Genomic DNA, 127323 nt, shown 5'->3' on the forward strand with positions numbered 1-127323 from the left:
GCTTACTTCACTTAATATAATTTTTTCCAAGTCTTTCCATTTCCTAACAAATGGGGCAATGTCATTCTTTCTGATGGAGGCATAGAAATCCATTGTGTATATATGGCACATTTTCTTGATCCATTCATCTACTGAGGGGCATCTGGGTTGGTTCCATATCTTAGCTATGGTAAATAATGCTACAATAAACATAGTCGTGCTGGTAGCTTTAGTGGGGTCTTGTTTGTGAACATTTGAGTAAATGCCCAAAAGTGGGATTGCTGGGTCATAGGGGAGCTCTATGTGGAATCACTTGAGGAACCTCCATACTGCTTTCCAAAGTGGTCGAACAAGTTTACACTCCCACCAAAAATACAGTAAGGTTCCCTAATAGAGACCCAGAAACACAACAAATCAAAGAAAGGTTGGACAAATGGGATTGCATGCAATTGCAGAGCTTCTGCATGGCAAACGACATAGCTAGCAAGATCAATAGAAAGCCCACGGATTGGAAGAAGATCTTCACTAACCATACAACGGACAAGGGTCTCATATCTAAAATATACCTGGAACTCAAAAAATTAAATCCCCCAACAACAAATCCTCAAAGAAACAACTGCCCAATAAATAAGTGGGTTAAAGACTTAAAGAGAAACTTCTTTGAAGAGGAAAGAAGGATGGCCAATAGATACATGAAGAAATGTTCAACCTCTCTAGCCATAAAAGAAATGCAAGTCATAATTTTTCTTTTTTTTTTAATTTTTTTTTTTTTGGGTCTGGTTGTGGGGCCTGAACTCTGGGCCTGGGCGCTGTCTCTCAGCTCTTCAGCTCAAGGCTAGTGCTCTACCACTTGAGCCACAGTGCCACTTCCGGCTTTTTTCTTTTTGCTTATGTGGTGCTGAGGAATCAAACCCAGGGCCTCATGCATGCAAGGCAAGCGCTCTACCACTGAGCCACCTTCCCAGCCCAATAATTTTTCTATAGTTATAGTCACAAAATAAAAATAGCTTCATGAGTTGAACTTATTATTCAATAAGAATATGTGTTGTGTGTGTGTGTGTGTGAGAGAGAGAAAGAGTGAGACAGAGAGAAAGAGGAATGGAGAGAGAATGGGAGTATGACTTTTTGGTAGTAGTGGGGTTTGAACTCAGTTCTTTGCACTTGCTAGGCAAGCATATTATCACAGCCATAAACCCAGAACCTTTTGCTTTAGTTACTTTTTGAATACTATCTTCCATTCATGCTAGAGGCTGATCGGAATTGTGTTCCTCCTATCTCTGCTTTGGTCTTAGTTTAGCTGACAGATCTGTGCTACCATGCTCAGCTTTTATTGCTAGAGCTGGAGATCTTGTGAATCTTTGGTGTGGATTGTCCATGAACCATGATTCTCCTGATCTCTGCCTCCAAAGTAGCCAGGATTAAAGACACAAGACACTGTGGTGAGAAGCAATGGGTCTTTTGAAGCACAACCCTCAATCTCTCTTTTTAGTTCCTGAGGCTCTCCTCTCAATCTGTACGTGGTGGGCAATTTACATCTCTTTCAATTGAACATACTCAGCTTGGAAATCCTGTGTTTAAATTCTGTCTTCACAGTGGCACAGTGAAGCAAGCTTTTGTAAATCCCTCCTGAATTCTGGACTCCCGACACAGATGCAGTTAATTCATGTGTGGAATTGCTGGTGGTCATCTGGATGTGCCCTGTCTCCCTGGAGAGGACATGGGTCCCTTAGCAGGGCCACTGTGTTTACAGGTGTCACTGCATTTAGTCCCTAACCACACTTTGCACTTCCTAGTTTGCTGTGACTTGACATGGTCTTACACTTTGGCTCTTGCTTTTCCTAAACTTTTTTTTTTTTTTTTTGGCTGGTCCTGGGGCTTGAACTCTGGGCCTGGGTGCTGGCCCTGAGCCTCTTCTGTTCAAGGTTAGCACTCTGCCACTGCAGCCACAGTGCCACTTGCAGAATTTTCTGATTAGTATATTGGAGATTAGACTCCTACAGACTTTTCTGCCCGGGCTGGCTTTGAACAGCGATCCTCAGTTCTCAGCCTCCTGAAGAGCTAAGATTACAAGCATGAGCCACTGGTACCCTGCTGATAACGTTCATCTAATGTTTCGAAGAAGATATTTTATACACTATTTTTTTACGAGTTGATTTATTTGTGTTTCCTGTGGTGCCAATACATGCATTAGATATCCTTTCTTAAAGTCAAAGCTGGACTTTACAGATAATATTTCTCTTTATTGGAACAACACTGGAGATTGTGTATTGTTCTCTTTTTTTTTTTTTTTTTTTGGTATGTTCCTTGCCATGTTGGCTTGGAGTCTTTCTCTTTCAGTACATTCCAACACATTCCTGACTATGTAATCTGAACTAGGATCCTTCCTTGCTTTTTATGTCTTTTTATTTATGTGTACAATTTTATCATTTCCTTCCCATCCTGGCCCTTTCCCAGGGACTCTCTGGCTCCCTCTGCCGGTAGACTGCGGCAGGACCACGCGTTCTGGTTGCCAAGGACAACGAGGTGACGCGGTAACCAAGGAGACCAAGGCGGAAGCTGAGGGCTGCCTTGGATGGCAGAGGGTCTCTAGGTGAGCCGGCTGACTGCGGGTGGAGATGGGTGGAGGAGGGTGGGATCCGGCCGTGGGGCAAGGGCTGGACCTTGCGGGCGCGGCGGGCCGTGGGGAAGGCGGGTGCCTGCAGCGTGGGGTGGGGTGTGGCCCGCAGATGCTGCTTTGGCCAGAAGAGGCCGGGGTCAAGGGGTTTTGCAAACAGCTTCTCAGTCCATGATGCTAATGGAGATACTAACTGAGGCTCCCAGAGAGAGAGATCTGGCTCAGCTAGCTTGACCTTTAAAATATAAAGTTAGCAAGTCTCAGAAGGAGTTGAAGGTGGAATTGAAGGTTCACTGGATTGAATCTATGCAAATGATATACATATATATACTCATATATATATATATACTTATATATATATACTCATCTATATATATACTTACATATATATATATATATATATACATATATATATATATATATATACATGCACATACACTTATGGCAATCTAACAACTTCTCCACTTGGCTATAATAATGAATTTTACAAGCTATGTAGAAGCCAGCCCTGAGACCTTGCAGCATTATAAATGAGTGGTATTATGAGTTATCTGAAAGTAACTACTTTGTGTGCATTCTTCAGCACATGAACAGTTCTTGTGATTATTATTTGCTGCTTTATCCTTTTCCTGTTTCCTTCTCTGCAGTTTAAGTTCAGAAGGATGGCCATTTTACCTGACCTGGTTCACTTAGTTAATCAGTATTTAACTTGATATTAGGATCAAGGACAGATTTAATGGATTATTAGTTGACTATAAATTAGTCTGATAGGAGACTTGAAAACAAAATAAATGCAGATTTGCTTTAGGAAACAAGGTGTGTTTAATTTTTTTGCAGGGAAGATGGTACAACAAATTGATAGCAATAGGAAAAAGTTAGCATATTTTTTATCAGCATTATACAGTGTGGTGATTGTAGTAGTTGCTGAGGATTCAAAGATCAAAGGTAGGACAGATTTCCTATCTGGAAAACAGCACTTGTATATGGAATGATGCAAATAAATAATGACACAGGACATCAGGTCTGTAGCAAAGGAGCTTTATACACATGGTACCCTTGGAGAGGAGCTCATTTTTGATTGAGGAGATCTTCATGAGAGAGTGCCTTTCCAACAGGGCATTGAATAGAAAATGAAACAATAGGAAAAATAAAGCAAGAGACTCAAGGAGGTTGGGATGCTTAGAAAAAAGCCCTGCAGTTTCAAGCAGGACCACTGGGTATGATTTTCCCTGTGGATATATGGAACAATTTAGAGACAAACTTAGAAACATCAATTTGATACCCAAGGGCTTTCAGTGATATCTAGAGACATTGCTGTAAAATTTGGAAAGTAATATCAGTTTCTCTAAATTTCCTTTTAATGTAGTTAAAGAGTGAGAAAGAGGGAAGGTCACTTCAAGTCTCCTCTATGATATGACTTAATGATTTTAAGTGGATAGACTTCAAATGTTTAGATTTTCAGTCCTAAGAGGAATGAATCCAATCAGGAGTAAAATAAGAATTTTGTTTTCTACCATAAGCTATGGACTTAAATATTTGCATGCCTAAAATATCCCGGGAAAGCATCCAGGGTATTATGCGAAACATTGATAAAAATGTAAAGGTGTGATTTTGAAGAAACATAATACTTCCATTGTTGTGCACAATCATATCTAGTCTTGTTGATGTGGCACTAATAGTTGTATGTTCTTGACCTGTGTGTTTGGTCCTCAGAGATGAGAGCCAAGATTTAGATAAAGCAGGGCCTTCACGCTGTGGGCTGGGTCATTTCCATGGCTTTCACTTCCCCTGAACCTCAAACTTTCTAGAGGCTTCTGGAGAGCCCTCTGCTTTACAGGTCAGAGATCTGAAAACTTCCATTTCAGGTCTTGTGAATTAAGAGGATCTTTTTGATCTCAAAGTTCAAGCTTACTCTTATTTAAAGGCCTTTTGCCCTTAAACTTGATGAACATAAGATATGTATTTCCTTTCACCTGAAAGAGTGAATGAAGCCTGGAGTGCATCTGAGCAGGCTCTCCTTAGGGCCTATGCTAGGTGGGGCTGGCCCACAATCATGCAGGTTGTTCAAAGCTGAGGGGAGCATACTGCTCAGTGTGCTGCTTAGACTTTTGAAATATGATGTATTCACTCAGAAAAGGGAAAAGGAATACATAACTAATACTTTTCCTAATGGATTCACTTAGGAAAAGCTTACTATCAGATAAAGCAGCATTCCTTTGATAGTTTGAAGCAAATGATTTTAATGAAATTCTTGTTTTTTCATTTCACATTTCTTTCTGGTATCTTGCTATGATGACACCTAATGGCCTACTCTTGGGTGAATGTACCCGAAGATTACTAGGAAGACCCTTAAAATATATATATATATATATATATATATGTTAAAAATTTAAAAAAACTTCTTAAGGTAATTAAAAATTTTTTGGTGGGGGAGGAGCCAAGGTGATCTGAATTCATGGAAGAATCAACCAGCTTCTGATTCGTTAATGAAAATGGTGGATTTTCAAACTTCTCCTTATACCAATGGTCTCATGTTAGCTTCTAGGGGACCAGATGTCCCCCTGTCCCCCCTCCCCCCATACGCAGGTCATCCTTCATCCCCCTCCCCCCCACTCCCCTTCTGTGGCAGCATGCCTTGATGACTGAGCTTTTCCCCAAATGACATCATCAAACACATGACAATTTGGGGTACTACTGGACACCCAAAGGGGGAAGAAATGGGGTTTGAAGACGGTGAAACAATGCAGTTGAGTACATCAGAAAGATGGGAAGTTTTCCAAAGCATTACTAATCTTTTGGTATTTAATGGGAAAAGAAAATGAATTAAACTAAGGTCGCAGTAACGCTGAGGTTTGTCTAATGAGAGTGACGCGAATCCCCAGCTTCATCGGGTAACTAAAGTTCTGTGCTTGCCTATTCACGCTGATGACATTGTTGCAGCATTGCTGTCCCCCAGAAAAGGTGACTAATTCGCTCTTGGCTCTACTAAAAGGAGCAGTCAGGGCAGCATGACTCACAATTATAGTCTTCCTATTTTTTTAATTCATACAAAAAAATTGTCTTACGTGTGTGACTTGATAAGGCATTTAATTGAGAAGAGGCCCTCCTAATTGCATCCAGTGAAGTGAAATGCCCTCTGAATAAGACCATTTATTGGTTAAATCACATTACTAGCAGAGTTATAAATCAGAATCATCTAAATCTAATGAGATCTACAGACTTCTCTTATATCTTCTGTGTACTCAAAATCTGTCATGGTGCCTCAGCTTGACTTGAATGCATTCAAATGTGATTGTATTGTACATCTCAGTGTGTAAAGGAAATTAGGAGGATTTTAGATTATTTTGACTAACCGGAGAGGTTAACTTAGCCAATTTGTTTTTGTGTTGTATGACCAACGCCAATCAGATAACCTTATGGATTTTCAGGAAGACAGAAGCAAGAGTAGTTTGGGGTCCAGCATGCTGGAGGAGGCATGGGGAAGGCATTCCTGATCAGAAAGAGACAAAAACTGCCTCCCGCCACATTTCTGAGCCAGATGTTGCAGGTGATTTTTAGAGATAGCTTTTGTAGTTTCTGTTGGCTGAAAAATAGACCAAAGGACTTCCTACAAAGATGACTCTCGAAGATGGGGGAGTAGAAGGGAGTTCCATTTGACAATGCTGTTCTTTCCCCTACTGCAAACACCACCTCAAGCTTCCTTTCCTGGGGTGTCTTAAGCTCTAACTTGACACTCATTCAGAGACAAGACTTAGTAGCAGAGTCTGAGACCGACCTTAAATGCCTCCTTTACTGAGACTGCCCCAAATAGTACGATTCCTGCTATGAGGATTTCCTGGGTTGAGCTCCTCCAAGCAACTTTACCTCTTATTTTCCCGGGGTTTCCATGCCAGATTGGAGATGGAAATATCTTCAATTATTGTGGAAAATTGTTTTAAATGTTGTTTAAAATGCAAACTTATTCTTTCTTGTGATTGTGTTTTGAAACCATACTCAGCGAATAAATTCTTTCAGGATTTGCTTCAAGGAAGTCCAAATCTCTTTCAGGGTTAGATTTGATTTTCAGAGTTAGTTCCTTCCAACAACTGAGATCTAGATATGAGAGACTGAATTAGTTGCTCCTGGTCTACAATCATTTGTTTTATTTTTCTTATCCTTTCAGCCTTTTTTTTTCTTTTTTTTTCTTTATTGTGAAAATACCATACAGAGGGTTTACAATTACATGGGCAAGATAATGAGTACATTTCTTATCAAGCATTGTTGCCTTCTCCTTTGTTTCCCCTCCCCATCCCTTTATACTATGGAGGAGGGACATACAAAGCAACAAAGAAATCATCTTATAAATATGTTAGAAACAATTGCATGAAAGAAAAAAACATTTGAATACTTATCCTGGGGTTCATTTCACCTAACATCAACTTATCTGACCTTTTCTGCTTGTCTTAGACATATACTAGTTATTGCAAATAAGGGTAACCATGGGACCTATGTTTCTTTGGGCCTGGCTTACTTCACTTAATATAGTTTTTTCCAAGTCTTTCCTTTTCCTAACAAATGGGGTGATGTCATTCTTTCTGATGGAGGCATAGAATTCCATTGTGTATATATACCACATTTTCTTGATCCATTCTCCTACTTAGGGGCATCTGGGTTGGTTCCATATATTAGCTATGGTAAATAATGCTGCAATAAAAGTAGTGCTGGTAGCTTTAGTGTGGTCTTTTTTGTGATCATTTGGGTAAATGGCCAAAAGTGGGATTGCTGGGTCATAGGGGAGCTCTATGTGGAGTCTTTTGAGGAACCTCCATACTACTTTCCAAAGTGGTTGAAAAAGTTTACACTCCCACCAACAATGCAGTAGGGTTCCCTTCATGTCCACATCCCCTCCAACATCTGTTGTTATTAGAGTTCTTGATTATAGCCATTCTAACAATGTTGTTTTGATTTGCATTTCTTTTATGGCTAGAGAGGATGAGCATTTCTTCATGTGTCTATTGGCCATTCTTCTTTCCTCTTCAGAGAAGTTTCTCTTTAAGTCTTTAGCCCACTTATTTATTGGACAGTTGTTTCTTTGAAGATTTGTTGTTGGGGGATTTAATTTTTTGAGTTCCAGGTATATTTTAGATATGAGACCCTTGTCCGTTGTCCACAAAGGGAATGCTGTATGGAACCCTACAGAGGGAATGGGAGTCCAAGGAAAACATAACCAGTCAGCTAAGTGATTTGAGAATAAACACTGAACACCAAATTAAGGAAGCAAAGAAGTTCATACAAGATCTAAAACAAAGTTCCAACAAAGATTTCGAAGCCATCAAAGCCAACCAATTAGAAGGAAGAGAAATAAAAAACAAAGTAGAAAGTCTTGACAGTAGGTTAGACCATGCAGAAGATGGAATCTCGGGGATTGAAGACAGCCTAGATATTATAGAGAAAGAACATACAACTATCCAAGACAAATCCAAGAAATATGATAGATCTATTCAACATTTGGAAGACATCATCAGAAGGCCTAATACTTTCAGCCTTTTAACATTGGTGCGTAATGTACATGTTTATGCAACAGAGCATGAGAGTCTGATACATATATACAATATGTAATGATCAAATTCAGGTAACTGATTAGGGAAAGAGAATGATAGTTTGAGACACACATATTGTATATAATGGTGAAATCTAGGTACTTACTGCCTCTTTAGGCATTTATTATTTCTATGTGTTGGAAGCCCTTAGACTCTTCTAGTTATTTAAACATAAAATACCTTCTATCAACACCTTACTGTGCTAAAGAATAGGAGGACTAATTGCTTCTCTCTGGGGTCTACTAGCTACAATTTCTTTTTTCTTTTTATTTCTTTTTATTTTTTTTTATTGTGAAAACACCGTACAGAGGGGTTACAATTACATGGGCAAGGTAATGAGCACATTTTTTTATCAGGCATTGTTGCCTCCTCCTTTGTTTCCCCTTCCCATCCCTTCCCATCTCCCACCCCACCCCCCTTCAATTTCTTTTCTTATCTTTCCCTTTTCCCCTTGTTAATCTTTAGTGACCACACTTCCACTCTCTTCTATGAGATTTATTTTAAACTTCCACCAATGATTGAGAACTCATGTTATTTGCCATTCTATGCCTGACAAATTTCACTTAATATAATGTCTTCCTGTTGGATTGATGTTCTCACAAGTGACAAAATGTATTCTTTGTTTCCTGGCTGAAATATTGCTGTATGTACATACATTATCTTTTATGTGTCATTTACTATTACATATATTATAACATTATATATTATATATTCTTGTATTGTCTACATTATTATTAAATTCATGAGATAGCATCCCAAGAGAGAAATGTGGGAGAACTCATTTGGTTGTGTGAACTTTCCATATGGTTACTCCAATCCTTGAGTTGTCTTCAAGTCTTTCAGCAAATTCTCCAGACATATCTTGTTTTGTTTTGCTTAAAACCTTCCATTGATTCTTGTTAGGTACAGAATAAATTTAACATGACTGAACTTGGCATGTGAACTATACTTCCACACTTGGGGCTGGCATGTAGATCAGTGATAGAGCTCTCAGCTGGCATGCACAGAAACTGTGAGTTGAATTCACAGCACCAAAGAAAGTAGCTACCATTCTTGAGCCTCATCCTCTGTCTGTACCCATGGTCACTTTTCCCCTGCATACCTTGTGCATCAACTAAGTTAAATTAATCAATAGTATCGATGTAACAGCTGCCTTTACTTTTTTCCCCTCACAGATTTAAATATTTATCCAACCTTTATCTTCAGCCACAAGCTCTCTTTCTCCTTCAAAGTTTCACATAAATGCTGGCCAGCTTGAATTTCATCCATTCTCCTGCTTCCTATATTATTACATCTATAAATTTTATGGCCCTTATAATTCTACCTTGTTTTATGGCTTTTATATGCAGGTCTTCTGTGCCCTGTTTTACTCAAATTCATTTGAACTCAGAAAGCAAATCTCCTTGGACCTTGTCTCTACTATGACTTTAGCCGAATGCCTCGCTTATATCAGAGATTAGTAAATATTTATTGGGGTTATAGGCAAATAGGAAACAACCTATAAATTGACAGCATTATGGTTTGGACATTTAAAACTATAGCTACTGTTATATTTCTGTAGGAGCTTTTGGAATGTAGATTTTTTTTTCATATGAAAATTTAGTAATGCTTATGATTTAGTAATTCAGTATTACAGGGTAAATTGTTATAGAACCGTGAATAATTGGGATACTCAGGATCCTGGCTATACTGAATAATTTAATTTTCTGGTTAACTCAGAATTAAAGACAAGATCCTTTTGACTTCATTTCTTGTTGGAAATTTCTTTCTCAAGTATGTTAATTTCTGATCTGAGCCAAAAAGTATCATTAAAATTTTCTTTGATAAGTGAGGATATAAAAATGCCTTTGGGTAATTATTACATACTTTTAATTTTCATTTTACATTGCCATATGTGTAAAGAAAGGTGTTTGGGTTTGGATTGTGTCCCGAAAGTTATTTTCATTTTGCAATGTATGGAATCTTTTAAATTAAGTTTGGGTGGGAATGAATAGCTGATATACCTAAATGCATGGTGCAGTAATGGGAATACATTTTGAGAATCACACTAACAGGCAATTTTATATTGCGGAAACATCAAAGAATGTATGACTATGACCCGATATGGCTATGCAATCAATAAATGATGTAATTTTAAGGGAATATGGTTAAGTAAGTAATCTGTTTTTTATCAAAATGCTACCAGGCAATAATATATTTTTATATCTATGACCATAGAAAAAAACTGTAATCAATGCTTTAGATAGTCATACTCAATGTATTCTTTACTTTACTTCTCTAGTAATTTGTTATAAAACATTTTAGTGAAATTTCAATTCCATCTGATATTGTATTTATTTAACTTATAATATGACTTATATGGTGTTTTTTTGCTATTTAACTTTTTAGCTTTTTCTTAGAGATATTTATTTTAAATATGTGGGGTTTTGGACTTGTAACTTACATTGCTTTACTCCCAAAGTAATTCTTTTGTCTTTGTCATTTTTCAGAAGTTTTCACAAACTAGAATAATCATAAGTCAATATTAAGACGAGAATCATGAACACCAAAGATTTTGTAGTTATCCCATGGGGCAAACCTGGAAATTCTGTAAAGCTAAAATATAAGTAAGTACACACACATACAGAAAATGTGTGCATGAATATTTTCTTATTTCCTAGGTAGAAATAATTGATGAACCTTCCACATATTGTAAACTATTCTTTTTGCACAGGTCTGTTTAGCATAAAAATCAAATTTGGTAAATTTGTGCCTTTATTTTCTCCATAATGTTATGTTTTTAGCTGCAAGGGTATTTATTCACTTACTTATTTTGGTGCTAGTGAGATTTAAACTAGCAGTGTCATACCTGATAGGAAGGATCATTACTATCTGATCCATGCCTCCTTTTTGTTGTTAATTATTTTCCAGGTAGGCTCTAGCATTTGTTTTTGCCAGTGCTGAGACAGTGATTGTCTTAAATAGGCCTTCCGTGTAGCTGAGATTAAGGATTGAACCCTCAACCTAGCTTGTTTGTTAGATTAAGGTCTCATGAATTCTCTCTTTTTTTTCAACCATAATCCTAGCTCTTCAGAAGGATTAGATCTGAGGACCAAGGTTCTGAGCCCTTCTAGACAGGGAACTTCATCATACTCTTCTCTCACATCCCTCACCTCCGATCTCTCCTAACCCCAGCCATCTCCTCAATTTACCTGGTTCCATTTTCACATACATACCTAGAACATTGTGACTTTATTCACCCATCCTTTATCTGAATGGAGAAATAGGCTATTTTCGATGTGGAAGCTATGTATGTATATATATGAAAAAGAAGACGTGATATGCATTATTTGATTCCAGGTGTAGATTTTAGCTCTTTGTGTCTGTATTCACATTCGGGTACTGATTATTAATCGATGCCCACATTATGGACCCTGCCCTGGGACCTTAGGTAGGAGTAGCCCCAGGCTTTGCCGCTGAATGGCTGGCAAAGGACTTGAAGTCCCATTCCAGCGACAACGGAGCTCGGAGTGCGGGCAGTAATGCGGAGCCTGGGAGGGCAGGGAGCAGGCTGGAGGGAATCCGGAATGCTCCAAGTTTTACACAGAGTTGTTGAAAATTTGGGTGGCTATTGAATAAATTATTTGCTTTAAATACCCTGCTTCTGGCTTACTTGGATATATGAAAATCAAGTGTATGCAAATCAGAAAAGAAAATGTTATATTTGCTTGTCATAGATACATATAAAAAGCCCTGGCCACCTATCTAAAGTGAATTTTGGTTGTCAGCCATCAGCAATTGAACATATAAAAGTACTTTATGAGGTATGAAGGCATACAATGCTTAAAGAGAATACTTAATGAAAGCACCTGCTAACTTTCTAAACCAAATTTGTAGAAACACATAGAAATGGCTATTACTTAATTATTAGTAATAACTTTTAATTAACTGGAATGGCAAAAGATAATATAAAATTAGTTTTCCCTTGGGTTTTGTCTGCTTACTTTAAACAAACATCCTATATTTAAACCTCCTGTCCTCAGAAATGCTCAAGAACTACGAATGGAGAAAATACAGTTAGAATTGGAGAACGAAGAGATGAAAAAGAAATTCAAAGAATTTCAATCCACAAGGAGCAAAGAAAGGGAAGAAACACAGTGAGTGACCTTTTAAGAGCCATTTCTCAAGAGAAGCAAATTAAAATGAGAGGAACAAACCGAATCCTTCTTGAGATGCTAATTTAACTGTGCTAGTAGTGACTGTGCTAATTAACAGCGCTAACTCAGCTGACTTATGTACAGAACTGATTTAAGTGCTATGATTACTGTAACAAAATATTTAGTGCAGGGATAGCATAATTTCTCCCAATAAATGGGAATATTGGATTTCCCTTCTCCCCTTGCTCCCCATTTTTTTCTGTACCTTTTACTTATGAACCACTGTTTCGTAAAACTTCCATGGCTTTCATTTCTTCTGAACTTCACTGGGCCTTGTTCTTTCATGTCTCTTCTTACATCAAATTTGATGGTTTGTGGTTCAGAATATTTCAGACAACAATGCAAATTTCCCTAACTCTCAGACTATTGCTATCGACAGCACTTTATGTAAAAGCAGCTTTATTTATTGCAAAGAGTAGAAGCAGTAGAATCTATGAGTAGATTTGAAATATGTTTAGCAAATAATAGTGAGTTGATATTTTGTTACTGAGAACCCCAAAATACCACACATATATATAGCTTCCAATTTAACTGAGTGCTAAATGAGTTAACTGAGAGTTTTTCCTACAAAAATGGTTTACAAAGTGGTTTAAGATCCACCAGAACTGCTGGTGGTGGAGTGATGGAAACCACCCCCTTTCTTCTCACCCTATTTTTTTCTGACATGAACTATAGTAGTTAAAATTCTTTGCCCCTCAGATGGCTCATATTTGCACAAGTCTCCTATGTGATCCTGTGCCAGTGTGTTGTTAAGTGTTTGAAACTGATTTCTTTTGTGTTCAACACATGAGATAGTCTCTAAGTTTTGAGAAATATAATTTATATCTTGCTATAGTGCTTAATACACTCATCTTACTTTATATGTTCATATCTTGCTGTATTGTGTAATTGATATTGGCACATGGTAACATATCTCATTTTCTTGCGTCTCACTTCCATAGTTTGTGATTACTTCAACATGTGTGTGTGTGTGTGTGTGTGTGTGTGTGTGTGTGTGTGCATGTGCACATGTGCGCATTTGTGTGTTCCAGTTCCAGGGCTTGAACTCAGTCTTTTGTTGTCCCTAAGCTTTTGTGTTCAAGTTTAATGCTCTACTACTTGAGCCACACCTTCACTTCTGCATTTTTGGTGGTTAATTGGAAATGAGTCTCATGGATTTTCTTGCCTAGGCTAGCTTTGAACCAAAATTCCACCATCTCAACCTCTCGAACAACTAGGATTACAGGTGTGAGCCACCAGCACCCAGCTGAACATGAATTTTTGCTTACATGCAAGGACATCTATGGGATAAATGCCTTCCTCAGTTAAGCTGTGTGTACACCTTATATTGTGATAGACTTCCAAAAGTTGTCTTCTAAATAGGCTTTAAAGAGACCATGCTTCAAGTGAATTTACTGATGGTGAATATCACTAAACCCTTTGCATGTTAAATGTAATTTTGTTTTGTTTTCAAAATGAGGATCACCAATTGTAATCCATTTTGACCTGAAACGTACCTTCTGGACAATTAATGGCAATCTTAATATGTTTATTGTACTTTTGGAGTCCAATTCTTTCAAAAGATTGCATGACACACATAGTCTCTCTTTATCAATAGGACATGGTTTGCTTCAAGGGGTCTCGTGTTATCTGTCATCCAGAAAGATAAAATTTGTTGTTGGACTTTACAATAAATCACAACGTTCCTCTGTGATTCAGAATCACCTCTCCAGATGAATTTTCCTTAATGGCTCACACTTCTTCTGTCCCCCCCAAAACACTTTCTAAAGCTTGGCTGAGTTTTTAGAATAGTTGCTTTCTTTACTAAGGTCACACAGATGGCCAATGTCATAGTCAAAATGAGAACCTGTCACTCAGTGGGCAGGAAGCTAGAAGCCCAGTGTTCTGGTTTAAGATTTATTATTTATTAACTATGTGACACTGGCCAAGTTGTCTCATTACTTTTTAAATGAAAATTGGTCTCTTTCTGCTGCTCCTTTCAGAAGGATTCCGTGAAGCTCAGCTAAAAGTACTTTGCAAACAGTGAAAATAAACATTGGCTCCTTTGGCCCACTGTTGCTTTTTAATGTAGGAACAGCTTTTAACTCTTACAAGAAGTTTGTCACTGAATAGATCTGCTGAATATTTCAGGAGCAGTAGGGGAGTTGTATTGCTGTCTTCTCTTTGTATTGTGGATACTTAGTTTGCTGTTTTTGTTTCTTTAATTATGTCATGGGTCTTGAACTCTAGGCCTGGTAGCTGTCCCTGAGCTCTTCAGCTCAAGGCAAGCACTGTACCACTTGAGCCACAGCATCACTTCCAGTTTTTCTGGTGGTTTATTGGAGATAAGAGTTTCATGGAGGGCTGGGAAGATGGCCCAGTGGTAGAGCACTTGCCTTGCATGCATGAGGCCCTGGGTTCGATTCCTCAGCACCACATAAGCAAAAAGAAAAAAAGCCAGAAGTGGCACTATGGCTCCAGTGGTAGAGTGCTAGCCTTGACCTGGAGAGCTGAGGGATAGCGCCAGGCCCAGAGTTCAGGCCCCACGACTGGACCGCCCCCTCCTCCCAAAAAAAAGTTTCATAGATGTTCCTGCTAGCTGGCTGGTGTTGAACCACGATCCTCAGATCTCAGCCTCCTCAGTAGTTAGGATTACAGGCATGAGCCACAGATACCCAGCTGGATACTTAGTTTTTAAAACTGTAAAGTTTCCTATTAACTTCTAAAACTATCCCCAGCCCTTCTAAATGTCAAAACCAGGAATTCCTCATCCGTGTTTGGAGATATGCCTTTTATTCAGTTCTCTGCAGCCATCGCTCGCATATATGATAGTCATATTTCAAAATTACGATATTAGGGCACTACTGGTATTTGTTTTCCTTTTGTGGTGGTTTCTTACACTGTACCATCGAATTACTATTCCCTGAAGCAGAGAAAACGTATTTGTTTTCATTAAAAGGAGAAATGTTTTAGTAATCACATCTTCTTTTGTCTGTATCTGTTGAAGGTCAAGTGGATATCATTGGAAATCTGGAAAAGTGGGTAGATTGGGCAATCAGTCACGCACAATGTCACAAAATAAAGGAAATGCAATTAAGGTAAGGAGATACTATTTGATTATCAGGCAGTTTGCAAACCAAAGAGATATAAATTATTTTTTATGGTTTGCATTTTCTTCCATACTCAAGAATCTATTATTCTTGTTTTAACAACTTCATGGAGTATTAGATGTTTACATTTATTTTTGTCAATTAATATGCAGCTTTCATTATCCCAACATATTTTTGATTTTCATCCATAAGGTTGATTTGGACTTTCTCCCCAATTCCAAACAGAAAACAATTTCCATTAAATTCAATTCTCATTTAAAATATGTAAAAGGGAACTACGTAATGAAAGCAAATGTGAATTAGCCTAACAAATTATAGGCTTTATTCTTAACATTGTATCATTTCACATATGTTTAGTTCTTTCATATCCTGCGTGATATATAATTATGTATATAGTGTTGCTTCCATGTGTGATGTGAAAGAGAAAATTGCATCTCAGTTTTGAACTATATGTTTGCTTTATCATTATTGTGTATTCTAAAACTATAACATTGCATTCTATTCAAGATTAACACCACCTAAAGGGTATTTAAATAATGTAAATCATTTCTGACTTCTTTAGTGCAAAGCTTCTGTTTAAAATTTTAACTTATACACACATACTCATATATATAATTAAAATTAGTTGGGTCAACTGACATCTAGAAACTTATTTGGCACTTCTAAATATTTTAGCTTCAAAAAATAAGCAGTTTATTTTATAGTGTCATTCTCATTATGAGGTGTGTTTATTTAATTGAGTTAAAGCTTTATTGACCACTTTAAGTTTTCATGACTTTTTGGAGGAGTGGACCATGTTTCAGATGTTATTATAAATGTATTAAAATGCTGGTTGTGTTTGTAGACTTGGTGATTTTGATCTACACATAATAATGTTTATGAAATGGTGTTTTAGACTTGCAGTGAGCTATCTTTGTTCTCAAGGAGGTTCCCCTCTAATGTGAAAAATGGGTGCCTCAGAATACTTTTTTATTCAACTCAATGGAAAGCTTTTCATTGTAACCAACTCAGCTTATGAGGAATATAGTCTTTGAGAAACAATAGTTTAGTTCTACACAGAGTTTAGGGTTTGCTGGATATATTTTTAAGTGGGGGGAAAGAAGAGGGAATCAAAATCGCTTTTGCCATCACCAGAATTAAGAAGGAGACTGGAGTTGATTTGGCTTTTTCTTTTCACCTCCCTCAGTACTTGTTTTATTCCTAAGTGGCAATGTGTTGGTCTATGAATTATTATCCTATATATCATTCAGATAAAATAACAACATCAAAGAAGTAAAATACCCTGCTCCTGGCCAGGGTATTAAAAGAAATAAAATACCTTGCTCCTGGTCAGGTATGAGAGCCCAGGTCTGGTTTGGATTTATTCAAAGCTAATGATTAAGGGTAGCTGGAGAAGAGGAAGAATCAAATCGTTGCAAGTATGTGGAAAAAGAAAATACATAGGGAGGGTAGTTTGGAAAACAGGGACCAGTAAGTGTTGTCCAATACTTTGTACAGTGAGGTATGTGTGTGTGTGTGTGTGTGTGTGTGTGTGTGTGTGTGTGTGGTATGGTGTGTATCAGTGTAGACCAGTGTTTCTCATGGAGACATGAGACATGTTATTCTCCAGGAGACATTTGCCCAGGCATTGAAGACACATTCAGTTCTTATCAGTGAGCCCAGCCTTTAGCTTGTTTTTTTTTTTTTTTTTTTTAAATAGTATTTGGCAGAAATGCCATTAACTTCTTTCTTTTTTTTTCCTTTTTTTTTGGTCAGTCGTGGGTCCTGAACTCTGGGCCTGGGCGCTGTCCCTCAGCTCTTCAGCTCAAGGCTAGCGCTCTACCACTTGAGCCACAGTACCACTTTAGGCTTTTCCTGCTTATTTGTGGTGCTGAGGAATTGAACCCAGGGCCTCATGCATGCAAGGCAAGCACTCTACCACTGAGCCACCTTCCCAGCCTGCCATTACATTCTTACAACCTATTTGACATCTCCCATGACAAAGAATCATTTAGCACAGAATGTCAGTGGTGCTGAGGTCCCGAGACCCTGGATTACAACCTGTCCATTAAAATGATTACCTGTGTAATTCAATTTGTAATCTTAAAGAGTCTTTTAATCTCTGATTCTCTTTTACCATTGCTAGTAAACATGTGGTACTATTGCTTGGGAATCATAATAAAGTCTCTGAAAAAATGAGAATACAGAAGGAACGGATTGGATCTAACAATCCATCTGAATTAATCCATTGGATCTAATATTGATTGGTTCATACTTATGAGTTGTGGATATAGATTTCAAACAGTTGGAAAGAGTGGGTGATTAGTGACATTTTAAGGGTTTAAGAGATTCAATGTTCAACTTCACTGTGTGATTATTTTAGGAGTGGGGAAATGGACTACTTGAAAGGAAACGGAGGAAGGCTTGAAGTTGCAGAGGTTGTCAGATGCTGGTGTGGTCTTTGAGGAGTTGACTTATTAAAAGAAGCCTTATTTAAAGAAAAGACTTATCGAAAGAAGCAAAGAACTGACACTGTCTTTTCTCTGAGTTGAGAATGATGGATGGAAAAAAGAGCATGAAGAAATTTAAATATATAATATACATATATATATATATATAGAGAGAGAGAGAGAGAGAGAGGGAGGAGAGGGAGGTTGGTGATAACAGGGGGTCCAATTAGATGCCATGGAAAGGGTCAACAGGAAGATGCCAGGGTTCTTAATAAAGTTAAAGGCAGTAACATTGGCTCAGAGCAAGGAAAGGCCCTGAGATGGGAACGGGAGTTCTTAAGAAGAGAGGCCTGGAGAAGTCTGGTGGGCGTCGGGGTCGGGGGTGTGCTAACGCCCAAGGAGCCAATATGGAAGACCCCTGGGCTTATTTCATCACAATAGTGGTAGACAGGGGAGGCGCAGGAGGGAGAGGAGGGAAGGGGATGAAGGTCAGCCCCAGGAGCTGGGGAGTGGGAAGGTGTGGCTGCTTAGGTGCCCAGTTTGGTCATAATGGTGCCTCCCGGCGGGGGTGGTGCTGAAGAGGCAATCAGAGGCCCCCAGTGGCCGCATGGCGATGGCCTGCGAGGCCAGAATACCAGGACAGCAGGGGCAGTGAGGCGTCCGGGTTCGCAGCCAGGCTGTTATGGGAGCGGATCTGGCATGCGCCGCGTCCTTGGTGCGCCCCGTGGCCGGTGGCTCTCAGGCTCGGACGTCCCGTCCTGGTGAGCGCCGGGGCAGGGAGCGGGCCTGTGCATCCTGGCCTCGCCTTGGGGACGGTGGAGCGCAGGGTTCAGCCAAGGCGAATGTGCGGGCGAGGTGTTGGCAAGGGAAGACTGAGAATTGGGGGATATGGCTCCTTGGATTGGTGGGAGGCCTGGGTGGAAAGATCATCTCGAGGATGTGTGGGAGGTCGGCTGGGGGGGGGTGGTGAGGGAGGCTTCCGCCTAGGTCGCCTTGGCAGTCGATGGGCGCTGGGGAGTGCCGGGGACCGAACACCGCAGGCGTGTCCAGTTTACGCGCGCACGTGCGCGCGTGTGCGCACGTGCGCGCGTGGGTAAAGTTGGTCTAACCCTATTCCAACACTCAAACTTTTCTGAACTAGACCGATTTTCAATTTGACAAGGGAATTCTCTCCTTCCCCTCCCTCAAAATAGCCCCTAGCTGCTGGCTCATTAAGGTATTTGCGGGCAATTGGAATAAAGTGACACAAATATAACTCCATTCAAAGAGCAGCAAAAGAATCCTGGTAAAGGGGGAAAAAAATCCTAACGTGTCTGTGATCATCGTTCTGTGTGACTTTCATGCACCTGTCCGTTCTGTTCAAGTAGCTTTAGAACCCTGGCTGGCCCGCAATCCAGACGTGCCATGAAGGTAATCAGACCGGACACTTTGGATATGGAAAAAGTGAGATTAAATTATCTGTCACTGGGATAATATTCACAATTTAAAAAAGCCAAACAAGATGTGTGAGTCCTATGAAACGTGATTACTTCCATCCCAAATTCTTTTCTGCTGTGTTCGGTGCAGAAAACATCTGAGCAGCTAGTTCACAGCATATGGACACTGAAGCAAAACCACAGAGAATAATTAGGCTTAAATGTTCAAAGATGCCTACAGACAGTGCAGTCAGAGATAGAGAGGCTGCCATTGTTCCAGAACCTCATCGACAAATTGGGCAATTGAGCAGACACATTGCACATTGAAATCGGTGTGTGAATTGACGGTGCCTGTATAAATGCACACCACATCCTTGCTTGTTTGTGGATTTTGAATGTTGGTTTTAATAAGGCCAAGGAGAATACATTCAGCTGGCAGGTCTGTTTGGTTTTCTAAAATGTTAATACCAGAGTATTTTATATGATTAGTTGAAATACCTAGATGTGAACCTTACTTACTTCCATATATATATATATATACACATATAATACATATATGTATATAGGTGTATATATTTGAAGGCCATGCTGTTTAACGCAAATGATTCTCCAAATTTGGCAAATAAGAGAATAATACTGGTTCCTACAGTTGTGTAGCAGAATGGCTCAGTTGGATTTCAGCTTATACTCAGTCTGTACAAATATTGGGCTTTGTGGGCTTTCCAAAGAACAGAAATGGAAAGAGTTCACTCAGCCTTACAGCACACTGAATGCGGGCACTCTTTTGACGATTTTCTGATCATGTATAACGATTCTTGTTTCTAGTATGTGTTTTTAAAACTGGTTTGTATATATTGTGTTTACATTTCCTTTCTTTTCAATCAAATTTTAATTAAGTCTGGGTGTACTTAAGCAGTGATCTCTGACTAGTTTTATATTATTCTTCCACGAATTTTCATACAAGCTGTACCTCAGTGCTACGATATCTTATGTTTTTTGTTAGAGATTTAATTAAAATTTCTTTAAACAAGAATCTATACCTGACAAATAATATCTATTTCATTCATAGTTTCCTGGTGGAAAACTGAAATTAAAATTACTGAAGCACGAGAGTCAAGGTAAACAGTTTATGGCTATCTTGCTAGATGAGATGAATGTAGTCCTTGGATTTTCCCTGAATTACAAGCAGAAATAAAGTACTAGACTTCTTTATATAGCATAAGGACCCTTAACCAACACATTCCCTCCCTCCCTTTCCTCCCTTCCTGTCAGAAGCAGGCATGAACTCAAGATCTTTTGCTCTCACTCAGCTTTATCACACACAGCTGGAGTTCTACCAGTTGAGCCACACCTCCAGTGCAGCTTTTTGGGGGTTAATTGGAGATAGAATCTCTGGCTTCTAATGGAGCTCATCAGTTCTCAACCGCCTAAATAGCTAGGATTACAGGTCACCCACCCTGTGACATTTTGATTTATTTTTTGCAATGACATGATTTTGTAATTTTTGTTTTTATGGTTTTTTTTTGAAAATTTTTATTTGTTTTTTATTGTGGCGAAAATACCATACAGAGGGGTTACAATTACATGAGCAAGGAAATGAGTACATTTTTTATCAAGCATTGTTACCTCCTCCTTTGTTTCCCCTTCCCATCCCTTCCCATCTTCCCCCCCACCCCTGGCAAAGTTGTAAAGTACGTTTTTCAACATAACGTCTTGTACAACTCATTATTGCAATGAGTCCACCTGTATCCCTATTTACACAATTTGTTTTTTCCCTTCCCCTCCACAAATTATAGCAGCATCAAATACAGTGAAAACAGGGGCTATATATACGAAGAAACAAAGAAGTCATCTTATAAATGTTAGAATTTTCAAAATTAGTTTTATTCTGCTTTCTTGGAGGTCTTGTTATATGGCAAAAATGCCACCTCACAATGTAATTGCAATGATAACATGTTTTACAGGTGAAGGATTTCAATGTATTGTTTCTTGAACTTTATTGATATGTTCTTCAAACTAGTAAGAATATTTCGCAATACAAAATTATAAATTGTACTATTCCAGGATATTAAAAGAATATTGAGGGCTGGGAAGGTGGCTCAGTGGTAGAGCGTTTGCCTTGGTATGCATGAGGCCCTGGGTTTGATTCCTCAGCACCATATAAGCAAAAAAGCTGGAAGTGGCACTGTAGCTCAAGTGGTAGAGTGTTAACCTTGAGCTAAAGAGCTGAGGGACAGTTCCCAAGCCCAGACTGACCAAAAAAAACCCCCAAAACCAAAAAATAAAAAAAGAATATTGAAAATTTGCTTTATATTTAATACCTTAATTTGAAATTGTTAAGAAACATAAATCATAGTTTTGGACTTGTAATAATTCCAAAGGAAATAACTATCTTCCTGGAGGATAAACAGGTTTAATTTTGAGTGATTCACATAGTGTGAGTTAATGAGTTATAGAAAAATAAATACAATATTTATATAAACGTATGTTGTAAACATACAAAATTTCATGTATTTTTGTATGAGTGTATATGCACATATGTATGTCTATATGCACATGATATGTAATATTTTTATGTATATATAAACTTTTCTCTACTTCAGTTTGATCCAGATATGGGAAAGCATCACAGGGACTGTGTCAAGTGTAAGATTTTTAGAGTTCTGTAATTGTAAATGTTTTGAGCAGTGGGTGTGTTGGCTGTTTTAAGGTCTTGGGCCTGTGAGTGCTCCAAGAAGCTGGTATGGTAATTGCAGTCAAATGACAATTAGCTTGGACTACCTATCCTTCTCATTGAGTCACAAATATTGGTCATTTTGAAATGTTTACACTTTCCTGACTTAATCAGAAAGCTAAACATCATATTTAAAAGTGATTTGTCTGACATGATTTTCCTTCCAGAGACAGTAAGACAGCCAGTTAAGCACAAGATGGCAAATTCTCCTGGAAGTGAAAAACTCAAGACAAAAGGGAAGACTTGTGGACAGTGTGAGATAAAATCTGCTCTCCTAGTATGTACATTATGGTAAACAATATGCATGGAACTCCCTTGGCCTTACACATCAGTCCCACCTTTATCTCCATTTACAGCCATCTACTTATTCTTACTGGGGTGATGTGCTTTCTGATGTCTGCCCTTACTTGCAAATTGTATTTTCTTTTCTTCCCCTCCCTCCCTCCCTCCCTCCCTCCCTCCCTCATTCCCTTCCGTTCCTTCCTTCCTTCCTTCCTTCCTTCCTTCCTTCCTTCCTTCCTTCCTTCCTTCCTTCCTTCCTTCCTTCCCTTTTTGGTATGAACACTGGGGTTTGAACTGGATTATTTGCTCAGCTGGTACTCTAGACTTCTAGACCAGCTGTTGGTGGTTTTGTGGAAATGAAATCTAGTGGAATTTTCTGCCATACTTGACTTTGTAATGTAATCCTCTGAATCTTAGCCTCTAGCATATTCAGGATTACAGGTGTGACCACCGGCTCCTTGCTTGCATCTTTCTATTCTTGTCTAAGGATCCCACTTTTCCACAGTGATTTCCCTTCTTCCAGCCATACCTGTCCACCCGAGCATGCAGCAATATCTACCATCTAAAGTCAAAACTCAAAGTAAACCCAGAAAGTCCTTTAGATTTCCAAGTCTCACTTCTCACTCTATTTTAACAAATTCCTGTGGGATTTTGTCTTTTCTTTTCTCCCTTTTTTTTTTATAATTGTGAAAATACCTTACAGAGGGGTTACAATTACATGGGCAAGGTAATGAGTACATTTCTTATCAAGCATTGTTTCCTTCTCTTTTGTTGATTCCTCTTCCCACCCCTTCCCATCTCCCTCCACCCCCCCCCCCCCCGCCTCTGCCAAAGTTAACAATGAGATGTACAAGACATTATGTTGAAAAACAAACTTTACAACATTGTCTTTTCTTGCCAGCTATCATATTTTCTTCCTCTCATTCACCACTCTTGTTAAGATGTGGTCTATGAAAGGTAAACAAATGCTTTTTGGAAGGTTATGTCAAGAATCAGAATGGTATTTTTTTTGGGGGGGGTCCGGTCATGGAGCCTGAACTCTGGGCCTGGGCACTGTCCCTCAGCTCTTCAGCTCAAGGCTAGCATTCTACCACATGAGCCACAGCGCCACTTCCGGCTTTTTTCTTTTTGCTTATGTGGTACTGAGGAATCGAACCCAGGGCCTCATGCATGCAAGGCAAGTGCTCTACCACTGAGCCACCTTCCCAGCCCCTCAGAATGGTATTTAACCACAGAAAAAGCCTCTTCAGATCTACCACACAGGACCTGCTAGGCTAGTGTCTAAACTGCAGATTCAGTACTGTCTGTTCTTTAACTTTATATAAATGGGTTGGTAGAGTACACACACACACACACACACACACACACACACACACACACACACACACACACATCACCCCTTGGCCTTATTTCTTCCATATGGTGATTAATCTATGCTGTTAAATTTATTTATAGTATGTTCATTTGTATTACTAAGCATACTTCCTTAATGGTATAGGATAGCTATACCACTTTTGTTTATCCATTCATGTGCTGAATGACATTTGAGTTATATAGATCTTGTTGCTTATATTCTCTTAAAAATCATTAAGTGAAACTGAAATAAGACAGGTAAAAACATTTTTGATGATTCTCTAAGTTTTCATTGGTGCAAATATTGAACATTCAAAGAATTGTAATGAGAACTGGGTACTATCCGGGCTCTGTGGCTCACGCCTGTAATTCTAGCTACGCAGGAAGCTGAGATCTGAGGATTGTAGTTCAAAGCCAGCCTGGGCAGGAAAGCACATGAGATTCTTATGTTCAATTAACGACCATAAAACTGAAAGTGGCACTGTAGCTCAAAGGGTAGAGGGCTAGCCTTGAGCTGAAGAGCTGAGGGACAGCGCCCAGGCCCAGAATTAAAGTCCCGTGACCGACCACATATAAAAGAAAGAAAAGAAAAACCAAACTGGGTACTGGTAGCTCATGCCTAAAATCATAGCTATTCAAAAGGCTGAGATCTGAGGATTATAGTCTGCAACCAGCCTAAGCAGACAAACCCAAGAGAGTCTTATGTTCAATTACTGTAAAAAAAAAGATACTGGAGGGGTGGCTCAAGTAGTAGAGCTCCAGTCTTGATTGAAAATGTAAAGCAAGAGCTTGAGGCTCTGAGTTTGAGCCTCAGTACTAGCACAATTCCATTTCTGGCTTTTGGCTGGTTAATTCAAGGTAAGAATCTTGCAGATTTGTCTGCTTCAAAGTGGGCTGCTCAGCCTCTTAAGTAGCTAGGATCTTAGGTACTCAGCCAGTTAATCCATTTTTGTTCAGGATTTTTGCATCTATATTTATCAAAGATAAATCATTTGTTCGTTGTGACTATGTCTAGTTTTGGTATTAGGCTACTGCTGGCCTCATAGAATGAACTTATTTACTTGAGTCTTTTTTGTTATTTGTTTAAATAAGTTTTTTTATTGTAAAAATAGTGTACAGAGGGGTTACAATCACATGAGCAAGGTAATGAATGCATTTCTTATCAAGCATTGTTGCCTCCTCCTTTGTTTTTTCCCTACCATTCCTTCCCTCCCATCTCCACAACTACATCTCCTCCCCCTCACCCCCCACTCCCCCTCCTAAATTGTAAACTTCTTTTTAAATTTTTTTAAAATAAGTTTTTTATTGTGAAAATACTGTAGAGGGGTTACAATTACATGGGCAAGGTAATGAGTACATTTCTTATCAAGCATTGTTGCCTCTTCCTTTGTTTTCCCCCTACCATCCCTTCCCTCCCATCTCCATAACTACACTCCCCCCTCCCCTCCCTGACTCTCCCCTACCCCCCCCCCACCTAAATTGTAAAGTCCCTTTTTCAACATAGTATCTTGTACATCTGTACATCTCATTGTTGCAATGAGTCAACTTGTATCTCTAATTAGCTTTTTTTTTTTTTTTTTTAGTCCATCATGGGGCTTGAACTCTGGGCCTGGGTGCTGTCCCTGAGCTCTTCAGCTCAAGGCTAGCACTCTGCCACTTGAGCCATGGTACCACTTCTAACCTGTATTCCTATTTAAACAAATTGTTTAAATAGAGATACAGGTTGACCCATTGCAACAATCCTTTTTTTTGTATTTAGTTGAGCTAGACACTTCTTGAAGGCTATGGTACATCCAGTGTGGTGTAATAGGGCTGGAGCTGGAAATAAAGAATCCCATCCCTCTTTTTTTTGTTGGCTGTGGGGCTTGAACTCTGGGCCTGGGAGCTGTCGCTCAGCTCTTCAGCTCAAGGTGAGCCCTCTACCACTTGACCCACAGCACCACTTCCTTTTTTTCTGGTGGTTTATTGGAGATAAGAGTCTCACAGCCTTTTCTGCCTGGGCTGGCTTTGAAAGGTGATCTTCAGATCTCAGCCTCCTGAATAGCTATGATTACAGGCATGAGCCACTGGTACCTGGTCTTCCATTTGCTTTTGTTCTGTACTTTTTGTGCTGGAATTAAGGCTTGAACTCGGGGCCTCATGCCTTGCTTGATTTTTTTTTTTAAACCATAACTGACATGCTACTTTTTTTTTTTTTTTTTAACCAGTCTAGCTTTTTACTGGTTAATCACAGATGAAATCTTTCAGACTTTTCTGCTTTAGTGGACTTGAATCTGAAATCCTTTGGCTCTCAGCTTCCAGAAAAGCTAGGATTAAAGACAAGAGAGGCTCTGGTGCCCAGATCTATACTTGTCTTATAAAAAAACCCCTAAACAAGGATTTTCTTGGAGCTGCAACGAAAACAAAATTTCATGATAGCTCTCAAAAATACAATAATAAACTATTTAAAATGTGGGTTAGGCTGAAGTAAAGCAGAGTCAGGTTATATTATCTTTGGTTCTTAGAGTCTAGCATTGCTTCTATCATTGTTGAGTGGATAGTAGGACTTTATTTTATTTTCCTGGCCTTCCTTGGGGACAAATGGCACACTGGAGGTCGGTTAAAAATCTGTATTTTGAAAGTTTAAGGCCCAGTTCTTCCTATTAATGTTATACGATGTTTGCAGATCATAATTCTATCGAGGTTTTCTCATTTCTAAAACAAGATCCTAAGATCAAGATTAATCTATTTTGAAAACTATTATTAATTATTAATTATTCATATTAATGAGCCAACATGTCTTTGAGCTGGCATGGCGTGACTCAGGAAGGGATGAGGGCATGTGTGTGATGTACAGTGTAAGGTGACGCGCCACATGACTTAGTGACAGAAGATCCTATTTTGGTGGCAAAGATAAATTTCAACTCTCCCCAACTGCTTATTTATTGAAGATAATGGAAGTGGCTTTAGGCTATTTCCATACGTCCAAAGTGAAAGCAATAGTGCGAGACTATAGATTAATTTGGCCTACATGGAAAACTGAAACTCAGCTGGGTTTTGCAGGCATGGTAGAACCGCTCTGGAATTCCTGAGGTGCGCAAGGTGCCTGTTAACCCAGAGCTCTGAGCTCCGTTCCTGAAGATGTCTGCCTGTGAGGGACACATCCTTATCAATGATTTTTGTGTTTTCCTGCCAGGGTTACAAGCTGCTTAAGAAGATGCTTCCATTTTGCAGGCATTTTAACCCCATTGAAATCCAAATATGCTTGTATAACCAAAGACAGAAGAAAGCTGACTCTGCAACTCTAGCTTTGATCTTCCAGCTTACAAAGATATGCTTGGTTTGCTTCCATTTAAGATCTGTTAACAAATACTTGCCTTAGAATTACATGCTGGAATGCATTTCAGATTACACTCTACTATAGGAATGGCCAAATGCGAGAAAGTCACTGACAAATGAGAAGTTATCTTAAAGTAAAACGATGCAGAACACATTTGGAAATCTATATTAATGTAATACTACTACCATATTTGAAATTAGAGATTTTAAATTTAGGCTGCACTTAGAATCATGCAACTAGGATGATGATATGGTGATTTGCTGGAGACTCTGTAGCTCTTGAAATGAGATCACAGAGGGTTGACGTTTCTTTTTCTTCTAGTTAAGTAACAGATCCCGTTTTGTATAGTTAATCACTTTGGATGTATGCATTAGGAGTTTGATAAATATTAGGCCATTCAGTTATTTGAAATATTAGATTTTACTTTAAGCCGGTTTTATCAAGGTTTTTCCAGTAAGTGGTTGGTACTATAATTAATAGTCGGAGGCTGCGTTAATGGTTATTAATGTATCTTGTGGCTAAAAGCTTGAGGTTGGAGTGAGGGGCGGGTTCAACTTCTGTCTGCATCACTGCATTGGCTTGGATTATTGTGGACAGATTCTCATTCACTGTGTTCCTTTTTTTTTTTTTTTTTTTTTACCTTGAATGCACATGGAGATGCACTCACTCATCCGAACCTTACAGGGCTGTTGTGAAGACTAAGTAAAATTGAATGTGTAGAAGCCTCTACAACAGAGTCCCAATTCATTCAAAGTTGAGGATAAGCCAGGTGCAGGCTCATGCCTGCAAGCCTAGCTCCTCAGAAGGCTGAGATCTGAAGGACCAAGGTTCAAAGCCAGATGGAACAGGAGACTCTTATTTCCAATTAAACACTACAAAGCCAGAAGCGGAGCTGTCCTCAAGCAGCAGAGAACTAGCCTTGAGCAAAAACTGCCCAGCGTTGTCACTCAGGCCTTGAATCGAAGCCCCACGACCAGAATGGGGAGGAGGGTGGGGAGAAAGGAAAAAAGTTCAGGATATGGCTAATGCTATTTTAGTTTAACTCACCTTTGCTAGTTTCATCTTAGTACATAAAATGTCTTCCATCTTTATTCTCTTTATGGGTCATCCCAATAATTTTATATTTGATAAACTTTTCTAACTATTGCACGGGACCAGGTCTTCACAGGGGGACTTTCTGCGTAAAATTAGTAAACAAGTAAAATTAGTAGACAAGGTTTTCTGGGGGAGGTGACTCATGACTATAATTCCTGGCACCTGGAAGACTGAGAGGGGGAGAATGGTGGTTGGAGGTCAGCCCAGGCAGGAAAGTTCTTGTGACCTCATTTCAAGCTAGAGTTGGGCACGGTGGTGTACACCTCTCATCCCAAGCCACGTAGGGATTTGAGACTGGGTCTCACAGAACCACGAACTCTTTGTCAAGGCTTCCTGAACCTCTCTCTCTCTCTCTCTCTCTCTCTCCCTCCCTCCCTCCCTCCCTCCCTCCCTCCCTCCCTCCAAACCCTCCTGCTTGAATCTCCTGCTTGCTTGCCTGCACACTTTCTCAGATATGGGGCCTGCGCCACTGCTCTGCTGTTTATCATATTGGCAGTGGGGTTGCTACAAGATAGAAAATTAAGGTAATTAAGGAAAGAATTGGTCTGTTTTCCTTCTACTTTCAGTCATGTTTGAATGGCATTAGCCACAGGTATATTTCACTTTTGAAGACCTTACACCTGAAAAAAAATCATCAGTGTCATTTAAAATTACATTTTAACATCCTAGAGAATTGGGAAGTCATTGTAGCAGTTAAAAACATTGTGGGCATTGGGATATAGTTCTTTCAGTTTTTTTCTCTCCCCCCCCCCCCCCCCCCCCCGTATATTCATTGCAAGCCTTTTAAAGAATACTTTATAAACTGTATTGTGAGAATCAATGAGTGATACCTTTCATAGAAGTGTCTGGCTACATATTTTGTTTACAATGAACTATGTTGTGTAAATGCCCATATAAGTCAATAAATAAGTCACTAGAAAGAACTGTTGTATGAAATAAATTGATCAGTAATATGATTCATGCTACTTCTTTAAAACCAGGTCGAAAAGTTAAGTGTGAAACTATTGGGTTGTGTTGTATCTTAATTAGAAACCCTACATACATATATGAACCTATCTTGCAGCTACTGCATTAATTTTAAGGAAGTAATTAGAGTTTACACATTAGTTGTCCTGAAAGGTTGAAATCTTATTTTTGGGTGGCCGCTTTATCCTGATGACGTGGAGGTAAGCTGTGTGTGATACGAGTATGAGACCAATGACATTGCAGTTAAACTTTTCTCAAACTCACACTCATGTACCATATTCTTTTAAGGTATGCCTTGAATGTGGTGAAGATTATTGTACAGGCTGCTTTGCTAAAATTCACCAGAAGGGGGCACTCAAGCTCCACCGAACAACACTTTTACAGGTAGGCCTTTCTACAGGGCTTGACTGCAGTGTATTTATAATTTATTTCAATGTAAAGGCATTTAAAATAGTATTGAGAATTCTAGATGATTTATACTCTTTTCTAAAATTCTATTATGTATAGACAGTAGTGACATATATCTTAAACTTATTTAATTGAACACTAATCAAGGTTTTATTTTGCTATTTAAACTGTTTTAATATAGGTCCTAAAACATTTTAGCTTGATTAGAGTCTTTAGATTCTGCATTCTTCCTGTACACTTGACATTTAAAATTGGGCAATTTTCCTCTCTATTGTGGTTTTAAATGAACACATGACTTATTTTACAAATTATTTCTACCTAGTTTATTAGTAAAATCTCCAGTTTCCTTTCATGTATATTGCAAAGAATTTTGTCTTTGTCATTACATTTTGACATCTTAGAGGAGTGAGTTAGGCTCACAGGCTTCTACTTTGCTTCTAGGAACTTTTATTTACTCCTATGTATTCATCTTTGTTTTGCCTGTTTTTCTAAATCTAATCGAATCTTTTAAATGCCAGGCCAATGGAAATCCTGATTGTTCAACAATAGCTTCGGTTAGATACAGAGATATTTATGTAACCAGCTGTATTTAGTGATGCATTGATTTGTCATCTATTTAATTCATTTCTTTTCAGTAATTTACTCAACATGTATTCCTGGGTGCCTTCTGGCAGGAGTTCCTGCCAGGCACTGACTTCACAAAGGCGGATATTTGGGGGATCTTGCTCGCCAGGTCTTGCAGATAAAGTCAAGCAGGGACGAAGCCTTTGTAGAGTGGGTTAAGGATTCTTGTACCCAGACTAAGGGAGATGACCACAGCGGGGTTTAAAATGATCATTGGTAGATTTCAATTGCCACGAGTCTTCTCAGTACAAATATTGAGAACAGGGTCATCATAAAACATCAAACAGGGAGTGGCGCTGTAGCTCAAGTGGTAGAGCACTAGTCTTGAGCACAGAGAGGCTCAGGGACAGCGCTTGGGTCCAGAGTTCAAGTCCCACGATCTCCACCCCACACAAAGAGAGAGAGAGAGAGAGAGAGAGAGAGAGAGAGAGAGAGAGAGAGAGAGAGAGAGAGAGATTGAGCCGGACACCAGTGGCTCACACCTGTAACCCTAGCTACTCAGGAGGCTGACATCTGAGGATCTCAATTCAAAGCCAGCGTGGGGGAGGAACATACAAAGAAACAAAAAAAAAAATCCCTGTTTTCACTGTATTTGATGTCAGTGCCCTGCATCTTGTATATATACTTCTCTAGCTTTGGGAGGGGAAGGGAAAAAAAAAACACAAAATGCTTAAATAGGGTATAGGTTGACCCATTGTAACAATGAGATGTATAAGACACTATGTTGAAAAACAAACTTTACAATTTAAGTGCGGGAGAGGGGAGTTGGGGAGGTGGGGTGGGAAGGGATGGTAGGGGAAAAACAAAGGAGGGGGGTAACAATGCTCAATAGGAGATGTACTCATTACCTTACTCATGGAACTGTAACCTCACTGTACAGTATTTTTTACAATAAAAAACGTATTAAAAAAAAGGGCTGGGAAGATGGCTCAGTGTTAGAGTGCTTGCCTTGCACACACATGGCCCTGGGTTCCATTCCTCAGCACCACATAAGCAGAAAAAAAGTCAGCTTGGGCAGGAAAGGCGGTGAGACTCTTATTTCCAGTTAACCACCAGAAAACCAGAAGAGGTTCTGTGGCTCAAGTGGTAGAGAACTCACCCTGAGCTGAAGAGCTGAGGGACAGAGCACAGGCCGAGGTCAAGCCCCATGACAGAGTCTCTCTCTCTCTCTCTCTCTCTCTCTCTTTCACACACACACACACACACACACACACACACACACACACACACACACACACGAACATACCTAATTTATGTACCAGAGGTCAGGTACTGAGAATCATCCTTCAGTATGTTTGGCTTTCAGGGAGAAATGACAGAGGGTGCATAAGATACAAATCTACCTCTTCCTTTCCTGAAGGGATTAAAATGAGCTGATCTTATAAAATGAAAATATACCCTTTTTTATATTGAAAGTGAACTTTACAACTTTGGTGGGGTAGGGGAGGGAGGAGTTGGGGAGGTGGGATGGGAAGGGATGGTAGGGGAAAAACAAAGGAGGAGGTAACAATGCTCAATAGGAAATGTATTCACTACCTTACTCATGTAACTGTAACCCCTCTGTATTGCATCTTTACAATAAAAATATATAGTAAAAAAAGAAAATATATCTTTTTAAAAGAATTATTTTATTGTAAAGATGCTGTACAGAGGGGTTACAGTTACAAGAGTAAAGCAATGAGTACATTTCTTGTCGAGCATTGTTGTTATCTGACCATAGAAGATGATGCTAAGTGAAATGAACCCCAAGATATGAAAATATATCTTCAGAAAAATGAGTCTAGGGCTGGGATGTAGCTCAGTAGCAAAGCCCTTGTGTAGTAAGTGCCACGTTCTGGTTTGATCCTTAGTATAAAAGAAAGAAAGAAAGAAAGAAAGAAGGAAAGAAAGGAAGAAAGAAAGAAAGAAAGGAAAGACAGAAAAAATAGTTAAACCCCCAAAGAACAAAAAGAAAACCCTTTAAAAAGTGAGTCTAGTTGCTTGTGTATACACAATATAGGATTTAACTGAAAATGCTCCACTTAGAAAATAATACTACAGATACCCTATTGGAAGTCCGTATGAGGCTTTTCTCCTTCACGGTTTATTCACCTGTGTCTAAGTTGCCACTCAATGAAGTTCAGCCCCATGTGAGCTCGTGAGGGGATACAAAGCAGAATAAGACATGGTAGCTGTTTGGTAGCTAAGACTAGGGCCCTTGTCTGTTCTCTTCTCTATCCCTCCCTCCTTCCCTCCCTCCTCTCTTCCACTCTCCCTCCTTCCCCCACCCCCACACTCTGGATTTTAACATGCCATGGCTTCTTGTTCGCCACATGTTGATAGCATATGGATTGAATCTCACAGAGGATACTTTAGAACATTCAGGGTTTTCTATCTCACGTTAGTATCGTAATGAAAACGCACTTCCTGTTATAACTTAGAATGGGACCATAACTTACAGATCATGCTCTTATAAAATTCTAAAACGTACCATGGATCAAAGGAAGTGGAAAGTATTTTACATATTAAAAATACAATCCACTTTTTATAATTAAAAATCAGCTGTTGATTCAAATTCCTTTGTGCTGGGCAGCACCTATGCACAGAGCATTTAGAAAGATCTGGAGACTCATCTCCATTTTTACTAAAGTATAATTGACAGGTCTTAATTGTGTTCCTTTATGATGTACATTCTCTTGTTTTGCTATCTGTGTATGTAGTGAAGCTATCTCCAAAATCAAGCTAACAAATCTATCAATAGCTTCATCATTTTCTTTTTTTCTCTTCTTTCTTCTTTTTTTTTCCCATTTGTTCTGCTGCCAGCATCACATTTTCCAGTTTTGATTTCAGAGGAGGAAAGGCTGCTAAGCCACAAATAGCAAAATGATATTTCAGTTTCTAGTGAATCTTAAATTGTAGAAGACACATTTATTTGCAAAAGTTAGTTTGAATAGATTTCATATGTGTAGAAATTAAAAGGCATATTGAATAATCATGCATTGTGGCTAGGCTGCTTCTAATACAAGGGTTCATTAAGTTAAATAATAGTAAGTGTTGAGGCTAGCATTGGGAGTTGGGGTTAAGGTTGGGATTGGGTTTGGGATTAGGATTAGGGCAGAGGTTGGAGATGGAGTTAGAGCTGGGGTGGGGTTAGTGTTAGAGCTGGGTTAGGTTTGGGTTTAGAGTTCGGGTTGGGGTTAGAGTTGGTTAAGGGTTCGTGTTTCTCCTTTGCGTTGCGCTCCAGTCTGTGGGTGCTGAAGTTAGTTGCTGCTTATATACTGGGTGCATTCCTTAGTCTGCCTTTGCCATTAAGGAGGTGGAGTTGTGATGTTTGACACAGAAATGCCATTCTGGACACCAATTCTATTGTATCGCTATTGCTGTCTTTCTATATCACAGCATTTCACCTGCTGACAGAGTTGAGGAATGAAGGACTTTGAAGGAAAAAAATCCTTTCCAAGTAATTCAAGTAAATGGGTCCTCTAAAAATTGTAAATTTAATAGTTAAACTCCACACTTGTGTTTGAAATTAGGCAGGACTTTTGGGATGATTCGAATTAGTTTGTCTAGAAGAATTTCCTCCAGGCTTATTCAGTTCATAGAAGATTATATTATCCTCTTTTTTTTTTTGTTTTTAAAGTTTGAGTCATGTTTCTTTGTGCTTATACAGATGCTTTTTCTTTTTGGTTGGTCATGGGGCTTGAACTCTGGGCCTGGGCACTGTCCCTCAGCTCTTCAGCTCAAGGCGAGTGCTCTACCACTTGAGCTACAGCGCCACTTCTGGTTTTCTGTGGTTTATTGGAGATAGGAGTCTCACGGTCTCTCCTGCCCGGGCTGGCTTTGAACTGTGATCCTCAGATCTCAGCCTCCTCAGTAGCTAGGATTACAGGCGTGAGCCACCAGCGCCCGGCTTACAGATGCTTTTTCTATAAGGAAGAAAAAATAGTGATATCCTGTGCCATATTTATATGTTTGCCAATAGTAATCATTGCATCATAAATGGGTATGTCATATGTCAGGCTGGTTGTATCACCTGTTCTTTGTTAGAAGTTGTGTCATACCACAATGTTGATCTTGACTACATGTAATAACAATGGCATAAACAAATACCTTTGATGGAAACCCTTCAAAATGATTTCCATATTCCCTCCCGACTTTGTAAATAGATTATTTATTGCTATTTATTGTTTTGATTACTTGTGATTAAAACACTTATTAAAAGAAGTATCCAGTAGCTCAGACATTATGCATAGCTATGCAGTTCTCCCATGATAGTTATTGTTCTGATTCATCCCTTTTTCCCCTCCTGTTATGGACCTCATCCATTCCTTGCCATCAAATCTGGTCTTCAATTTCCCGCTGCCATTTTCCCCCATGTCTTTTTTTCCCCCAGTAACCTTATTGCTTCTCTCTCCTTTTGCCCAACTCTCCCCCTTCTCCTTGACTACATGTGAGAGTTATTGTTGAACTCGACGGCCGCTTGGTTGTTGATGAGCTGCATAGACTTCATTTATGCAGGGTTAGTGTGCTTGAATCTTTCTATCATCTTATAGCTATGGAAGTCATGGGTATTGTTGATTGCTGAATTCCTACCTAATGTGAAAAGCGAGGACAGACAGGTGACAAGTGACACCAGTCCATATGGCCTAGAGCTCAAATGAATGACGAATGGCTTTTATACTTTGTTTTTCTAGTGTATGATGCAGTTGCTGGTTATTGGGAAATGTAGCTGTATTTGACAGCTGTAAACAATTCCATTCCTCATTCTGAAGTCCTGTAAATCTACCACTCAGTCGTAGATTTACAAGTACTGGCATGTCTTGTTTTAGTTAAATGATGAATCTTTGAAAATTTGAAGGCAAGCTGTTACTATATCCATGTTGACTAAATTCAAAGGACATTTAGTTTGATTTAGGATGGACTTATGGCGGTGATTCCAAGCATCTAGTGTCTTTACCTTCTTTGACTTCTGGTAAATAATTAATTATGCTCATGTTAGGCCGAGGTGAAAAGGAATGGCTAAATATGAACATTCTATTTCTATGTATAGAAAGACCATCCTCACTTAAGCTGAAAAGGAACTGTTGTTTTCAGGTCGTAAGTATGGTTTCAATGTGTCAGATATTTCCACTTCCTTTTCATAACTATTCAGACTGGAGAGACCAGGGTACCAAAGAGAATAGAAGAATGGAGAGAAGAACTAAGAGATATTCTATTAAGTATGACATGTACATAGGCAGTTAGATTCAATAAATCATTAATAGATTATGCTAGGCATTTTTTATTAATTGACAAGAAGATACTTTAGTAGGCTAGCCTAGACAAAGAGTTATCAAGACCTAATCACAACAAGTAAGCCAGGCATAGTGGTTCATTTCTGCAATCCCAGATAACCAAAGATGAGGATGATGATCCAAGGCTGACTTGGGGCAAACGTATGAGCCTCTACCTGAAGAAAATAGAGTAAAAGGGATGCTATATGGAAGAATTCATACAGTGCCTGCATAGCAAGCATAGGCCCAGAAGTCAAATTCCAGTACCATTCAAGATCCAAAGGGAAACAATAGCAATAGTGAAATGGGTAGATCTGGAAGAGGCAAATATCTAGGTCAATATTCCATGTTTTCTGGTATCTCAAAAAAAATATACCTGTAGAAACATGGATATGCTGGGGAATAAACGTTTGCCTGAACATACAGGAAAACAAATGACTAGAAGAAATCTCAGTAAATGTCACAATACCATGTGTGCTTCGTAAGTCTATAGTAGCTTATTTTTGTCGTTTACTGTTTAACAATCAACAATGGACATGATGGCTTTCTACTGCACACTGTCCCTATCTCGATATGGAGGAGAAAGCACCACTTTCAGGTTTGGATTTTCTCAAAATTGCTTGGATGGTCTTCAGTGTGTTGCCTGTCTCTCCCTCTGTGTGTGTGGCCATGCCTGCACATGGCTTATTGTGGAGTCTTCCTTCCCCCCTCCCCTTCATGCCTTTCCCACAGGGAAGTGCTACTTCTGAAGTTGCTCATCCCAGGAAGAGCCTACTGTAGGCTTTGTCTGTTTTCTCGTTCTCTTAACTAAATGCCATAGGCTTTGTCACTTATTAAAGATAGGTTGAGGGGCTGGCAGGACCTCGGCCAAGCTTTGAGGTGGTGCCAGACATTGGGACATTGTGTAGTAGGAAAGGGGCTTATAATACGAGATAGAGCATGCATTAACTGAAATAGGATAGACTCTAGAGGTAACTCAAATGATGTAATTCCTTACACAGATGAAGTCAAAGCCCAACAAATTCAACACCAGGAAACTGGGACTTATAAGAAGGGGGCGGGGCCTTGAGGGGAAACGGTAGATGAATGAAGGGGAGAAGGGGAGAGAACACAGTTAGAAATTCACTGAAGATGCTGCAAAATTAAGAAAAGTAAAGGAGGAAGAGGTAGGAGTAGGGCTGAGAATGTTAAAGCGCGTGACATTGATCAAGATGCACTGTATTTATAAACTGCTTTGTAAATTGGCAACTCCTTTGTAAAGATAAGAGAAAAAATAAGAGATTTGCAATACACACACACACACACACACACACACACACACACACACATATGGGACAGAGCCAAATTTATGTGATCTATTGTATTTGTTATGTGTTATGTATTATGCATTGTATTTATGTGATCTGTTTATGTGCATTTATGTCATCTACTGTCAAGAGAACCTATCAGTCTATTGATTTACCCATGAATGGATTAGTCCATCCATATACTCTTGTCTTCCTGACTTAATCAACTCTTAATGTCTCACCTGCTCTCACATCTTACTGTCTCACATTGGGGGTTACGTTTCCATATATTTTTTTTGTGGGGGAAGGGAAGCATTATAAGAAATTATAACACAGCCCCATAAAATCCACTCATCCTCAATTTGGAATCACCTCTGACTGGCCATTGTATGCTTGGCAGTGAAGCTCAGTTTCAAAACCAGAGGGTTGTTGGGTGTCCAGAGGGTAATGAGAAACTCTGAGTCCTTAAAGGGTGACTTTGGGCAGGGTGATGTAGAGCATGCTCAGTTGTTTTGCTCAAAGTCATCAAAGTGATGGACAAGATTATTACTTTTGGAAGGCCTGGACACCTGTAAAGGACCATCAATGCACATGGCTTTCTATTCCAGGTTATCAAATGCCTGAAGAAAACATATTGACTTGCCAGTTACATACATTAGTTGGTATTATATTATGGAATCATATAAATGTGTATTAACTAGATATTGTCCTTTTTAATTTAGTTCTTAAATATGCACAACTTCTTTTCCTTGTATTAAAGGCAGGTGTCCACTGCTTTCCTTTCTTGGGAAAAGGATTTTTAGAACTACACTGATACTAACCACTCTTGTGTCCTATCTTCGGATGCATTTCAGTCCTTTCAGAAGGACTGATTCCTGTGCATTGCTATGTTCTCGGCACCTGGACTTGTGCAAACAAATCCATGTTTGAATAGAAAAGACCATTGCATTGTGGTTTTGATGGTTTGCACTTCCTTGATGTCCAATGGTGTCGTGTGTCTTCGTGTGGATTGCTTGGAGAAATAATGAAAGTAGTCTTGAGGAGGAGTCTTGAGTCTGAATGTGAGACAGTTTAAGTACTATGCAAATCATTGCAGTTACAGCTGATGATGAATGTTTGATGTCAGTATGGAGAGATCAGGGAAAGCAGTGAAGACAACCGGCAGAGTCAGGGACAAGGGGCAGGGGACATCTAATTGCACCGTGAACAAAGGGCAAACTCCTGAGTGACTGAGCAGTGTATCACAGGAACAGCAGACAGGAGGCAGGGTCGCTGGTTGTCAGCCTTAGGTACAGCTGTCCCCGGTCAACTCAAAGGGAGAGCCAGGCTTTTCTTTCAGATTGACCTGATATATGCAAGCTCAGAACCTGGCAGGGCTGTTGAGAAGAACAGATTATATGACAATTGATATAAAAACTATTCTGCTCATGGCAGGAGCTGCATATATTAGACTTTATTAGTCAGGGGAAAAGGAGTGGTAGAAATTCAACGCTCTTCTTGTGTCACATTTAAAGCCTAGAAGGCAAAGTTATGTTGGTGACAATCTGCCCCAAGAATGAGTGGAAATATTTGCTTAATGTTTAGAATATTTTTTCATAGCTTTATGCAGGGATGATTGAAATAGAGAACACAGATGTTTACATCCAGACAGATTTTGACATATTAATGTACCCATGATATCACCATAATTATGACAATTAACATATGGATTTACTTCCCCATATGTATACATGTGTGTACATGGTTCTATGTAGATAGATGTATGCATTTATGTGTAGATGTATGTTTATGTGTATGTATGTGTGTGTTAGAAACATTTAACATGGACCAAGAAGAGACATGCTAAATGAAGTAAATAAGGCAGGAATGGGTATATAACTCCACTTGCTGTGGTCTGTAACATAGCTTTATGGAAGAAAGAGGGATGCCTGGCTCAGTGGATCTTGAACGTGGGACAGAGGCAGTTCTGTTCACAGGCAGCATTCTAGAATCAGCCAAAGTGTTTAACAGCTGGTAGACAGATAAAGAAGGTGTGGTACACAGATACCACATACTATTACTCTGCTAGAAGGAAAAATCAAGTTATATCATCCACGGGAAAATAGAACTGGAAACCATTATATTGAGCAAGACAAATAGCACTGGAAAAAGCCAAATACTGCACGTTCTCACTCATGTATGGGACCAAGGCTTAAAACAGCGATGTTGCTGCTGCTGCTGCTGGTGATGGTGATGAAGATGATGATAGTGATGGCATATGAATGTAAGAGACACACTGTCTGAGGAAATAGAGAATTGGAGAAGAGAAGTAGAAGGATACTGAAGGATACTGAAGGATGGAGGGGACTTAAATACAGACAGACAGATGGACAGACAGAAGCCTACCAAACATGTTTGAGAAAGTCCCAAGTTCACAGTATAGATGAGAGAAATAACCACAATGAAACTTCCCTGTGTCATTAACGCATGCTACATCAAAGTAAAAGCAATTACAAGAAATAAGATATAGAAGAAAAGGTAACTGAGGCCTGGGGATCTGTTGGGCAACAAGACCTGTAGTTTACAGTACGGACTAGTGAACTTAAGGCTATGTTGTGCATGAGTGGTCTAATGCATATATTGTAAGGCTTCTGTAAAATCAACCGTGACTTAAAAAATGGCCCGGCTCCCTGTTCAAGCAGCAGATAGCAGAGGAACGGTGAGGAGCATCAGCTGAAGCACGTGTCTGAAACTTCCTCTGCTCAGCCTTCATCCTTCACTGGGCTTCCTGGGAGTTCTCACGATTTTTCATGGTCTTTGACAAGTTGTACAGTAATTTCCTTTGCTCTCTCTCTCTCTCTCTTTTAATGCTCATTGATTCTGTGGGATGTGAATTGTCTAGTAAAGATTGCAAGTCCAATACTATATCTAAAAATCAAGTATGAAAAGGTTTGATGGCTCTTAGGAGGGAATTCCATTATGTCTCAAAATCTGTCAATCAAATCATTGGATCTGAAAGCACAGTGATCCTTGTGTAGCTCAGATATGAATAATTGTTGAATGCATCTAACTCATTTGAATGCATTCACCATACATGAAAATACAGCCCTTAAACAATAGCAGGGAGACTTGATAAGATAATTAATATGGGCATAATTACATGATAGCAAAGCTCCAAGCAGAAATAAAATTGCAGGTGTGACTTTCCTGTGTTTCCTTCTTGTTGTCCTTGCTCATTTTAAGAGTTCTCTTTAGGTAGAATTTTTTTTAGTGCTGCAATAAAGTTAGAAAGGCATAATTATTTAGACCTAAACAATGTCATTTTTTTTCTTGATTCCAAGTGATTTAAGAAAGTTTGACAATGTTAGTTTTTCTAAGCTATTACATTTCTATGTGATGGTATCTTACTCTAACTGGTTTGGAACCATTCTGTGTCATTTTTATGTCATCTTTGTTATAGTGCTAAAATACTGAATCCACATTAGTTTTATTTGACATCATTTATCTGTTGAAGAATAAGTTGCATATATCATAAATTATCTTTGTCTAGATCTCTGCTCGGTTTTATTATCCTTTTATGTGTTAAAGGAGAGTAACTTTAAGTAAATCTTTGATTAATAAAAGTTGGTAAAAAAAAAAATCAGACCTTTCCTGGAAAGGTCTGATTGTCTCTTAAGTTCTACTTCAAGTTATTTGTTGCTGGAAAACATAATAAATTTCAGCCATATGAATTTTCCATTTCAAGGATTTAATTTCTGTCCAGGTTAGGGTAAGTTCAATAAGTAGTCTTATTTTCAGATTATTAATATTGTATTCCAATACCACTTCTCTGTTGTCAGATAGATCCTGAGCAGAATGGGATTTTAACGTGTGATTCTGCTGAGTTCTAGAACTCTAATTTTCTCTCACTCTGTACCTTCCTGTATTTTCATGGAGACTTGAGCGACTGCCTCATATTCTTTATTTTCCAGTTTTCTGCTCTATGGAAGTTCCTTTGCTTCCCTGCTGTTTCCCAGCCCTTCCCCGCTCTTCCCAGCTTGCAGTGAATTTTTGGTCCTAACAGTGGACCACATCTTTGTCCAAACTCTGGGTCTCATTATTGCCTCACTATTTACTTCCTGAGCCACACCCCCAGCTCGTTTAGCTTTAGTTATTATTCAGACAGAATTTTGTGGTTTTGCCTGACTGGTCTACACTGTAAATCCTCCAAGTTTTACCTCTGTCATAGGTAAGATTACAGCCTTGTATCCCCATACCTGGCTTATTGGTTGAGATGGGGAATCTTCCTAATGTTTTATCCAGACTCTTATCTCCTATCTCTGCTTCTTGCAAAGCTGAGTTTACAAGTGTGAGTTATCACTCTCATTTGAAAAGCATTTTTTTAAAACAAGGAATGAGTCATCTGATATAAAATTTAAAAACAGTGAAAGTTTATAAAGACTTCAAATTTAAGTTTATTTTTAACTGATTCATAAAACATTAAAATCATAAATGTGTAAATGAGTGAATTTAGTATGTAACTTGATCCTTCGAAAGGATATATTTTTAATTTAAGATTTCCAAGTCCCAACTCTCTTCAACAATCACAGCAACCAATGGATTGATACTGTGTCTCCAGCAATGCTGTAACAAAGCATTCCTCTCTGGCTATGCAGTCATATCGCTTTCTCTTCTTTATTTGCCTAGTGAATTTTTTTTTTTTGAAAGTTTATTTATTTATTTATTTATTTATTTATTTTTTATTTTTTTATTTTATTTTTTTATTGTAAAGCTACTATACAGAGGGTCACAGTTACATGAGTGAGGTTATGAGTACACTTCCTCTTGAACATTGTTACCCCCTCCATTGTTTTCCCCCTACCATCCCCTCCCTCCCTCCCTTCCCCGAGGTTCTTTTTTTTTTTTTTTTTTTTGATTGTGATTAAATGATTACATAATTTCAAAGTCACAAGTTCATTCTAACTTCCCTGGAGCAAATTGTCTACCACAGTCTGTAATATATAACAGTGTTCACATGTTATATACCATATTTGTGATCAGCAGCATGAGGATATTTAGTAGTGGTTCAACCAGATGAGCGGGAGTTCTTTGTTTCTTAAGTCCTGTTAGTTTTGTCGTATCACTAACCTTTTGGATTTAGCATCCACTTATGAGGGAGACCATGTACTGTTTGTCTCTTCGTTCTTGGCTTACCTCGCTCAACATGATTCCTTCTAGCTCCATCCATTTCCCTGCAAATGCCATTATTTTGTCATTTCTAATGGCTGCATAATATTCCATTGTGTATAGATACCACAATTTTTGGATCCATTCATCTGTGGTGGGGCACCTAGGTTGTTTCCATATCCTAGCTATTGCGAACAGTGCTGCAATAAACATGGAGGTGCACGTGTCCTTGTATATTGGTTCCTGTTGTTCAGGGTAGATGCCTAGAAGTGGTATGACTGGGTCGTAAGGGAGGTCAATCTTTAGCTTTCTAAGGACCCTCCAGACTGCTTTCCAAAGTGGTTGTATAAGTGTACATTCCCACCAGCAGTGTAATAGGGTTCCTCTTTCTCCACATCCCCTCCAGCATTTGTCGTTGGCTGATTTGTGGATGTGGGACATTCTGACTGGGGTAAGGTGGTATCTCAGGGTTGTCTTTATTTGCATTTCCTTCACCACCAGGGATGATGAACATTTCCTCATGTGTTTCTTTGCCATTTTTATTTCTTCATTTGAGAAGTCCCTCTTTAGTTCCCTTGCCCATTTAGTAATTGGTTTGTTAGGTTTGGGAGGGATTAGTTTCTTGAGTTCCCTGTATATACAGGATGTTAACCCCTTGTCTGATATATTGCTGGTAAATATTTTTTCCCAATTAGTTGGTTGTCTTTCTAGCTTAGTTGCGATAGATTTAGCTGTGCAGAAGCTTTTTATTTTAAGGTAGTCCCATTTGTCGAGTCTCTCTCCAACTTGTTGTGACCCTGGGACTCTGTTCAGGAAGTTCCTTCCTGTGCCTATTAGTTCAAGTGTCTCTCCTACTCTGTCCTGCAGTAGTTTCAGAGATTCAGGTTTAATGTTAAGGTCTTTAATCCATTTTGAGTTGATGTTGGTGCATGGTGATAGGCTGGGGTCCACTTTTAGTTTTCTGCATGTGGCTGCCCAGTTTTCCCAGCACCAGCGGTTGAAGAGGCTGTGTTTCTTCCATTGTATGTCTTTGGCTCCTTTGTCGAATATCAGCTGGCTGTAGGCCTGTGGATTTATATCTGGATCTTCTATTCTGTTCCATTGGTCTTCGGGTCTGTTTTTGTGCCAGTACCATGCTGTCTTTGTGATTATAGCTCTGTAGTAGAGTTTGAAGTTCGGCATGGATAGCCCTCCCATATTGTCTTTATCCCCTAGAATTGTTTTGGCTATTCTAGGTCTTTTGTTGTTCCATATAAATTTTTGGACTGTTTTCTGTATTTCAGTGATGTACGTCATTGGGATTTTAATAGGAATTGCATTGAATTTGTATATTAATTTTGGAAGTATCACCATCTTTACTATATTAAGTCGGCCTATCCAGGAGCATGGGAGGTCTTTCCATTTCCTAGTGTCTTCTGCAATTTCTTTCTTTAACTTTTTATAGTTCTCATTAAATAGTTCTTTTACATCTTTGGTTAGGTTAATTCCTAAATATTTTATTTTTTGGGAGGTTATTGTGAATGGGGTTGCTCCCTTTATTTCCCTCTCTTCCTGTGCGTTATCAGTGTATAGGAAGGCAACTGATTTTTGTGGGTTTATTTTGTATCCTGCTATTTTGCCGAAGTGACTTATGATTTCTAAAAGTTTGGGGATGGAGTTTTTGGGATCGTGGAGGTATAGTATCATGTCGTCTGCAAAAAGGGATAGTTTCACTTCTTCTTTCCCTATGCGGATCCCTTTAATGTCTTTTTCTTGCCTTATTGCCCTGGCTAAGGGTTCTAGGACTATGTTGAAGAGGAGTGGAGACAGTGGACATCCTTGCCTTGTTCCTGTTTTTAGGAGGATTGGTTGTAGCTTTTCCCCATTAAGTATAATATTGGCTATTGGTCTGTCATAAATGGCTTTTATTGTTTTTAGAAATGTTCCTTCTATTCCTATTTTCTCCAGAGCTTTTAGCATGAATGAATGTTGAATTTTATCAAAGGCCTTTTCTGCATCTGTGGCGATAATCATGTGATTCTTGACCTTGGCTCTGTTGATATGCTGGATTACATTTATTGACTTACGTATGTTAAACCATCCCTGTGTCTCTGGGATGAAGCCTACCTGATCATAGTGTATTATTTTTTTTATGTGTTTCTGGATTCTGTTAGCTAGAATCTTGTTAAGGATCTTTGCATCTGTGTTCATCAAGGAGATTGGCCTGTAATTCTCCTTTTTGGTTGGGTCTTTGCCTGGTTTGGGGATGAGTGTGATATTGGCTTCGTAGAATGAGTTTGGGATAGCTCCCTCCTTCTCTGTTTCTCTGAAGAGCTTGAGGAGTATGGGTATTAGTTCTTCTTTAAAGGTCTTATAGAATTCTGCTGTGAATCCATCTGGTCCTGGGCTTTTTTTTGTTGGAAGACTTTTGATAGCTTCCTGTATCTCATTATAGGATATTGGCTTATTTAATTGGTTAACTTCTTCTTTGCTCAGTTTGGGTAACTTGTATTTCTCTAAAAATGCATCCATTTCCGCCAGATTTTCTTCCTTTAGAGAGTATAGCTTTTGAAAGTAGTCTGTTAGAATTGTTTGGATATCTTGGGTACGTGTTGTGATGTTTCCCGTGGCATCCCTAATCCTATTAATATGGGTTTCCTCTCTTCTTTTTTTAATTAATCTTGCCAACGGGCCATCAATTTTGTTTATTTTTTCAAAGAACCAGCTTTTTGTTTGGTTTATTTTGGTTATGGTTTTCTGATTTTCTAATTGGTTAATCTCTGCTCTCAATTTGGTTATCTGGCTTCGTCTAGTAGCTTTAGGTCCCATTTTTTCTTGTTTTTCTAGCTGTTTTAGTTGCAACATGAGATTATTTACTTGGTCTGTCTCCATTCTCTTGATGTGGGCACTGAGGGCAATAAATTTGCCCCTCAGGACTGCTTTTGCTGTGTCCCACAAGTTTCTTTGTGAGGTGTTTTCATTTTCATTGAGTTCTAGGAAATGCTTTATTTCTTCTCTGATCTCTTCTGTTACCCAGGCCTTGTTAAGGAGTGTGCTGTTCAATTTCCATGTATTAGAGAAATTTCTGCGGTATGCTTTGTTATTGAGAGCTAGCTTGATTCCACTGTGGTCAGATAGGATACAGGGGATTATGTCGATCCCTTTGTATTTGCTTAAGTTCCTTGAATGAACTATGATATGGTCTATTTTGGAGAAAGTTCCATGAGCTGCTGAGAAGAATGTGTACTGTGTTGTTTTAGGGTGAAATACTCGGTAGATGTCAGTTAATTCCGCTTGAAGTATGGCCTCACTTAATTCGGTAGCTTCTTTGCCAATCCTCTGGTTGGTAGACCTGTCCTTTGGTGAGAGTGGCGTGTTAAAGTCTCCTAGTATTATCGTATTGGGATCTATTTTATTCTGTAAGTTTGAGAGCATTTGTTTAACATATCTGGGTGCACCGATATTTGGGGCATATAAGTTGATGATGGTTATATCCTCCTCTTGGATTGTTCCCTTTATTAATATGTAATGTCCGTCCTTGTCTTTCTGTACTGATTTTAATGAAAAGTTTATTTTGTCAGATATCAGGATAGCTACACCTGCTTTCTTATTGGGGGAATTTGATTGGTAGATCCTTTTCCACCCCTTCACTCTGAGTTTGTTTGTATGTTTGGCTGAGAGGTGGGTCTCCTGAAGGCAACAGATGGATGGGTCTTGTTTTCTGATCCAGTCCTCAGTTCGTTTTCTTTTAATTGGCGAATTCAGCCCATTTATATTAAGAGAAAGTATAGAGAGATGCATTGTTGTCCCTGCCATTCCGTTTTCCTAAGTTTTTCTTCTTTCCTTTCCTCCTGTGCTTGCTCAGTTAGACTTTGAGTAATGCCTGTTTGGGGCAGGTCCCAGTTCCTGGTTGCTTTCTTCAGGTTGTGTCCCCCCTCTTAGAATTCTTTGTAATGCTGGCTTAATGTTTATGTATTCATTTAGTTTTTCTTTGCTATTAAAAGTTTTCAGTTCTCCATCGAATGTGAATGCTAGCTTTGCCGGGTATATCAGTCTGGGTTGGCAGTTATTGGCTCTCAGGGCTCGTATGGTGCTTTCCCAGGCTTTTCTTGCATTCATTGTTTGTGTGGAGAGATCTGCAGTGATTCTAATTTTTTTCCCGTTGTAGTATAGCTCCTTCTTCATTTTTGCTGCATGCAGGATTGTTTCCTTATTATTCAGATCCATCATTGTTACTATTATGTGCCTAGAAGTGTTTCTCCTGGGATCTTGCTTGTTGGGTGTTCGATAAGCTTTTGTGATGTAGTTAAGATGGTCGTTTTTGAGGTGGGGAAAATTTTCATTGACTATCTTGTTAAATAGGTGTTGCATTCCCTTGCTCTGGAATTCCTCACCTTCGTCCACTCCGATTATGCGAAGGTTAAATTTTTTAGCATTATCTGCTTGCTCTTGAATTTCCCTTTGGTTTAATTTGAGTGATTTTTCCATATCTGTCACTTTTTGGTCCAGTTGGTGTATTCTGTCTTCTGTATCTGACACTCTACCTTCCATTTCATTCACTCTGTTGACCGTGGCTTCTATTGTGGTTTGCATGGTGGAAATGGATCCCTTTATGGATTCAATGTTGGTTCTCAGAGTACTGATCTCACCTCTCAATGAGGTGATATCAGTATGCATTACCTCTAATTTGGCGTTTATCTCACTTCTTACTGAGGTTTGTGCAGCTTCTATTTTTGCATCCAATTTTTGTTTGATATCCTGTATATCTTTTGATAGTTCATCCTTGTGCTCTTTCAATTTCTGATCCATTTCTCGCTTTATTTCTTGAGTCATTGCCTCCAGCAACCCTTGGATGTAGTTTTTGTCTTCCATTCCTGCTTTGCTCCCACTGGGGCTCTCCTCTGCGTGGCTGCTGGCTTTTGAGGTGAGCTTGCTGTCCTGGGTAGTGGTAAACCTTGTGATTTTTCTCTGTGATTTTCGCATGGGGGTTCAGGAGACTGCTCTTCAATCTTGTTTTGGTGTGTCTGTCTTTGCTTGGTTGCTGATTCTCTATTGGTAGAGAGAGTCTGTGTCTGATCTGGATTCTGTTGGGAGCCTATTTCCAGCTGCTATTCACTTAGGATTCTCAGCTCTCTGCTGTAGCAATTCCCGCCTTTGGAAGGGTTGAGCAGCCTAGACTGCTTGTGTTTGCTCCTGCGGGTGCTCTTGGGAAGATCAGATGCTCTGGATGCACTCTCCCAAATACTGGAGTCTGCTATGGGCTCCTGATGTGTTTTTGTTTGTTTGTTTTGGGCTGGTTGTGGGCTTGAACTCTAGGTTTGGGTGCTGTCCCTCAGCTCTTCAGCTCAGGGCTGGCACCCTACCATTTGAGCCACAGCCCCACTTCTGACCCTTTTTGCTTTGTTCAGGCGCCGGTCCCCTGGCCTGGTTCCGGCCCCAGCCTGGAGCGCGCTCGTTAGGCCTGTGCTAATGTGTATACCACCTTGGTTATGCAGCCTGGAGGACACAGTTCAAATTTCTTCTACTGTTGGTAGTCTTGACCCAGGGGCACTGTTCCTGGCTTGAGCATTTAAGCTCCCTTCCCGGGGCGCTCTTGCTCTGGCCTGGCCAGCAGAGTGTGCTCCACCGGCTGGTGGAGCTCTCGAACAGTTCCCAGTTTTAGTGGGTCCTGTGGTCCGGGTGTTGGGGTAGGGAGTCTAGGTCAGGGTCTGGGGATTCCCTCCAGCTCTGGTCTCCCTTGATGGATTCCCTGTCCCCTGATGGGTACTCACCCTGTAGGTCGTCAGTTGTTGTTGCAGTCCGTCAGTTGTTGTTGCAGTCCGAGTTCCTTGCCTAGTGAATTTAAGAGAAATAATGGAACTCTTCTACAGAGTGCAGGATTGCTAGTTTTTTTTTTTTTGGATCCGGTTATGGGGGCTGAACTCTGGGCCTGGGCGCTGTCCCTCAGCTCTTCAGCTCAAGGCTAGCACTCTACCACTTGAGCCACAGCGCCACTTCTGGTTTGTTTGTTTTTTTTTTTTTTGCTTGTGTGGTGCTGAGAAATCGAACCCAGGGCCTCATGCATGCAAGGCAAGCGCTCTACCACTGATCCACTTTCCCAGCCCAGGATTGCTAGTTTTTAATGCAAGGCTGTATTTGCAATAAAATTTTGTTTCTACACAAACCAAAGAAAGTAAACGCTATGAAACAAGATGTTGGCTGGGTAAAGTGGTCCAGGTCTGTAATCCCAACACTTGGGAGGAGAATTGTGAGTTTGAGACCAACCTGAACCCCATAGCAAGAATCAGTCCCATAAACTAAACTGAGCAAAAACAAAACAAATCCTAATGCCAAAACCACCACCATAATGCCATGGAAGAAGATATTCCCCACATAATTTTTTCAAACTTGCATAGTTAGTTAGGGGTACACTGAGTGTGAACTGGAAAGTTCTAGATCAGATAAAGGGCTGTGGCTAGGTCAACACGATCATAAATATTTATCACTGGACAGCCAAAAAACAGTATATGAAGACGGTAGTTAAACTTTGAAACGCCCACACTACCATAAAGCATATGAGTAAAGAAAAAAACTGAACTGAAACTTTTAACTCTTCGACCTTAACTTTCACAATTGCCACATTCTCCAAAGCCATAAAATCTCAACCCTCTTTACTTTGATTAATGACACATTGTCAGAGTGATGGATTCTTCTAGAGTGTAATTTGAAAGATAATATCATTCTAAGGGGGGGAAAAGTTCAGGTGAGAATTTAGGTGAGTGAGTAGATGGAGCTTCCCAGCCCGGCCAGGGTCTGCACCCACCGCTGTAAATCACACTCTCTGGGCTCCACTGTAAGCTTCTGTCCTGCCGTGAACCATATGATTTACTGCGTCTTCTGAAGACGGTTTCGGTTTGATTTTTAAAACATTTTTCACATGCTCAGCAGTTGCCCAGTTAATTTTATATCCTTGTGTCGCTTTCTCCTCCTGTCATTAGTACTGATTCTATTACAATTTTATTATTGGGGGCGGGGGGGACAGGGAGGTGGGTTGTAGACCTTGAACTCAGGGCCTGGGCGCTATCCCTGAACTCCTTTTGCTCAAGGCTAGCGCTCTACCACTTTGAGCCATAGTGCCACTTACAGATTTCTGGTGGATCGTCTTGGACTTTCCTGTCCCTGCGTGGCTTTGAACTGTGATTCTTGTCTCTCAGCCTCCTGAGTGGCTAGATTATAGGCGTGAGCCACCAGTGTCCAGCTGTGATTTCCTATTTTCTGTGCAGAAGACCAAAAGAGATGTACTTTTGAGTTGAGCTCCAAACTTGGAAAATATTTTAATGCATGCCACAGAGTTATTGTGAATATACCACTAATCCATGTATAACTTTCCTGTTATTACTGACTGATTACTTAGTAATTAAAATAGTAATTGTTACATAATGAAGGGTTACATTTATATGCGAACTCTGTACAACAAATAAATGAAGTAAGCCAGACCCAAAGAAACAGGTTCCAAGGTTTCCCTTATTTGCAATAACTAGTATGCATCTAGGATAATCTTATCAGACAAGGAGAAAAGGTCAAAAGCTATGTACATATATATGACCATATAAGATGATGCTAAGTGAAGTGAAACCACCCCCACCCCCACCACCACGATAGGGACACAAGAGGTTTTTGTCTTTGTTGTTGTTGTTTTAAATGTACTATGTGATTTGTTTTTGTTTTTTGTATGTTGTTCCCCCACAGTATAACCCCTATTGTCATCGTATTTGATTCTGGTACCCTGAATCTTGTATATACATTTTTCTAATTTAAGGAGGGGAAGGGAAATAACAAAATGCTGAAACAAGGATATAGGTTGACCCATTGCAACATTGAAGTGGGGAGGGGAGGAGTTAGGGAGGTGGGGAGGGAAGGGATGGTAGGGGAAAAACAAAGGAGGCGGCAATAATGCTGGATAGGAAATGTACTCATTACCTTAATCATGTAACTGTAACCCCTCTGTTTAGCATCTTTACAATAAAAAAAAGCTTCCAGAAAATAGTTCCAAATTCTAGACAGTAGTCAACCTTGGATATTATCATTTGTGAATTGGTAAGTACCTTTATTCAATTAATGCAAGAGATTTATTTATTTATTTATTTATTTATTTATTTATTTACTTACTTACTTACTTATTTATTTGTGATGGTCCTGAGTCTTGAACTTGGGGCCTGGAGGTTGTCCCTGAGCTTTTTTGCTTGAGGCTAGCACTTTACCATTTGAGTCATAGTTTTACTTTCATTTCTTTGGGTGGTTAATTAGAGTTAAGAGACTCAGAGACTTTCTTGCCTGGGTTGGCTTTCAGCCTTGATCCTCAGATTTCAGCCTCCTGAGTAGCTTGGACTACAGGTGTGAGCCACCTGTACCTGGCTATAATGTATTTATATACTTGGTCATACACTATATATATATATATATATATATGTATATATATATATATGTATATATATATATATATATATATATGTATGTATGAAGTTAAACATAGAAAACTAAACCACTTAACTTTTACATACATGACTATTCAGAATTGAAATTTTGTGGGTTATTTAAAAATATCTACTAGAGGAAAAATTTAATACATTTATTTTCAGAAAACCAAAAGTCAAACATATTTTCTGCATTGTGAAGACTAAATAAACTTGAAAATGAAAAGGAGATGGGCTAGAAGAGGCCCAAGATCTACAGTTATTTAATCATGACTAGGCTTTCTGATGTAAACTGTTTTGTTTTTTTGTCGGTTGTGGGGCTTGAACTCTGGGCCTGAGCACTGTCCCTGTGCTCTTCAGCTCAAGGCGAGCACTCTACCACTTGAGCTACAGCACTACTTCCGGTTTTCTGGTGGTTTATTGGAGATAAGAGTTTCACGGACTTTCCTGCTCAGGCTGGCTTTGAACCATGATCCTCAGATCTTGGCCTCCTGAGTATCTAGGAATACAGGCTTGAGCCACTGACGCCCAGCTGTAAACTTTTTATCTATAGCATGAGACCCATAAATACCTGTATACTTTCCTTGTATAATTGTTTTTAAAATAGGAGAAATAAAGTATGTATATGCAGTAATATAATGGAAGATAACATTTAAATGTATGCTTTTTTGAAAAACCTTTTTCATTTGTCAATATTTTACTTATTTTTTTTAATCTGGTAAAAGTAGAAGACTTGAAGATCCTTCACTAAAAATTCCAGTTCATCAATTATTCCCAATTCTCTTTGATTTCAGTAGTATATTTAACTTAAGACTTTTGTCATTTCTGAGATTTTTATTATGTAAACTAAAAACCTTATAAATATTATTGGGATGTTCATAGCAGGATTCACTGTAGGACAAGAATATTTTTTAATCTTTTTTTGTTATTGTGAAAATACCATACAGAGGGTTTGCAATTACATGGGCAAGGTAATGAGTACATTTCTTATCAAGCATTGTTGCCTTCTCCTTTGTTTCCCCTTCCCATCCCTTCCCATCTCCCTCCACCTCCAACCCCCCACCCCCTACCCCCGGCCAAAGTTGTAAAGTTCATTTTTCGACATAACGACTTGTACATCTCATTGTTGCAATGGGTCCACCTGTATCCCTATTTAAGCGGATTGTTTTTTCTCTTCCCCTCCACAAATTATGCCAACATCAAATACAATGAAAGCAGGGGTTATACCGTGGGGGAGAGACATACAAGGCAACAAAGAAATCATCATATAAATATGTTAGAAATAATCACAAGAAAGAAAAACCATTTGAGTCCTTAACTTGGGGTTCATTTCACCTAACACCAACTTATCTGACCTTTTCTGCTTGTCTCAGACATATACTAGTTATTGCAAATAAGGAAAATCATGGGACCATTGTTTCTTTGGACCTGGCTTACTTCACTTCATATAATTTTTTCCAAGTCTTTCTATTTCCTAACAAATGGGGCAATGTCATTCTTTCTGATTGTGTATACAAACCACATTTTCAGGACAAGAATAATTTTTGTTTTATATTATTCGCATCAGTACATAGTTAAATAATTATTCCATCTTGATAATACTATATGATATTAATACTATGCCTTTATTTTATAGACATGAAATGAAACTAGACATGATAACTGGTTGGAAATCCACAGACCCTGTTTTGGGTGGTACTGGGGTTTGCTTGCTAGGCAAGTGCTCTACTACTTGAGCCATGTCTCTGCCCTTTTATTTATTGATTTGTTGAGAAGGAGGTCTCCCTGCTTGCTTGAACTAGCCAAGAACAGTGTTCTTTGTTCTCTGATTTATAAGGAGCTATGATTACCAGCATAAGAACTGCAGTTCACCCTGAAATTCATAGACGTTTATTCCAGGCAAAATCAAGCTTCCCTTAGATTATGTTTTAAAATACTGGTTAAAAGTCAAGTGTCTCTAGAAGCCTCATTATTATCATTGGAGGTTGATTATTATCTTTGGATAGCATTTCTTTCAGAAACAAGGGCAACATCGATCTAAATGGGCATTTTGATGACTTTGGAGAGCATTTGTCACATGCTACATAATATAGATAGCAAAGATAAGAAAACGTACATGTGGGCCACATCTGTCATATTTCTGTAGCTACTTCATTAATTCACTGTGAAATAACATGAGTTAATTTGATGTTCACTGAATGACTGCAGGATCTGCAGTGAATCTTAATCGACATACAAAATGGTGACAACGGAAACGCTTCGATGTCATCTTTACTATTTAAATTGGTAACTGGATGAAAAAATTAGGAATAGGAATGTTTCCATGGGAAAGCAAATAGATTTTTTTCCCCCTGATCCTTGCTGATTTTTTCAAGTTCTGTCTTGATGACATTGGCTAGTAAGCAAGGCCTGTTTCTTGTCTTCCCAATCCCAGCTTCTTAGGCAGCTTCTAACAATTCTGTGTCTCCTCTCCCGAGATTGAGTGCAAGCCCAAATGTGCTCCTGACTAGTCCAGTCTCTGATAGGAGACTCTTGAGAGACCTCTCAACTCAGGACATTCTTTTGCACATGTGGTCCCGGCTGGTAGAGGGGGCAGAGCTGTGGGAGGGACTAAATGATTCCAGAAAGAGCAGCAGAGAGTGGCAGAAGATGGTGGTTAGAGGAGGGAGGTCCGGGAGAACTTAGGGTTGACTAGGCAACTGCATTTGAATAGCACCTAGTTTCTAGAACTGTCTGGATGAGCTTTCTCCCCTTAATTCTCCAATCAAGATATCTGAACAAAACAATACACTTACCTATTTGGGCTTGGCTTCCTGGAAGGCTGATAGTGCTTGGATCCATGGCCCTGCTTGGCTACCCACTCTCTGACCAACCAAGGACAAGGTTTTTTCAAGTCTCTGCACTTCAGTCTCTATACCTAAAACAGAGAGGTTAATGAGAATTCTGTTTCAGAGTTGCCTTCAAGAATGAAACATTTCCAAGATGCTTAGAATAGTTGGGACACCAAACTACTAGTGTCCTCTGATGGTGGCTGTCACTATTATAAAGATTGATCAAAATGTCAACTTTTCTTTTCCCCCTGGTTTCTGAGGCTTGAACTCAGGGCCTGGGTACTGTCCCTGAACTTTTTTTCCATCATGCTTATCTTGTGGCATTTTGGTGGTTAATTGGAAATAAAAGTCTCACGGACTTTTCTGCCCAGGCTGGCTTTGAACTGAAAATCCTCAGATCTCAGTCCTCTGAGCAGCTAGGATTACAGGTGTGAACCACCAGTGCCTGGCCTCCACTTGATTTAGATATTAATTAAAATGTACTGACTTTTCTGTGACACACAATGAATGCTGACAGCTTGGTTTGTTGTTTATAAAGAGGCTTCTGAGTCATAGTTCATTTCTTTTTATTCAATAGTCAAAATCTCAGATATTGTCCAGTGTATTGGATGTTGCCCATCGATTCATAAAAGAAGTGAATCCGGATGAAGCTAAACGAGGGAATATCTCAATAAAAGAGGCCAATAAAAGCCAGAGTAGGCCCACATCCCCACCTGTGTGGACCAGCAGCTCCGAGGTAAGCTGGGCTGGATGGTCCCAGGCTGGAATCTACAGATCTAACTGGAGTCACGGCAGTTTGGAGATTTGTGTATTGTATTATTATTTAAAGTGTATTTGTGTTTTATTAGTCAAATATATGTTGACTGTAAAATGATGTTTAAGGAAAAGATTAGTGTGATTCCATTGAAAACTGATCTTTTTTCATGAATGATCTTTTGACCTGATGGATTTCTGGGCATTTGTTCCATGTCAAGAATTTAATAAGAATGTTAGGGAAACATTAAAAGAAAGTCCACGAGGCAATATAACAATTTTTATATAAGTCCAGACTTCAGAGAGACTAAAAATGCAAAGCTTTCCCAGTGTTTTAAGTGACAAGCAATTTCAAAATTAAAAAAAATATTTTTGTACCAGTTCTGGGATTTTAATTCAGGGTCTTGGCACTCATCCTGAGCTTCTTTTGCTACAGGCTAATACTTTATCACTTGAGCCACAGCTCCATATCTGGCTTTTTGTGGTTAATTGAGGATAAGAGTCTCACAGACTTTTCTGCCCAGGATGGTTTTGAACTGCGATCCTCATATCTCAGCCTCCCGATTAGCTAGGATCATAGTCATGAACCACTAGGACCTGGCTATTTAAGAAGCAGCTTGATAGAAAATTCTGGTAGTTAAAAAAAAAGAAAATTCTGATAGTTATTCAGGTTAGCTATTTATCCCATGATGTGCTGAATATGTTTTAAAAAAAATAGTTCATCTCCATATTTTTATAACAGACTTTTGCAGATTCTTTTTTTTTTTTTTCTCTTTGATTCTGGGGCTTGAATTCAGGGCCTGGGCACTGTCCCTGAGCCCTTTTTGTTCAAGGCTAGCACCCTACCACTTGAGCCACAGCACCATTTCTGGCCTTTTCTGAGTAGTTTATTTAAGAGCTCTCAGCCTCCTGAGTAGCTAGGATTACAGGCGTGTGTCACATGCTGTTTGGCTGTGTGGGTTCTTCAGTAAGAATCTCCTGTAGTCCTTGCCCTTTCAGAGGTCACTCTCTCTTCAATACTTGCAGTTCTGAAGCTGAGAGGCTTGGTTGGTACGGAGCTTGTTCTGTCCAACCAAATCTGAGCTGTACTGAGGTCCCTCAGGTTTTACACTCATGTTCACTGAGATGAAAGAGAATGAAGTCTATGTTAGCCGAAGCTCTTCCCAACAGAGGAATTGTGTTTGCATTTTTCAAGCAAGAAAGTGTTTTGGTGGATCAATGTTCTCTTTCCTCCCTCTCACCCTCCTTTCTCTTCTCCCTCCCACCCTCCCTCCCCTTTTCTCCTTCTGTTCCTAAATTCTTCCTTAGGTGGCAATCAAGAGGAGGTTTGAGCTCAGGGTCTCATGCTTATTAGGGAAATCCTCTACCACTTGGATCACACCCCAGACTGTTTTTTGCTTCAGTTCCTTTTTTCCTATTAGTGACTTATGGGATCTGGTGGGAACTTGAAATTGCAGAGCTTTTGAAGTTCTTGAGCAGAGTGACAATGAGCAGAATTTTCACAGGTGTGGTGCTGGCCCGTAACCTCAGTGCTCAGGAGGCTAAGTGAGGAGGCTCAGGAGAGAGAGGCCAGTCTGGGATACATAGCAATATCTTCTCTCAACAACCACAACCGAAAGTAAAAAGTAAAAAAGAAACAGTGATTCTTCTTCAGTGTCAAGATTGTAAGGAATTGGAGGCCTGAGCATTGCCGACAGAATGTATACATGTTTTTGTGGACACAGTGAATAACCTAAGAACCAATCAAACCTATAATATTAATTTATCTTATAATTACCAATGCAAGAAAGCATCAATGCATTTAAATAAATTACTTAAACAATACCATCCCATTTTAAAATACAGCTGATTTATAATGACGAGTCATTAGCCTTACCTATGTGTTAAGACTCCAGAAAAGATGCTAAAGCACAGTTTGATGTGTTTTGTACTGATTTAGGTAAAAAGAAACAAGACGGATCGAGGGGAATGCACAAGTCCGGGAGACCAGCTCCTGTGTGAAGGAGTTTTTGATGAAGTAGCTTCTGCCCAATATTTCCAAGAAGCGTTAAACCATTGGAGAGCTGGAAATTCTGACAACAAGGAGAAGCAGAACTCACAGGCAGGAAAACCAGGTATGGCTGCTACTGAAATGCTTAGCAGGCATACAGTCAGGGTGGTTTTAGTGATCCCCATTTTCTCTGAAGAGAATTGCAATGTTTGAAAACTTCACGGCTTGCTGTCAGTCCTTCACGCGGCATTTGGTATGCAATCTATGATGGCAGGTGGTTGGCTTAGTATTTACACACCCTGAGTTGGGTCCTAGGGATATTTTATCTTCGTTTCCTATGTAAATTCAGGCAGTCCAATTAATGTAATATTTTAGTTGGTCTTTCACCTTTTTTTCTTTTAGCAAGAAACAGTTGTTAGGGTAACAATTCCATTTTAGAGTTCTAATTGTGATATGCGAAATAGGAGAATCTGTGAGACAGAAAAATAAGAGATTTTTAGGTGTATATTGAAAAATATGATCTCAAGGTTTACTGTGAAATTCAGCAGGATAATTGATTGATGTTTGAAAATATCTTTGACTTTCCTTTTCTTCTGTCTCTTTCTCCCTCCTTTCTCCCCTCTCTCTGGTAGTGCTAAAGTTTGAACTCGGGTTCTTTTACTTGCTAGGGAGTTACCCTACCATTGAGCCAAATCTCCAGCCCTGTATTTCACTGATTATTTTTGAGTTAGAGTCCTACTTTCAGCCTGACATGCATTCAGGCTGTGATCCACCTATTATCAGGCTTCCTATAGTTGCTCTGGGGTTTGGCTTGGGGAGATATGGATGCTATAGTTGACGGTGTATAACCTAGTCAGCCATCCTCACATACTGCAAGGGCTCAGAAGAACATTTTCTACCAGTCCTTGCACGCTGTCACCTTTAATCCCATTTGTTGTGGCTTTGTCCTGTAGCTGAAGATAGTTGTGGGGGGAGATGATTGAGCTGTCTGTTTTCCAAAAACATAATGGGAATCTAGAATGGTAGAGGCAGATGTGAGTACATAATCAATAAAGTTGCAAAGAAAAAACAATCAAAATATGGTGCAGGGAAGGGTATTGAGCAGGAGGTTTTATTCACTAGGGTCTTAGATGCTAAGGAGTGGACAAAGTCGTACAGCATCCTGTTTGATCCATATGGTGGAATGACATTATATAGCCATCAAGTATGACTTGGATGTGCCATACTGAGGATTCAGTTTTTAAAAATTATAACATTTATGTATGTGTTCTAATTATCTACCTATATTTATATTTTAATTGTCAAGGTGTGTACAGAGGGGTTACAGTTATATAAGTAAGGTAATCAGTACCTTTCTTGTCAAACTTGTTACCCCTTCCCTCATTTTTCTCCTACTTTCCCTCCCCCAATCATCCTACCCCCAAGCTGGAGAGATCATTTCCAACATACTGTCTGGCGAATATCACTGTTGTATTGGTTCTTTGTGTCACCATTCTGTTGTTACCCTTCCAGTTTTATGATGTTGCCAGACTTAAAATCTGAAGGCACCTGTACATGAAATCATCCATCTGTGTGTGTACAATGCGTTTTTATGAGAAGCCTTCACTAGCAGTACTTTTGGCTATTTGCCACAATAAGTACCCAATGGAGAATGCAAATCCTCAGGGGCTGTTATTACTATAACCATTACTACTACTATTATTAATCATCTAACATTGATTTACTTTATCCCCCAATGAGGCGATGAATGAAGCCTGGCATTGATTCTTTCTCTTATTGGATGCATCATAGCGTTGCTTTACTATACCTGAATATATATTTGGGGAGATGAAATTAAAAGTTTGGAAATTTGAGTGTTGGCACAAAAATCATTAACAGGGATACATAACTAGATCCCTAGAAGGAGACGACCTTCCTATTGTTATGCTACAATAACATGGCTGAAGCAATATGATTTTTCTGAGCATTAAAAAATCCATGCCATCATCAAAGGTTGCTTTTAAAAATAGTCATATTTAAAGCTGGGCACTGGTGGCTCATGTATGTAATCCTAGCTACTCAGGAAGCTAATCCTCAGAATTGAGGATTATGGTTCAAAGCCATCCTGCGCAGGAAAGTCTGTGAGACACTTTTCTCCAATTAAGCACCAAAATATCAGAAGTGGCTCCATGCCTCAGTGGTAGAGAGCTAGCCTTGAGCAAAAAGTTCTCAGGGGTAGCACCTAGGTCCTAAGTTCAAGCCCCAGGACCATATTTAACTTGTTGGTTTGGTACAATAGCCAATGATCTAAGAGTGTGACTATAACTATAATAAACTTGACTAGACTAAAAGGAAACTAATCACTGTTGCTTTGTGGATGTTGGTTAAACACCAACAACCATAACACATTCTTTGTAACTAACAGCAGCTATTGACCCTACTATATAAACAGCATGGTACATGGTCGCTGTGGGCAGCCAATTTGCAACCACTCAGTTATCCATCCTTGCCATTACAGCACCAAAGCTGGCACTTATGCCTTCCAATACAACTGTGTTCCAATAAACTTTATTAACAAGTGCAGAAATGTATCCAAATAAAAACTGTGGGCCAGAGTTTAGTCTACTTTGCTAAACCCTGATCCAGGAAATCTATCCTTTACTGTTTCTATCACTGAAGATAACCAGAAATAGATAGATTAGAAAATGAAACAAAATTTGTGTCAGTATACCTTTACAATAAGATTCTTTGGTTACAAGGGAGTATTGAAGATAATTGCCTACATGTGTCACTTATTAGTATTGAAGATAATTGCCTACATGTGTCACTTATTAATTCATTAAGACTTAACACCTTAGCATTATTTAAATCTTAATCTGTTGTTGCCTAGACAAAATGCTGAAGCACCTTTGCTTCAGAAAAGCATGCGCTCTATATCTTAAGAGAAGATACGAGAATTTATAGGCTTGGCCTGATGAATTATTCACACTGGGCTTGTGTTTGTAGCCTCATCGGAAGAATGTGAAGTGCAAACTAATCTGAAAATTTGGAGTGAACCAATTAATATCGAATTTGCTGAGGACAGTCTATCATATATGGAAAAATTATGGCTTAGAAAACACAGAAGGTATTTTCTGAATTTTTAAAATTATTATTTATTAGGAAATGTAAAAGCTAGCTGTGCCTGCCTTTTTATAGCCATTTTATATGTATGCTTCATATTTGCATAACTATTTTAAAGCATTATTAAATTGAAGCTTCTTCTGTTTGTGCAATAATTTTAATTATACTTACAGAGGGTGCAACTCTGATTTAGAATTTGACTTGAAACATAAAACTGGGTATGTGAAATAAAGGAACAAATACAGGATAGACTTTAAGAATGATAAGGGAAAATATGGTAATAAATGGTTACTGCAGATAGCCTTGCTGTTAGATCATTAACATCTACACACACATTGGAGGCTAGAATGTCCCCAGCATACTTTCAAGTTAACTAGACTTTTAATTTTATAATCTTTATAATACCTTCAAAACACTTTACTCCAAGACTATATCCTTACATCCTACATTAGTTATGGTTTTTTTCCCACTGTAATAAAACACCTGGAAGACACAACTTAAAGGAGGAAAGAATATTTTATAGCACATCCTTTGGCCTCATTTCCTTGGGGAGAACATTATGGGAGTGGTAGCATGTGGCTTGTGATGGAACTCTGTCCCTGTCATGGTGGACAGAAGAGTAGAAAGGCAAATACAAGAAGGGGCTGGGGGAAAATATAACCCCATAGGACACGCCCCTGTATTCTACTTCCTTCAACCAGACCCCACTACTTCCTGTTTACCTCCTCAAAGATGCCATCAGGCTATGAATCCATCAAGGGATGAATCCATTCATTTAAATCAGAGATGACATGATCTAATCATCTCACACATGGAGGTGTGCTTTTCCATCTCCAGAAAATTTCCCATCCATCCAGGTTGACCCTCTAGTTTACTAATTAAAACTGTTTCACAATTCAAAACTATTAAAATACTCAACCAAAACTATGAACTAGTACACAGATTTTACTAGCACATGATTGTCATAATTTTGCCATCATATTGATACATAGGATTTTGGAGGGACACGATAAAAATCCTAAATTCAGTTTCTCTTCAGCAGAGTTCTCCACATTTCATTGTTTTTTTTTTTTTCTCATTGGAAGATCATCAGAAAATACAAGGTTCTTTCGTAGATCTAAATAGGGAGAGTCAGCATCTCGGAATTTCTAATAATCTCGAATGATGCTGGTGTGATGATGCTGGTCCCTGGATCACATTCTGAGGAGGACAATGGTGGAGAGAGTCTCTCCTGAGTTGGCCAGCCCTTGCTTTACCATCCTTTAGACTTAGCCATTTCCAGAGGAGGTCGTTCACTTCATCTTCTAATATTCTGACATACAGGTTTGAGAAATAAAAATCTTTTCTCGCCAGCCATTTCCTGATCAGATTTACAGTCACTTGTTATATGCTTACCCAACTGAATTGATCAGTGCTCAATCAATATTTGCTAAAGTGTATAGAGCAAAAGACAGTGAGGTAAATACTATCCTAAAAGATGTTTCATTCATCCTCTCTGTGGCACCATCTTTATCAAAAAGCATTTGTTCCAGTGTCTGACTAGCCCAGATTTCCAACTTAGCTTGCTGTTGGGCTAGTTGTTTATTCCCAAGCAAATCAGTTAAATTTTATTGCTCCAAGTTTGCTCATTAGGAAAAATACTGAGTAGAGAATAAACAATAGTCTGTATCTCAGAGCTCCATTGTCTAGAGTCTGTTAGTCTTTGGATGAGGGTGTTTGCTCAGAGAATCAGAAATATCTGGTTATCAGCATATTTATATGAATATATGATGAAGTGTTGGTACAGTAGGTTCAGCTTGAACTAGGAAGCAGTTCTATACTTCGATATTTGTGGCTATGACTTCATTATTGGACATAGAGGTTCCCCTCCATTCAGTTTGGTTAGAAAGCAATCTGAGAAATACATAGTTTGCAGTTCTCTGATAATCTACATTCTTTATGTTCACAAGTGTGTAAAACCACGTGCTACCAGAATACTAGCTAACATTTAGGGTCTTCACAATTTGCGCTATGTTCCATTGGCATTAAGAATGTGCGGGCAGTTCAAATTCACATTCCTGTTTCTCACAAATCCCTGCATCACTCCATGAAACCAGGAGGTTCATCATTATTGTTTCAACTTCATCATGTGGCAAGCCAGAATAACACCCATGCTTATTGAACATACTATTAAAATTTACTGGACTGATCATAGTTAGAACACACCCTGGAAAATTTAAAGTTGTTTCTTGAACTTTAAATGGATGTTTACCAAAGCCGTTCAGACAGCCCAGAATTTTATGTGGGGAAATGCATAGACTCACTTGGTCTAGAAATGGATGGTGTAGCTATTCATCTTAGTTAAAAATGACCTCCCTTCTCTCCCCAGTGATCTCGGAATGAAATCTACACACTTGACCTCTTGAGAATTCCCAGTCCTTTCTTCTTGCTTTCCATTTGTCTTGCTATCTTCAACCCTCAATGTTAATTAGATAAAAATGCTCTGGCATCAGCACCTCTCTTTCAAACCACGGGGACCTATTTCATCCCCCCTACTGGTAAGCTGGAAGTTTAGACAAATGCCCACAGATTCACTTAGAACTCCATCAACTGAACGGTCAAGCTGGTGAGATAAAACACACACTTGCAAATGAGCTTTTAAAATAGTGCGGCATGTTGCAGAGGCCTCATGTGGCTTTGTGGAGAATTCTAGACTTACATCATCACTTTGTTTTTCATCTTAAACAGTAGGATATGGGATTGATTAAAAAAGAAGTCTGTGTGATGTCCAGTTGCATTCCAAAGCGTTTAACCCATTGAAAGTCTATTATATACAACCACTATTTTCTGCTGTGAATTAAAGGTGTAGTTAGAGTTTCATCGGTAGTTTTGTGTTCACTTGGGTAAATAAATAGCTAATTTTCAGATTACCCACTCTGATTTTTTAAAACCCCTGTCTTTCCTGTGTGGTAGAACGCCGCAGGAGCTGCAGAGCACACAGTCCGATCCTGTCACCTGTGTGCGAGAGACAACTAGCGACGCAGAGTGCTCCTGGAATGAAAAAGAGGACAAAGAAGACAATAGTGATGGTCAGCAAGGCTTTCAAAAATCTATCATTTAAAGTGACTTCCAGCAAGCTTTAAGTAGCCTCCTTTTATCTCCCAGATGAGAATCAGGGATGCTCTCTTCTCATCCTCTAGACTGACTTTGCCTCAAAGAGTTTCATTTAAAAAGTGAATACTAGTTGGGCACTAGTAGCTCACAACTGTAATCCTCACCATGTGTGTGGTGGTGGGGCGGAGGTGAGGGCTGAGATTGGGAAGAAGAGAGTTCAAGGCCAACCCCAGGCAGAAGAATTTGTGACACCACTCTTAACTGATAGCTGGATACAATGGTACCCACTTGCTGTTCTAGGTCAGGCTAGACTCCATTTGGGGAAGACCAGCTAGAGATGATAGGGCCTGCTTGTCATCTCAGTTATAGCAGGAAGCCTAAAGTAGATACCTCAAGGTCCAGGCCCCTTCCAGGAAAAGAAGCAAGACCCCATCTGAATAAGAACCTGTACAGAAAGAGCTGGAGGTGTGGTTCAGTAGTAGAGCACCTACCTAGTAAGTGTGAGATTCCTGAATTCAAACCCAGTACCCCACTAAAAAAAAATAAGAAAATGAATGGTAAAAATCTGCATGGTTTTCCAGAACTGGAAAAACTGCCAATGTTTCTATGTTTGTATCGATGCCTTGGAAAAGATGATTCTTGCATTGCTTGCAGAATTATGACATAAAAGGAAAGTATCAGATGAGAAGTAATCAGATTCTTTGAAATTATCAGAGAAAAGAAATGATCAGATTCTTTGGTGGTGATGTCTCCAATATTGTTTTCTAGATGAGGAGATCAAAATACAGTATCCTACTCCTTTTCTGCCAATAGAAGAAATAAAATTAGAGAGATTTGAGCCATCGCTAACGATAATAGAATTGGATGATGTAAGTGCCCAGCTGCTATTCACATTCCTCAACAAACAAAATCCATGAACCTACAGTTATACCTCCATATTATTGTCGATGCAATTTCTTACATAACTCTTCTAAATTTAAGAGAAATTTATATATGTTTAAATTTAGACACACTAACAAAAATAAGGCAGCATATTTTTTAATATAGAGTGTAAATTTGTGAGCTAAATTGATATTTCTACTTCATTTTGGAGGTGAGAAGACATTGCACTGTGCTAACTTATGGGATGTAGTTTGGTGTTCGGTTGGTTTAATGCTGTACTTTATCTGGCTTTTATATAAACCTCAGTTTTTTTTATATAGTGTATGTTAAGTAGAATCGAAATAAAAATGTACTTTATTGTCTATATAAAGGAAGAAGTAGCATTTAGGATTTAAGAAGTTTATTATCTCAGTAAGTTGTACAGGAATCCCTAGTAGATACAAATAGAATCATCTAGAAGTGGGGTCCATCAGACAGAGCTAAGAGCCTCTGGCTAAAAATGGCTTAGGATTTGACAAAAATCACTGCATTTCTGAATTTCCAGTAGTCCAGTAACAAAATTAACCATTTGTCTCAGAAAATAATTAGAATGAAGAAAGTACCTGTTCAATGCTTTCTCTTTTTTTTTTTTTGTCATTCATAGGGGTCAGAGTCTGTGTGCTGTATCTGATCTCTTTTTGCCCAAGTCTAGTGCTCTACCACTTTTGAGCTGCAGCTCAACTTCCACTTTATGGTGGTTAATTGGAGCTAAGAGTCTCATGGACTTTCCTGCCCAGTCTGACTTTGAACTGTGATACTTAGATCTCATCCTCCTGAGTTGCTATGATTACAGGTGTAAGCAACTCGCACCTAGCCTTCTTGTTTGGGTTGGTAGTTGGTGACATTCTCGTTTGCTTTTCTCTCATTAGCATCATTTCATTCTTCCTCTGGGTTAGTTTGACATATTGAGCAAATACCCACATATATACACATGCATACACACATACATGCTATTTTTTATTTTTTACTGCATTGAATACATTTATGACATAGCAGTCAGAGAACTAGGAACCACTAAATCATGATTTTACTTGATGCTTAGTAGTTACCTAATAAAGTACATGTTGTTAACTGCAGGCTCCATGTGCACTAGTTGTGACAAAGTGAATGACAATTCCAGCACCCTCAACAACAAAAGAGTTGGATCTGCTTAGTTCTCCTAGAATTGCAGGCTATAATTAGACTACTCATGATGTCATTTGTTGGGAGAAAATACTCTTAAATAGCACCCATTAGTAGCTGGCTACTGTATAATAAGTCTACTAAAGATACTAATATAATGTTGCATATGTTTAATAAGACTTGTGAAGAGGAACTGGAAGAACAGGGAAATGCTGTGCCTTACAAAGTTGAACTGGTTGATTCAGACAGTCAACTAAGGTAAGATCTTTCTAAATCACTTGGGGTGTTTACTAAAAGCCTAATGTGAGTTCCAGGTATATTTTAGATATGAGACCCTTGTCCTCATGTTAGGTTTTACAAGGTTATGTCGAAAAATGAACTTTACAACTTTGGCCGGGAACGGGGTAGTGGGGGGGAGAGGGGAAGAGGGGAGCAGGAGATGGGGGTGTGAGAGATGGGAAGGGATGGGAAGGGGAAACAAAGGAGGAGGCAACAATGCTTGATAAGACTCATTACCTTGCCCATGTTATTGTAACCCCTCTGTAACAGTATTTTCACAATACAAAACCAACCAACCAAACAAACAAACAAAAAAACCTAACGTGAAAATCAATGAACTCTTTCAGTGAGAAATTCATGGGGTTGAACATCTGCCTTTAGTGTTAATTTCACTTATTCATTCTAAAAACTTTGTGTATAACAATAAGTATAATTTTTGGAGGGGAAGGGAAAAAACAAGTTGTTTAAATAGGGATACAAGTAAACCCATTATAACAATGAGATGTATAAGACGTTATATCGAACAATGAACTTTACAACTTTGGCAGGGTGGGGCACGTGGGGAGGGTTTGGGGGGACAGGGGAGCATGGAGAGGAGAGATAGGAAGGGATGGGAAGGGATGGGAAGGGGAAACAAAGGAGGAGGCTACAATGCTTGATAAGAAATGTACTCATTACCTTGCTCATGTAATTGTAACCCCTCTGTATGGTATTTTTACAATTAAAAAATATGTGACATCCATCTTCTTCAATTGAAAGAAATGGACTCCAGTGATAAGTTTGTATTGTTGCTTCATTTCTGGATTGATTAGTAGGTTGTTAAGAATTTAGGTCATGTATTTCATATGAACATTATCCGTGAAAATTGCTCTTTATTTAGTTTGCTATGGACCCTAAATAAGAGGTATGGAAATGATGAAATGGAGAGATTAAAAGAGTTTCTTTACTTCAGATTACTTCCTAGGTAGATTTTAATATCGAATAAACTAAATTAATTAAGAATAACACTTTACTTTGTAATTGTTTTGTAGAATTTTATCATGGCCAGTATGAAAAATAATACTTTGTTCTATTTGTTACCAATGTTTCAATCAATATTTCCTTGCCTCTCCTTTTGCCATTGACAATGATAAAGTTAGGTGTTTTGTCTACCCATTATTGACTTCAATAAAAAGTAGATTCTTCATGACCTCTGATATATTCTTTTCGTCAAATCAACTTGGGCCTTTCTCCATTTTCTGTGACAGCTCTGGGTCTAATAGTGGCTTTTGCACATACAAGCATCTCCGTCTCTACACATAGATCCAGATATCTGCCATTGATCAATGTGCGTGGGAAGGCAGCATGTGGACAGGAAACAGTTTTCCTCATTAGTAGATAAAAGGTTTTTATTCACTGTGGAATCCTCAAGGAAATGAATAGCATTTTTGCTAATTCTAATTCATGTACATGCATATGTCTGTATATGCACATATTCTTGCTCTTTATTTCCATGTACAATATCAAAAGAATTGGCAAAAGTAATAAATCAAGATGTGGTAGTAGTTTCACAGCTGAGTTTAAAGTACTCATGGAATTATATTTATCTCTTTCCTCATGATCATGAGTATTGACACAAGAGGAAATTTTGGTGATGTATATATCCATGATTTTTTTTCATGGTACAATGTAGAACTTGTGTAAATATCCTTCTACTAAATGTAATATTTGATTCAGAGTAAATGTTATTGAAATGGATAAGTATCCTTATGGAGAATAATAATTACTCATATCAAAATCTAAGTACTAATGGTACTATTTTATTTTATTGTTTGTTTGTACTGTGGTTTTACAATCAAGGTCTTGAATGTACAAGGCTGGTATTCTACCATTGAGCCATATCTTTAGCCCTGACTTTTTGCTCTCCGACATGGTTAAGTGCTTGAGCCATGATGCATCTACTTTAGGCCTCCATTCTTTGTTGGGATCAAGATGCATTAAATTGATTGTTTGGTGCCTTCTAGAAAAATGGAGTATCAGGAACTTTTCTACCTGGCTGGCCTGAAATCACAGACTTCCCAATCTTAGCATCCTATGTAACTAGGATTATAGTCCTGGGGCTCTGCCTCACGGTTATTTCCTGAACAAATAACATGTTCATGTGTTAAACCATCAAATTTCAATGAGCTTTATGGGGACTTCGCCATTTGGAAGAAGGAATGTGCAAAATCAAACATTTTATGCATAGCTATCTATTGAAATTTTGTAGCAAAATTGAATTTGATCAGTTACTTATTCCATTAACACATATGATTTATTTATCTGTAGTTCGGACTATGTGAACAATAAAGCTAAAACCAATAGCAAGGTACAAAACTGACATTAATATTGAGGAATCTTTGTTTTAAAAACCAGACTATTTTATAGTATGTATTTTAACTTTGCAATTGTGCTTGTCTTTGAACCTGGAAGTTTTATATTTCCTGATTGTCAGAAGAGTGGTTTTCCCTATGAAATCGACATCTATCAACATCATGTTACAAACAAGGGGAAAACAGACTTCTCAAGTTTTTGCCTGAGAAGCAGCTCTTCTCAAAGCAAAGTTAATTTCCAAGGTACTGTTTCCTCTTTTTTTTTTTACGATTATCTACAATGATGTTAGGAATCCAGTAGGACAGATAAATTCTGGAGGCTATAAAAGTTTGTCCCATTCTGCTTATTTTAAGATAAGAAAATACATCCTTTAGAAGAAAATGGATCCAACATATAACATGGTGTAGCAAATTCTCTTCTTAGTTAATGGGATAATGTACACCAGAAAAGAGCCAATCTTGAGTTCTTTCTAAAAGATATTCTAGACTCAATTAGCAACAAAAAGATTAAATAGATGAACTTGTACTGATAACAGTCATACTGCCAACCTGTTGTCCTTACTTTCAACTAAATATTTCCTTGTGCTTGAAATATTCCCTTAAAAATGAGGTAAATATTTGTAGAAGATAAAGCCTACAACACATTTTCTTCATGTGTCGTTGTTACTAGGAGTTCCTTGGTTCTCCAGATTAGTATACTATGTGCAAATGCCTAGTTTTACTCTCCTGATTGTGAGAAGGCTTTCTAGAGTTATGGTAAGTTATCTTAGGCCAGGAGTCAGCTTTGGTGTTCATTCATCTCACTCTGAATCAGCATCAAATGTCATTGCTTCCCTTATACCTAATTTTGTTGATCTCAATATAAGAACCAGATAATCTCCAATCTTCCTTTCCACTCAAACATTACACCTGACTGATCCAACACAAAGAAAAAGGATATTTCTTATGTGAACAACCTGAGAGATTCTAGGAGTACTATAATTTGTAAACTTCATGATTACTTTCCAATTGGGATAAGAGAAAGTAGGAAATAGGTAGATATAGGGGAATCTTTCTGTTCTGGCCATTGTCAGTGACTAGAAGCTCTTAAATCTTTAGGGCCAAGTATGAACTGCACCTGCTTTGTAATTCAGGCCTTTATTATGCTCCAGATCTGATCAGAAATGAGTGTTGTTTGACAGGGGAGTATCAGATTCCAATATCCCATGGGAAAAATAATGACCAAATAATTCTTAAAGACATTTTCAAATGATTTATTCTTAGAGTTGTTTTCCATGTGTATCAGAATTGAGCAGAAATCATGGTATTCCTGTAGGCCTTCTAACCCCACACCTGCATTTTCAGGATCACCACTGTACCACATGGTGTTTGCAATTTTACCAATAAACAATATTCAATTAATCAACTGTAAATGTCTTGATTGATTTCCTTACTGAAGGGCATATTGGCTGTTTGTAGGCTTTCTCAATTATGAATGAAATTGATATTCACAACCACGTGTGGACTTTTAATAAGACTATTTTATTGCATTTGGGAATATACCAAGGGAAATGTAAAAGTATAGTGGGCTTAGAGCTAGGTGTTTGTGGCTCATGACTATAATCATAGCTTTGCAGGAGGCTCAGATCTGAGGATAACAGTTCGAGGCCAAATTTAGCAGAAAATTCAGAGAAATTTGTATAGCAAAATGCAGGACTAGAGGTGAAGTCCAAGTGGAAGAGCATGAGTCATGACAAAAAAAGTTGAGCTAAAGTTTCAGAAACAGTACCAAAAAATAGGGTATATTTAGGTTTGTAAGAAATGGACAAAGTGACTACTCAAGTGGCTACAAAGTACCTCAACCACTTTTTATGGCAGTGTTTCAGATTTATTCTCCTCTAGTACTTGTGATGGCTCATTGTTTGGTTTACAAATCCTTAATGACATATGCTTTCAAATGTTTTTTTTTTTTTTTGGTAGTACTGGGGCTCACACTCAGGGCTTTATTTCTTCCACACTTTTTCCACTCACAGCTGTTAGTCTACCACATTGTTAGTCTACCACATTTCCAATTTTGTCTTTTTCCTGGTTAGTTGAAGATTTACTGGTTAGTTGAAGTTTCTCTGATTTGTCTGTGCAGGCTAGCTCTGAATCTCAATCTTCAGATCTTAACTTCCTGCTAGGATTACCAGAGGGAAACACCAGTCAGCATTTTGAACAGTTTTTAAAACATTTATTTGTGTACATATGTGTGTGTAAAATGTGTGTATGTGTATAGGACAAATATATTTATGTGTATATAAAGACCCATATAGACATGTATTCTAAATTTTACTGCAAAATAGCTTCTTACCAACTTCATTAGTCTAGTTCATTAGCATATGACTATAAATAAATTGTGCTTGCCACTTACGAATATAAGCATAGTGGAAGTATTTTAACATTGAATCCTCAGAAACGAAATTATAATAGAGTTTTGATAAATCAAATCTGGGATTATGAACAACTTAATCAAGTGACTGAAATCCATTTGTTTACCTCTTGTAAATATGTGCTTTCCACAGCGGGCCTGTCAGAGACAGATGCTGACAGCACCGTGGATAAACATGTTCATTCATTTGACATGGACAACCCAGGGGAAAGTAGTACTCACGCAAGAGATGGAAGAGAAAAATCTATCAGCATGGAAAGTAACAAAACACCGAATGATGGCTGTGCGGCACTGGTGAGCAAGGACTCCTTTGTCAGAATCGATGTGAATACACCTTCCATGGAGGAGAAGTCATGTGACGACATAGTTCCAGGGGAATTCTCCGAGTGCAGCAACCTGCATGGAAGGCCTCACCTGGGAGATTCTAAAGCTCCAAAGTCACCACCGGTAAGTGTCTTTTATACTTATTGCTGTAATGATTACGTGCCTAAACACTCTCTGAAGAAAACGTCACTTTGATCCAGTGCATTCTTATATGTTCCTGTGTCCTACAGCTGCACTTACCATCAGCTAACTCAACATCAAATGAAGAGCAACTTTTATTGATGAGGAAGAATAGTTAGGATTTACAGAACTCATTCTAACAGGGAGAGTGCAGTTTTAATAAAAATCATTTCTACTCCAAAGAAATAGGGCTCAAGTGACTCATTATTATCACATGTAAAATTATATTTAAAATTTATTCTATATGCTAGAATCTTCAGTAATTGTGATAGTAATAAGTGACTTGGAAATTGGATAAATTACACCTTTTCATAACTCTTTATATTTATTGAAAATGGATTTTTTGGAGACTGAACTCAAAAGTGAACAAAAATGCCAAGGAAGGAATATTATGGCTGCTGCTATGATATTTCAGCTTGGGGAGCTGGCTTTCTGATCCCCACTTTGTCACAGATGTGGTAACACTGGGTGACTTCTATGGGAGTTAAGTCCTCCATGGAAATCCCAGAATCTTAAAGGTCAGCTGGGGAGAAATGACCACAGGGGAAACATGGGGAAAGGAGATGGAAGCCTGCAATTTATAATTGGCTGTGCATTCTGACTTCTTTCCTCTCATGAAAAAAAATTAAACCAGCTTATGTGGTTATGTTTGCAGGTGAAATTTTAAGAAGCTATAACAAAATCGATATTCTAATTGTTCAACTTTTGGTGGAACAGGTAAAAAGCAAAAATCTCTCCAATGTTTTCCCAGGCTACTTTAACTTTGATGGAGAAATTGGGAAAAGACTATACCCAACTCCATAAATTAAGATGTCAGAGCATAATAGCAACTCTACTCCAGGATGTTATGTACCAAAAACAACAATAAAAGCCCTCTATTTGGAAAATCCAGATACTTAGTGGGCATCATAAAATTATGATAAATATTTTTAAAATTTATGAATAAAGTATACATTCCATTATGCTAACACAAGATGTCTTATACACTCTCACAGATACATAATCTATGTTTGCAGAATGCAAAGTGATACAGTGATTAAAATGAAGGGAATACAACTACTTCCATTAAGACAGCTGACATGTTTCAGTTTAACTGTAGATGGATTTGTAGAGTGTAAATGTCACACCATTCTACAAGCATTTACAACCATCACAATTTTTTATGGATACTCCTAAGGAAATGGTTATTTTAAAACGCTTTGAAATAGTGTATCAACACAACATAATATGCAATTAAACTCAATTTATAAAAACTAAAGGGTCTTTTAAAGTATAGTTTTTATAGTTTTATACTTTTATAAAGTATAGGTTTATAAAGTATCTATGTCTAAAACAAAATCTTAAATTCAAGTGGGCTGGCTCTTTTTATAAATAAAGTAATATTTTAATGAATTCCAGTGTAATTGTAATTGAGAAGTAAAAAATAGTGGCAATATTTTCACACACAAACAAATGTCTACCTTTTGTAATAAGCAATGTTTCCTGAGTAGTAAGGAAGAGTGGAGAGAAAGACAATCTATCTGTCTGATGAATTATTGGCAAGTCCCAGCTATGGAGACCTTTAACAGAGTTAAGGAGAGAGCCACCCATAGGAGGTCTGTAAACCAAGAACTTTCTAGACTGGCCATAGGAAGCATTGAGTTCTCAATTAAGTTTACAGACTGCATTCTTGCTTTGGGAGAATTCATTAAATCCGTTCTGATTAGACTTGAACTGTTCTTTTTCTTCTTTTCCTCTGGTAGAAGCTATTTACTGAGTAGAAAGCATGTAGAAACCCATCCTATTCCAGAAAAAATGATCATGATCCAAGAAACAAGGGTGTTTTTTAGCTTCTGTGTTTCCTAAAAGAATCTGAGTACTACAACTGTTCCTTTGTAAAGGGGTGTGTGTGTGTGTGTGGAACATTCTATTAGGTCATGCATTAAGTTGTGTGCAATTAAGAGTATTCTTGGTTCTAGTTCTGAAACATCCACTTGAATAAAAATGAAAATGCAGCCACTATAAGTTTTTGGATGAATAAGCCAAGACTTTGAAGATATTCCCACATTTACAGTTGTATAATACAAATGGGAGCTTCTTAGGGCTGAAGGAATTTGATATTTGATGATCAAAATTTGAGAGAGCTGGGAACAATGTCCTGGAAGAGCAGACTTGGATTTGTCTTTGAATGTCATGCATAACTGATTGCTAGTTTGGAATTCTTTTCATTTGTATGGTTTATAAATTTATATAGAGCTATAGAAGTTGGTTGTGCATTGTTTAATACTTTGACACAGACTATTCTTGGGCATTAATTGGGTTATTTAGGGAACTGTTAATACCAGTAACTTCTCTGATTGTCAACTAGAGAGCCTCTGTATTATCAATTTGTTTCCTTCTATATTGACATACTTTTAAAATCCCTATTTCTAGTCTTCCCCACAACAAGAGGTTATACCAGAATGGATTGTTAGAGTATTAGCATAAACCTAAGCTTCAAATGAACACAATCTCTATTTAAAACTTAATCCGATAGTTTCTAGTTACAGAAAATCTGTTACTTCTTTTCTGATTGCCTCAGGTTCTTAGTCGTGTATTTGCTTCATGATTATTATTTTGGTAATTGCATATTTTTATTTATGACTATTATCAAATCTGATATAGTCTAATTGGCAGTTTACTTTCATCTTTTGAAATCACTATATATTTAGACACTAGTTAAGGACAGTAGTTAAAAGACACTGTGTACTAAAGGGACTATGCTCAGATAATTTTTGTAGAAAGGTACAAATGGAAGAAAATGAAAGAAGGAGACAGAAAGGAAAAAAATTATTTCCTAAACTCATGTCTTCCTTAGATTGATGGCAACTTTCAGATAATTATGGTTTATATACTTCTCAGAACATTTTGTATATAAACACTGTGTTAGTATGTCTCCATGATTAGAACATAAATGCTAGAGCAGAACTTGGACTAGTATGTGGGAAGGTGTTTCAGTAAACAAATGCTCTTCTTTGTTATAATAAGGGAGAAAATAAACTTATTTTTTGAATATTTTGTTTCCTAGTTGTTAAAAGAAATAGCCCTCAGAAGTAAACCTATAACTGAACAATACCAAGGACTTGAGAGATTCTTTACTGTTAATAACGATGAAAGACTCAACTTACCTCCTTCTCATGAAAGCTTAGAAAGCAACCATTCCTCTACCCAGGTTATGATCACAGGTAAATATGGAATTAATCTAATAATTAATTTAAATATGGACCAATCTAACAAATTTCTCAGTTTTTTCAACCTAAACATTAAGTTTTTTTTTGCCATTTATGTGAGGGTTTCATTATTGCTTCTTGTATTCTCCTTTATTGGCTAAATTATGCTGTTTTTATTATTATATCTGTGGTATAAGTTAAGAAATAGAAATGTAAATCCTTCAGTTCTTGTTTTGTAAGCTTGCTTTGGCTGTTTAGAATGACTTGTGTTGATATATGAATTTTACACTATTTTTTTCTATTTGTGCAAAACAATGTCATTGAGCTTCTGATAAGAAGTGGGTGGCAAATATAAATTCTTTGTGGTCACCTGATGTGCCGCACTATTAGGTCTTGTGGTCCAAGCGGAGGGATAGGATTCACAATGACATCCTCTTATCATTTTGCCATTCTAGGAGGCAAAGAATGGGTTCCAGACAGGAGTATAAGTTCGCATGTGGACAGTGTGGTTACCTCAGGTGTTGTGCAGAATCCATCACCAAATATGAAGTCACAAAAGAGGGGTAAGACCTGAAGCAACACAGCAATGCCACGTTGGCTCTGTTTATAGAAGTTTGCTGTGCATTGTTTAACCGGTTGACACAGACTATCCTTGGGCATTAACTGGGTTATTTAGGCAACTGTTAAATACCAGTAGCTTCTCCGATTGTATGTTTGGTTCAACTAGAGCGCTTCTGTATTACCAATTTGTTTCCTTCTATATTTATTTTTTAAACTCCTGTGCCTGGTCTACCCCACAACAAGAGGATATACCAGAATGGATTATGATTTAGTCATTTGTTTCTTAGCAGTTCACCAGGAAACTGAATATTAGTTTTTGCAGTAATATTCCATCTTATGATGCAATAAACATAGCTTTTCTTGAGCTTTTCTTCTAAAACCAACCATCTAACCAGTCAGCCAACCAATCAATTGTAAATACAAAAAAGGGAAAAAAACCACCCTAAAAGCGAGTATATACATTATTCCTCTCAAAAATGAACTCCTAAAGATTTAGTCTTTTTTTTCTCTAATAATGAATTAAGGAATGATATTTGTAAAACAGTTCCAGATATAGTCCATTTTGAGCAATACTCACAGAACACACTCCATTTCTTTTCATACTGGAGCAGCATTGGGTTATGCCAGACATCCTGCACTGGTGAACTAAGGCAAGTCAACACAAACATGATGGGTGTGCGATGAGTATGCTTAGCCCTGGGGACAGATGCCTTGCTCACATTTTCTTGGTCCTAGAAAGCTCACAGAAAAGGAAGGATAATTAAGAAGGCAGGGATTTGCCTTGGTTTAAAACTTCTCCAAGCCAGAAACTTAATTTCATATGATTTGCAGGCACATTTATATATAAAATATATCCATAAGTATATGTATGCATGTATCTATCGATCTAGCTATATGATTTATGTCTGTCTTACCTCACATACAAGAATACATCTCTTTGCTTACCCTTGATCATTTCTGTATGCCCCTATGTTGTGAATTCATCAGACACATTTTTTTTTTGCAGTAGAAAAACCACCTATTTATGACAAATATTTTTTGGCTTTATAATTTGGCACCTATTATCACATTAATTCTAAAGCAGTCTGAAACATCCTGGCATCTTTTGAGACAGTCCAAATGAACTGCTTCAAGTGGCTACAAATCATTCAGATTAAATGCATGTGCATACTCTGAGATGTGTGTGTGGTGTGTGCATGCATGCATGTGTCCTCTAGTACTGCAATGGGGCTTGAATTCACGGCCTGGACACCATCTCTGATCTTTGTTGCTCAAGGCTAGCTCTCTACCACTTGAGGCACAGCTTGTATCCTTTTGGTGGTTAGTTGGAGGTTAAGGGTCTCACTGACTTTCCTGTCCAAATGGGCTTATAAATGCAATCCCCTGGTCTCTGCCTCTTGAGTAGCTAGGATTATAGGAGTGAACCACAGACACCTGCCCGCCACCAGCTCCTGGCTCTGAGAAATGTGTTGCAAACGTACATCTTAACAAATGCTTTTAAAGTATCAATTTGAACAGATCAGTCACAGTCAGTAATTGCTATTAGAAACATTAGGTCCACTTAACTTTCAGCTAGGCACTGCCAGACAGAGACGATATTTGATGTGACTCAGCCCTGTGTCCTGACTCAAGAACTTAGAAGCCAGTGTAAGAGGTTTTCCCAGGTCAATGATAGCAAATCACCTGGAAAAATCCAGTCCTGCAGATGCCACATTCTGGAGATCACTGTTAAACAAGTAGATTTCTTTAGACTGGGAACAGATTCTTTTATCCAACAACTCTCTGTTAGATCAAAGTTCATATTGTGAGCTTGTGCCAGCGAATAAAGGGATGCCACCTCCTGTAGGATCTCAAATTTTCTAAGTGTAAAAATATGGTAGCTACTAAAGTGGTATTCAGCATCTAGTCCATTGATTTTTTTTTTCTTTACTCCAGGCTAGTAGCTACCCCTCCCCGCCCACCTTCCTGACTCCATCCTAGAAACATACTTAGTCTGACTTTGGAATCACCTTGGCTCCTACTTGCCCAAGCAGCTGCCACACCTTTTCATTAGTAAAAGCTGATGATTTCTGTTTCTCAATCCAGCCCAAGTCTACCCACTTCACCTCCATTGTGCTTGTAAACCCCAGCCAATTACTACCATCTCTCACCTGCCTTCCAAGTTCCCTTGAGCACTTTTCCCAAACCACCTTGCTGTGGTTTATTTTCATCAAGAGCTACTATTTACAGCTAGTGAGTAAATTGTTGATATTTATAGTTTGAAAATATTTCTATTTATTTCTATTTATATATTTATCCATAGCATATCATTTCTGCAGAGTGAATCATACTTTCTGTAGGTTGTGACCATAAATAGAATCATGTTATTCTGCTGTCTACAAGGATGCTTCCTACAGAAGGTAGTAGCAAATTACCTTCCTTCCCATACATCCACAGCCATACCAATGGCTTCTTCCCCACTGAAGTCACACTGGTTTCTGTCTGTTCCATCAGGCCAGGCTCTGTCCTCATCAGAAGGATGCCCCACAACCTCCCACTCCCTCCTTATACAATCAGTTCTTAATCGATTCTTTCTGCAATTGATTCTTTCCCACTCCTGAGTGACAGTCCAGCTGCTGGCTCTCTAGAGAGATGTTTGAGACCCTTCTATCCTGTCTGGAGTCTCTCTTGTCATTTTCATCTTCCTCAGAGAATCAGTCGTGGTCATCTGGCATTGTCTTAGATATTTCTGCTGTCTCCCAACTTGGTTAGAAACGGAGTGAGTGCCAACCTGCCCTGTTCAGGACCTGGCACACTGCAGCATCTCAGCCAGGGTTTCTGAATGTGGGAACTCAGATCTGTGAGTTCAGGAAGAAAGTGCTGGTAAAACGTGAAGACTTGAAGCCAGACCTTTGGTCTGACCGGCCCAGTTCACTTCCAGTGTAACTGTCAATGTTCACTTCCTTATGTAACTCCAGAACTCTTAACAGTTCACTTGCTGTTCTGCTGAGATGACTAGTCCTCACTCTTCAAGATGGAACAAGTATATCAATACACACAAATGCTTGAAAACATTATTTTTTAAATATTGGGTTCTTGGTTCACAATGATATTATTATGTTACTAAAGTGATGTTGAAACAATTTTGTTTCATTAAATGCTCCTGTTACATTTAAACTAGCAAGTGCACTGTGGTGGCATTGAATACGATCCAGAGAGTGATATATTTTTTCATATTCTTACCAGCATTTTTGTGCCCACTAATATTATTGGGATTTATCTATCTAGTGTTCATTGGAGTTTCATTAACTACATACTGAGCATCTATCCTTTAGCTAAATCCAAGGAAAATTTATTTTGTTATATTTATGGTGTAATGGATTCTTATTAATCATTTCTTAAGATTACATTGCCAGTGATAGCACAAGTTATTCCAAAGGTAATATTTTATGGTTGTAATGTACAAATGGGGCTATTTATCATCATCATCATCATCATCATTATTATTATCATGGTGTGGTCACTTCAACAGAGGCATTTTTCATTAGTGCCATCTTAATGTTGGGTCCAATCTGTACCTTGGCAATAATATTAATAAGCTTACGAATTTAAAGACAGCAGAGAATGACTTACTTACCTCAACAAGAGAATAAATAAAATCAAGGACCGAATTGGGGCTGCTTCTATTTCGTTATCTGTTTTTGGTTTCTGTAGACCACCCTGGAGTGCATGTCTAGTAAGAAAGATGTTCAGTCTCCTGCTGCATGCTAAGCCTTAGTCTGACCCATCCCCTGTGTGTATATTTTTTTCCTCAATTGGGCTCAATTAGCCTCAGTAGCTGTGCTATCCAGATGCTGCTGTAAGAGTTCAGCTACTGTTGTACTCTCCTGAGTTTTCTGAAGGGCATCTATGTTATTTTAAATTTTCCTCACTTCCTGTTTTCCCTGCGTTGGCAGAAGTCCAGTCCTTGCTAATAATATCTTCCGTTTGTTCCTATTTTAATAAGCGTTCTGAATTGAATTAACTTTTGCCTTGGTTGAGACCTACCATAAGGAATGTCGTTTCTTCATAGACCAGGCCCTTTGCATTCTGTAGAGAATTTGTGTTGTAACCCCAAGCTGGAGATGTTCCTGTGGCATTTCTACTGGGGCTTCCCAGCTAGGAGTGGTAAGCTTACTCTCCTTGGTAGCTGGGAAGGAACTATTTATTCTTTGCATGCTGTGAATAAAATGGGAAGCCTCTTCCAGATTCTGTGCATGAAAAGGATGCTTTGGAAAGAGGCAGAGATAGGAACACCACAGCACAAGCCTGGTTTGGTAAAGAGCTAAGAAGTGTCCGTCACAGAAGCTAGAAGTGGTAGAAGTCTCCAGTGATCACAGCTAGTTGAGTGGGGGGAAAGCTGGTGAGTCATGGTCTGAGACTAACTGGGATGAAAGTATAAGAATGTATCTAAAAAAAACCCCAACTACTAAAAAGATTGAGGGTTTGGCTCAAGTGGTTGAACACTTACCCAGCATGTATAAGGCCCTTAGTTAAATCCCAAATCTCTACCAAAAATTCCCTTAACCATATGTGTACATATGATACACAATACTCACATGGACATACGTTATATACACACAGATAGAGACATCTGTGTCTATGCATATATGCTTATACACACATGTGGATATATAAATACATACATGTGTTAAATATCTCTATATAAATGTATATACATGTGTATACACATGATATGACTTATGTGAATATAGGGATAGAGTATTGTCAGTCATTTTTCTTCAGAATAGTCTCTGAGCACAAATACCCCTGAGGTTTCTCAGAACCAGATGAACCCTGTCAGTACAGTGTTTCTGCACCTTTAAAAGTACAGGAAAGTACCACATGGGGTAGCAGAAAATTACCTGATGTTCTAGGAAGCTAGAACTTTGACTTCAATGGCTTTGGAGCTTGGGTTTTGCTAACGAACTGACATATACTTTTTCCAATGGTCTATTTTTTTTATTGTGAAAATACTGTACAGAGGGGTTACAATTACATGGGCAAGATAATGAGTACATTTCTTATCAAGCATTATAGCCTCCTCCTTTGTTATCCTTTCCTATCCCTTCCCATTCCAATGGCCTATTTTGTCCCCATCTTTTATTAAAAATAAGACCAAACTCCACAGCCTCTAGAACAGGTGGCTCACTAGTAGCGGTGCTGTGTTTGTCCTTAGCATTTCCCAGGCTCTCACAGCACATGATGGTAGAGCTCTGCAACTTAAAATCATGGCTTGGATAGATGTGAAGACTGTGTGTTGCGCAGTGTGATGTTGACTTGTTTTGCTTTAGCTAATACTATTCTTTAATTAAGGGCAATCGGTCTGTCTTCTGATCATAGCAAAACCACTCCGAAGTGTTTTCTTTGTGTGACTCTTGGAAAAGAATTTGAGATTAACATACTTTGGTCAGCCAGAAAACCAAGGCTTGGTTTTCTTCTAAATTGCATGTGTTTTATTTCCTTATATTCAAGGGGCTAGTCTTTTGCATTGTTGAATTTTCACTCGGAAACTTAAAAACAGTTGATTTAATGTGTGTGTGTGTGTGTGTGTGTGTGTGTGTGTGTATGCTGGTACGAGGGTGTGAAATCCGGGCCTTGATCTTATTCAGCTTGCTTGCTCATAGATAATATTTCATCATTTGACCCATGACCTCAGCTCAACCTTTGGCCGGCCAGCTGGGCACTAGAGTCTCCCAGACTTTTTCCTCAGACTGGCTCTGAACCTTGATCTTCTTCATCTCAGTCTCCTGAGTAGCTAGGATTTCATTTCATCAGCACCCAGATAACTATTATATGTATATTTTTGTATTTTTGTTCTAGTTCAGAAATCACATCGACCTTCAACAGCAAATTTGCCACTTTCCAACTCTGTTAAGAAAAGTTCCTGCCTTTTATCCCCTCGTCCTCGATCCAGCACAATTGCTGCCGGGCCACCATCTAGAGCAGCTTCTGCAATCTCCGAAATTGAGTATGTTGATAGGACAGAGCACAATGAGCCTTCCTTAGATAACGCTGCAGATCTGCAAGCCTTAGACTCCCTACAAGAAGAGTTAAACGTGCTGAGAAATCTTGCAGGTAATGCTATATTTTTCATGCTAGATAATGTTAGCGCTGCCCCTAGCCTCATTCTTTACGTGCTGCTATCACAGAACAAACAAGCATTAAAAAATATTTTCTCTCTTTTATTGAAAAACATCCACCTTTGTGTTTGCTTCCTTGGATATCACCTGGTAACACCTTGGAGAAATGTATTAAATATGTGACTCACAGCCATGCCATAGACAGACCCATTCAGCTCACATAACACGTGACAATGATGGAAGGTCCCTTTCGGGCAGAGAGGAAAAAAGTAATCTTTATATGTCACTCACTTTTTCTCCAGTAGTTTGTTTTTGTTGTTTTGGTTTTTGTTTCTTTTTTTTTAAATAAGTTTTTTCATTGTGAAAATACTATACAGAAGGGTTACAATCATATGAGCAAGATAATGAGTACATTTCTTATCAGGCATTGCTGCCTCCTCCTTTGTTTTTCTCCTACCATCCCTTCCCTCCCACCTCCTCAACTACACTTCCCCCACCCCTGCCTAAATTGTAAAGTTCTTTTTTCAACATAGCGTCTTGTACATCTCCTTGGTGCAATGGGTCAACCTGTATCCCTATTTAAACAATTTGTTTTTTCCCTTCCACTCCCCAAATTATACCAAAGTCAAATACAGTGAAAAAAGGGGTTATACCATGGGGGAGGGACATACAAAGCAACAAAAAAATCGCATGATACCTTATAAATTCATTAGAAACAATAGCAAGCAAGAAAAAAAACACTTGTGTCCTTATCTTGGGGTTCATTTCGGTTAACATTATCTTATCTGACCTTTACTGCTTGTCTCAGATATATATTAGTTATTGTAAATAAGGGAAACCATGGGACCAATGTTCTTTGCACCTGGCTAACTTCACTTAACATAATTTTCCCCAAGTCTTTCCATTTCCTAACTAGTTTAATTTTAAAGTTTTTTCCTTTGCATTTACTGTGCTTATCTCCAGCTTTTCTTCTATTTTAGTATTTATCTGCTTCTCTCTCTATTCTTCATCATTTTCCTTTTTTTTTTTTTTTTGTCGGTCGTGGGGCTTGAACTCTGGGCCTGGGCGCTGTCCCTCAGCTCTTCAGCTCAAGCTGAGCGCTCTACCACTTGAGCTACAGCGCCACTTCCAGTTTTCTGGTGGTTTTATTGGAGATAGGAGTCTCACGGTCTTTCCTGCCCGGGCTGGCTTTGAACCGCGATCCTCAGAGCTCAGCCTCCTGAGTAGCTAAGATTATAGGCGTGAGCCACCAGCGCCCGGCTCATTTTCCTTTTTTTAAAAAATTTATTTTTATTTTTTTTTTTGCCAGTCTCAGGGCTTGAACTCAGTGCCTTAGCACTGTCCCTGAGCTTCTTTTTGCTCAAGGCTAATACTCTACCACTTGAGCCACAGCACCTCTTCTGGCCATTTCTGTGCATGTGGTACTGAGGAATTGAACCCAGGGCTTCATGCATGCTAGGCAAGCACTCTACCACCAAGCCACATTCCCAGCCTTTTTAATTTACTTTTAAAAATTATTATTACAAAGGTGATGTACAGAGTAAGGTAAAAAGTGTCTTTCATTTTGGAAAATGTTAAAATGAAAAGTAGTGTCTTAAAGGGATTCCTTTATTTTTTTTAATGACTCTTTTGGTAGCTTTTTATTGTGTTGTAATTGCAATCCTATGGAAAATCTGAAAGAAATGCAAAAATAATACAAAAAACTCTGCGTATAAAATTTGCCCATTTCAACCCTCTTGGTCTCTGTCTGTCTCTGGGTCTCTCTCTCCCCTCTCTTTCATGCATACACACACACACACACACACACACACACACACACACACAGAGCTCTTTCATAGATATCACCAAAAATGTTTCTGTGCATACTTTCTAAGTGAAGTAAGCCAGGCCCAAAGAAAACATAGGTCCCATGGTTTCCCTTATTTGCAATAACTGGTATACATCTGAGATAAGCAGAAAAGGTCAGATAATATGATGTTAAGTGAAATGAACCCCAAGATAAGGACACAAGTGTTTTCTTTTCTTTTTTCCTATTGCTTCTTATGTATTTATAAGGTACCACATGATTTTTTTTTTTGTGGCTTTGTATGTCCCTCCCCAACAGTATAACCCCTGTTTTCACTGTATTTGGTGTTCGTATAATTTGGGGAGGGAATGGGAAAAAGCAAATTGTTTAAACAGGGATACAGGTGGACCCATTGCAACAATGAGAGGTACAAGACCTTATGTCGAAAAATGAACTTTACAATTTAGGCAATTTGGGGTGTGTGTGTGTAGTTGTGGAGATGGGAGGGAAGGGATGGTGGGGGAAAAACAAAGGAGGACACAACAACGCTTGATAAGAAATGTACTCATTACCTTGCTCATGTAACTGTAACCCCTCCTCTGTACAGTATACTCACAATAAAAAAACTTATTTAAAATAATAATAATTTTAAAGGACAATGATCAAAATAAAAAGTTAACACGGCTACAATGTTATTCTCCATTCCATAGGACTTATTTAATTTTTAAAATATGTTAATAATGTTTGCTACAGCTTTCTGTTCTCTGGCATAAAGATCCAATCAAGAAATGGAAGACCATTATATAACTTCATCTTTGGTGCTTGAAATGTTGTGTGATCTTTGAGATCAATTTTACTCTATTTTTAGTTTGTCTTTGTTACTTCTTTTATAGCCAAAGGATGTGTGGGTTCTAATGTGTGATTTTGATGTACTTTTTTCCATTGGACCCTTGGATTCGTCTGGGAGGGCAAAGTCAGCTTCTGTGTCATTTCTTGGTGTCTTTCTGGCATATGCTTATTGTGGAGTGCTGTGTTTCTATCTTCTATGATAAGAATGATATTAAGTTACTGCTGAACTCCTTGGCCCTGTAGTGAGATTGGCCAGTGTTTTCTATGAGTTTCTGCATGGGGTTAGATTTCTTTTCTTTTTTTTTTTTTTTTGGGTCCACTCGTGGGGCCTGAACTCTGGGCCTGGGCGCTGTCCCTCAGCTCTTCAGCTCAAGGCTAGCGCTCTACCACTTGAGCCACAGCGCCACTTCCGGCTTTTTTCTTTTTGCTTATGTGGTGCTGAGGAATCGAACCCAGGGCCTCGAGCATGCAAGGCAAGCGCTCTACCACTGAGCCACCTTCCCAGCCCCAGATTTCATATTCTTTTAGGGAGCCAGCCAGCTTAAAGATACTGAGAAGAGGACAAGACTGAGATTAGGCTCCAAGGGTAGAACATCTCAGCTTGCTTTCGTTTCTTGAATCTCATTAAACCTTTCCTTTGGATCAGGCTTCAAGCATGCTGTGCCTCTCTGGGGACATCTACAAGTCTCTAGATTTTTTTGTTTTTTATGTTTTTTTTTTTTTATGTGTGTGTGTGCTGCCGAGATCTTGGAGTGTTTTAGAGGCTTTAAACCGATTGTAGATGCACGTTCCTTACGTTCCTTCACTCATGTGTCTCCGGGCTACCGTAGTAGAGACGAGACTTTTGGTTCCCTTTTTTCTTTCCTTTTCCTGTTGCTAGGTTGAGGCCAGGCTATTGGGTGGGTGGATGAGATAAGAGAAAATGCCACCCAGCCACACCATAGTAAATCTTGTCTCTAATTCTGGTTGTCCTGTGTCAAAATTTATTTTGGGAACTCTGTCTCTCTTTGATTCTTTTTTTTTTTTAATTTAATTTAATTTTATTTGTGAACATACTGTACAGAGGGGTTACAATTACATGGGCAGGATAATGCGTACATTTCTTACCAAGCATTGCAGCCTCCTCCTTTGTTTACCCTTCACCTCCCTTCCCAGCCTCCCCCCTCCCTCCCAATCCCAATCCTTCTCCTTCCCCCCCCCAACCCCCCCCCACCAACGTTGTAAAGCTCGTTTTGGACATGACAACTTGTACTTCTCATTGTTGCAACAGGTCCACCTGTATCCTTAAACAACTGGTTTTTCCCCATCTCCTCCACAAGTTATACTGACATCAAATATAGTGAAAGCAGGGGTTATACTGTGGGGGAGGGACATACAAAGCAACAAAGAGATAATCTTATAAATGCGTTAGAAACACATGCATGAAAGAAAAAAACATTAAAATACATATCTAAGGGTTCTCTTTGATTCTTATGCTGTTTGTTTATATAAATAAATGAGGACTCATTAGTTTTTTTTTTTTTTAAGGTGAAGGTTTGTGGCTCATGTGTTTATTCCTTTTTTTTCCCTTTTTGAACTTGGGGGTCTGGGTGCTGTCCCTGAGCGCTTTTGCCCAATGTTAGCTCTCTACCACTTTGAGCCACAGTGCCACTTCTGGTTTTCTGGTGGTTAATTGGAGGTAAAAGTCTCACTGACTTTCCTGCTGGGACTGGCTTTGACCTGTGATCCTCAGATTTCAAACCTCTTGAACAGCTAGGATTACAGGTGTTGAGCCTCCAGTGCCCAACTTATTTATTCCTCTTAATTACTAAACATTGGAATTAATCAACCTGAAAAGAATTCTTAAAATAATTCTTACAATTGCTTCTGAAATGAAGCACAGTCAAGGTCTGAACTAACTCTACAGATCTTAATTGGAAAATACAAGCCTTTTATTTTGACAAACTGATAAATCCCTTTATTTACAAAGAAAAGATAGAAGTAAAGCAATAATAGTGTTTTTTTATTTTCTCTTTAGTTCATTTTAGCTTTTCCATTTTTCTCTATTATTTTTCCTTCTCAAGAGCTTCGTTCTGGAACAGCAGTGCCAGTGTTTTCCCTAGAATACAACACTTCCCCCCGCCCCCCAAGTGGAGGCCTTTGCATAACTTCTGCACTGGAGACCTCTCTTGAGGTTCCTCTACAGAGGCTCACACACGTTAACCCAGGGTTGGTTCACTTCCACAGGGAAGATGGAGTTTGGATGAGTGCAAGTTCTGAGGAAGGGAAGTGCGGTCAGTCATCCGGGTGGACCCAGGAATCACTGAGGTAGCAGTTGCTCAAGTGAATTAAAACCACAATGATTCTACACAAGAAAGATCCCATGGGGGGCAGAACATTCCATCCCTTTCACATCTCATGATGCCGTCTGCAAAACTCTTTGTGAGGTCTGGCTTCAGGAAGCCACCCTTGAACAAAAAGTACGCGTGCCTGCCTCCCATGAACGATGTCTGTGTGATGAGCAACCGTTCTGCTCTGTTTTCTGCTCATCCGGGCTGATGGCCTCCTTTCTCTTCCTAAGCTCCATGAGAAACAAGTACTCCAAAGAGCACAGAGAATAAAAGGCAGAAAATAAACCATTTCTCCTTTCATTCAGGTTGCTATAGCTATCAGAGGCTAGTGCTGAACTGGCTGTGGTGAACAGATGTGTGTGTGTGTTTGTGTGTGTGTGTGTATGTGTGTGTGTGTGTATTTGTGGTTTGTGTGTGTGTGAGAGAGGGGAGACAGAGAGAGCGGAGAGAGAGAGGAGAGAGAATAGAGTTTGCAGGCTACAAATGAAAGTTCTCTGATTAGACCAGAGACAGCAAATCAAGGTTGTTGAAAGCCAGGGCCAGCTCTTAAGAAATCTGGTTTGGAAAGTAGATATCCCTCATTAACTCCATGTTAGTGGACAGATTGTTTTCTTACTTCTTCAGTGTATGTGTGTGGGGGAAAGGGATGGTCCTGGGGCTTGAACTCAGGTCCTGTGTCACACCAAGCTACTTTTTTTTGTGTGTGTTCATGCTTAGCGTGCTCTATTCCTTGAGCCACAGCTTTACTTCCAGCTTTCTGGAAATAGATCTCAGGGACTTTTCTGTTTAGACTATCTTCAAACTATGACAATCTGATCTCGACCTTCTGAGTAGCTAGGATTACAAGCATGAGGTATTGGTGCCCAGGTAAAACCTCTCTCACTCCAACTAATCTCTCTTTTATCTCTCTGTCTCTGTGTGGCTCGATTTCTATGGATCAAAGCTAAATATAATAAAGGATCTACCTAAAACCATTGATGGTTGAATGAAATTATGTATGAATATTCTATTTGGGAAATTTATCTCTATCTTCCCATATAACTGGTAGTGCCTACCCTATAGTCATTCTTCAAACACTGATGAACTACAGAAGAAAGCTTTCAGTGTGATTTCCCACAGACAATAAGGTAGGGTATTCTTATGAGACTTAAGTTTTAGTTGGCTCTAAAAACTGTGTTCTCATGTGTTGCTTCGGGGTTCTATATATTTTTCCTCCCACAGATATCTTTGTAAATCACACACTCTTCCCCTTATTAATGAGCTGAAGGTATCAGTGTAATCTACTTACTGAGGTACCTTATCAGTTTGGAGATATTGTGAAGACCTGGGGAAATTTACAAAAAATGCATTATGAAAAAGTATTAGTAAAAAAAGGCAGTTTAAAATATTTACTTCTTCAGTAGCCCAGAGAGATTCATTTGTTTGAAATTCACAGTTATTTATGGCTTAAGGGTGTTAGTGGGTCTCGAGTCCTCATAGAAATCTTTATGTTTTGCATAAGCCAAGAGCTGGTTCATTGAACTAACTAATCAAGGAGAGAAAGTATGTTTTTCTTAAACTAGAAAAGATACATTGAAAAAAACAAAACTAAACTTAACCTGACCCTGATGGGAACTGGAGCCTCTGTTCACAAGTTGATCATTAAATTATAAATGAAGCTGTGAAGGCCAATAAAGGTGTATAGGTATCAAATTAAGTATCCATCCAGTACAAAGGCAGCAGCTTTGGTGGCTATAATGGCAATCATTCAGCTTCTTGATGACTTCAATTTACAGAAAAGTATTTTAAAAATTAAGTATAGATCAAAGCTGTGACCTTCAGCATGCAAACTTGACAAAATATTAGGCCACCCATACATGAGTAGCAATAATCACTCATTAATTTTACACAGTCTTACTATACAACCTAGGCTGGGTAGTCTTGAATTGGGTAGTCTCTGGCTTTAGCTGCCTGAGGGCTGATGCTAGGATTACAGGCATGCATTACTGAATTTGACTCTTCAGTTGTCCCTAATTGCAATATGTAGGTAAGGCAGTTGCTATTCTAAATTTCTCCTTTTAGGCTCAGCATAGGAAGCTCTGAGCAAGGTAGTGACTTCACAAACACGGGCAGATCTGGCCCTGCATCACAAGACAGAATCACCAAATAAAGTTAAAACTCTCAAATCAGTGTATGTCTATGTAAGAGAGAGCGCAGGCACCATGAATGTAAAGGGATGGAGAAAAGAAGACAAAGAGGCACAAAACCAAAGCAAAACACTGAGAACCTGTCAGTTTTGTCCAGCGGATATACCCTGACAGTAGAAACAAGGATCTTTATCAGCATAGATGAATTACAAAGAATTCTCTCTGCTGTTTTTCTAAATATGGCTGCAATGTATTCTGATCAAATTTACCATTGTGACCTGTTTTTAAAATTCACCTTTCTGCATTTCCCCTTTGGAGTCATTTTATACATGTGTTTTGAATGGCTTTAGAATTAGAAATGCACCTTGAAACTATATTTAGTAAAAATAAGAATCCCTTTTTGGGGCTTTATTATTGTTCTTAATGAGATTCCTCACTGATCAGAAAAAGACAGATTCTTACTCCAGGGATAAAGAAAGATTCAACTTCTTTCCGTTCCTCAACCATCAGCCGACTTCCTCATTGTAAAGTAAAATTTTCTTGTAGAAATGTCAATCCAGCCTTCTTTGGTACTGTGTTAGAAAGAACCAGATTCTTAGAATTTTTTTTGTACTCTTTAGTTTTGACATTAACTTGCAATAAGGTTTTTTTCAAAATAGTTCTGTTTTATTCTGTCTGGATGTTTCCATGACTAAAATCAAGTGATGTCACCTTTGCTCTTAATGACTTCACACTTTTATTTTGGAATACAAATTTGAGAATTAGTGATTTCGTAAAGTAGGTTTATTCCATTTACATGATCTGATTTAGCTTTAACTAGGCTCATTCAGTTGTAACTTACACATCTCATAAAATAAAATTGCAATTGTCTTTTCTGGTAGGATTCCTGAGATCTAAACATTTTATTAAGGCTTTAGTTCTATAATTTTGTCCATTCAAAATCATACTGTATTGTCTACTGTACTTGGAGACTGTCCTTTTTTGAAATATTATAAATATACCTTGGATAGCTAGATTTTTTCACCTTGCAGAAACCATGAAAGGAAAGAATAGCTTACAACTATAGCATTAGATTTTGGAACAGAGTAATTCATAGTATTTGGAAAGCAAAAACAACGTTGTTTATTCCCAGCTGTTCTGCTTTGTGGTTGTCTGACTTACACATTACTATCTCCTTTTGGTTCCTCCAGTTTCTGACCCCCTAACAAGTGAGGAGGAGAGTGATTTGGTGGTTTTACATTTTTAGCTTAAAAATCTTTTGCGATCCAGCCAACCTTTCCGGACTGCTTGAGGAAAATTGGGATGGGAAACATCCACCTAAACCTACTTAATTATCCATGTATTATAATTGGAACATCACACAGCTAATATAATTATAAGGACAACTTACCTCAGTAAGTGTATTGATGTCTTTTCCTGGGAAAAACATAATTTACTCTCAGTAGGAAATCTCTGCCTGGCTAAAATCTTCATTTTACTACTAACTAAGGAAAAGTGTCATATCTAATACTTGTAGCTTGGTGTTTTAGCCTTCTGATGTATCTCCATAAACATGAAATTTAGGAATAGCATTCAATGACAGCTTTACCGTCATCATTACTTTTGCAACTTCAGCAATGCCAAAATGAGGTCCTTATTAAAGCCCTTTCAATATAAAGATATGGTTGCTTAAACATGTTGTTTACTAACTTGCATTGTTCATCCCTAAGTAGGAAAAATCATGAGCTAGCCTGATTTTTTTTTAAAAAGGAGGGGATATTTAAGGCTTATTCCCACTTCAAATACAAATGGTTATTTGCTAAAAGCAAGGGAATCTTAAAGAGCAAACAGCTTTGCTAAGACTAGCATCTTCCTTAGGCTGTGCAGTTAAACCTTTTATTTCTTAGAAGAAAAAGCATTTTTTTTTTAAAAAAGTCTTTAACCTGTAAGCAACTTGAGAAGTGGCATCATAGTCTAAAGGAGGACCACTTGATTTCCTTTTAGATTTTGAGAGGTCTCAGGCCATCTGATCCATATGACAAGTACAATGTGTGTTTAGAAGTTGATAGTGACTAAGGAGACATGGTACACATATATGTGTGCATGTGTGTGTGCCTGTGTGTGTAAAACTCAAGACCTAATATGCTGAACAAGCATTCTAACCCCTAAATGTCCATGTCCTCACTTGTAATCTCAGGTCAAAAAATCTCATAGCCATGTTCTCTTGCAAACAGTTGGAACGGAGGTGGGGTAATTGCAATCTGTGCTGCCGCCCTTTGTACTGCTTGCATTTGTTGTGGGTATACGTCTAGCAGTACATGGTAGGCTTACTTCTTGAGCTCATCTGTTAACACTATGTGAAATAAAATGTTTCAGATCCTTCAGAAAGATTTAGCAGTCCAGCCTCAGAAGAGCTACCAGCGTCCAACAATGACTGGCTGAATAGAAGGCAGAGTTCCCCCGAGTTTCTTAACACCTCCTTTGCAAGAGAGTCCTGCTCCATGGAGGAATTAAGGTGAGTTACATGTTAGAACAAGGGAAGTTGTGCATTAGAACAGCTCCTAGTGAAGTCTGAACAAACCCAATGAATAATCTTCTCTACAAAAGGAAAAAACGGCCCCCCCATGGGTGTCATTTCTGTGACCAGTCTTTGTAAAATGTTTGGGCTCTTGGCTGAATTCAGTCAAATTCATGACTGAGGAAAAGACTTATAAAGGGAAGACACAGTTCTCTTCTTTACAATCTGTATCATAAAAGTGAAAAGACATGTGGATTTTAATATTCCTACCGAAGTTCTGTGTACTCGGAAACCCAGATAACCTCCTTGAATTAATTAACCTACTAAATTTCAGTATTCTACAGTAATAGAATCATTCTCAAGGAACACAAAGTTTCTAGGCTGGAATATTGAGACATTTCTTTCCTGAAGCAGTCTAGATGATTAACAATACTTTAATCTGCATCATTTCATATCTTTCCTCACATAAGATCGTGACAGAGATGGGGCTCAACTTGTAAAAGAATATGTTATTCCTAAAAATGTTTCCTGGAAAACAATCTCTTGTGTCATTGGCCTATTGCAGTTTTTGGAGAAGGAAGGTAGTTCCTTTTAGAAATTCTAAGTAATGTAAGTGTGCAATACAATCTCTTCAGTTGTAAATTTCTTTGAAGTCTGATACTACAGTCAAAAGTAATCAGGAGGGGGGCTGGGAAGGTGGCTCAGTGGTAGAGCCCTTGCCTTGCATGCCTGAGGCCCTGGGTTCGATTCCTCAGCACCACATAAAGAAAAAAGCAGGAAGTGGCACTGTGGCTCAAGTGGTAGAGCATTAGCCTTGAGCTGAAGAGCTGATGGACAGCGCCCAGGCCCAGAGTTCAGGCCCCACGACCGGACCCAAAAAAAAAAATTAATAATCAGGATGTTGTTACTGGTCACTGTAGGAAGGAAATTATTTAGCTTTGGCCCTTGAATTGTTTTCTCTTTTTCATTTTTAACACGAAACAGCTTTTAAGCAATGGATCAATATGAAGTTTCTGGCTTCCATGAAATGTCAATAAAACTCAACTAAATGCACGTGTATTCACCATTATTTCCTTAAAAGAAGGACAAAAACATGAAGAGTACAAACAGTATAAATCACAGTATTTTATTTTTTTAAGGTCATGAAAAGTCACTATTTTTTCCTTATAGTTGTTCCACTTCTTGGATGAGTGTAACTTTTATCACGGGTCTATCTGCACAGGTCCACAGATCAAAGCTGATGAACTGTTTTAGTCTGTGTGGCACATGAAAAAAAATGATGTGTTATATTCATCAGAGGGCAAAGGATTTCATATTTGGATATCTATATCTATGTCTCTATATCCATATGTCTCTCTATATAGCTATATAGCTCTATGACTGAAAATCTAAGTAACCTCAGGAAGAAAAATCCCTCTGTGATCCTCTCACAATATCATGGTTTCCGACGTCAGATACCCTTGCGGGAAGGAATCTGTCGACTCTGCCGCCCAAATTCCATCCCCCCAAAATGAAACGTGCAGCACAATAAAATAACAACTATTGAAAATAATTTTAGTCTTGGCATATCTTGTCTATCTTACCCCTTGTTCTAATTGATTTACTATATTCAAGAGAAGGTATTTCTCTGGTGGTGTGTTCATTGGGGGTTCTATGGCATGATCAACTTGATGAATATGGTTAATGGTAAGACAGAGTCCTTGAATGGTTCTTAAAACATCTTCCTGAATCATCACCAAAAGATGCTACACATTATCCCCATTGGTCCATTGGGGCTTTATTTCTTAGGAGAGGGAAAATCATGAGAATTTCTCATTGAAAGGAGGCCTTAGTATCCTGGGCATATTGAAAATTATGGCTCAGTCTGGTATAAACGCCTCTTACCTGCTAGCTCCCAACAACTTCAATATATGAATGTAGTATCGATCAGAAGACAAATGAAAGCTGAAACTTGCTTCTGTTTATTGTGTATTGATCCTTTAATGTCTCTCCAGCTTTTCGGGAAAAGATTCCCAAATGCGATCTTTGCTGTCACTTTCTGGGAGCAGCACGGATGAGGAGGAAGAAGATTTTCTTGACAAGCAACATGTCATCAAACTCCCATGGTTAAAGAAGATTTAAAGATCATTTGTTCATGATTTTCCCATTTTTGTACCCAGAGTAATGCCAAAAACTGAAACAGTAAGGATTACCTGTCCAGGTATTGAAAGTTTGAATTATTAATGTTTCTGATGCTTCAAGGCTTGTAAACTAATAAAGGTTAATGAAATTAGAAGTTTTAACTCTGTTCATTCCAAATGACCCAGCTTTTGTAATATACTAAACCATTGTGCAGATTGTATAATGAAAATTTAATAAATGATAGGAAATAATATTTATAACTAGGTCTTTAGAACCTGGCATACAACAGAGCATGATTATATCTAAAGTTTCATTGTTGATTAATGATTCATTGGTGATTAAAGTAACTGTGTCATTATAGAGAGTATTTGTGATAACAATATCATATTAGTCATTATCAACAATTGAGCCTTTAACTCGTATTATTTTCTATTAGCCTTTTTCACATTGTAGAAGTTCTCATAGCTTTAAAAGTTGGTGCTAGAATTAAAAAGGGAACCTAATAGAGCATGGACATAATTCTTATCGGAGTCAATGATAATAAGACACACAAATGAACTCAAAGCATTTGGAGAAGGTTAATGTAATGTTTAATTTCATGTGTGACTCCTCTGTTTGGTCAGACATTATTCTAGATGTGTCCATGGAGACACTTTTTGAGGAGATTATTATTTAGATCACCAGAGGTCAAGTGAAGCAGATTGTTCTCTATTTTATGGGCAAGCTTTATCCCAACAATTTGAATGTCTTAAACAATTGAGGTCTCCAGAGCTAGAGGCAACTGCTTATCATGTTCCTTTTGGGCTGAAATTGTATCATCATTTTGGCCCTGTCTCTAACTTGCCAGTCTATACCACAGGTTTTGAAGTTGTCAGTGACCTACCTCTCTATCTCTCTGTCTCTGACTCTATCTCTCTGACTCTCTGTCTCTCTCTCATTTTTGTCTCTTTTTCTCTCCCTCTCTATCTTGCTGTTCCTGTCTCTCCTTTGTTCTGTCTCTCTACACATGGATGCATACACACAAGCCCTATACATTGGTGTCTGGGAAGCTTAATACAGAGCATTTGCAAAATCACTGTGATTGTCACATGAAATAACCTAGTGGAAGAATTTTGCTGGTGCCATCTAGTTCTGGATCCTGGGGTCTGTAAGTATAATGATTTTTACATAATCTTATAATGCAAGGTTGTGAAAATGTTCAAGAAGATATGGGCAATTGTTTTGTACTTGTCATCTTGTGAACGTGTTAGTATAGATTTCCCTTGTTGATGGAATCCATTGGCTGATCAGACAAAGAAAAATCCCCTTGGAATGGCTACATATGTCCACTCTAGTACAGGTTCTTTTCTCTTTTCTGTGGTTCTAGGTAGTCATTCCTTTTAAAAGACTCATGGCTATTTATCTTTGGTGCTTTTACCATAGCATCAATAAATTAAACTATGATTCTCATATGTCATCTCCTTACAGGTTAGAAAATATGATGAAGACACTGCTGGTCATTTCTATGACTTTTAATATAAATGCTCTTTATTGGAGGTTTTTGACACATAAGCCAACAGTTAACAATCAAGAGTGCCAGTCACTTTCTCAGATAAAACATTGCAAGAGAAATAAATGTCTTCTGAAAGAGTGTGACTCTTCAGTCAGCAATGTTTTCCTTTCCTCTTAACATTTCTGCTTTCAGAAGCCCATAGACACAACACTGAGTCATGTTTGAATCAACACCCTCGTGTCAAAAGTCTTTCTGGCATCTGGTCCCGAGGCTTCTGGCTAAGAAGTTTAGTCGTGAACATGGAGATTGCCTGTTCATCTGTTATATAGAAAAGACAGTACTTTTTTCTTTCAGGATAGCTATCCAGGTTTCAAATTCTTGACTCTATTCTCTCTGTTTGAAGACCTCTCATTCCCTTCTAATGAAGAAGCAAATAGTTGCTTGGGCCATGATTTATAAAACCCAGGCGCTTTTCTCAAAAAGCCTGGAAAACAAGTGATGTTTTGCTCCCTTCAGAGAAGGATTGTACCACCTCTGTCCCTCTGGTGCGCAATCATTGCTTTAGTCTTTATTCACCTAGATATAAAGAGAATTTTATATAAACCCACTCATTACCTCTTATAAAAATGCTGAAATGAATGTTAAGCTGATAACTAAATTTAACCTGTGCAACTCTGATCACAATTTTGAAATAACTTCGTCAATTGAAATCTAACATTGAATTGAATTGAACTGTGAGGGTCTTGGTGGCAGAGTTGAGAAGGAAAGACTTCTCGTGCCTTTATTTGCTTTCCATAACCACCCATTTAGAAGAGTTCTTTAATTTCATTGCCATTAGTCTAATGAGGAAATGAAATCTAAATAAGATGAGAACCTTTGCCAGAAGCAGATTCAATATATTCATTCATTCATTTTGAGCTGAAGCTTAAAATTACATTTAAAGGCCTGTTCCTGGTTCTGCTTGTAGAATTGAGAGTTACAAGAGTTACAGGTATTCTAGAAAGCTCCGGGCCATATAACTAATACTGAAGTTAGTACTGGGTTCCTCTCACTGTTGGGGAAATTACCATATGATTTTACATATATCGTGGCCTTACTTCATAGCCAGATTTCTCTACTGCTATAAAAGTCATATGAAACTCCATTCATATATAGCTCTTGTCATTCTACATTACAGAAACAAGTGGGGGTTCAATTGTCCTGAATGGTTTTAAGTACATTATTTGATATCCATTGCAGCCACATGTAATATATATTATATATATAGAAAAGAGTGTAAGTCAGAGTGCAGTAAGGTACTTGCTATGTTTACTGTGGCACTATTCACATCAGCCAAACCATGGAAATATCCTAGATGCCCATAACTGGTAATCAGATTGAGAAAATGTGATGTATATATATATATATACACAATGTAATATTATTTAGCTATAAAGGAGAATGAAAGTACGTTTCCAAGGAAATAGATGGAACTAGTGATCTTCATATTCAGTGAAGTAAGCCAGATTTAGGACAAAGGTCTCAGCTTTTCTTTCATCCGTGGAAGCTAGAATTAAAAAAAGACATATACATAAACCTACAGCATGATATACATATATATGTATACACACACACACACACACACACACACATATCCATATATATAGAGAGAAAGGAAATGGAAGAAAGGGAGAGAGAAGAGAACATTGGTAATTGGGGAACTGTTTAAAGGTTCTTGAGGGGAAAGCAAATAATGTTAGAAGGTGAACAACACTGAAATGCACTGCACCTTTGAATGAACTTAGCAAAAGAAAATTCATGGAAAGCTGTTGAAAAATAGTGAGTTGTTCCCACTATTATTACAGGAAAAGCGAAATTAGCAAAGGGGACAATCTGATTAAAACACTGTAAATGCTTGTGTGAAATACCATGACAAAAACCTTTTGAGTAATTAACATATACTAAAAAAAAATGAGTGACAGGAAGAGTAAACAGGTCCTGTGAAAGGAATGGGGTCTAGTGGATGGGCATGGTGAATGGGGAGAGTGAAGAAGAGCAGATATGATAAAGATACTTCATGTGCACGTTAGAGAATGTAATAAAAAGGTAGTTGAGATTTTTTGGGGGGAAGAGAAGATGATGAAGGAGAGTGACAGAAGATGGATTTGACCAAGGTACATTGATTGTCAGTATGGATATGTTAATATAAACACACTTTATACAATTAATTGATGCCAATAAAAGTGTGGAAAAATGTATTAATGGACAGTGAACACAGAGGTCACTTTATACATTCATATATATGAGATGCTTTAAAAACAATTTTTGACCAAGTGACTACTCCAAAACAGCTTTTTGTCTATACTAGACACATTCAGATCTCAGATATTTTACAGAATTCACTGTTTCAGGAAAAAAAACAGTTCTTTCTGTCTGATTCAATTTTAGAAAGAGCTTAAGCAGTACTCATTGCATTCAGGTTTTGGCACATGCTATTTCTCATCTCTTAGATCTTGAAATGTACTTTCTCAAAGAGCTTTCTCTAAATCTCTATCCACATAAATTTCCCTTACCCCTTCTTGATTCTTTCTAATGGTGATCTTGCTTTTTTATTTATTGTTTGTCCTGCAGAATACATAATTGCGAATACATCGGCATGGCTTGAAAGACATGCTTTTCAAGTAGAACTGCACGTTTATTCACCATTTGTGTACTTATTCTAGTAGATGCCTAATGTGGTCTGCAATGTCACTAGTAAATGAATGGATGATGGATGGATGAATGAAAGATCTACCTGATAGATGGTTCTCAGTCTCTAACTTTTCCCCACGGGGACACATTTGTAATGAGAGAATCCCAAGTATGCTGTGGGACCTGGAAATGTCACTGTCTTGTCTGGTGATGTCCCTTGTCATGATTTTCTGACAGTTAATCCGTATGTAGACAAATTACTGGTGGAATGATAAGTAAATTTAAGGTTGATATAAATAAGGCACAATAATCACTGAATATCAGAAGCAGAGGGTACTTGCAGTGAGTTGGAAGAGCAGGTTGAATGATCTATAACACTTGTGGTTCTGTATATTTGGATTTATTTTATTAAAAACTTTCTGAAACCTTGTTCCATATGTTCCTTTCTTCCTTCCATCATGTATAAGTTAAAAGGTTTTAAATCCTAAAATGGTAACTGCAATTTATAAACACCCTGCACATCGTACTTTCAAAGAGGAATGATTTTTTTACAACGTACTATTTATATCTCCCCAAATCTGTTTTAATAGGATATTCTGTTTCATCATAATTTTCATGCCTGGTTATTTATCACTAGCTCTATTTGCATGAAAACAATGTTTATTTCCTGAGAGTTCATCTATGCTGTAGTTTATTCCCCACCTAAAGTCATAATTCTTTCTTAGTGACACTCTGATTGTTCGCTGGGTAAATGATTATGATGTTGCAAACACAATTATGGCTTCAGCTGGGAATAACCAGCAGGCATAGATGAACTCCGAAAAATAAAGAGCCTCCTTTTCCATGCAAATGACTTCCATAGTTAAGAAAATGAGAGGATATTCTGAAGTCTCTCCATAGGTGACAGTTATTCCTGAAGTGAAAAGAATTCATTGATTGATTGGTATTCTTCTTCAAATGCATATAATATAGAAAAACAGTATGGAAACATACTCTGTAAGGTCTCTCTCTCTGCTCTGACATCTGCTAGAAGGATGTACATGTACTGCTTTTTAATCTAAGAAAAAAGTATGCTTATTGTCTACATATAATTAACCTTTAAAGATTTCTAAGGGGAAAATTCTTCATTCTTATGTTACAATTAACTATACTTTAATATTAACACAAGTGTAAAAGGGATATTATCAGGTACATTTTTATATAATATTCTTTTTGCACAATTGTCTTAATTGTTGGTGTTCTTTGTTGATCATTAGAATAAGCTGTGGTTTAAAGTGGTAGAGCTCTAGCCTTGAGCAAAAGATCTCAGGGACAGGTGCCCAGACCCTGATTCAAGTCCCACAACTGACAAAAAAGACAATGTGTGTAAATGTCTGTGTATATACATAAAAAGGCCTGGATGGGGCTGGGAAGATGGCTCAGTGGTAGAGTGCTGGCCTTGCATGCCTGAGGCCCTGGGTTCGATTCTTCAGCACCACATAAGCAAAATGAAAAAAGCCGGAAGTGGTGCTGTGGCTCAAGTGGTAGAGCGCTAACCTTGAGCTGAAGAGCTGAGGGACAGCACCCAGGCCCAGAGTTCAGGCCCCACGACCGGACCAAAAAATATAAAATAAAAAGGCCTGGAAGCATAGGTGGGAGATTAACAGATGTGATTTTTTTTCCTCCTGAAAGTACTCATCATATCTACTTTCTTGTCTGACCTCCTATACCACAACTCTCAAAGACCATCGTAGGTGATTAGCTCAGTTAAGATGTGGTTTAATTTCATATTACACAACATATAATTCTCTTGTATGGCAATTAAGTCTCACAGTAGGCAGGTGAACTTTCTGTGGGAATTACATCTCAACAAGTGTTATCCACACTCGAGGTCACTTGCTCACCTAAGATGGTGATCCATTCATTTCTAGCCACCACATTGGGGTCCCAGAGTTCAGAATGGGGCCAATGACAAGAACAAATGGGCGCCTCCTCCCTAAGGGTTTCTTGAAGTTACTTCCTCCTGGTTATATAACACTTCTACTGTCTAACTAAGCATTATATGGAGATGTAAGGGAATTGCTTTTATGACCAATAAAGTGAACATATTGCTTGATCAGGATACAGCTGACCCACATTACAAGGGTCACTAGTGTTATTCTTTGTACTAATACACACTTCATCATTTTCAGATCATGGAGAATTTTGTAGCTAATGTAATTTGAAATATGTGACTCAAACTCGTCTTTTGAGAAACAAACGAGTCACATTCAGAGACACTGCTAATTCTTAAATCGTCGTCTTTCTTATATAACCCCAAACTCTATCTCAGTCTTTTATTTATGCCTGTACAAAGGCATAATGTACACAAGCAGAGGACTCATCATTATGCAGCTTAAAGTTTTCACCTTAGGACTTCTTGAAACAAATTCCACATCTCTTTAAAGTTCAGACTTTGGGCTAATGCCCAAATGCAATCTGCTCTGGCAAAGACTTCCAATGCACTGCATTAAAAACACTGTGCTATGAAATATTTGTCTCAAATGAATATTCCAATATTAGGATATTTTGAAACCTATGAGATTGGAAACTTTCACAGGAATACAACAGAGAACAAATATAAAATATCTTACAGAAATGTCGGCTATTAGAGTAGTGGAATCAGATGGAGCCAGAGATAGGGTCTCACAATTTAGTCCCATGAAACTATGCTTACTAAATTGCCTATACTCCATGTATAAAATGAGAAATTGTGTTCAAATAACTTTCTGAGAGACATGGGATTTCTTGATTTGGGAGTATGTGTGAAAGCAAATAGATTACTCAACAAAAACATGTATGCTTGGACATGCTTTATATAAATAGAGTCTTTGTAAAAATGAAGAAAAACTATCTATGCCCCAATTGACAACTTGAAAGCCTTATCTAGATTATCTAGAAGAATTCTGGGTCCCTTTCTAAAGCTAGAATTCTGTGATTTCTATTGTCACAGAATTGTTATTTATGGGATAGGCTAATAGCCATTTATTATAGAAACAGACTCCAGAAAATCATGGATAGAAGATTGCTCCTTTTCTTCAATTTATCAAAACCCATCTACATTTTATCTAACTTTAGTCAGGCATCTATGTTGATAAGTGACTTCTAGTTAATTTTTTCTTCAACTGCAGAAACCCAGTCAAGATATTAAAATCAAATGGGATTTGATTCAGTGAGAAGTAAAATGGGTTGGCAACGTAAGGACCAGCACTGCAGAAAAGCTGGCTTCAAGGGAGAAGTAAGGTTTCTGGGTACCTGAGGGGTTCTCCTGGGGAAGATATCGTGTGTGTTTTTCTTGGGTCTATAGCTCTATTTTTTGCTGATTGGCTTTTGCTCACTCCTACATTCTGCTTATGACCAACAGCTCAATTTATTTGAGTCCATTCCATTCTCGCTCTATTTTATAGCTTTCCCCTCAGCTCTAATCAGACAGCTATTTTAATCTCTCAGATTGGTTTTTCGATTCTAAATCAGAAGGGAGATGTTGGATTGGTTTACTTTATATTTTCAAGTCAAGACACATGGTAGACTAATGAGGCCATGGTACTAGGTCAGAGCCAAATAATGACTGCTAGATAGACCCTGGCAGGGAAGGGAGGGAAGAGAAGGAAGAAAAAATTGATATAGAACAAGGCCGAAGGGAGAGGAAGTCAAGAGTGCAGAGGGCAGACTTGTGACTCAGTGTACCTGTGTATAAACAGAACCAGGTAACGTGCATGGGGTGGGGACAGATGGGAGAAAATGATGGAAAATGCATTGTACTCATAAACAGACCCGTTGGATTAAAAACCCTTAGTACAACTAAAAGATGTTTTAATTGAAAAAACGCACAACAACAATAACCACAACACACATGCAAATGTACACGTGCATAAACAAACAGCAGGCTTCTACATCTCACCAGGTCCAGATTTACAAATTAGAGCAATTCTTTAAAGGTAGCAGTGGGTCTTAGATGTTATAGTCATCCTTGGAAGAGGGATAGGGAAGGGAGTCAGGATTCAAGGAGGTTTACAGTACAGAGTGTGGAGTGTGGCTTCTGAGAGGAGGCTGAAGGCATCAAGGGGAACCGCATACTCAAGGCTGGCAGCAACTCAGGACCACTGCCTCCATGGTTACAGGGTTTGTCTTACAGTACTGCCTCTCTCCACCAGCATTATGCAAGGGAGCCAGAGCCAGGGTCAGGAGGCTAGTATTCAGGTGAAAATGGCACTCTTTTCTAGAAGGTGGAGATTCATTTGTCATTCATTCTCAAGGACCTTATCAGATATACCTAAGTTTCTAAGATTGATCTATTCATTTGACAAGCTGTGAAGTGAAATTTCACCTTGAATTCACCTTTGGACAAAACTTTTTATGAAAGTCCCAAGAGACTTTTCAAAGGACCGGACAAATGCAGCAGGTGCCTTTCTACATATGTAGGAGAGGATGTTTCTAGAGGAAGCTCAAGTCTGTCACACACTTTCCTTTTTTTTAATTGAAATGGCCCCATTTTCTTCTTTAGGGAGGAAAAGCTAAACCCCAAGCAGATGCTTGTGATTAAAACGAGAGATAATGATAATAAAACTTTTTACCAAAGATATGTCCCCTCCTGCTGTTAGATAATTACCATATATGTCAGAAAACAAGCCATATATCTGCAAATAAACATTGCACTGGGGGTAAGTGGTTTATTTTCCAAGTTTGAAACAATTATACTTTGACAGTATCACTCTTCTCTCAAGGTTTTAGGTTTATTATAATATCATTAAAAACACATTTAGCTGGTAATAGTAAACACTGTTCATTGTACTGTTAGGGAAAGGATCATTTTGATATGGAACTTGTAAAAAAAACAGCCACAATTTCATTTTTAATATTTCTAAAAAATACCACACATCCTCTCATGAATTAAAGCATACAATTTAGTATCTTTAAATAAGTAACATTTTCCTTTTATATATGCAAGAATGACAGGTTAAAAATCTCACCAAATGGGAAATCTTTCATTCAATACTGATTTATCTTCTGGATGTAAAAATAAAAACACCCGAGTTTTTAAAATTAGATTTTGAGAAATTATTTTATTTTCTATACTTTCACAAGAAGAGAGTGTTTTATATTTTCTTTATGGATTTTTAGACTACACAAAGTTTAAATCAAGGTTAAAACATGAGATTTATTGGAAACCCTTTGCATTTCTCATCACAGATTTGGTGCAATTGGTCTATACAGAAGGTTGATTTCCTAGTTCCTGCTTAATCTAAAAGCTCCTTTTTAGAGAAGGGATAGCTTCCTTTCATAACTTCCCTTATAAAGAAGTTCTCTACAGTCCATATTTTGTGTATCTCTTCCTATTGCAGTTAGTTTGTTTCTCTTAATAGCAAAATTTCTCAACAGAGATGTTTGTCTCAGAGAGATGTTTCATTTCTCCCATCTTGAGCTCTCTTTGACTTATTCAAATTAGGCTTATGCTGAATCCCAATGCTACATGCTCCTCTCAATGACCTCCATGGTCTCCAGAGGTCATTTTGCTTCTCGGAATCATTTGATGGTTGGACCACTCCTTTACCCTTGAGATGGTGCTCCACAAATTCTTGTGCACTGCCCATTTCATGATTTCCCTATGGCCTCTCCTAATTGCTTCTATGTTACTAAGCCACTGAGTAAGGAAATGGGTTACAAAGAAACACACACACACACACACACACACACACATAGGTATATATATATATGTGTGTGTGTGTGTGTGTGTGTGACTATATATATATATATATGGTGCGTGTTTTATATATATATGTGTACGTATATGTATATATATGTATATATGTATATATGTGTGTGTGACCATATATATATATATATATATATATATATATATATATATATATATACGGTCTGTGTGTTTTATATATATATATGGTTTTGTGTGTGTGTGTGTGTGTGTGTGTGTGTACCGAGAGGTTACAGTTACATGAGTAAGGTAATGAGTACATTTCCTATCGAGCATTGTTACCTCCTCCTTTGTTTTTCCCCTACCATCCCTTCCTTCCCCACCTCCCCAACTCCTCCCTCATCCCCCCCAAAAGCTGTAAAATTCATTTTCAACATACTGTCTTGTACATCTCATTGTTACAATAGGTCAACCTGTATCCTTTTTCAGCATTTTATTATTTCCCTTTCCCTCCCCAAATTAGAAAAATGTATATACAAGATACTGGGTACCAGAATCAAATACAGTGAATATAGGGGATACATTGTGGGGGAAGAAAATACAAAAGAAACAAAAAAATGCATAGTACATTATAAATATATTCAAAACAATAGCAAGAAAGAAAAAAAACAATTATGTCCTTACCTTGGGGTTCATTTCACTTAACATCATCTTATATGGTCATATGTACAAAGCTTTTGACCTTACTAAAGCTAACAACACAACTATGTTTCTTGCAGCATTATTTACCATAGCTAAGATATGGAACCAACCCAGATGTCCCTCAGTAGATGAATGGATCAAGAATATATATATATTCATATATATATATATTCATATATATATATATATATATATATGAATATATATGAATTCTATCCTCCATCAGAAAGAATGGCATTGCCCCATTTGTTAGGAAATGGAAAGACTGGAAAAATTATATTAAGTAAAGTAAGCCAGGCCCAAAGAAACATAGGCCCCATGGTTTGCCTTATTTGCAATAACTAGTATATGTCTAGGACAAGCAGAAAAAGAAACACATTCTTATTCCAGAGTCTATACTTGGCAACACGATACTTGTTGTTGTCCTTCTGACTACAACAAAATGATAAAGCATAGTTTATTATTAATTTATAGAATGGAACTTAGCTTTAGGTGCAAAGATTGAATTTAGGTCTTTTTTTTAGCCAGACATCTGATTAGAGCTATATTTCCTGTGATCTACAATTATCCTTTTTTTTTTTACTTTTAACAAAGATTTTTGTACATTTTTATTGTAAAAATACTGTACAGAAGGGTTACAAGCCAGGTAATGAGTACATTTCCTATCAAGCATTGTTGCCTCCTCCTTTGTTTTTCCCCTACCATCCCTTCCCTCCCACCTCCACAACTACCCCCACCCCTCTCACCTCCCCACCCCCCACCAAAGTTGTAAAGTTCATTTTCAACATAGTGTCTTGTACATCTCATTGTTACAATGGGTCAACCTGTATCCCTATTTAAGCATTTTGTTTTTTCCCTTCCCCTCCCCAAATTAGAGGAGTATATATACAAGATGCAGGGCACTGGAATCAAATACAGTGAAAACAGGTTATACCATGGGGGAGGAACATACAAAGAAACAATAAAATCACATAGTACATTATAAATACATTTAAAACCATAACAAGAAAGAAAAAAAGTTATTTGTGTCCCTATCTTGGGGTTCATTTCACTTAGCATCAGCTTATATGATCATGTGCACATAGTGTTTGATCTTCTCTGCTTGTCCGAGACATATACTAGTTATTGCAACTAAGGGAAACCATGAGACCTATGTTTCTTTGGGCCTGGCTTACTTCACTTAATATAATTTTTTCCAAGTCTTTCCATTTCCTAACAAATGGGGCAATGTAATTCTTTCTGATGGAGGCATAGAATCCAGTGTGTGTGTGTGTGTGTGTGTGTGTGTGTGTATACATCACATTTTCTTGATCCATTCATCTACTGAGGGGCATCTGGGTTGGTTCCATATCTTAGCTATGGTAAATAACGCTGCAAGAAACATAGTTGTGCTGTTAGCCTTAGTATGGCCTCATTTGTGATCATTTGAGTAAATGCCCAAAGGTGGGATTGCTGGGTTGTAGGGGAGCTCTATGTGAAGTCTTTTGAGGAACCTCCATACAGCTTTCCAAAGTGGTTGAACAAGTTTACACTCCCACCAACAATGCAGTAGGTTCCCTTCTGGCCACATCCCCTCCAGCATCTGTTGTTGTTAGAGTTCTTGATTATAACCATTGTAAGTGGGGTGAGGTGGTATCTCAACGTTGTTTTGATTTGTGTTTCTTTTATGGCTAGAGAAGTTGAACATTTCTTCATGTGTCTATTGGCAATTGAACAACCAGTGGTTCATGGAAGAGATTAGAAAGGAAATTCAAATGTTCATGATATTCAACAAAAATGAACAAACAAATTACCAGCTCCTCTTGGACACAGCAAAGGCAGTTCTCAGAGACAAGTTTATAGCTCTGAGTTCCTACATCAACAAATTGGGGAGATCTAAAACCAACAATTTAATGAGGCATCTGAAGCTCTTTGACAAAGAGCAGCAAGCTAAACCCCAATCCAGTAGGTGAAAACAAATAATTAAAATTAAATCAGAATTAACTGAATTGGAATCCAAAAAAACGTAGAAAGAATCAACAAAATGAAGGGTTGGTTCTTTGAAAAAATTAACAAAATTGACAGACCCTTAGCAAATCTTATCAGAAAAAGAAGAGATCATACCCAAATAAATAAACTCAGAGATGAGAATGGAAACATCACCACAGAAACAACCACAGAAACAAATCTTATCAGAAAAAGAAGAGATCACACTCAAATAAATAAACTCAGAGCTGAGAATGGAAACATCATCACAGAAACAACCAAGACTCAGAACATTATAAGGGAATACTTCACAAACCTTTATGCTGATAAGTTTGAGAATCTGGAAAAATGGACTATTTCCTAGCAAATATCAACATACTGAAACTAAGCCAAGATGAGTTAAATCAACTTAACAGACCCATATCAAGCATCAAAATAGAAACAGCAATAAGAGTCCTCCCATCTAAGCAAAGCCCAGGACTGGATGGATTTAGTGAGGAATTCTACAAGGCCTTGAAATAGAACTCACACCAAAACTCCTCCAACTCTTCCATGAAATTGAAAGAGAAAGTTTACTACAGAACTCTTTCTATGAAGCCATTGTAACCCTTATCCCAAAACTAGGCAGGGACTCATCAAAGAAAGAGAACTATAGACCCATTTCTTTGATGAACATAGATGCAAAACTTCTCAACAAAATTTTGCTCAATTGACTTCTACAACTCATCAAAAAAAATTCATACACCATGATCAAACAGGATTCATTTCAGGGATGCAAAGCTGGTTCAATATATGAAAATCAATTAATATAATTCATCACATCAACAAGAGCAAGGATAGGAACCACATGATTATCTCAATAGATGCAGAAAAAGCATTTGACAAAATCCAACACTCCTTTATGATGAAGGCTCTGGAAAAACTAGGAATCCATGGAACATTCCTCAATACAATAAAGGCTGTATATGATAAACCTAAGCTAGGATTATACTTAATGGCAAAATACAATTATTCTTTAAAATACTTTTCTTTAAAAAGAATTAAAAATTTCATATTGCTTTGTCTTGTAAGTTCAACCAATTTTGGTTAAAAATATCCAAAGCAAGCTCTCAAAATCATCACCAGATGAGACGTGTCATTTCAAAGCAACAGTCCTTATCAGCCTAATAAACATTTTGACAATCATCATACAGTAGACTAGGAAGTAGTCCTAGAGAGCATAAATGATTAAAATATGAATCCTGCCTCAAGGATTTTGTGGTCTGAAAGGGAGGTAAAAATACTAATTAATACAGGTCAACCTCTTTGGTAGTTGTGTAGAGAAAGCTTTTATAGAAAGATTTATGCTCAATTTAAGTATTCGGGTTTATTTTCCTGACTAGGATGGTTGGGTAGGGGATAAAAACCATTCCTGGAAGATAAAAACCTGTAAGGTCATTATTGTCCCAAGTATAGAGGGTGATGATTACTTTTTGGGTTTCTTATGAATGATTATTCATATCTGCATTCAGGTAATTTATAGCTTGAAGACAGAAGACTGAACTTTTGTGGGCTAAGTTTGTTTTGAGATTTTTCCACTGGTATATCCGGATTTGTGGAGATCTGGTATTCTGTCCAAGAGCAAAAAGGCAGCCAGGTTTGTTTCTTAGGACATATATCATATAGTGCTGTCAGCGTGGAGAAAGGCAAAAGAGGACCGCTAATGGTCCGTGATGATGAACTGACCCTGGCCAGCATGGAAGAGATATGCAGAATAGCAGTGACCATATTTGCTGGACAAACAGCACCAGGAATCTCTAGCAAAATGGATGATATGCAGAAGTACCCAAACTGCTTTGGAGATACTCACTCCATCGTCATATGCCATGAAGAAAGCCACACAATGGGTTTTATACCTGTCACTCTATCTACTTAGGAAGCTGAGAATGAGAGGATCACAGTTTGAGGATAGAAGGAGCAGTAGGGTCCAGAAGGTTCCATTTCAACAGAGGAGAGCAGGATGAGGTAATACAGACCTAACATCCTAGCCATGATAGCAAGCATAGAAGTACAAGTGAGTGTCTGGGCAGAAATTCAAAGTAATCAGTGAAAAACAGAGCTGGAGACATGGTTCAATGAGACAGGGAAGCATGAGGCCCTGAGTTCAAAATTCAGTGACATAAAAATATCAACACAGAGTAAAATGGTTTATGCAAATGTTCTTTCAAACTCTGTTCCACAGAGGATGGGTTCTAAGAAAACCCTATAGGGTGGAGGACAAGCAGAGTTCAAAATTCATCTTGAATTGTTTCAATTCAGCATGTATGCAATTGGCATTCAAGTTAGAAACTCTGTTAAAAAGATCTCTTCCTTGTTGATCTTTTATCTATATTGTTCCTCCATTAAAGTTTTGTCACCTGAAGTCTTTAAATGACAGTGCTCTACAACGTAATGGGTCTTCCTGTGTTAATTGGGTGCATCAGAACTGTGCGCATGCTCAGTGTGGCTTAATGGACAAAACCCAAGATAGACTGCGGAGCTCTTCGTGTAGAAGAAGTGAGCCTGATTTATCCAGCCTAAGCCATTGATCAGAAGTGCCACCTTTATCAAGAAGCACTGTAACTCTTCATTTCTACTGAAATGAGTCTAAGAGATACACTTAAAGGTTGAAGTGACTCTACAATCTATTTTCACTCACTCCTAAGAAGCTGAACAAATAAAAGAGACTTAAAAGTATTTGCATTCAAAATAATCTCAAATATCTGTGGACTTTTCTACTTTTAGGGAATGTGTGAGAAGATACTTTGGAGGAAGAACCATAGAGATTAAGAGCACCTGGATCCAAGACTGACAGCCTGGCTCAAGAATGGAGCTCCACGTATTCCTTTTTTCCCCTACCACTTTAATAACGGTTTTCATTTATGTTACTACTCTGAAGTTAATTTGAGAGTTAGACTGTTTTCTTCTGTGGCTGGGTATAATTCAGCAATGGTCTTGATCCTGTCTAGACAGCGTCTCAATCTTAAGCCTGCCAACTTATCAAAAATACACAAGAAAAAATACAAATCAATGTACATATGAGAAATCTGAGAACCATAAAGCAAAATGTCTTTAATTGCTATGCCTAGGAATGTGTTGGCTGGTTAATTCTGAGGTTGGTTGGAGAGCCGATCTGAAGGGCTGCTAATTGGCATGCATTTCAGTCTACTAATGTCTTGTTTCCCACCCTCTATGTTGGATCCTGTCTGTGTGTTTGCCAAGCAAATCGAACTGAGATATTGCATAGGTTAAAATGCTCGAGGCATTAAAATATCTAGTTATTCCACTCTTACTGACTGCTAATTTAAAAGAAATTCAAAAAGGAAAAGCTGCAACAATTAGCTCTGTTTGAGAAATCATTCTCTACTAATGCCATGCACTTTATTTAATAAAATAAATATTCAAATTTAGTTAATTAGGAGATAATGATTGCATTTTGAGGCTATGAGTAAACTCAGCAAGCAAAAAATATAGTTCTAGGGACTATATGTATTTAAACTCAGACCCAAGAAACATAATTATTTTTAGGCTAACTTTTTTTGCCCATATTTCCAATTTGACTAATGAACCGTCACAGGTGTTTGTTCATTAATCATACCTCTGAAAGAGGAGAAAGAGAATTGCTAGAAAATTTAAAAAAAACTAGAGTTTTCTTTCAATATCAGTTTAACCCAACTCAACAGTTTTATAAAGGAAACTTGTTTCCTTTATAAAGAATCAGGGATACAGGGTCAGGGATGTCAAATGATTGGCCTAGAATCACAGATCTGGAGTCAGTGCTAAAATTAATTAATTAATTTTCAACTCTTGGAAAATTTTCACATAAAATTATTTTCTATGACATTTTACTTTTGATTTCCTGGATTGTCTCCCTTAAGAAATACCTATTTTGTGCTTTCTTTATTGAAAAACTAAAACCATGTTTTTGAATAACTACTATGCTTGTAGCATTGTGTTGAGAATTTTAAGCTTAAGACCAAACATCCTCCTAACTTTCTTTTTTTTTATATATTGTGAAAATACTATACAGAGGGGTTCAAATTACATGGGCAAGATAATGAGTACATTTCTTATATATTGTTGCCTCCTCCTTTGTTTCCCCTTCCCATCCTTTTCCATTCCCCCCCTACCCAATTCCCCTGCCCCACCACCTATATGTCTGAGTCAAGCAGAAAAGGCCAGATAAGTTGATGGTAGGGAAGTGAACCCCAAAATAAATATTCAAATGTTTTTTTTCTTTCATGCGATTGTTTCTAACACATTTATAAGATTATTTCTTTGTTGCTTTGTATGTCCCTCCCCCACAGTATAACCCCTGTTTTCACTGTATTTGATGTTGGTATAATTTGTGGAGGGGAAGGGAAAAAACAAATCCTTTAAATAGTGATACAGGTGGACCCTCCTAACTTTCAAAAGTGGGTTGTGTAGGATACTGACTGGGTGTGGGGTGAAGAAGCAGAAGGGACAGCCAGGGAATCCAAGCAGTCTCTGAAGTTAAATGGATGATTGTCAGTGCAGAAAGGAGAAAACCAGAACTCACTACTGGGCCACAGGACTTTGGAAGGTGTTCAATCTAAGTGGATGTCTCCTTTTGGTAGCTACAGACATGGAGCACATGGCTTGGAAAATGAAGATAGAAATGGCTCAGTCTAGCTCAGTCCTTCATCCCGAGTTCTTGTATCAGACACCCTATCCTTAAATAAGTATGGGAGTGACTCAGGCTAAAGAGTGTGCCTGTGGAAAGCACACAACCATCTACCTGCGAGATAAATAGTGACTTAAGATGTGTGGAAGATGATGTCTTAGGTCCTTTTCCAACTTTAAAAACCAATGTGTGTTCCTATTTTATTATTTTGAGTGGGTTGCTTTTGTATTTTGAATATTAACTCCTTATCAGATATATGGCTTGTAAATATGTTCCTCTAACCTCTAGCTAGGCTGTCCACTCATTTTTACCATTATTTTCCCTTTAGTATGAAGACATAATTTAATTTAATGCAATTTAATTAAATTTGACTTGCATTTTCATGTGATATACAAAAACAATATTGCCAAGGTTAATATCAAGCTTTGCTTCAATGTTTGCTTCTTCTTGTTGTTGTTTTTTTTCCAGGAATTTTATGGGTTTATACATCACACTTAAGTTCTCAATCTAGTTTGAGCTGATTTGATTGTTTTCGACTTTTCAGACGGGATCTTAAAGTGTCGCCCAGGCAGGCCTGGAATTTAAGATCCTCCTTGCCTCCAGGGTCCTGAAAGCTAATAGGCAAGCAGCACCGCGCTGGGCATTTTGAGTTGACTTTAATGTTTGGTGTAACATGATGCCTGGTTAAATCTCTTTGAATGTGGATGCTCGATTTTTTTCCCCCCCAAACCATCTAAAGGAGAGAAACTGCTTTTGCCCATTGTGACACTTCACTGTTGCTGTCACAAATTAGTTTGACTCTACATGCTTGGGTTTATATCTGTGCATTTGATTTCTTGTTAGTATCATAATGCTGTGGGGACCCTAGCACTTTAGTATGGTTTGAAATTAGGAAGGGTAAGCCCTCTTACTTCATTTTGTTTTCTCAAGATTGTTTTTCATACTCAGATCTTTCATGGTTACAATTGACTTTTAGAATTGCTTTTACAATTTCAATGGAAAAAAAATGCCTTGGTAGTTGTGATCAGGGTTACATTGGATGATTTGCTCATTGCCTTGGCAGTACTGACATTTTAACAATATTAATTCTTCCAATTTAAGATCAAAATACCTCTTTCATTTACTTGCCTCATCTTCAATTTCCTTTTGGAATGAAAGCATTATGTCAAGGGCCTATCTGTGCTCCCATATCTAATATAGCATTACTCACAATAGCCACAATAAACTTCTAGTTTATTTTAGAAATAACTTAGTATTTATATGGATGCATGTGGTTTGTGTGAATGGTAAGATCTCTTGTATTTTGCTTGTTTTAAGCAAGCTCTGCCTATGTGTGTCCTTGAACAGCCCCTCTGCCTTCTGAGTAGTCCCACTAAGGTGTGCATGTTTGTTAAAGGCTGAATGATTCTATTCCATAATACTCTATGATATAAACATTCCTAATTATATGTTGTCTTATTTTCTCTGCCTCAATCCTCATATTCCTTCTTTGCATGCTCTTCCTTCTTTTTTGACCCTCTCCATCAATAGCAAGAACTAGTTTTATCTAATTTCTCACTCATGCATCCAGAGGAACTAAACTTTCCTCTTGAGGGGGTGGGGTATCTTGGGTTCTGTCCTCAGTATCTTTTAACCCAGGTATGCTATCATATACTTTCCTAAATGAAGACAATTCTTCCCTTCACCCTGGTTTTGTTTATCTAAGCTGTATAAACACCTATTTAAACCAAAGCTCAGAGCAACTCTGTGGGTTGTTGGAAGTGTCACATGGGATATTTGGCACAGCAAGGACTTGAACGGAATTCCTTAGACTTGAAATCCAACATTATCGCCTTTGTCTTACTTAAGGAATAGCTTTGCGACATTTCAGTGTCTTGCCTTTTGACATATTTATTGAACAGGTGTTCAGTAGGAGACATGATGCCAGCAATTAAGCATTTCCAAGATGATTATTAACATTTTCCTCAGTCCATGCACATCCCCCCCCACCCCTGCCGGCTGATACTGGAAAATGTACCTTGGGCATCTGAACTCCTTACGGGTTATAAAGTCAGTGACTTTAACGGGCATCACCTGGAGTGATGCTCTTGCCAGTACTACTTTGGGTGCTGTGGCCTATGCTTTGTGAAGAAAAATGTTTTCAGCTTACAAAGAGAAAAGAAACCAGAAAGAAAAGAGTAGGAAAAGGAAGATAATTATTAATTGGAAAGCTTTTGGTGACATTCCATTGGCACACAATTTATATGTCTTCATATTTCCCTGAAATTTCATGGCCAGTGATTTTATTCATTGCTGCTTAGGTAAAATAAAATTAACCTCACAAAACCTGCTCATGGCTCATGTATTTCTATTAAACTTTTGTGGCATTTCCTTTCAATCTGCCACTACACTTAAACATCTAGCCAGGGAAGAATCTCTCTGCATATAATCAGTGCTAAGGGCTAAATTAGGTCCTCTCAAAATTTATATGCTGATATCTCAACCCCAAGAACCTTAGAATGTAGCTGTGTTTGGAGATAAGGTGTTTAAAGAGGTGATTAATTTACAGTTGGACTATTAAGATAGGGCTCTGTTGCAGCCTTCTAGAAAGAGGAAGAGATGCCAGGATTGAGCACAAGGAGGAAGGGCCATTTGAGGACATTGTCTCAGAGAGACAGAGACAGACGGAGGGAGGGAAGGAGGGAGGAAGAGAAAGGAAGAGGGAGGAAAAAGGAGAGGAAGGAGAAGGAGGGAGGAGAGGAAGGGAAGGATGGAAGGAAGGAGGGAGGGAGGGGGAGAGAGGGAGGGAGAGAGGTATCTCAGGGAAAACAGGTCTGCTAACACATTGCTTATGGCCTTTAATCTCTAAATTGTAAGGAAAATAAATTCTGTTATCAAAGCCATGTTGTCTGTGGTATTATATTATGGCACCCTAGGAGACTGATGGAATGCATTAATGCAGCTAGCCTCATGCTTTTTCTACAATTCAGTTCAGGTCAAGAACATTTTCCCGTGTCACTAAAAATCCTTCATGAGATAACAGGGCATAGTTTAATTAATGATTCTCTGCGTGAAGACAGTTGGCTTTTGTGTTTGCTTGTGGAAAGAGCATTCAAAGTTGAGAAATCTTGAAAACAAAGATACTTTAAGATGGCCTGAATAGAAAGTTATTGGGGTGACTAGCTGGGAGTAATTAATGATGCCAGCAGTTTATATCCCCGCCCAAAGTGGTAATACAGCCCCCTATTTTCCCACTGTACATATCCAGCTTCCCACAGGGGTACCTCAGTTATGCTGGGCTAGCTGAAGAATGGCCAATATGTCTATGTGAGCCACCATCTTCAGTGTTCTAAAACCTGGTTGTTAGGACTTTATTTGCAGTAAAATTCTGGAGAATCCATTTTCTCTATTTTTTTATTGTGAAAATACCGTACAGAAGGGTTACATTTACATGGGCAAGGTAATGAGTACATTTCTTATCAAGCACTGTTGTCTCCTCCTTTGTTTCCCCTTCCCATCCCATCCCTTCCCATCATCCCCCAACACACACCAAAGTTGTAAAGTTTATTTTTCAACTCCATTCGTAGTAGCCCCACAAAAAATAAAATACCTAGGAAGTAACTTAACCAAAGAAGTGAAGGACCTCTATGATGAAAACTTTAAAAACCTGAAAAAGGAAATCAAAACAGAACTTAGAAAGTGGAAAAACCTTAATAAAATTTTTTCCAAGTCTTTCTGATGGAGGCATAGAATTCCGTTGTGTATATATACCACAATTTTCTTGATCCATTCATCTACTGAGGGGCATCTGGGTTGGTTCCATATCTTAGCTATGGTAAATAATGCTGCAATAAACATAGTCGTGCTGGTAGCTTTTGTATGGTCTTGTTTGTGATCATTTGGGTAAATGCCCAAAAGTGGGATTGCTGGGTCATAGGGGAGCTCTATGTGGAGTCTTTTGAGGAACCTCCATACTGCTTTCCAAAGTGGTTGAACAAGTTTACACTCCCACCAACAATGCAGTAGGTTCCCTTCTGTCCACATCCCCTCCAGCATCTGTTGTTATTAGAGTTCTTGATTATAGCTATTCTAACTGGGGTGAGGTGATATCTCAATGTTGTTTTGATTTGCATTTCTTTTATGACTAGGGAGGTTGAATATTTCTTCATGTGTCTAATGGCCATCCTTCTTTCCTCTTCAAAGAAGTTTCTCTTTAAGTCTTTAGCCCACTTATTTATTGGGAAGTTATTTCTTTGAAGATTTGTTGTTGGGGGATTTAATTTTTTGAGTTCCAGGTATATTTTAGATATGAGACTCTTGTCCATTGTATGACTAGTGAAGATATTCTCCCAATCCATGGGCTTTCTATTGATCTTGCTAGCTATGTCCTTTGCCATGCAGAAGCTCTGCAATTTCATGCTATCTCATTTGTCCAACCTTTCTTTGATTTGTTGTGTTTCTGATCTTCTTTTAAGAAAATTTTGGCCTGTGCCAAGGAAAAAATTATATTAAGTGAAGTAAGCCAGGCCCAAAGAAACATAGGTCCCATGGTTTCCCTTATTTGCAATAACTAGTATATGTCTGAGACAAGCAGAAATGGTCAGATAAATTGATGTTAAACGAAATGAACCCCAAGTTAAGGACTCAAATGTTTTTTTCTTTCTTGCTATTGTGTCTAACATATTTATAAGATATTTCTTTGTTGCTTTGTATGTCCCTCCCCCATGATATAACCCTGTTTTCACTGTATTTGATGTTGGTATAATTTGGGGAGGGGAAGGGAAAAAACAAATTTTTTAAATAGGGATACAGGTGGACCCATTGCACCAATGAGATGTACAAGATCTTATGTTAAAAATGAACTATACACCTTTGGCTTGGGAGGGGTGGGGGTGGAGGGTAGGGGAGGGGGTGGGGAGATGGGAAGGGATTGTAAGGGGAAACAAAGGAGGAGGCGACAATGTTTGATAAGAAATGCACTCATTACCTTGCCCATGTAATTGTAACCCCTCTGTATGGTATTTTTACAATAAAAAATATAAATAATTTTTTTTAAAAAGTGGAAAAACCTCCCATGCTCCGGGATTGGATCAATATCGTGAAAATGGCAATACTTCCCAAGGCTATCTACAAATTCATTGCAATACCTATCAATATTCCAACCTCATTCTTCAAGGAAATGGAAGAGGCAATCCAAAAATTCATATGGAACAATAAAAGACCCTGTATAGCAAAAACGATCCTTAACAGAAAGAACAGTGCTGGAGGAACATCAATACCAAATTTCAAACTCTACTACAAAGCCATAGTAATCATTTTCTTTTTTTACACTTTCCATTTCTGAATGCTCATTGTGACTGTGTTTGGATTTCATTAAAACAATAAAGGGGATTACTAGCAGGACCTTACTGGTTTCTTTTGATTCCTGAAGTCTGATGGCTTTGCATTTCACAGATCCTCACCCACTCAAACTGATTAGTTCAGCCTTCCCAGTTATTTTCAAATGAAACTATGGAGATATTAGATCCCAACGAGGTTCACACATCTTCAGTGTCTAGTTCACAGCCCCTCAACCTCTGTCCCAATAATTTTTCAGCAACTTGAGGCAAAGAGTATGGCTACTCAGCACTTGGCTTTTAATGCATCCGTTTCAGAGAATAATCTTCTTTGACACCTAAGGAGCATCGTGATATGATAAAGTAAATTTATTTGGAATTGGGCCGAAGCTCTTTGTACCTTGGTTACATCTCACAGCATTATTACATCTCAGACTGATGACCTCCACGAAGATGATGCTAACTACCTCTGCTCTTCTCTTCACGTACCAGAACTCCTAGGGACCCAAATACATGGGCCAGGTGCATACTAGATCCACTACAAACAATAGTTATCCATACCTTGCATAGGTCTGATCGACATTCTATATCAAACAGACAATGCATATGTTCCCTATTCTTTTATGTCTAATAACAGTGCTTCACATGAAGATGCGATATTACCTTCCAAAAAGAAAGAGAACAAGAAAAGTTTCCAGTTAAAGACCATAGGCATTTTCTCATCATCTCCTGTTCCTGTGCCTATTTTGTCTGTTTTGAGAAAGTATTTTTTTAAACATTATTTGAAATGCAGAGACACAACAAGCAGCAATCTAAATCTCCAATTCCTGGAGTTTGACTCACACGGTTATTTTTAGTTATTTGAGTTGTCATTTTTAGACACTTTTTTGGGTGATTTACATGAAAAATGAGACAATTTCTCTGTCTTAATGCAGTTTTTCTTCACGTGCTCCTGATTTGTTTATATCAATACCTAAAATAAATAACCAATTCATATAGATTTGGTTATTTCTTAGAACCAAGACTATTAAGTCCTCTTCATTTACTAATTGGGAACCATCAATAATAAGGAATATACAAATTAGTTTGGACAAAGGAACCATTCTCTGACTTTTGAACTGTTTAACGAGGAATAATGAACAAGAAAGATGTTTTATTTATTTGTAGAAGGGAAGCTACAATGGACTTATGTTAATGAAAAAGATTTTTGACTATTAAAATAAAACAAGATTCTGGAAAGATCTAAAAAATAATTTGATGTATGGAAGTACAATATAGAGATCCTTCTCAATCTATATCGGCCTCAAATAGTCTAAGACATTTAGCACACTGAACACATGTAAGCTGTATTTGGGTCACTGTTCACATAGAACTATGTTTTACTATGAAATACTTGGGGGAGTTTTCCAAAAGCCAACCTACCCTAAACCTATTGCAGGAACAACACCCTCTGGTGTGAAGTTCAAAATTTCCATGTACAAGAAATTTCAAAGGACAAGGAAGTTTGAAAATAACTGAATGAGATAATTTGCTCTCCTTTAGATCGTCTTATCCTTTCTAATGTAGGTCCATTTATCTTCAAATTGATATCCTAGTTATCACTTTTGTGTGTGTGTGTGTGTGTGTGTGGTGTGTGTGTGGTGTGTGTGGTGTGTGTGTGTGTGTGTGTGTGTGTGTGTGTGTGTGTGTGTGTTTGCTGATCCTGGGGCTTAAACTCAGGGCCTGAACATTGACTTTGAGTTTTTTTGCTCAAGGCCAGCCCTCTACCACTTGAGCTAGATTTCCACTTCTGTATTTTTGGAGGTTTGCTGGAGATATGAGTCTTATGAAGTTCCTGGACTCCCTTCAAACCTGGATTCTCGGATCTCAGCCTCCAGTATAGCTAGGATTATAAGTATGAGCCACCAGTGCCTTGCTTTCTTCTATTCATCTTCTAATGTCTGTGTTCAAAACTACCTCTTCAAGAAAGATAAAACCTCTTATGTCCCTGTCTTGGGGTTCATTTTGTTTACCATCATCTCATATGGTCATATGTACATAGCTTTTGACCTTTTTTTTGCCTGTCCTAGATATACGCTAGTTATTGTAAATAAGGGAAACCATGGGACCTATATTTCTTTGGGCCTGGCTTACTTCCCTTAATATAATTTTTTCCAAGTCTTTCCATTTCCTAACAAATGGGGCAATGCCATTCTTTCTAATGGAGGCATAGAATTCCATTGTGTATATATACCACATTTTCTTAATCCATTCATCTACTGAGGGCATCTGGGTTCTTCCATATCTTACTATGGTGAATAATGCTGCAATAAATATAGTTGTGCTGGTAGCTTTAGTATGACATTGTTTGTGATCATTTGGGTAAATGCTCTAAAGTGAGATTGCTGGGTCATAGGGGAACTCTACACAAGAGGTTTTTTTCTTTGTCGCTGTTGTTTTTAATGTACTACATGATTTTTTGTTTATTTTTTATGTTTTTCCCCCATGGTATAACCCGTTTTCACTGTATTTGGTTCTGGTGCCCTGCTTCTTGTATATACATTTTTCTAATTTGGGGAGGGGAAGGGAAATAACAAAATGCTGAAATAAGGATACAGATTGACCCACTTTAACAATGAGATGTACAAGACATTATGTTGAAAATGAACTTTACAACTTCAGGGGGAGGAAGGAGTTGGGGAGGTGGGGAGGGAAAGGAAAGTAGGGAAAAAACAAAGGAGGAGGTAACAATGCTCAATAGGAAATGTACTCATTACCTTACTCATGTAACTGTAACCCCTCTATATAATATCTTTACAACAAAAATATATATTAAAAAAGCTACCTCTTCATAAAATTTGACTAAACCTTTCAGCATAATAGAATACTTTTCTTCTATTTCTAGATCATAACTGTCTCATGACAGTTATTTGAACAAAATAAGCCTCCTTACTGGAACTAATTTGTTGGCTCTCTTGGGATAGGGAGTCAACTGCATTCTCTTCCTCTAGAGGTTGGTAGAGTGCTCACCATTGTAAATAATTCAATGAGTACATATCATGTAGAATTTAAGCCATGATTTCAGCCTCCAGAGGAAATGGGGCAAAGAAGGAACATGGTTGCTGCAGGCACTCATGCAATTCTTCAGAGAAGGTAGCTTAGAATACAAGCCCCAGGAAAACCTGAGAAACTTTAACACTTTTGTTTAATACTGGTTTCCCAATTCAGAACTTGGCCCATTTGACAGTCCTATAGAAATAAGATTATGTGGAAGTCAGATCACCATCTAGGAGATAAATTTCTCAGGGCGTTTATGTTTTAATTTCAAGTCAAATATACAGTGTCACTGGGCCAAATGCAGTATTGAGTGGCATATATTTTTAATTCAACGTCGTTCAAGTCTAGCTCCTCTAGTGGGTTGACTTGTGTTCTAGCCCTCCTGCCAAATTCAGGCTACCTAGAAGTCACTATGACTCTATTTGGAAATAGGGCATTTCCAATGGAAGATAATCAAGTTAGAATGAGGTCTAACTGACTGAGTAGACATTAACCTCATCCACCATATGTTCAGAAAAGAAGAAGACACACAGAGGAGAAGACTACTGGAAAATAGGGGCAGAAATGGAGAGAATGCACGAGTAAATCAAGAGTTGCCAGCAACTATGAGCAGCTGGAAGATTCAGAGTCGGGGCTTTCCCGACTCTCTCAAAATGTTGGCCCTGCCAACATTTTGACCTCAGTGGATGCTTTCCAGATGTGGGAGAGAAAGCTTTTCTCTTATGTGAAACCACATAGTTTGTGGTACGTTTTAGTGGCTGTTTCTGAAAACTGATACATTTACTATCTTATACTTTTTTTTGGCAAATTTGAAAGTTCTAGGGAGGATCACTTCTAAAATCATTAATTTAACCAGATTGTCTGGTATCTAATGATAGCAAGATATATTGTGATTACCAGCTATCTAATAATTGCTAGAAGTATCTTATGCATACAGAAAGGATGTGAACTTGAAACTGAATTGGAAAATGGGTAGAAAATAATTAGACTTAAGGTAGGAAGGATGAGCAAATTGTCCAGGAGTCAATGTGAATTATCTCTCTTCAAAACCTATGTAACATAATGAAGGTGTTTATCTATCTATCTATCTATTATCTGTCTGTCTGTCTGTCTGTTATATAGCTATCCTCTTTCCTTCCTTATATTTTTAGGGCAAATAATTTAAATGAGAAGTGCTTCATAGCCATTTGAATTAATCATGAGAGGATATGGCTCTTTGATAGAATCCAACCTCCAGTAAAAATTTATTGATGTTTCACATATCCATGTATATATGTAAAGCCACATGTTTTAGAAATTCCATTGCCAATATTCTTTCCTCACTGGGAGCAGCATGGTGAAAGAATACACTTCTAGATGTGATTATCTGGGTCAGGGTATACAATCACATACTTATCCCTGCCTTTTTATGCAGCTGGATGTAATTTCCAGAAGGAAGCCGCCTGCCTGCACACGATTCTTCTGTAGCCTGATGCTTCCCTGACCCAGTCTGCCTGTCTGTGTGACAGAACTATTTTTGAGATGCTGTTGCTGACATTCTAGTCATCAGAGGGGATGGTGATGAGGATGGGAAGAACTGGAAAGGTCAAGCCCTTTCAGTGACCCAGATAAGAAGATGCAGGTGCCTTCTGCAGAGCCTGTTTGCATCACAGCCAATTCCTCTGCCAGCCAAGGTCACTGGGTTTTCAGCCTTGGAAGCCCACAACACTAGCCTAGTGTTGCAGATCAGTGATGGGCAGTGGCTGCCATTGTTTCCAGCTGCCTCACTGCTGGCTGCTGGCCTCTGGATTGCTGGGGTTGTTGTGTCAGGAATTTGGCAAGTGCAATTCACAGACAAGGAATGGAAGTATCTGCTACTGCTCTCTGTCTTGTTAATTGAGCCTAGTTTTATACCCTGGGTGTGTTCACGTTGTCTATCTTAATATGTTGTTTTGGAAAGTGATTTATTTTATTGGTCAGCTCACATGCTATTCTGATAAGCAGTTAATTCCTAATCAGATCCTTCTGCAAATCTCCTCCCCAGGGCAACAGGAAAGTTATCAAATCTAGAACACATAGAAAGGGCTAGAAAGGGGTGGAGGAATGAGGTTTTGTTTCCTGCTGGAACCTCATTTGGAAGAATATTTTCTCTTTTCATTATTTCTTCTTCCCAGGCCAAAAGACCTAGGCTGTCCAGCAGCCCTGGCTCCCAACTAATTACCCTTTCAACAACAGAAAGTAGATAAATCCACTAACTCCATCAATGTTTTTGTTATTTTTGAGCCTGAACTGCAGAATTCATGTATGCTATGCTAGCCAAGTGGTCTACCATTGAGCTAACTGCTAGCCACCCTATCTTCCACCAGCTCTTAGTTGGTGTGTCCTGAGACACAGTTCACATTTTCTTAGGTGAGTTTAGTTTAGGAGGACTGAGAAGAGTTATTCATAAAGGGGAATTGTCCACCACCTCACCCACTATTTTTTGCTCTTGTGTATCCATCCCATGAACTTACTATTTTTCACATGGTGAAATTACATTCCAAACCAAATATTTATCCCTAGAACATTTTCTCTGTTTTTGGTTTTCCATTTCTCTCTCTTTTCTCTTTTTTCTCCCTCCCTTCCTCCCTTCCTCCCTCCCTCCCTCCCTCCCTTCCTCCCTCCCTCCCTTCCTCACTCCCTCTCTCCCTTCCCCCTTCCTTCCTTCCTTCCTTCCTTCCTTCCTTCCTTCCTTCCTTCCTTCCTTCCTTCCTTCCTTCCTTCCTTCCTTCCTTCCTTCCTTCCTTCCTTCCTTCCTTCCTTCCTTCTTCCTATCCTGTCCCCTCTGTCTCTCTGTCTCTCTCTGTCCTTACCTCTTTTTGGAAGAACAAAGCAGATACATCTTTTAGAAGATTACGTTTGAAAATGAACATTAAATTGCTTTCCAGAAAAGTTCAATATGCTTGTACTCTTACCAAATGACTTCTATTTCATTTTATAGAAGCTGGACTAAAGACTTGCAAAAACTTCGGAGCTCTGTGTGACTAGAGTACCCTGGAAACCAGACCGAACAGAGCACTTTCGATGGCACATCCGGTGGTTAGATTTTTAATGAAATGATCTAAATGCCTAACTCAGAAACCAGTTAGCAGCTAGGAACCCAGTTATTTTTTTTTTCTTTAAAGCTTTGTGTTTCAGTTCAGATTTGATTGAGTTTCTATTCCTTTTCTTTCATCTGTCTAGAAACTTGAAACAATTTTAAACATCATTTAGACAACTCTTTTCCATTTAAAATTTCAATTCCTAAAACACAGCCTCTTGGAATACATAGCTTTCAGTTTGTTTCAGTGTTGTCATTTTGAAATAGCCACCAAAATCTATTTGAATGAAATTCTAATTAATTTTAAAAAGAGATAGACTGTCTTTTAATTTGATAGACATACTATTGTTTTTCCTCATTTCTATGTTTCTTTTGTGCTACTATTGTTTTGCACTAAATATGAGGATTTCTTTTTTTATCACAAATGTGTAATGTTTCTATTTTTAATTTTTATTTTTATTGTGAAAATACCGTACACAGAGAGGGGTTACAATTATATGAGCAAGGTAATGAGTACATTTCTTATCAAGCATTGTTGCCTCCTCCTTTGTTTCCCCTTCCCATCCCTTCCCATCTGTCCCCTCTATTGTCCCCCCCCCCGCCCTCCGCACCAAAGTTGTAAAGTTCGTTTTTTGACATAACTGTCTGAGACAAGCAGAAATGGTCAAGTAAGTTGATGTTAAGCAAAATGAACCCCAAGATAAAGACTCAAATGGTTTTTTTTTCTTGCTATTGTTTCTAACATATTTATAAGATGATTTCTTTGTTGCTTTGTATGTCTCTCCCCCATGGTATAACCCTTGTTTTCACTGTATTTGATGTTATAGTTTAGGGAGGGGAAGGGATACAGTTGGACTAATTGCAACAATGAGATAAATATGAGGATTTCTATGGTAATAAAACAGTTAAGGAAAAGGGTCACTCTTTAGATTTACATTTAATAAAACCCTTTCACCAACTGTATCTAAATGTAGAAATTGTAACAAGCCAGAAGTGGGGGTTGGAGGATGAGGTATGAGTCTGAGAAGTTGTTTCTGTCATGTTAGGTAAATCAACCCTCCTCAAGTAGCTGAGATTCCTGGAGAGGGTTTGGTTTCTTTTTCTTTAGGAGAGTGGCTAATTTTCAAGTTATAGTAAATTCATTGCTGAATTTTTTTAAGAGATCCCCCAGGTGGTTTTGTCTTGATTTAGAAGTAAATCCTCAGCATAGAAAAACATAGACCACCTAATCCCATTTATAAGTGGAATCTAAAAATAATAGAATGAGAGGTCTAGGTCACTGAAGGAAAGATTAGAGATATATTATTGATAAATAGACAGAGAATTTTAGTCTAACTGAAGGAATAAGTGTTAGAGGACTTTTGTATAACATGAAGACTGGTAGCAAATATTATGCACAGTATTCTTGAAAAAAATGCAGTCAATGGAAAGGATGTCTCTTTCTGACGCATGCTAAATAGCTATGTTTTGTCACGCATATACACTTGCAGATATTATGTTGTACATAGTAAATGTATGATTTTTGTCTCTCATTTGAAAAGAATGAAGAAAGGAATATATGTGGAGAATAATTTCTTTATTATTAATCAACAAGATTTTCTAAAAATAGCCTTCAATACACAGATCCACTCTGCTTACAAGTTATGACAGCAAGTCACATATAAAATTCAGGCATTTAGTTTATTCTAGTTCTATCAATTCTAGAGAACTGCAAAAGATTAATGTGATGGTAAAAATAACTATACAACAAATTAATGAGTCTGCTGTATATGTGTGTATGTGTGCGTGTTTATGTATATTTGTATATAATTTTGTGTCTTCAAAAGCCAATTTATCCTGGGGACACATCATATCTGATAAGTAACTAAGTATGACTGAATAGGATAATTGAGCAAGAACTTAGTAAGAGAAGCTAAAAGGATAATTCTTGCGTACTTATTTTACACAACTGTGGGGTTTGTACTATGTACTATAGGACTACTTTACATAAGGTGCTATTATATTATGCAGGAAAATAGTACTCATTTTCAGAAAAGTAGTTCTACATAATGTATAGAAAAATTCAGAACATTTAAAAGTCATGGGAAATTTTTCTTTGATCATGATCCTCTGAAATCAACAGTTCTATAAGATTTCTTACTTATTTCCTCTGTAGAGACAAAAAGCTTTATAACTTTTTTTACAAATATGTAGACAGAGACTATAGTTTTTATATGCCATTGTTATTTCATAAAATTTGATGTGAACAATGTTAAAATGTGTGTATTTCTGTAAACAGACTAGAACTACATCAATATGACTAAAGTAACAAATCTTTGAAATATGATTAATTTATAGTTTTTTTCCCCCTTTTTCATGTATGTTTAGAGATATCTAGGCTTTGATGCAGCTCAGTATGTATTTTAACAGGCTGAAGTCACACATGCAAACTTCTAAGGGGTCTGCAACAATCTAATTTGGAAAGGGCTTTGCTAGAAGAATCATGATTCAAGATTTGATTCTGTTCTTCAGGGATGGATGAAAGCTTGTGGAGGTAAGAATGACAGAGACAAGAGATTAGGAAATCGATCACAACGAAGCCTGTATTCCAAGCTGATTGTAAAGGCTGAGATAGGAATGTGATGGAAATACTTAACTCTCGAAGGAGAGCTCTTGTTAACTTTTGTATGATCTTATTCTCTGAATATGATTTTTCTGGTATTGCATACAGCGGGTGTCATCAGACAATTTTAGATACAATGTTCATCTTAAAGCAAAAGGAAAATGTCACAGGTGACAACTAGTGCCATTGTATTCATTCTAGTATATTTGGAGTTTTTGATCATGTAAAAGTCAACACTTGTTTGGTGTTTTGACATTTTTCTTATACCATCCATAGGCAACCAAATAGCTCTGCTGCAGTTATTCTCAAAAGAACAAAGTCATAGTAGAATTTATGTAATTTAATTTGGCTTGGAATCACTTCTTTTATTTTGGAACTATTACATTAGAGATATTGCATGGGGTGAATTTTCAGTAGTGTCTATGCATTAGTAACAGAAAAAGACTTAGAAAGTCGTGTTCATTTTGAAAACCTCTATGTCTCAAGTATAACTTCTTCATGTTTTCAAATAAGTCTTCCCTTTATCAAGCAAGTATGTAAAACATTTCAGCATATATTGAAATCCTTGTACCACAGGAAATTCTGTAGTCAATATCATTAACACGTGGATACTTAAAATGAAGTATTATTGAATAGGAGTCATGTATATTTATGACCTCCCTATAGATGAGAATCAATGATAATATTATCTTTCCAGTAATTCAAAACCTTGATTAGCCTGGGCTGCACATATAGGTCTACTTGAGTTAGATTTATTTTCAAATTCTTCTGTTTAAATCAGAAAAATGGAAATTATAAACCATGTCTATTTTATTGAAAACTTTATATGAAAATTTAAACACAGAGAGGTTGAACTCTGTCTGAATCTTGCTGGAATTTCCAGATTCTTGTCTGGAATTTTGGTGAGGTGAACCATACTCAGCTTGTTCTAACAGGAGGTTCTTTCAATTTATACCACAGACATTCAGGTTCAAAGCTGGTATTTGCCACAGCTGATGGAAAGGCAATACTCACTTTGAAAGAGGTTCAGTGATATTACTAAATGATCCACATGATACCAGATTTATAGCAGTCACAGTAATTTTAATAATTAGTGGGAGGAAAAATATTTTGGAATTTTTTTTTTTTTGGGTCCGGTTGTGGGGCCTGAACTCTAGGCCTGGGCGCTGTCCCTCAGCTCTTCAGCTCAAGGCTAGCGCTCTACCACTTGAGCCACAGCACCACTTCCGGCTTTTTTCTTTTTGCTTATGTGGTGCTGAGGAATCGAACCCAGGGCCTCGAGCATGTAAGGCAAGCGCTCTACCACTGAGCCACCTTCCCAGCCCCTATTTTAGAATATTTTGCAGTGTGTATAATTTATTTTACCTATTGGATATATGATGGACTCTCCACATAATTGAATATGGAGGAGATGAGTCTCCTGAACTTAAATGAAGACTTGGATAGATTTGATGACAGATGGTATAAACTCCAGGGACAATCCTTGATTAGTTTATATTAGGAACCACTGCTTAGGACTCTTTGTCATGACAGGCTAGCTTCAAGTTTTCTTTAAGCCACTACACACATCAGAATTGATGTATTTTAAAGGCTACCACTGGCTTCGATTTTAATGACATCTACAACATTTTAGTGAATATGTTCTTTGAAACATTCTGGAAATGTTAATAGCACAGCAGATGGTGTGATTCTACAGAGTAAAGATTACTAGAACTATCAGTAAGAAAGATTCTTTTATTAAATTTCAGCCTGATAAGTGCTGGTAGTGCAACTGTATGTTCTCCATAGTGCCATACATCTTGACTTTTTATGTGAAATATTTTTATTTTTTTGGGTTCTTTTTGGTCGGTCGTGGGGCTTGAACTCTGGGCCTGGGCGCTGTCCCTCAGCTCTTCAGCTCAAGGCCAGTGCTCTACCACTTGAGCTACAGCGCCACTTCCGGTTTTCTGGTGGTTTATTGGAGATAGGAGTCTCATGGTCTCTCCTCCCTGGACTGGCTTTGAACCGTGATCCTCAGATCTCAGCCTCCTGAGTAGCTAGGATTACAGATGTGAGCCACCAGCGCCCGGCGTATGTGAAATATTTTTGAAACATGTTAATTTGCTATGTTTTTGTCCTCACCTGGGGGGTGGTGAGAATGTTGAAAGGAGTGATGCTGATCAAGATGTATTGTAATGATAAACTGCTTTGTTAAATGCCAACTCCTTTTACAATGACTTAAAGATAACTTTTAAAAGAGTATTCTTAAAAGAGCACCTTATTAAGTATCTTATTTTAGAACTCTCCTCATTATTTAATACTAAGTAGAAAAAAATTATCACAGCTCATAATTGTATGGAAATGACATCAATCTCTTACAGTCAGGGTCCCAGTCAATTTGTCTAATTAATAGGAGAGCTAATAATGAGCTTATATTCAATTATATTCAGATATATGGATCAAGATTACTTCAAACAGCTTTTGTCTGAGGAAGATAATGCAGAGGATACTTGCCAAGAAGAGTTAACACAGTTTACATTTATTTTTATACAATGTGTTTTCTAGAGAAAATCATAGGCTGAGATTAACAAGGATTGTATCCAAAGCAACTTGTCACTTTTCAAGGAGATAGAGAAGCAATAAACAATAAGGACAGATTGCCAGGATTTGATGGTATTACACAATAGTTCTGAGCAGGGGTATAGGGATGTTTGTCTTGTCTAAAGTTTATACAATTTGTTATTTTTAGCTGGGCACAGTTGGCTCACCCCAGTAATTGTAGTAACTCTGGAGGCTGAGATTGGAGGATTAAGGTTTGATGCCAGCCCTATTAGGAAAGTGTGAGACTCTTCTCTCTGACAAACTACCAAAAAGGCCATAAGCAGAAAGTGGATTTGTGGCTCAAGTGGTAGAGTACTAGCCTTGAGAACGAAAGCTGACAGAGCCCAGGCCCGGAGTCCAAGCCCCAGAGCCCATCCCTGCTCCTCAAACAAAAGGTCATACAATTTTTGGTGGACTTCTTGAAAATGCAAATGTTTAAATACATAGTTGAAAAATGAAAATGTATCAGAACAAATGAAGAAATTACAGGAAAGTACAATTTTTAAAAAACAGTTAAGTACTATTCTCTCACAAATTCAGGGAAACGATGTTGATTCACTGTTTGGTGGGTCTCTATGTACCTATATGTCTAAACCACCCAGAGCCTTTGTGAAGAAGGTTCAGACTTTGTTCTTCAAGCACTCCAATACCTCCTTTCTGGCCTGTTGCCAAAACTCAGCAGCTTTGATGTTTCATGCTGGACCCTGAGGAGCCCAAATGTTCCCTGCTGGAACTGAAGGTTTGTTTATCTGGGAGTTCCAAAGGTAGGCTGGTTCAAGGTCTGCTTTGTTTATTCAAAGATTCTGCCTCAAACAATGGGTCTGGATGTGAACAAAAGGATGTGATTATGTAAATGAGTGGTCAATCATTGCATAGTTTTCAGACTAAGCGTAGGGAAGAGTTAGAATGTTTGCAACCATTCTGGTGTCCCTTAACTTCAATACTAGACTTCTGGTACCAGGACAAACATGTGAATTACAGAATGGAATTTCTTTTTCCTCAGGATAGCCACAAGCTGATCATAGTGATAACATTGCTTATGTTTAATTTAGTCATCACAGCATCACTGTCATCACAGAAGGGATTAATGACCTTCCTGAAGGATCATATGTGTTTTCTGTAAGTGATTCTTTTGTAAGACATTCACATAGTTTTGTACCACCATGCTATTATGTGTAACACACTCTATTGACTTGAGAAATCATTTAAAAGTGTAGGAAAACCCATGCTCCAGTGGGGCTGAGGGAACGGTAGGAAACTGTGCTTAAAATAATACCAACACCAAAAAAGAAAAGAAAAGAAGAAGAACAAAACAATAACAAAACCAACAAAATAAAAACAAAAAGACAAAAAGACTGGCAGGGTATAGCGCAAGTGACAAAGTACTTGACAAGCATGCATGAGACTCTGGGTACCAAGACAAAAAAAATCACAGAATATACTACAAACTACTAATATGTACATATGCACGTATGTATACATACATATGCATGTGTGGATATGTGTAGATCTTAAACACAAGATTTTACTAATGGGCTTGGAAGGCAATAGATACTAAATAAATGTTTCAATATCACTTTCTTATGTCAAAACTTTCTTTTTATTCATGTATATTCTTGTTTTGAGTGGGATGTATATATTGAAAAGGTTTTCTTTCATTTTTAGTCCTTCTTTTGTCTAGTGGCCAAATACTTTGCTTGACACTGCTCCCTAAGAATCAAACCTCAATTAATAAATGGAAAAAGAAGCCACTAAGCATGTCCCTCATTGGAAGACTTGCCAATGACCAATAAATCTATATCCCTGGCCATCACAGAAATGCAAATCAAAATAACATTGAGACTCCCGCTCACTCCAGTCAGAATAGCTCTCATTAAGAATCTGACCAAAAAAAAAAAATGCTGGCGAGGATGTGTGAAAATGTAACCCTAATACAGTGTTGGCATGAAAGTAAATGAGTGCAAACACAGTGGAAGACAGAATAAAAATTCCCAAAGGAACTGGATCTAGAGCTTCCCTATTATCCTAACCCCATTCTTGGGGATGTATCCAAAAATACTGCAAGTATGAAAACAATAAAGATACCTGCATACTCAGGTTCATTGCAGCAGTACTGTTTCAAACTGGCAAGTTATGCAAATAGCTAGATGTCCTAGAACTGAATCTGGATATGTATGTGATTATATATATTACATATATATATAATTTGTGTAGAATGATTCAGCCATAATAAAAAATGAAATTATGTCATTTGCACAAGAATGGATATGAAAAAATCATCATATTGAGTGAAGTAAGCCAGGCTCAGAAGGACAAAGGGTTGTATATTTTTCTTCATATGTGGATACTGGATTTAAAGAGTAATAAACTTACATGTGAATAAAGGGTTATATGCATGTATACATAACCAAACTGAAAAAGCATGCAATCACCAGACGTAGATTTCCATGGTGCATG

At 38.2% G+C, this 127323-nt stretch overlaps 1 protein-coding gene across 1 annotated transcript; it reads left to right on the top strand.

The window, feature by feature from the left end:
* The first annotated feature begins 10710 nt into the window (after positions 1–10710).
* Zbbx (zinc finger B-box domain containing) lies at positions 10711–91112 on the top strand. Its single transcript, XM_042678862.1, has 21 exons — positions 10711–10778; positions 12195–12308; positions 15355–15445; positions 20371–20419; positions 22203–22312; positions 29339–29434; positions 53606–53764; positions 55721–55895; positions 58757–58877; positions 61826–61941; positions 62735–62835; positions 64188–64267; positions 66740–66882; positions 69183–69496; positions 69604–69667; positions 70209–70270; positions 72600–72756; positions 73197–73304; positions 79144–79398; positions 88850–88988; positions 90986–91112. The coding sequence occupies exons 1-21, from the start codon at positions 10711–10713 to the stop codon at positions 91110–91112; spliced, it is 2649 nt and encodes an 882-aa protein (XP_042534796.1).
* Positions 91113–127323: the final 36211 nt, after the last annotated feature.

Source organism: Dipodomys spectabilis, unplaced genomic scaffold, assembly GCF_019054845.1.
Source record: "Dipodomys spectabilis isolate Male_0828 unplaced genomic scaffold, ASM1905484v1 ptg000050l, whole genome shotgun sequence".
Lineage (NCBI taxonomy): Eukaryota > Metazoa > Chordata > Mammalia > Rodentia > Heteromyidae > Dipodomys > Dipodomys spectabilis.

What these genes read in the sequence shown, in the direction of transcription:
- Zbbx (XM_042678862.1), top strand. Translation starts at nt 10,711, where the DNA reads ATGAACACCAAAGATTTTGTAGTTATCCCATGGGGCAAACCTGGAAAT. An exon ending in ACCGAACAACACTTTTACAG is followed by an intron (nt 29,435 to 53,605) that starts GTAGGCCTTTCT and finishes TTTATTCAATAG; the next exon opens with TCAAAATCTCAGATATTGTC. An exon ending in TATGAAGTCACAAAAGAGGG is followed by an intron (nt 73,305 to 79,143) that starts GTAAGACCTGAA and finishes TTTTTGTTCTAG; the next exon opens with TTCAGAAATCACATCGACCT.